General features: G+C 43.0%; 3 protein-coding genes across 7 annotated transcripts; 1 reads left to right on the top strand and 2 right to left on the bottom strand.

Moving 5' to 3' along the window:
- The first annotated feature begins 5,321 nt into the window (after positions 1 to 5,321).
- Positions 5,322 to 35,923, top strand: QPCT (glutaminyl-peptide cyclotransferase). The gene is made up of 7 exons (XM_084828316.1): positions 5,322 to 5,523; positions 19,078 to 19,224; positions 22,425 to 22,706; positions 22,983 to 23,162; positions 25,257 to 25,356; positions 26,309 to 26,425; positions 30,570 to 35,923. Exons 1-7 carry the CDS (start codon positions 5,383 to 5,385, stop codon positions 30,713 to 30,715), a joined length of 1,113 nt encoding a protein of 370 aa, XP_084684442.1. The 5' UTR covers positions 5,322 to 5,382; the 3' UTR covers positions 30,716 to 35,923.
- On the bottom strand, positions 35,528 to 53,924 carry SLC30A6 (solute carrier family 30 member 6). Its single transcript, XM_084828315.1, has 14 exons — positions 53,891 to 53,924; positions 52,627 to 52,713; positions 51,879 to 51,963; positions 49,380 to 49,422; positions 47,575 to 47,640; positions 45,328 to 45,408; positions 45,036 to 45,071; positions 44,403 to 44,497; positions 42,174 to 42,222; positions 39,404 to 39,523; positions 39,211 to 39,313; positions 37,046 to 37,093; positions 36,313 to 36,381; positions 35,528 to 36,045 (listed from the first exon to the last, which is right to left on the bottom strand). The coding sequence occupies exons 1-14, from the start codon at positions 53,891 to 53,893 to the stop codon at positions 35,548 to 35,550; spliced, it is 1,383 nt and encodes a 460-aa protein (XP_084684441.1). The 5' UTR covers positions 53,894 to 53,924; the 3' UTR covers positions 35,528 to 35,547.
- Positions 53,925 to 63,405: 9,481 nt separating this feature from the next.
- On the bottom strand, positions 63,406 to 113,365 carry SPAST (spastin). Of its 5 annotated transcripts, none has more exons than XM_084828310.1 (17): positions 112,356 to 113,365; positions 109,310 to 109,396; positions 106,650 to 106,733; positions 97,976 to 98,071; positions 91,816 to 92,003; positions 90,207 to 90,340; positions 89,791 to 89,884; positions 79,804 to 79,878; positions 78,861 to 78,932; positions 76,106 to 76,181; positions 75,611 to 75,702; positions 74,095 to 74,174; positions 72,815 to 72,857; positions 71,408 to 71,487; positions 70,909 to 70,979; positions 68,954 to 68,994; positions 63,406 to 67,912 (listed from the first exon to the last, which is right to left on the bottom strand). In XM_084828310.1, exons 1-17 carry the CDS (start codon positions 112,762 to 112,764, stop codon positions 67,790 to 67,792), a joined length of 1,845 nt encoding a protein of 614 aa, XP_084684436.1. In that variant the 5' UTR covers positions 112,765 to 113,365; the 3' UTR covers positions 63,406 to 67,789. The 5 variants fall into 5 exon arrangements, with proteins under 5 accessions (XP_084684436.1, XP_084684437.1, XP_084684440.1 ...); XM_084828311.1 differs by having other exon boundaries at positions 109,310 to 109,393; XM_084828314.1 differs by having other exon boundaries at positions 112,467 to 113,365.
- Between the last annotated feature and the right edge of the window lie 405 nt (positions 113,366 to 113,770).

Raw genomic sequence — 113,770 nt, 5'->3', positions numbered from 1 at the left:
AGAATCCAGATCTCTTGAGTCCCAGTCCAACACTCCAACCACTACATCACACTGGCTCTCAGTTATTAAACATAAGCAAGAATTTGAAATGCACACTCATTACTTCAGGGTAAGTAACTTGGTAGAGTGTTTGTGATCCAAATAGGAGCATCCAACTCAATTAGAATCTCCAGAGCCTGTGAAGAGAACTGGATTATGGGGAAATTCGCTTAGTTCTCTCGGAGAGTAAATCCAAGGGTTCCTGAAGATAAATCAGGCCATGGACATGCACTGGCAGTCCATACTGACCTAGGATGGGCTTGTCAGTGTGAGAGGTCAAAGAGGTGGGATTAAGTAAATCGGAGTCTCTAAGGCATAACAACATAAGAGGTGGTGTGCTCAGGCTAGTCCTGATACACAGTGACAATAACAAAAGGAGATGGGGGAAGGAATTTACTTAGACCTTCAAATGCATCCACACTATTTTCTAGTACTTTGTGCTGTCTACTCCTGCTTCCTCTGAAAGAAGGGAAACAGGCTTGCACTGATACTCACTATTACCACTGCATTCCTCAGGGACCCTTAGCCATTACCACCATCAGCCTCACCAATTCTTCCAGAAGACTTGGCCAACTGATGTAGGAATGGGGAGGGAACACAAGTAAGCAACCAGGGGGCTGTCCTCAAATGGAAAGTTGCTGGGAACTGGGATCATTTCAAGTTCATTCACAGCACATAAAGTTGTGGCCAATCCGCAGCCAGATTGCTGGTGGAAAAGCTGTATTTTTTTAGACTACTTTTACTCCATTTTATTTATTTAATTTGGTTTCTCTGTGATTCTGGTGCTGTGTGCCCCTACCCTCCACATTTACTTCGGCATGATAGCCATGCCCAGGGATGTATCTTTCACCTGGCTGTGACCTCTCTGAGCCTTTCCAGCCTTCAGAATCACCCTGCACTCCCATTTTGCCAGTGGGAGTAATTAGCCTCCATGGTGATGCACTTCTCTGATGTTTGCATTACTTCGCTTCTCCATTGTTGTGTTAAATCGTGTCTCTGACATTGTGTAAAGTTGCTTCTTTGATGCTATGTGAAGTTGCTACTCTAATGCTAAGACCTTTATTGCAGTAGCGATCTGGAGAGGTCTCGGGAGCCTGTCACTGCAAGCAGGGAGAAAGTGCCCAGAGAAGGAGAAAAGGGGTGTGTGCCTGGAAGCAATAATTCTGTGACAGTTTGCTGGAATGGGGCAAAATCGGGGGAGGGGATGCTCTCAGGGGGAGTATTCAGATGCTGCACTGGACAATTGGGGATTTGGGCTTCTTCATTGAAAACTGCACACATTTAGGGATGTACGAAAGTGACTTACCTTTCGCGGATTATGTTGATGGTGGGGGGGGGAGGCGTTCTGTCCCTCCCCCCAGAATCCTTGATGGGGGGGAGGCGATCCATTTCTCCACCCCCCCCCCAGAATCCTTGATGGCCGGCTGTGCTCCGCGGCAGCTCCACGGAGCAGCTGGCCAGGCCCAGCCCAGCCCAGCGCTGTCCACAGCCAGATTTCCGGCCGCAGAGGGCTCGGGGGGGGGAACCGCGTACGCAAATGGCGGCGGCTACGGCCGCCGCCATTTGCGTTCCTTATTTTTGGCCGTCTTAATATACGTAAATATTTACGTAGACTATAACGGCGAAAATAAAGGGGAACGCAAATAGTGTAGCGGGTGCTATTTGTGTACCTTTTTGATTCGCTGTTTTAGCCTACGTAAATATTTATGTAGGCTAAAATGGCGAATGAAAAAGGGACGCAAATAGCGCCCACTACGCTATTTGCGTTCCCCTTTATTTTCACCATCATAGTCTACGTAAATATTTACGTAGAGTAAGACGGCCAAAAATAAGGAACGCAAATGGCAGCGGCCGTAGCCGCCGCCATTTGCGTACGCATTTTTTGTTTTAAACCCACCCAGCCATGATAGGCTACGTAGAGATTTACGTAGCCTATCACGTCGTTGTTGTTTTTTTTAACCTAGCCATGATAGGCTACGTAAATCTTTACGTAGCCTATCACGTCATGTGTTTTTTGTTTTTTTTTAACAAGACTGGAAATGGCAGTGGCAGCAGCCAGTCGGAAGACCAGCCACCACAGCTGCCCAGAAGATCCGCCCCAGGTGAGTCTCGTCCTGGGGGGGATCGGCAGGGGGGCGGGGGGGACAGGCCGTTCTGCCATGGAGTTCGGGGGGCTGAATGCACTGGCATTCGGCCTCACCGAGATCTGTGGTGGAATTCTCTGCTATCCCTACACACATTGAGAAAAACAGGGTGGGAGCAATAACTCCGCAGCATATTGCTGGTGTGGGGTGAAATTGATGGTAGGGGGGATGCTCTCATAGGGAGCTTTCAGATGCTGCACTGTAGAATCAGGGATTTTAGCTTCTTCATTGGAAAGCGCACACACTGGGGAAAGGCGGTGGGATTAATTCCCTGACTGTTTGCTGGAATGGGGCTTATTTGCACTGGTGGGGCGCTCTCATGGGGAGCAAGTATTTACCTGCCTTTTTAGCACTGTCTCTAACTTTCAGAATTGTGAATTCATACTCTCCATTCATAATGATGTAGTAGCAGGGGGAAGCCTAGACAGGGACGAGAAACAAGGCTCTCTCATTGGTTGAGCAACCCCTGCCAGTTTGATGGTGTTCAGTTCTACTCTCCCCCACCCCAAACCCCAGAAGTACGTTCCTTTCAAGTACTGTGTGACCTGCGGAAACCAGATTTTAAAGATATAGTACACAGCTTGTCTTGCTTCGTGTGTCGCTGATGGACCAAAGCCGACTCCATGAAAATCTGGATAACACTCCAACGTGCTTCTCATTCTGCTGTCGTGAAGATCCCCACCCCACCCCAGGAGTCCCACCACAATCATTTCACTAGTTTGCCAGGGACAGCTGGGCAAGCTGCCTGAGGCTCCAACCAAATCCATTTCTAAGTATAGACCAAGTTAGTACATGCACACATGCATCATAGAAAAGGGGTGGGAGGTTACAATGTGTAGAAGGACCTCCTGAAAACAGAGTAGGGTTCACAAGATTCCCCTCCCTGGGTTGATCTGCCCAGTTCCTGAAACGGAAGATTGGGGTGCGTTGAAATTCCCGGGTCTCCGCAGCAAAGGAAAAATGTGTCCATTTTAAAAGGGCTTCCATAGACCTTTGCCTGTGGCAAAGCTAGCACCTGAGCTGCCCAGACTAGGCTTTGACTGTGCAAAATAAGCAGCAGTGGAGGAAGGACAGAACCACAAGGCCCAGCACCCTTTAGGCCACTGTCTCTGGGATTGTCCAAGGATAATGGGACTACAGGGTTTTTCTCTCTCTGAGAGAGACTGGTTGAAGTTCCTGCCAAAAACATGGGTTAGCCAAGAGTCCAAAGCATCCAGGAGCAAGGGCCCAGATATTACTGGTTTGTCAGGCTATAGTCGGAAATGATCACAAAGCAGCACACTGAGTGCGACAAAACTCTAGGGGTGTACAAAACCCACTTACCGTTCCGTTCAGGCGTCCGCGGGGCAGGGGAAGGCGATCCATCTCTCCCCCTGGAATCCTGCCCAGCCAGCTCCGCTCTGCAGTGAGTCTGCGGAGCCACCAGCCAAGGCCACTTGCAGCCAGACTTCCGTCCGCTGCCGGGCTGTGGCCGCAAATGGCGTACGGCGTAGGGGGTGCCATTTGCGTCCCTGCTCTTAGCTGTGATAGGCTACGTAAATATTTATGTAGCCAATCACGGCCAAGGGCAGGGACGCAAATGGCATCCCCTATGCCAGACGCCATTTTGTTCTGCAGCCCAGCAGCAGATGGCTGCAGAACAAAGGTGACAACCTGGACCAGCCGCCGCCAGGTAGGTTCCATCCCAGGGGGGTAGCAGGGGGGTAGTCCATTCCGCCATGGACTCCGGGGGGCCGGATTTTAAAGAATCCGGCCTCATTGGAGTCCATGGCGAATTTCTCCACCATCCCTACAAAACTCAGGGTTTTTAGACATTTTATACAAAAACTTTGACATCATGGCTAACAGTTGCAAGAAGATTCACAAGTACTGAGAATGACCATGAGGGGTTGATCACCCTCTACCAGAGCCATCAGTAAACACAACAGTGGGTGATTCTTGAAAACAGTCACCCATCCTGCAGAGCTGTGTCCCAACAATGCAAAATTGTGAAACCTTTACAAACTAGACAACTTCCCTTCCTTACTCCTAGGGTACTCACTTCAGGGCAGGTTTCTCGTAATTGTATTAATTTTACCTCTTGCCTCCCTTGAACCTTTTTGCATATATGCAGCTTTAATTGATTTGGCAATACCAGATCTAGCCTTGTGCCCATGACCTAAAGCTGGTAAATAATCTCCTTTGTTCATGTCCAGTTTCTTGCCTGGACTCAAGCTAAAGTTTCTTAAAGCGAACACAGAACATGCTTATGGCTGCCAGTATCATGGAGGGTGCCAAGCAGCCTGCTCACACAATGCAATCCCATGCACATTTATTTGGAGGTAAGAACCAATACGTTCCGTGAGACTTACCACCAGCTAAATGTGCCTTGGATTTCAGCCTTAAATTAGTGCATTATCAAGGCTCTTGCAAGAAGCTTAATGTATCGGTAATGTTGAGATTTATTTTTTAAAAATAAATCAGTTACGCTCACAAGCTTTCTTTAGGGAATTCAAGTTAAGTGGCCTATTTTCCCCCTCAAATGGTCTGTAAATTCATGGTAGCTGTTGGGGCTCATCGCGCTGGAATGGCACCCTATCAAAAGAAATAACCAGCATGCTTTGATTCCGTCTTCCACAGGAATTTTTTTTTAAAAATCACAAAGTGCACCTCGTGGCTCATTTGCTAGGGAAAAAACAGCCTCTGTGCAGCAATCCTGCCACACCTTGGGGGGGCGGGGGAGAGAGAGACAGAAGGAAATGTAGGAGGGAAGAGCCCATCCTGCTGTGGCTGCTACACAAGGCTGAGGAATTAGTCATCGGCTGTCGCCCCGATGCTGTCGATGTGGTGCCAAAAGTCACATCCCTGAGGAAATGCCAGGAGGCGAATCTGGACTGAGCGGATGTGTGGACAAACATCTCTCTCCGTTTTACGCAGGCAAGGCCGGCAGGACGCGCGCGGAGAAGCAAAATGAGCCAATTAAGCCGGTGCAAAGGCAGAGGCCGCTGAATGACCCGCAGGCGGCCGCGCTGCACGCCCGCCCCTCCAGGCGCTCTCCGGCAGCGGGCTGAGCGGCTGCTCCAGCACTGCCCCCTTTCCCTCCTCCGCCAGCCCAGCTCCCCGAAGCTGCCTCGTCTCGTCCCCGCGGGGATCCTGCTCAGCACGGGGGCTGGCAGCCTGCTGCTGCCACAGAGAGCGGAGCAGCCGCTTCTGAAGAGGCATGGCCGGGGGAGGCCGAGGGCGCGAGGGCGCGGCGGCGGCGGCGGCGCTGTGCCTGGCCTGGGCGCTCTCCCTGGCGATCGCCTCTTTCCCGCCGCGGGTGCATGGCCGAGACGGCAGAGCAGACTGGCCCCAGGAAAAGGTGGGTCGGCCGTCTTCCTCCGCTGGCTCGCGTGGCGTTTCCCTCACCCTTTCGGGGTGCGGTTTGAGCAGAGGGGGGATTTGCGAACGGGAGGGGAAGGAGAGCGAGGAGGGGAACTGGCGTGGGGAGAGGTCATGAGTGCCGGGCACAGGGTTGGGGAATGGAGGGTTTAAAGTCGGCTCTCATGACCCTTTCTCCTTCCCGTATGAGCAGACATTGGCATGAATGTGCATTTGAACGGATAAAACGGTACATGGGAGGACTGACATCTCTGTGTTGTTCCACCGTTATGTGTTTCGCATTTCTCCATGTGGATGGTCCAGAAGGAGGTTTGCATATGTGAGACGTAGGTGATCTAGTAGGTTGGTTGCGTGTGTTTTTTTAAAGGGTGATCCAGTAGTGTGATCGATGTACAGAGAAGTGCCTCCCGTGCAGCCCAATTATCTTGGGACGAAGCAGAGCACTCAAGACACCAGAGAAAGAAAGTGCACACTAGATACAAATGGAGAGCAAATCAAAACAGGGCATGGTCTGAAGGCACATACAGCAACCTTGCCAAAGCTAAGCAGCTCTGGGCCTGGTCACTGCCTGGATGGGACACCACCCGGGTGGGAACCCCATGTACCAAATAAAAATAACACCAAGTACAACTAGGGTATTCTGCAATGCAGACGTAACAGCCCAATCCTGTATATGTTTTACTCAGAAGTAAGTCCCAATTAGTTCACTTGGGTATACTCACAAGTTTATGTGTATGGGGGATTTCCTCTCCCCAGCACTGCCACCACCTATGGGGGAACTGCTCCTTCACTGGGCAATCCCACCTATGGGGTATCTTATTTAAAGCAACTGCTTACATTTCTGGGCCTAAAGAACTCTCTGCCACTCTAACTCAGAGTTCCACAAGCTGACCCTTTTCTGCTGCCACCAATTCTGTTAGAATACTTCAAAACCTCCTAGTAGCTGGTATAAGAGGCTTAGATGGGCACCAGCACGAGAGACAAGGTGAAGTATTAAACAAGTAATTTATTAAGGGGATATTTTGTACAAAAGGGATTACTAATATTTACTTAGGGGTTTTCAAAAGACTGCTTAGGGAGCAATCCTATGGCCGCTAGACAGTGGCTAGACAGCCATAGGATATCTTGTTTCCCGGGAACCGACCTCAGAGCCCGTGCTCCGAGGTCGATTCCCGGAGAACTGACCTCCCCCCACTTTCGCGCTGTCTTGGAAGCAGCGTGAAGAAGCCCCGTTCTCCGCGCTCACAAGAGGAGCGCAGAGCAGCCTAAAAGGGGTGTGTCTGGGGGTGTTCTGGGGTGGGGAAGGCGGAAATGCCTGTACGACCTGTCCAATGTGTGGTACAGCAGCCTCCTCCCCCACTCAGCCCCCCCCCCCCCCCGTGGCTAGGCAGCTGAAATTGGCTGTCTAGCAGAAAATGCAGGGCAGGAGAGGCACAGAGGGAATGATCCCCTCTGTGCTTCTCCTGCCCTGCATTGGATAGGCGGTCACCTCTGAGTTCAGAGGCGGCCACCTATCCCCATAGGATTGCGCGCACAGTGACAGTTCTTTAGGACTCAAAAGACACTATTGCTGTTGTTGTTTATTCGGTCAGTCGCTTCCGACTCTTCATGACTTCATGGACCAGCCCACGCCAGAGCCTCCTGTCAGCCGTCGCCACCCCCAGCTCCCCCAAGGTCGAGTCCGTCACCTCCAGAATATCATCCATCCATCTTGCCCTTGGTTGGCCCCTCTTCCTTTTGCCTTCCACTTTCCCTAGCAACAGCATCTTCTCCAGGGTATCCTGTCTTCTCATTATGTGGCCAAAGTACTTCAGTTTTACCTTTAATATCATTCCCTCAAGTGAGCAGTCTGGATTGATTTCCTGGAGGATGGACTGGTTTGATCTTCTTGCAGTCCAAGGCACTCTCAGAATTTTCCTTCAGCACCACAGTTCAAAACTATTGCTGTTACAAGTGTCTAAAGACTTCTTTTACCTGAGGCCAAATTCCCTCAACTCCCACTCCAGCCAAATAGCCTTACAACCAGGTCCAGTTTCTGGGTACAGTCTTCCTCTGACACCAAAGTTCCTTATATTTCTGGCTGCTTGGACAGTTTATCTGGGTTTATACTGCCTGCTTGCATAACCTTTCTCTGGCAAGATCTTAGGGCAGCCTCTTGGCATAACACTTCTTCACACAGCGCATAGTTAAACTATGGAATTTGCTGCCACAAGATGTAGTGATGGCCACCAATTTGGATGGCTAGACAAATTCCTGGAGGAAAACTCTATCAATGGCTACTAGTCCTGATGGCTATGTGCTACCTCCAGTACCAGAGGTTATACACCGGTTGCTGGGGAACAGGGTACTGTTACACTTGTGTGCTGCTTGTGGGTTCCCAGTCAACAGCTGGTTGGCCACTGTGTGAACGGAATGCTGGACTAGATGGACCCTTGGTCTGATCCACCATGGCTCTTTTTATGTTCTTATGTAACACAGCCACCTACTCCCTATTCCTGAACTTCACCAGCCACATATGGTTATACCACAGAGAAAGAATAGCTTAATATTCAGGCCTTGGCTATTCAGTTTCTCCTCAACTTTCTCCTAGTCCTTTTAAAACAACACACACCAACCAGCAGAACTTCTCCCTCTCAGACTACCACAGATTGACTCTCCTAACTGTCATCTGTCATACCTTGACTGTCATTTCCTAACTGCTCTTTTCTACCTAGCTAGAATCCCAAGCCAATCAGAATTGAATTTACCTTATCCTGGCCCCATCTACCAATATTCAAAGTGATTATCCCTCTCTTCCCCTTCAGAATGTCACTCAGCAACTGGTACACAGGCCTTTAACAGTAACAAAACAAAGCCTCAAGCCTACTCAGATACATTATTGTCTCACAAAGGCCACACAAAGTAAACATTACTTAACAATAACTGTTATATAACGGGCATTTCTTCACAGTGTGTATAAGAATTGCACTGTTAATTAATAACGTCAGATAAACTTTGACACAGTGGTTTCACCATAGAACATAAACGTACTTCTTCTCAAAGTAATTTACATTCTATGATTTAACTACTACATGGCCATACGAAGAGCCCACAGACAGATCACCGAACATATTTATGTATTAAGGGAGCAATCCTATAGCCCCTAGACATTGTCTGAATTGCCATAAGATACTGGGGATTCTGCTCTCTGAGGTCAGAGGCAGTGCTCCAACCTTGGAAGGGGGAGTCAGAGATCTGACACTCCCCCCTTCCTGCCCCCACCATTGTAGCCGGCACAGAAAGAACTACACCGGCTGGCCTCCAAGTTCTGAAAAGCAACCTCAGAGAAGGGGAAAGGGGAGATTTTAGTGGGCAGGGAAGGGAGGAGACTGGAGAGGCCAGGATACAAGCTATCCTGAGGTCTCTTCAGCTCCTTCCCTCCTGCTCCGAAGCGCCATTGCTAGACAGGCAAAAAAGCCCATCTCACAAAAAATGCAGGGTGGAAAGACGGAGAGGTGAAGATCACCTCCGCCACTCCTCCTACCCTGCACTGGATAATCAGAAGCCTCTGAGTTCGGAGGCTTCTGATCATTGAGGGCACAACTGATAAGATTGCATCCTAAAACATTTTGATCTTGCTTTTCTGTCCACAAGGGCCATGTTAAGGTGGCTCACAATACACATAAATATAATACTATTACATTAAAAGAACACCACTATCCAGTAATGTAAAACATTGCAATCGTAGAACAATCAGTAAAACATCAGCAGCAGTAATCAGCAGAAAACAAATACAAGAGCCAAGGGATTTCAGCCATCTCCCAGATCAAATGTCAAATCAGGAGCATCCTACTCTTGGCATCTAAAAAATAAGGAAGGAGCCTGATGAAATTCTCAGAGCAGTGAATTCCAGAACCTGAAGAGGCTCTCTTGTATACCTTATGCTTCGGATGCTGATGGATCAAGAACCAGGCCCTCACTCAAGGATCTCAGTGTGTGAGAGGAGGTGAAATCCAACTGTCAGCCAGTGAAATGGACAACATTAGCAGAATGGATTCCCCCTCTCTCCTGCAGCCCCCTGTGCCCCAGAGGGGTAGGGGACCCTCCAGAACAGATTTGGAGGGGGTGCAGGGTGGAGGCACAGGAGGGGAAGTCCTGTTGTGTGAGCAGAAGTCCACTTGCATGATTTTGGATGTTGCCATAGACTGGTGGGTTGGACAACCAATGCAGATATTCTATTCTATTTTACTTACATAGCATTATATCTCTGCATGGCTGAAATGGCATTTTGAACCATGACAGCCAGTGCCATGATTAGAGAATCAGAGTGGGTGATTTGGCTTTAAATCCCCACCCACCTTGGGGCAGTCACTTTCTCTCAGTCTAAGCTACCTCATAGGGTTGCTATGAGGATATAATGGGCAGGGGGTGGAGTGGGGACAATGTATAGTGCCATGGGTTCCTTGGAGAAAGATGGAGGTAACAATGACAATCAATATTGTTTATCTGTTAAAATATATACATTCGAACAGAGGCTTTCAATGTGGCTTATATGGCTTCAAACAAGAGCATAGGAAGCTGCCTTATATTGAATCAGACCACAGATCCATCTAGCCCGGTATTATCGACACTGATTGGCAGCAGCTCTCCAGGGTTTCGGGCAGGATTCTTTTCTGACCCTACCTGGAGATGCCGGGACTGAACCTGGAATCTTCTGTGTGCAAAGCACGTGCTGTATCACTGAGCTTTGGCCCATTTTTCAGAATCCAGAGAATTTCCAAAAGCAAGCTGGCAGTTCTTGCTTATGGTTAGTAATATAGTGGAAAAGCCATGCTAAAAGTCAGGATTGTGCACTTTGTGAGAAAAGCATGAAACCTGGCAGATATAAAATGTGCCCTATGAAGTTCAAAGTAAGATAAGGAGGCATTCCTACTATTCTCAAAATCCAAAGTGGCATCTGTTTTATGGGGTTGTTATAAACAATGTGATATCCCATGTTCCATGGGTCCAATTTCAATTTTCTGTATATCAAAGTTGTTATTTTCAGGGACAATCATTTATCCCACAACCCACACTTCCTTTGCCTATGCATTCAAGCTGATCACTAATGGATAACAGTTACCAGACTTCCAAAAGCCACAATGGGCTGCTATGAACTGATAGATTGCAGTTGCAAGAAGAGTTGCCTCAGGCATTTGTGCAAGTGCAGGGATGCACCATTAAAGTGCACTGCTTTGGGTTTTTGTTAGAGACACTGTGTAGCCTGTAGTGTAAGATTAGAGAGTGTGACCGGGTTCAATCAGCAGGGAAAACAACACAGTGTCAGTTGTTTCCCCTGCCCCTGCACGCACTGGTTGTGCGACCAGGATTATCCTAATTACCCGTGCTATAACGTGGGTTGCCGTGTCATCTGAACCCAGCACACAGCACAGGCATAGTTCATTTTCACCCACCCTACAGTCCACACTTTGCAGTATGGGTTGTAGGGTGGGGGAAAATGAACTACGCCTGCACTGTACACCGGGTTTGGACGACAAGGCAACCCGCAGCGCTGGTACATACGGTAATCCGGTAATCCTGGTCACATGACCGGCACACGGGCGTGGGGGAAACAACCAATGCTGCGTTGTTCCCCCCTCTCAATTATCCAAACTCACCCTGTGTTTTAAAACTTCATGCAAACTTATCTCAAAATACTAGCTTTACCCATTATGTAAAAAGGTAAAAGGTAAAGGTGTCCCCAACCAGTCGTGTCCGACTCTAGGGTGCGGTGCTCATCCCCGTTTCTAAGCCGAAGAGCCAGCGCTGTCCGAAGACGCTTCCGTGGTCATGTGGCCGGCATGACTGAACACCGAGGTGCACGGAACGCTGTTACCTTTCCCGCCGAGGCGGTACCTATTTATCTACTTGCAATTTCTTGCTTTCGAACTGCTAGGTTGGCAGGAGCTGGGACTGAAGACGGGAGCTCACTCCATCACGCAGCACTCGGGTCTCGAACTGCTGACCTGCCGACCTTCCAGTCTGCAGTTCAGCGTCTTAACCACTAAGCCACCGCGGCCCATACCCATTTCCTGCCCCTTCAGCCTGTACTTCGCCTTTGCCAGGGGGGTCACAGACCCTCTTTTGGGAGAAGACTGAGCCCAAGTAGGAATTGAGCACCTCTGCCTTTTCTTTGTCATCTGTTATCGTTTTGCCATCCTTATTTAATAGCTGAACAACCATTTCTGTCCTCTGCCTTTTACTATGCACGTAGCTGAAGAAAGCCTTTTTGTTGTTTTTAGCGTCCCTCGCTAAACTCGGCTCGTTCTCAACTTTAGCCTTCCTGACACCATCCCTGCAATTCTGTGCTACCTGCCTGTACTCTTCCTTTGTTACTTGGCCTTCTTTCCACTTCCTATATGTGTCCTTTTTTGTTTTCAGGTCATCTCTAAGCTTTTTGTGAAGCCACATTGGCTTCTTCTGTTGTCTTCCACCTTTTTTTCTTGTTGAAATTGTTTGTAATTGTGCCTTGAGAATTTCCTTTTTTAAAAGCTCCCACCCATCTTGGACTCCTTTTCTCGTTAGCGTCGCTTGCCATGGGACCTTACTGATCATTGTTCTAAGTTTATTAAAATCAGCTTTCCTAAAATCCAGGGTACGCGTTTGACTACACTTGGCTTTTGCTTCCCTTCGAATCAAGAACTGAAGTACAACATGGTTGCTTTCCCCCAGAGTTCCTGTAACTGCTACTTTATCCACTAAGTCATCTCTGTTGGTTAGGATCAAGTCAAGGATAGCCGATCCTCTAGTTCCCTTGTCTACCTTTTTTTGAGAAGGATTTTCTCCTTTTCACAAGGAGGTTCCTAATACTGTACTTTTGCAATACCTTCATTTTGAAATCGGTGAGAATTGTGGCCAACATTATCAGCTGTCCTGTTTGCTTGTTCTGCTCTAGGTATGTCCTCCATTTTAAGATACCAACATTTATTTATGTATTATTTCTTTATTTATTATATTTCAATACCACCCAATAGCCAAAGCTGTCTGGGTGGCTCACAACATGTATTTTCTGTAGAACAAAGGCTGTGCCATGTTATGTTAAACTTCAAAGCACTTACTGGGGGCCGCAGACATGATCCAGGACTTATATAAAACAGTGCCCTCTATAGATCTGGAGGAAAAAAACACAGAAGGAAAAATGGACCCTCCACAGACCACCAAAAATTCCTCTTTAGGCAAATAAACATGATTTGTCAATGTACTGAAACGAGCATGTGTGGGTTTCAAGTCCAGTCCAGTCATTTATTTATTTATTTATTTATTAAATTTATTAATCGCCCATCTGACTGGTCACCCAGCCACTCTGGGCGATGTACAACCCACCATAAAACAATTTAAAACAATAAAATTTTACCATAATTTTTTTTTTTTTTTAAAATACCCTAACCCACCCCAAATGCCTGCCTGAACAACCACATTTTTAATGCACGACGGAAGCTCATTAAAGAGGGGGCATGACGGAGTTCCCTAGGGAGGGAGTTCCACAGAGTGGGGGCCACCACAGACAATATGCAAATTTATTTGCAGACAATATGCTATAATAGGCTTCTAAGTGCCATTTGAGAAAAGCTGCAGAGTTTCCAGGCGAGAAGCTGAAGAACTAACTCCATATAACATGCTAATGCGAATAATAGATGTGTGAGGGTTTTTAAGGAAAAGCAAGTTGGGAGCAAGGACTTAAACCTTTTGCTGCCTGCTGTTACTCTGCTCCAAATCCACCACCACTACTTTCGCAGGCTTTCAGATGTATGTTTGCCGTTGTGTTGCACAAATTATGCTTAAGTTCGTTCCCTCTAGGAGGGGTATGCCAATATCCCCTTAGAGACACACAGAACTCTGAGATTCAGTCCAACGCAGTTTTATTTGGCAGGAGACAAACAGCGCTGTTCAGGTGGATTCTCGTGGCAAACGCCACAAAGGAGAACCACACCCTAGATGTTTTTGGTACAGCTTATATACATTCAGTATAATGACCTCATTAGCTATGCGGGGTGGGCCACATAATATTCATGAACTTCATTAAGCATGCATAGTTGACATGTCTCTACGGCTGACCTGTCCTTGCAAGCTGGGCAGGAAGCGATCTAGCTGGAACTGGTTCTAGCCAGCTGCAGGAGTGGTGGCTACTGGGGGGGGGGCTCCTCTGGCTGTACCCAATATGAAACAGACCGTTACTGTTGGTTTCAACAAGGCAGTTGATAAGACTACCTTCCCCTGGGACTTTCCACTGTAGGAGGCTGCCTCAGATGGCTGCCAATATTTTAAGATGGTGCCTCTTTGGTTCTATCAGTTATGAACATGTATGTGAACCCTCTAGGAGGAAGTGGGGGTCAGAAAGGAATTATTTTGAGTGGCAAAACTCCAGGCAGGAAAAGGTTAACCGACACTCTTCCCTTGCCCCACCCCACTTTTTTGCTCTAAATTCCCTCTTCCCAAAGCTTTTTCGCTTTTGGAAAAAAATAGGGATCAAGGCTGTGTTGTAAGGATTAGTGTGTAATGTGTATATAGCCCCTGACCTAAGTTAGAAAGCACTCTCATAAGAGTGTCAAGAAGACCAGATAAGGAGACTCGTAACGGGATGCAGAAGGAACTTACAGTTATAGGCTGTCGCTGGCCACTTGCACCTTGCCAAGAGGAAATGTGCCACCAAACAAGAGAACACAGATTTGCATATCTTAATTTATATGTAGATGCACTTTTTAAAACAATTACTATGGATCAAGATTAAGACTGCCATTCAATCCACGCCTATCTGGGAGTAAGGCCCAGCTTACTTTTGAACAGACATGTACAGGATTGAACTGGACATTAGTTGAACCTAAAGCCCAGTTATTTAAATAGAAAGATAATCCATCTCATCACAGAGTTGAGAAGACTGTGGCCTGGTGTGCATATTCAGTCTCCTGTCCAGATGCTGTCGATAGGCAACTTCAGGGCCCCTACTCTCCATTCTTATGGCTCTTTATCTTTAAATTGGGCTTGGACTGGAAAGCCCTTCCAGTACAGGACTATCCTCTGTAAATTAGAGCTCATGGCCATCCTATTGGGTGGCTTGGGGAAAAGCCAATCAGAAATAGAATTAAAAGGAAACCTGTCTGTTTTCACAGTCCTCCACTCATCCTTCCTAAAGTAAACATTTGTTACATTTCCTCCTATCTTTTCTTGGAACACTAGAGAATTATAAAACTCTGTATTGCTTCCTTCAAGAACAATCACTGTTCCTGCTTGTGTAACATTGGTGGTGGTGGTGGTGGTGGATATGTTTTAAACAAAAAGATGCTCAACTGCTTCAGTTGAAAGCAGAGGAACAGCCAATGAGAAGGAGGTGCTTAATATTTTTCCTGCTGGCTATTTTCTGCTCCAGTCTCCTTTCCCACCTGTTGGGGAAACAATACAGAGTCAGGGCCAGCCCTCCCCTTAGGCAAAGTGAGGTGGCTACCTCAGGCAGCAGATGGTGAGTGTCCTGTAAGGGCGGCAAATTGTTACTGACTTGCTTTGTTGTTACTGTATTTTTACTGACAGGGAGGAGAAGAGGTGCTTGTGGTATTTTCTGCCTTATGTTTCAAAATAATTTGGCTTGCTTCAGAACTATGCAGCTGACTTGGGTGGGTGAGGGATGCCATTTGCTGCTCCACTTATCTAGTTTTGCCTGCAGGGGGGAAAGCAGATTGTGGGATGGGGTGATTTTAAGATGACAAATGGCTAGCAGGAGAAAGGTTAGGCATTTTCTGACCCTGTGCTCTCCACTAGAGCAGCCCCTTTTTGTAAAACACACACACACACACACACACACACACACCATAAGGAGAGAGAGTCAGGAGACTGCATTTGACTCTTATGAGTCAACTATACTGTTTTAATCAGTGATCAACCCTAGCCATTCCATTCTAAATTATATGTACTGCGTTATACTTCCAAAGATGATGTTAGCTTCAGCAAAATCTTGATTACAGTAATACTCCATTTCATTTTGTAATGGCAGTGACTGGCATCAGTAAATGCTTCTTTGTTTGCTCAGGGTGATTACTGCCTTTTGTGTCATTTACTGATTTCCATGCTAAATATGCTTTTTTGTTTCTCTTTTTGGGGTTATTGTTGTTTTTTATTACCACTAGCACACAAACCTCAATTTGGTTCAGAAAGCCCTACTGGCTAATATACATTTTTTGAATTATTGCCATTAACAAAAGTTTACAAGTATGCTCCCCCATAATTCAAGAAAGCTATAATTTAGGCCTAAAACTAAAATGAGCACACTAAAAATTAAACAGCTAGGAAGATCAAGATAACATGGAACTCTAGACAGTAAGTTTTTAGAGTTGTCTTTCTGTCCAGCTTGAAGACTTCTCTCCCAAGCTATTTACATATCTACCTCCCTCCCTCCATCCCTCCCTCCTATATGAGAAAGACTCAGGACTCCTGTATGAATGGGGGCACTGGCACACTGACATAGTTGGGACACTTCCTCAAGAGCTAGAGCATTTCTACACCAGGCTAAAAGTAAAATCCTGGAACTTTACCAGGGTTTTCTGCTTCTGTTTTAAATGCAGGAACACGATGGGCTCCCTTTACACTCACCTCCCTTCCCTGCACCTTTCCCTCCCTTATCTGCGTGTTCTGTGTGTTTTATTACATAGTGCTGTGGTCTAGCTCCTCTTATTGTGGGTTCTCCTCTTTTCATGTGGGAACTCAGCGCACTATAATTTGAGAGCTCATTATCTCCGATCTTTTAAAAAATGGGATAAAGGTCATTTAGCACAGGAGAAATCCTGGAGGTTGATGTTTTCATCTAAAGGACCCACAAACTTCCATGAGTAACCAGTGTCCATAGCAGGATAAAAGCCCCATGTAGAGAAGCCCCTAGAGCACTGAAATTTGGCACACGTAAAAGTCCAAGGCTGCTCAATCACTAGAAAACTCTGAAGCTGAGGTGCTGGTACATGTCTTCAAAACAGGGGACTTACAAGCCAAGCTCCGTATTTGCCCGAAAGCACGAGGGCTAAAAGCATATAGGGCATGGCCTGCATTCCAGTGGTGGGTGGGAGTGAAGGCAAAAGGGGACAGGGCCAAACTGCCCACATATTGTAGCTGAAAGCTCTTCCGGCGGTAAGTCAGCCTTAGGAGAGGCATTTTGACCTTTTAGAATGGGGAAAAATGCTCAAAAGTCAGGAAACCATCAACGATCAACTGTCAGGGGAAAGGGGGTGGGGGCAGAGGAAGGGGCGTGGCCATCTGGGGAACCCTGGAAGGCTGAGTTTAGCTCCTGGGTCTGAGATGCTGCACCCCTGCTGCATGGGAACAGGGGTGTGCATTCCCCCCGGGCACAGGCTCTTCTTTAGACCTGTGTGCATAGGCCTATATACATGGGGGTGTTGGAGAGCACCTTCACCTCACACACACTTTTGGCTCTTGCACAGAGGGCTACAGTATACCACAAAACAGCTGGGGTACTAACACATCATCTTTGGAAGTATAACACAGCACATATAATTTAGAATGGAATGGCTAGGGTTGATCACTGATCAAAACAGTACAGTCAGCACTTAAGAGTCCGATGCAGTCGCCTGACTCTCTCTCTCCTTATGGTGTGTGTGTGTGTGTGTGTGTGTGTGTGTGTGTGTGTTTTTTTTACAAAAAGGGGCTGCTCTAGTGGAGAGCACAGGGTCAGAAAATGCCTAACCTTTCTCCTGCTAGCCATTTGTCATCTTAAAATCACCCCATCCCACAATCTGCTTTCCTGCCCTGCAGGCAAAAATAGGTAAGTGGAGCAGCAAATGGCACCCCTGACCCACCCAAGTCAAGCTGCATAGTTCTGAAGCAAGCCAAATTATTTTGACACATGTTTCTGGAAGAAAAAAAAACACACTTTGAAGGCAGAATGTATCCTTCACAGACCACCAAAAATTCCTCTTCAGGCAAATAAACATGATATTTCAATGTATTGAAACAAGCATGTGTGGGTTCGAAGTCCAGTCCAATCATTTATTTGCACACAACATGCTTCTAAGTGCCATTTGAGAAAACCTGCAGTTTCCAGGTGAGAAGCTGAAGAACTAACTCTGGATAACATACTAATGCAAATAACAGAGCCCAGATGCATTTTTTTTTTAAAAGGAAAAGCAACTTGGGGGCAGGCGATTTAAACCTTTTGCTGCCCGCTGTTACTCTGTACCACAAAATGGCTGGGGCACTAATTTATTTATTTATTTATTTATTACATTTATATCCCGCCTTTTTTCCTCCTCAAGGAACCCAAGGCGGCTTACACAATCCTCCAGTTTATCCTCACAACAACAACCCTATGAGGTGGGTTGGGCTGAGAGTCTGTGACTGGCCCAAAGTCACCCAGTGAGCTTCCATGTCTGAGTGGGGACTAGAACCCGGATCTCCCAACTCCCAGTCCAACACTCTAGCCACTACACCACACTGGCTCTTACTAACACATATTCTAGAAAGCTGACACCTGGAACAGACATGTATAACACATGTTACCACCCTTTTTGACTTTCTCAAATGCTACGATGGACCCTGCTCCCTTTCCATATCATGGGCATTCCTTGGCTGGAATCCCACTTGACACTTAGCAGCATCAGAGGAATTAGGAAGGCACCACACATGGTCCATTCAGTCCACTTGGAAGTCAGTCCACATGGCTACTAGTCATTTCTGTTGACGGAATGGGCTGGAGTAAGATGGAATGCATGTTCATGCAAGTGGTAGCTGGGAGAACCCGATTAACCAATGGGATTAAATAACAACTTCTAATAAAAGCAAGACTGCCATATTGGGCATATCAGGCTTTTGAAAATAACCAAAAGAAATGATCCAGTGGTCCTTCTTTGGTGCTCTTATATTTACACCTGTGGCAATTTCTAACTTGTGCTAAGCCCTTCATGCGCAGCAGGTGCCCTACGTTGAATTGGTTGCCTTTGCCCAGAACTGTAAACTCACAGACCCCTTCACACACAACTTCAGATGTACGGCAGCCACTTCCTATGGTTCAATCCCATGTGACTGTGGAATATGTGTGAATACCAGAAATGGCGGGCGGGCAAGATGAGCGGGACTTTCCCATCCAACTGTTGCCATTCCTCCCAGCAGGGTGGTGACTGGTGGTGCAGGGGAAGTCACACATAGCTGGTCCCACACGCACATGGCTCTGATACACGCATACTGCGGCCGTATGGGTCATGTCATGGGGAAGCAGCTCCCACGTGGCTATGGTGGGTGTGAAGGCAGATCACATTTGTGTTGATTGTCTGCAGTGTTGCAGCCTGAATTCGCTTATCTTTACGCATTTGCATGGTCTGATTATCTGACCTCATGAAGACATCCCAAAGTATAATTTTTTTCTTCCGTTGTTAGTCACTTTGGATGTTGGTTTTAACAGAAAACTAGGGAATAGGTATTTTAAAATGAATGAATACATGTGTCACTATTGTCAGATACAAAGCATTATAGTTAAACTCCTTATGATAACCCATTATCCTCACCTTGCCTTTGATTCCTTCTGCAGTATTCCCACCGTCCAACCATTTTAAATGCAACTAGCATCCGGCAGGTTGCTAAGCACACAGATGGTAATCGAATGTGGCAAAATGACCTGCAACCGATACTGATTGAGAGATACCCAGGATCACCTGGAAGTTATGCCGTTCGTCAGGTAAGGCTCAAAATACAGTCCATACTGATATCTGTGATTAGCCTTCCTATTCTTTCTCTTTCCCAGTCTCCTCTCTCCATTTGTCTCCCAATTTGTGCTACATTGGTCCACTTTGCTTCTCAGTAAATTACTCCACAGGATGGCCCGTTTAAACGCCCTGATACATAGTATCGACACTTTTAACCAGAAACTCTCTCTGCATTCATTGCGGTGTAAGAACCCTCCAAGTCACTGATTAAACAGGGGGTTAAATCCAATGTCATGCAAGTGGACTTCCCCTTAGTCTCCTCCCCCTTGCACCCCACCCCCCAGATCTGCCAGACCAGATTTGGGGGGCTCACAGGGAGCTGCATGGGTGAGGGGAAATTATTCTGCCAGCAGATTCCATTCCACTGGCAGACAGTCAGTATTAGATCCAACCCAATATTCTTAACACTGTAATCATACTATCTCTGATCTAGCACCAGTAACGTAATATCCCATCCCCATGTAATGGATTAGACAGGAATAGGCTTGCTGTAGGGGTAATAAAGAATGAATATACCCATTGTGTTGTGTGAATGCTCCTGCACTGGATGCTAGCATGGCAGGCTGTACACAGCTAGCAAGGACAAATATGAATGTTGAAATAAAAGCTTCCTAAAATGACAGGACATTTCAGCTGGGAGAGGGAACACTGAATTAATACATTGTAACAAACACATGTCACAGAGGAAATACAGGTTGTTGTTTTAATTACATGGTTAAAGTTTATGGAGTTGAGGTTGCAATTATGTCATCATCACTCATGACATCACAGATAATCACCACTAGCAATTGATGTATTAAGCCAGGAGAAGAATTGTATCCCCATTATATCCCCAAAATATAACCACAAATATGTAACAACTGAGCATTTATCATACCAAAGCTTGATAGTGTGAAAAGGCTCTGAAACAGTAGTGATCCATCTCAGTAGAGCTGGAATGTGACAAGCAAGCTTGATGATCTACAATTATTGAAATATATATATATATATATATATATATATATATGTATATATATATGCGCACCTCTTTCAAAGAGCATCTATTGCACATAGTGCTGTCGTTTCCTAGGAGATTTACTGGCAGATTGCCTAAACAAAGAGCATAACAGTGACATCTCTGGCACAGCAGTCATTGGGCATGTTCAGGCAGGAATCTGTACTGCTGTGGGAGAAGAGCATTAAATGAAAGTTAAATTTCCTAGAAAGAATACTAAATGCTTCTTTGTCAGTTTCAAGGACATTGACAAGAGCTTACTAAATTGTCTCCTACGTGGGAAGGCCTTGTGTGGTGCCAACAACTCAGGGTAGACAACAGCGATCATCTATGGGCATAGATCAGTCCCATTGAAAAATAGATGACCCATTGCACTGAGTTCTTGGTTTCCCCCACCTCACCCCGTATATTAATGCTGATTTGCTATATGTTTGTTACATTTACATTTTGTTCTTTCAGTAATCTCCGAGAGGTGTACAAGCTGACCTCTTGTCCAAAAACTGTTTGAGCCTTGACCTGCTTAATTTCAGAGATAAGACACCTTCTCTGGACCTTGGACTTCATGTGAATTTATTGGAGCTTCTGTCCTAGTAAATACACAGAGGGCCAGGATGCCAGTGGATGTTCATTGCCAGTGGTCTTCTCATATTTAATTGTGTCTTATATGATTTCATTCTCATAACTACTGAATCCTAGATTTCCTGTTCATTGATTTGATTGCATGGAAGATACAGACCGTGTCCTTCTGAATAAATTAACTAGCCTTCAGTCACATCACTTTTACTTTGGACAGCATGTTTTTTATTGACAAGTATCAACATGTTACATAAAATACTGAAGAGCCTTTTAGACCTTGAACCCAATAACATTAAATGTGCCACAGGGATCAATTCTAAAGCAGATGAGACATATTGCTAAGGAAACATCCCAAGGTATACCCTCAATGGGGGACAATTAAATATCATTAAGTGACAGCAGCTGGGGTCCACAACCTGGTTGCCTTTAATTTCCAGCTGGATTTGCAGACTGAAGAAAGTTCCATTCCCACCCTCACACTTTTAACTGCTTCTATGCCCTTTTCAATTAGGAACGTGAAGAAAGTGTGAGAAAACCAATTGTAGATGTATCCATGCATATGTACTCTTAGGTGTGAGTGCATGCGTGTGTGTGCATGTGTGTGAGAGAGAAAAAGAGAGAGCTCATGAAAAAAAATCTACCAGCCACTCTCTTCTTTGCACTTTTTTCACTTAATTGCAAATTAATGATGTAATTGAAGAGGAACTACTGATTTGGGATGATCTGGGACAGGGTGCAAATGAATTGAAGAATTTATTTGAGATGATTTGTATGAGAAATAAATTGGCTGGCTTTGCCTTCTGTGAAATTTTAAGAAATGCTGGTAATTATTCATAAATTTGTGTGTATGTAGAAATTAGCATATGCAAATTTTATGCAGATTTACGTCCTATCACCCTGCCTCCCAGCTATTTTATGTGCCTAACAAAGCCCCTGGACTGGCCCATGCACACAGATGCCTCTCTGCTTCGGTCCTGCTCGACTTTCTCCCTGCTGTTGGGGAAGGACAGACCTTCCAAGAAAACGTTGCCCATGTGCGCAGTGCCATCTTGAAAGAGGCATTCCCCTGTTAAGCTAGTAGCTCAATAGGGGAAAGATGTAAGGGTATACAGCAGTAGTGCTGTCAGGGCAGGACTTTGGGGCAGAAGTCCAAGGCCCCACTCAGGAGAATGAGCAGGAGGGTCCCTAAACATAGCAGGGCTGGCTTACCACATTTTGACGTCGTGCATATTACCATCCGAAGAGAGTGGGTGAAAGAGAATGAAATCCAGAATCTAAAATTACATAACATCACCACTGGTGTGCAGCTTCTCACTCCAAAATTTGATTCCTCTTAAAGAGCAACCAATCTGAAGCAGAGCACTCCACACCCCTCCATTCTGTAATCAGGCTGGGCATGTGCTTGCCTGAAATAAGTCCCTAAAGAAAAATGAATTGTTGATAGGAAAGCCATAAATGGGTATTATTGTAATGTTAAAATATCTGTGGACGATGGTAAGCTCTTTCAGGTCATTCTCTAGGTCCTGCAGAGTTGATCTGCATGGTCTTGCTTTCAGATAAGCTATTTTTGTCTCCTTTAACCCGCGGCCATTTACCTTTCAGCATATCAAGCACCGTTTGCAAGGACTACAGGCTGGCTGGGTTGTTGAAGAAGACACATTTCAGAGCCACACTCCTTATGGATATCGCACCTTTTCAAATATCATCAGCACCCTTAATCCCCTTGCCAAGCGCCATTTGGTGCTCGCTTGTCATTATGATTCAAAATACTTTCCACCGCGCTTGGACGGCAAAGTGTTTGTTGGTGCCACTGACTCAGCTGTGCCTTGCGCTATGATGCTAGAATTGGCACGTTCCCTAGACAGACAGCTTCATCCTCTGAAGGTATGTTGTCTCTCCAGCTGTTTCTGCATTAATTGTGGACCACTGGAAGCTCTGATGGCAGGGGGGCAGTGAATCCACTCCAGGTTTCAATCAGAACCTGTCAGGACTCTAAAGGATCCATCCAAGGTGTGGAAGCACCTTGGAAGGCTCCTTTAGAGTTCTGACTGGAAGCCAGAATGGATTCACTGCCCCCTGACAACAGAGCCACCAGCCTCCACTGTGTGGATCTCAGCATGGGGACTGACCTTCTGTTTTGTTTCTCTTTTTATTCCACAGATGATCAGCTCAGGTGGCAGGCCAGATCTCTCCCTGCAGCTCATCTTCTTCGATGGTGAAGAAGCCTTTGTTCGATGGACCCCTTCGGATTCGCTGTATGGTTCTCGGCACTTGGCCCAGCAAATGGCATCAACTCCGCATCCAGCGGGTGCCACTTATACAAATCAGATTCAGGGCATTGTAAGCGCATTTATAGAGATAGAGGGGAAAGGGAGCAGTTTAAAATAACTGATTTAGGTAACAGATGTGAACAATGTCTTGTGGAATGATTGATTTGATTTGTCATTGCTGCAACTGTCTGAAATATTTTGAAGTAATACCAGGAAAAGCCAGTGCTCAGGAAACAAAGTGGGCAAAGGTACAAAATATGTTACAATCTTTAGATGGGTGAAAGTTGTATAGACTTCTTTTTTAGCTTTGCATAGGACCTACAGAAAGGACTGGAACCACTTTAAAACTGTGCTTCCCAAGCCCGATCCAGAAGGATACCATGGTTGATGGTATCGAACACTTTAATTGTGTAAGGCTGCAACCCTGTGAACATTTACCTGAAAGTAAGCCCCACTGAGCTCTGTAGGACTTATTTCTCAGTAGACGTACATATGGCTGTGCATTCAGCCACCTTCCTTATTTATAACTATTAATAAAAAAATGAAGATCGGAGGAAGCAGCAGGCCTGTTTGCTTTTCTTTAGCAGGCTACAGGCTGAGTATTTATGTGGCCAGGATCTCTTCTCAATCATCCCGGAGTACAGGGCACGGAATAATGGGCTCAAGTTACAGGAAGCCAGATTCCGGCTGAACATCAGGAAAAACTTTCTGACTGTTAGAGCAATACGACAACAGAACCAATTACCTAGGGAGGTGATGGGCTCTCCCACACTGGAGGCATTCAAGATGAGCCTGGACAGCCATCTGTCAGGGACACTTTGACTTGGATTCCTGCATTGAGCAGGGGGTTAGACTCAATGGTCTTGTAGGCCCCTTCCAACCCTACGATTCTATGATTCTATGTACTCAACTCTGGAAATTAATACCAGTTTATCATATGGTCTCTAGCACAGCCAGGTAGCTGCCATAGAAGCCCGAGAATCTGAACGTACTTAGAACTAGCACCCACCACCCTCATCACTACACTTCTAGCTCTCATAGTTTTGAAGAAAGACACATACCCCCATAACCTGTGCACATCATCTGAAAAATGCTTAGGGCTACATGTAGTTAGGGGGCTGTGATATTACTGTTTTTAGAGTAGAATTTCAGAGACCTTCCCCTTAAATAAAAGCAAGACAGATGAAACTGGAATACACTATATTAATAAAGCCAGTGTTGGAAGGTTATTGGGGAAAAGCTTGATAACACTACAGAGGAAAGACAATTGACTATTAACACTAATTGGGTGAAAACCAATTGTGTCCATCCACTGACAGAATGGCATCCTCCAGTGAAAGGTCTTCCCCCTCCCCGCTTGCACATCCCCACACCCCCATCTGCTCTGGAATGTTGGAGGACCCTTGATCAAATGTTGGGGTGCACAGGAGATTACAGGGAGAAGGAGAGGATGGGAGCGGTCTGTTGAACAAGTGGAAGTTCACTCACACAATGTTGGATGTAGCTCTTTAACTTCATGGATCATTTCAGCTACAATTATTAATTTAATTGGGTTTAATGGGGGACAATATTCTCTTTTTCTTTATTATATGCCACTAATGTCCATCTTATCTAGATCTGGCCTATTGTATTTCTCAAGGTCTTATTGTAATTTTTTCTTCGAACTGATTTAATAAACACAAAAGTCTCCAGTATTAATTCTAGCCATCAGAATAAGAAATTCTTAGTTACAATAGTCAAGAGAAAGAAACTAAACCATCCTTCAATTTTTACTAATGTTTTCAGTATCCATGCTATATTTCTCTTTTTAAAAGGTCTGAAGTTTGGTGATGGTTGTCGTTCACATGTGAATGTTGACAAGCTCAGCTGAATCTGATGACTATCTAAAAGCTCAGACCTGGTCACCTCAAAGTTGATAGTTCAACCTTATACACTCGGAATTAAGCCTCACTAAGTACAGTGGGACTTCCTTCCAGGTAAGTATGTATAGGATTGCAGCTTCAATGAGATTGCCACTATTCACCTGTGGATGTTCAACAGGTGGGATGTTCAGAACATTTGTCTGGGATTGCTGACATACATTGTAGTACTATCTAAAATCAGTGTACCTACAGGGCCCTGCAAGTGACATTTACAAGGCTTTTTCTTTACCAATTTCTCATAGGATCTTTTTGTGTTACTGGATTTAATTGGTGCTCAGAATCCAACCTTTCCCAATTATTTTCTGAACACGGCTCGGTGGCTTGGGAGACTTGAAGCAATTGGTAAGAACAAATTATGCAAAACATATTTTAAAAAACATTGTTAGTTCTACATAGTAGAAACTCTTTGTTGTTGTGCAGTCGTGTCCGACTCTTCGTGACCCCATGGACCATAGCATGCCAGGCCTTCCTGTCTTGCGCTCTCTCCCAGAGTGTGCTCAAGTTCATATTCATTGCATCGGTGATGCTATCTAGCCATCTCATCCTCTGCCGTCCCCTTCTCCTTTTGCCTTCAGTCTTTCCCAGCATCAGGGTCTTTTCCAGAGAGTTTTCTCTTCGCATTAGGTGGCCAAAATATTTGAGCTTCAGTATCTGTCCTTCCAATGAGCACTCAGGGTTGATTTCCTTTAGGATGGACTGATCTGACCTCCTTGCAGTCCAAGGGACTCGTAAGAGTCTTCTCCAGCACCACAGTTCGAAAGCAAGTAAAAACTCTAGAGCTCTTTTAAGTTTTATATGCTGGAGTTACGCGTGACAAAATGCTCTTAGAATTTTATATTAGTACTCTGGGTATGCCCATTATTTTTTCCCTTTGGGGGAAAAACCTTAAAAGAAAACTCCTTTCTGATCACACTGTTAAAGAATGAGATTGTAACTAGTTACATAAATGTTTTCTCTTTCTTTTTCAATCAAAGCATACACTGCCCTTTAAGAGAAAGAACTATGCAAGTGACCCAAACAGTGAGCTGCTAACATAGCAGCTAACCAGATTCAGCATTTAGAAATATTCCCTGCAGGACGACCAGTTTGAGGGCATTTTCTGGGATGTGGTAAATAACAAGCATAGCAAATGGGACTGTATTCATACTACTACTTTATTGTGTGAAACTGTGGGGAAACCTATTTTGTGCCTCAAATGGTTGTTTTAATCAGGTGCAATTGTAAGCCTTTAAAAAAAAGTGATTATATTGCCATTCACTGCTTAACCATGTTTTTTTGTTTTAAACAACTGCAGAAAAAAATCTTCATGATTTGGGATTGCTAAAGAATCACCCTTCTGAAAGGCAGTATTTCCGAAGAGACTTGCAAGGACAACCAGTTGAGGATGACCATGTACCATTTTTAAGAAGGGGTATGAAAGCTCTCATTTATATGATCTTTAGCTAACACACAAGGATATAGATTACTTTATAGCAAGTGAGCAACACACATGCTTGGAAGTCGCATTTTTCCCAACATAGTGCAAATTAATCCTCACTGTAACAATGAAGGAAGAGCACTCAACTCTTCAAGCACCACAGGATCCTATGTGAATCGATAGGATAGTGGCAAGCTTTTCGTTCAACCCATGGCAGCCCCAGCTTGTCAGATGAGTTGTACACCCCAGGTAGAAGCTTTCAGTTTTGTATGTCTTTACAAACAACTTCAGCGTGAGATGGTAATAGGGCATGAAAGTTGGCAAATAAGCTACACAAGCAGGAAACTGCCATAAGCTGGAGCTGCAAAACAAAATGGTTGGCATGGGTCCATTGACAATGTGAATTAAACCTCATCTGTCTAACTTCAGGCTCCCAATTTTGAAAACTTAAAGTATGTCTTATCACTTCTTTTATAAATGTTCCAGCTTCATAAGTCTGCATTCCGCCTCTTGCTTTGCTGGTCCAAGTGGGAGTGGCACAGTCAGAAAGCAGTGAGAAAGGGAAAGGTAGCTGGCTGCCTCTGGGAAATCTGAGATTCATCTGTGAGAGCACACCATTTCCCCTAGCAAGTGTAGTGGGCAAAACATCAGGCTATGAAGGACTGAGTGCCTTTCTGGTGTCAACAGCCAGTAGATGAAATGCTTTCCTTTATCTGCCCCTATTTACACAATTACAATACATTAAAAGTTGCCATTCCCTTCTAAAAAGTGGTGGCTTTTGGACAAATTCCAGAAGAGCAGTCATATTAATATGCCATTACAAAAACCAGCAACAACTTCAGGTACCTGACTCACAGATTTATTGTGGCATAAGCTTCTGTGGGAAAAAGCCCACTTCACCTGATGCACGAAGCAGTTGCTTAAGTCAGCAGATACATTATACCCCAAGTTCAGAGGAAATGGGGTTTCTTCTTCTTGTTTTATACCGAAGAGGCCAAAAGGTCAACCAGTGTAAAAGATAATACTAGGTGTGTCACAATGTGATGCAGAGCAATAAATACATAATCTGATCAAATGAGTCAGAGCTAATCAACATGGGTGTGATCCATTCCTGACAAACCACCAATATTAATCTTAATTATTTGTACACCCCAGCTTAATCTTAATTATTAAAATCACCTAAAGAGGGTCTATTACACTGGCCTCACAGATCCTGGAAATGCCTACCTCACTTACAGAAATTAACTGTCCTTCGTCATGAGTTTGTCTACACTATTGATACTGCTATGTCTATTCATCATTAGCAGACGTTAATCATGAGTGTGTCACACCAACACTGTTTGGATCCTACATATTTGTGTTCCGCATAATACTATGACACATACCAACTACTATCTCCTGCACTTTTGGGGCCCACTTGGGGTAGGGGGAATTATTTTCTCTGTACCCAGGATATAGGGCCGTGGTGGCTTAGTGGTTAAGACGCTGAACTGCAGACCGGAAGGTCGGCAGGACAGCAGTTCGAGACCCAAGTGCCGCGTGACGGAGTGAGCTCCCGTCTTCAGTCCCAGCTCCTGCCAACCTAGCAGTTCGAAAGCAAGAAATTGCAAGTAGATAAATAGGTACCGCTTTGGTGGGAAAGGTAACAGCATTCCGTGCACCTCGGTGTTCAGTCATGCCGGCCACATGACCACAGAAGCGTCTTTGGACAGCACTGGCTCTTCGGCTTAGAAATGGAGATGAGCACCACACCCTAGAGTCGGACACGACTGGTTGGGGACACCTTTACCTTTACCTTTTTACCCAGGATATACACACCTACCCACTTAGACAACCATTAAATGCATCAGGTGCGTATTTGTGCCACAACAAATCTTTGTCTTTAAGATGCCACAAGATTCTTTGGTGTTATGGTACCTTGTGTGTATTGCTTTGTAAGTTATCTTACAATTAAGGTACCTTACAGTTCCTTCTTAACAATACACTTATATTAAGGTTTGGTAATTTAAACTATTTATTTAAATCTAAATCAAGCAATTGCTCATATAAGCCAATGGTTATAATCATTATTCAATCATTTGTTTTAATTGTCCGACATCTCTATTGCAAGGCATCTTGCTAGTGGAAACAGGGCCCAAGCATGATTTTCTTAGAGGCCCAGTGCAAACTTGCAACATAGTCCCTCTCTTACATAATACCATGATCCCATCCCACCCATACAATCTCATGATTTGTATTGATAGGCAGACATGGCAGTATTATATTCATGCATACGTTCACTAGACTTTTACTCACATGTATTTGCGGTCTCTAAATCCTACAGTAACACTGTCTCCCACTATCCCTGAGATGAGTGTCCCTGATTATTATGGTGCTTTGTCCCTCCTACCAGCTGTCCTTCCCTCCTGCCTATGCACAAAGAACTCTGGGACTGGTTGTACTTGAGAAAGCTTGTCGCACAGGGAACCACAGGCCTTTCGCTTCTTTTCTCTCAGAGTCCTAGTTTACCTGCACAAGAACACTCTCTCTGTCTTAAAGAAGAGCCTGGGCCACAGGGCCAGCAACTCATGTTTTCAGAATGTTGCTTGTGCATGGGAACTAAGCGTCCATAAATATTCTCAGGCACTTTACCCCCCCAGTTTTTCCTCATGCTAATGGGCTTACAGCTGGGGGGTGCAGGTGGATTTCTGGGCCCTGAGTGGCAATATAAGTTAAGAAAGGAGGCTTTTCTTTACACTAGCAGGTGTCAGCTAACACAATATCTACTGTAGAAAAATAAAAGGAAATATGCATGCAACAGGGCCAAACTAGATGATGTACCACATTTCATTTCTTGTCTACAGTTACTAACAAGCATCTACTGTTAACTGGGGCTGTGGGTCAGAATGCTGCTGCTCCTCCCTCTTTCCTGGCCTTTTCTAAGCCTACTCAAGACCTGTCTTAGTCTCTGTCTCTCTCTCCTTCAGTTTCCTCAGAACCTTTCTTCACAATTTCTGTCTCCCCACACTCTGCTCAGAACCTCTCCCAGTTCTCAGAACCAACCCCACCCCCCTACCATAGCCCCTCAGGGTCAAAAATGAGTGAACTCTAGACATTCTAGCAGAGGGCTGTACTGCACAGGGTTACACTGATGACAGGCTTGTTATGGGTTATTTAACCCACAATGAGTCACGGCACCCACAGGTGCCATGTTGCGTATCCAACCCCTGCTCGGGGGTTGTCGTGTTGTGCAAATCCTGTGAGCATGGGTTATACAAGGGTTAAACAACCCTCACATAAACCTAAAAGAGATCATGGGTTTTGCGAGGGTTGTTTAACCCTCACATAACCCACACGCACCAGGCTTGCATGACACAACAACCCCCGAGTGGGGACTGCATATTCAAAATGGAAGCTGCACACATGCTGTTACTAAGACCTGCCTCCCCCTGCTTTATACATGCAGGGGAGGGCACATGAATGATGGCCCCATCACATCTAGCGTGGCCCTTAGTTTAACTTCCATAGCCTAAAATGGTCCTTCTCAAACTGCGCAGCCTGGCATGTTCCTGGATGGATGGCTCAATTATGGGCCCTTTTCTGATTGCCGGAGGCTTTTTTCTTTCTGTCACTGGGCCAACAGCATAGCGTTACTGTTATGTCATCCATTTAAGAGACAAGCGCACTCGGTTCCTCCCTCAGACCACTGCATTCTTAACCCTATTTGAATACATACTGTCTTTATCCACATTAAAATAATAAAACAGAAATGTGTTCAGTATTAACTAATGATGTGATATTCTTGCATATTCCAAGGTTGGGGGCGGGGGAGTACGGCTTCAAAGGTACAGTTATTTATGAGTGGGTCTGAAAAGGTTAAGTTTAGGGGTGGGTCCCACAGAAGCACTGCCCTAAAACCATAATTCCCAAAGCCTCACACCTTAGAATTCTTTTTTTCTCCTTCATTAGTGATCCAGTTGCTCATTTAACAGCAGTGGATTTGGAAATTATTTCTGATCGAAAATTCACTCAAAGCAACGTCATGCAACTAGAGTGTAACACCAGAGGGCCATCGATTTCTATCCCGTAAAACACTGCCCAGAAAAACAATCTCCAGAAGTTTGATAATCTCTCAATTTTTGTTCTCTCTTCCCATCAGGTGTTCCAATCCTACACTTGATACCATCTCCTTTCCCTCGAGTGTGGCACACTATGGAGGACAACGAAGAAAATCTTGACAAGCCCACCATTGACAACCTGAACAAAATTCTGCAAGTGTTTGTGCTAGAATATCTCAACCTGTGATAACACACTTTTGGTACCCACCCAATTATTGCTCTGTTTTAAATACTACCACTGCCCCTCTTTGGATGCCTTCAAGAAAAGCCTTTTGGATACTATAGGGATAGAATCCTACTTTTACTTCTTGCCATAAATGAAAAATGAAATAGCGTTAATCCCTTGAGATTTAACAGTACAATATAAAGTTTTAAATGTATCTCTTCCAATGCACACGCACGAGAATCTAAAGATGTTTTGGGGCTGCAACTCCCATCATTCCTCATAATTGACTATGCTGGCTAAGGCTGATGGCAGTTGTCATCCAAGGAATTTGGAGGGCCTCAAGTTGCCCACCCCGATCAAAAGTTAATTATATCATTGTGACAACTGGGTTAAAAAAAAATATTTATACCAAATGTTCTAGTAAAAGGAAAAACTTCACCATTTTTCATTTAAGAATTAAAGGGAAGTCTTAGTTTGGCCTTGTCACCATGTGAGTTTCATTATGAAATACAGACCAGTTTTGAACATAACGACGATTCCTGGGCATTCCTGGGTTGTCGATTGAAAGTGGAAGTGACAAGTGCACGGGAAGCAATGTGCTTGCTCACTGCTGCTCAGCCCCGATAATTCCTGGATTAAATAACCCAGGAATTGCCATTATGTACAAACCAGGTCAGTGAATATCATTGTGTATAATAATTTGGCTATAGCCATGTTCCAAAATACTGAGAGAGTACTATTTCCTTAACAATCCAAGGGTGAGAATTCTGAACACACTTGGTATGCAAACTCACTAGTGTTACTAAAAGGTAGATGCTCACCCTTGCAGCTCATTTCTTCTAATATTCTGTTGTCTAGATGAATCTCATAAACTGTGGAGCAGTTTGAGTCTGCAGTATATGTTTTCATTGCCTTTGCCATAGCTTGTAGTATAGTTGTGGGTAGTAGCAAAGAAAACAAAAACAGGAGTCCCTGTGCCTGGATTGCAACTATGAACAAGGTGGGGAAATTATGGGCCCCAGCTTGTGATATTATAATGTCATCGCTGAAATTGCCCTGACATTAAAGGATGCCATCATTTAAATTGCCCTGATGGTGTAACTGACAATCATTTACCTGGTGAAAGGCCATCCCAGCTGTTATCTCTTTAGGCCCGGGACCCATATCCATCCGGCTTGCCTAGGGCTCCCCAGATGGCCATGCCCCCTTCCCCTGGCCTCACCCACTTTCCTCCACCCACCAGTTGGTGGTTGCCCAGCTTTTGTGCAGTTTTTCTCCCCATTCTAAAAAGGTTGAAATGCCAGTCCTAAGGCTTAATGACTGGCAGTAAGCGCTGGAAGCTAAAATATGCTGTACGTTTAGGCATTTGGGCCCTGCCTTTTGTGTTTTTGGTCCCACCCACATTTGCCTTCAGCCTCACCCACCGCTGGAATGTGGCTCCCAAGACCTTCTCTGCAATGGAATTCAACCCTTCAGCTGAAAGAGGTTCTGCACTCCCGCTTTAACCAATTATTCATCAATGGGCTTCAAGTCTGAAGGTGAATCAGAGAGGCAGTAGGTTAAACTGAACACCACTGAATATATTAATGCACCCTGAATTTTGAATGGACACATTTTCAAGCTGTATTTCTAGAAAATATATAATTCACATCCATGTGATGCTATCTCTCTAACAGTGCAATTTTCATCTAACAGTGCAATTTTATAAACCTGCTATAGATTTAGCACAGGGGTGAGCAACGTGTGGCCCGCAGGCCACATGTAGCCCCCCCATGGCTATTTTTGCAGCCCCCTGCTCCTGAATTTGCCACGGTAGCAGCAAAAAAGTGGCGATTTTGCAAGGAAATAAGGCGTAGGGGCATGCACCTTGCTTGCAAGCAGAATCACATTCCCAAAAGCAAGAAAGAATGGTTTGGCTGCTAGAACTAAAGCATAATCCTCTGACTGGCTCAGTTCACCCCCCTCCCCTAGCACTTCCACCAGTAAGTGCCTGTCTCCACTTTACCCTCTCCCTTCCTCTTCCCTCTAGTGCACATGATAGCCACTGATCAGTACAGGGGCCTGTTTGAGGACCTAATGCCCAGTCATATGAGCTGTGGTGCCAAGGTGGCAGTCAGTACATTTGAGCTCCAAGACCTAAATTGCACAAGCATTGTCCATTGAATTACATCTTTCTAGATGCTTGTAACACTAAGCTTTAGTATATAAGGAGTAGGACTTCATTAGATATCCTTAATCTGAATTAATCCCTTTACTATGCTTTGAACCTGGGAGTGTATTTATTTAAGATGAACCTTTAAACTGTCAGACACCCACCAGGTATGTACTTGGAAGGAACTGTGGCTGAGAAAGAGCACCTGCTTTGCACGCTGAAGGTCAGATCAATGGACCATCTAGCTGAGTACTGTCTACCCTGACTGGCAGACTCTCTCCAGAGTTTCAGAGAGGGGCCTTCCCCAGCACTACCTTGTGAAGTCAGGGACTGAACCTGGGACCTTTTACATAAGCTACAGCCTTCCCACTAACAGTTGTAGAAGTGTTCAAACTGAATTTGAACAGTTCCAGATGCAAAGAGAAATCCCTTAGATATGCAAGTCCCACTATGTTCCAATGAAATGACTTTACTATTGGTGTTGGTATAAACACACTATAGTTTATAGGATTCTACATATACATAGCAAAATAAGGAACAACCTTACCTAACGTAAAATCACTAATAAAGATCATATTCCTCTCTTTAAGTGAAGAAAGAACACACTAGTTGCTATAAAGATGAAAACAGGTGTGATAGCTAGAACATATTAATGAGGGAGGTAAGAGGAAGGAATGAACTTGAGCACGCTCCGGGAGAGAGCGCAGGACAGGAAGGCCTGGCGTGCTATGGTCCATGGGGTCACGAAGAGTCGGACACGACTGAACGACTGAACAACAACAACAACAAGAGGAAGGAATACAAGAAGCTGTTAAGAACTTTACCATTTTCTTGTGGAAGAGCCCCAAATGCACAATACTGGGAAAGAAGGAATGGCAGATATTGGAGGGACATTTAAGCCTGTCCTTGGACTGCAGGAACTCCTCTGCAGTATGGCAGATTCAAGTGTACCAGAACTTGAATGTGCAACATGAGAAGGATTGTTGCAACTGTTAGACAAGACAAAAGAAATTATGCATTTTACAGGAGCAACTTCTATTGGCTTAGCAGAATACAAGCTCTGAAGTTAAAGAACTCTTCATCAAGTAGAATACAAAGTCCTAAGGAATGCATTTTCAATTTAATCCATCCAGTTACCCATGCCATCTCTATAGGTAGTTGCTAATAGACTGCTTAAGCTGGGTGGGACGGGGCATAGCATGAACCTCTTCCTGGTCGAGAAAAGGGACCAAATCACTGCAGGACCAAGGAGAACTCGCACAGGCTCTGGTGCCACTGCCCTGCTTCACGGAGTACAGTGTAACCATCTACAGTTGAATGGGCATGTCTCATAATGGAAATAGACCCAACAGCTCCCTACTGGTCATAAAGGGAAGGGTAGATTGTCCAGTGAGGCATTGTGTGTGTGTGTGGGAAGATGGAGGGGAGGAGGAGAAACCTCAAAATCAAACTTCCACACACTGCCCTGTCCCCTTACAGGAGGGTCCCTTGAATCACCAACAGAAGAGGGAGGGAGTACAAATTTCTGCCTTCAGTTTAGGAAAGAAATCTGGAGGTGGGAAGATTCCACTTTCCTCCCACAGGAATCTGGCTCCATGCATGCTGACTGTTTGAGTGCAGAGTCAGCCAGACTGATTTCCCACAGTGGAAATGCAAAGATGCTGCTGATGGCCATCAGTAGCCTAAGTTATCTTACCTAGTAGATAAAGTGTCATCGAGGGGAAAGTAGCCACCACACATAATGCAAGGCTGTGATATACTTCTTCTAACTGACCATAGCACCGAACAGAAGCATCACAAACCCTTATTAGCAGGACATATTAAAAATGCACTTTATTCAGCTACTTGCCATTGTCAATGAAAAGGGGCTGACCTGTTGATTCAGCCAGATATGAGCTAGACTTCCTACTTAAGCATCTTAGTTGCCATCAATCAGAGATAACATTAAAAAACAGTTGGAGACTGATGTTAATGCCAGTGCTTCCACAAAGATCAGGATGCTAGTATATTAATCAAAGCACCATTTTTCTTTCAAAATGCCCCTCCTCTGAACTCTTCCAACAGGATTAATGATCATTTAAAAGCAGCACTCTATTCAGTACTTTATTTCCCAGCATATCTGTGTCAAACATAGAAGACACAGACAAAAATTAATCTGAAATAGTTACAACCATAGGACATCTCCCCGCCCCCAGTCTCTCCATCTTCCCCTTAAAATGACTGAATTGCAGGAGTGCCTGTTAGCCCTCCAAGAGCTCATTTTGATGACACACATTTTTAACTAAAGCAAATGTGACTTTAAAAATAATCATGATTACAAAGGCACTGAAGTTTTAGAAAAAGAATGGAGAAGTTTGTTAATAGATAATACTCTTTTAATAATGACCAGGTTAAGGAAAGGATACAGAGTCTCACTCCTTTGCAGGTCTGTTATTTTCTGGAGCTCCATTCACATGTTATGCTGTAATCACTTATGAAAGAAGTAATAATACGAATAAGCTCACTGCTTGTAAAGCTACAGCTTTACAGTTAGAGAGCAATAACCACAGCAAAGATTAAATGAAATTGTGAACACACATTTTCATGATTATTGGAAATATCAGACCCCAGTTTTCTAGAAAATTTGAATAGCCTGGTAGAAAAGCGAGCAATAAAAAAGGTGAAAAAATAAAGTCAAACAATAAATATGGGAAATACTTTATTAGGGTCTGGACTGACCTCGAGTGCCAGTTCCATATCTGTGGGGGGCATTTATTAAGCCAGTCCTGAATCCCTGGGTTGCTCCCATTCCCGGTACTCCAACCCCTTGAGTGAAGATGCTGCTGTAAGGTACAGTCCCATGGTTGAAGCCTAGTCCATAGGGCCTTGTCTGAGTATTCAAGAGAATGACTGGGTTCATATTTTTGCCAGGTGTGTTAAAAGAGAATTCAGGAGGTGGGCTGCTTGGTTTAGCTGGAGTAGATGTAGCCGGGCTAGAGTTTTCTGCAGCCCTTAGAGGTGGCATTGGAATGATGTGATGATCTGAAAGAGTCAGCATATTGTTTGTGATCGGTCCAGCGGCCAAGGTGGGCCTGATCCAGTCATCTTTGAAAATCTGAACAGTCAAAGTAGACACTAATGTATACAACCGATTGGTCACATGTGCAAGTACCATTTGTTCATTGGCATCTCTTCGAATTCTAACATGTACTGATCCAGCCTACAAAGCAAATGAAGAACAAATTCAATGAACTCATCAGTCTCCTCCAGGAAAAGCTTATAGACTCGTTGCTGTGTGCGTGCGTGTGCAAGTGAGAGACAGACAGAGAGACAAAGAAACAAAGAAACACACTTTTAAAAAGAATATACTTCATAACATAATCGCTATCTGTACAAGAAACATTTTACCAACTGAGCTATGTTATTAAAATAGTGATTGATACTTTGCTTTTAAAGAAAAAACATCATTATGGGGGAAAATACATACCAGAGAGCCAAACCCCAATGTCCAGAAGTGTTCATTCCGAACTTCTAAAACACCATCCAAAGTAGAAACCTAGTTCAAGACAGTGACCCATATTATCCGTTTTAAAATACTAATGTTTCTGATGGCTTAGTAACAAAGCCCTAAGTGGGTTATGAAAAAACAAGCTTAATTGAAATCGATGGGCCTTCCAAAGTAAACACGCATAAGATCAGAACTGAACTGCATCCAGTCAGCTGCACTCTTAAAAAGCTGTAGGATTTATCTAAATGTTATACTACATATTTTAATTTGAGAAATATAACTGTCACTTTATTTTGTTACCCACTGAAACATGCATAAGTTCAACAAAATTTCAACAGGATCAGCGTGAACAACATAAATAGAAGATATATTCTATTATGGGAGGTACATGTGAAAAAGCAACAGGTTTTCGTTAGCCCATATGCAATTTTTTTTAAAGTGTGGGATCCAAAGTCCACATAGGTTTAATTCCACTCACATACAAAAGCTTTTTGGCTCCCTGCTGCCAGTGGCAGCCCCAAGTATTCACACCAAATCCTCCACCAACGCCAGGGGGCTCTTTGGCGCAGCATCCTATGAAGTGAGAGGAACTTCTGCCAAAGGAAATATTATCTCCTCCCCCATGCCTGTACTGAAGCATTTCCTGTGCACACACTGTGGTGGGGATAGTTCTGGCCATTGTGTATAAATGTAACAGTTTATACTAATTTACCTCTCTTATAAGTTTATCTAGCTGCCCAATCACATGAGGTGGTGTTGTCTGGAAAAACAAAATACCATTGCAGTTATTTTTAAAAACTATTCTGTCCATCACAGAGCTTTTTTAAATGTTTAATTATTCCACAACAATTAAAAAAACAATTGTGTTACTCAGATGTTACAGTGCTGCTGAAATATGAGCATTCAAAGTATCAGGGAATCAGTTGGCTAACTGTTCTACATTCTGTGAGTGGGAGTGAAAAGACAAGACATATTATCCAAATAATTCCTTCCAAAAGAAGCACTGAGTGGGTGGCAGTTTATGAACAGCATCCTCGTTGATATACTGAATAAAAATGTACCAAAGTGCATAGAATGAGTCCCGTTCTTTTGTGGCTTGAAGCTGAAATGTCAGTTTTTCTAATTTATTTATTTATTTCATTTCTATACCGCCCGATAGCTGAAGCTCTCTGGGCGGTTCACAAAAATTAAAACCAAATGGCACACAACAAAACAATATAAAATATATAGAACATTAAAACCGCAATATAACAATACAACCACAACGATGTTGTAGAAAAACATTATTTTTCTAACAACGCCATGTGCCACGTTCTTTGATACCACTGCCCCACTGGGAACTGGTCCAGAAACTTCTATTTTTAGCGATTTCCACACATGCAGCCATGAGAAAAAGTGTGCCACAAAGCTTAAGGAGTGTTATCGTGACCTAGTAAATACCAAGGCTATACTAAGGAAATTATAGATCAACATACGGAATCTACAGCAAAATGTCAGAGTGAATCTTCACCTTCTAACAGAAGTGCTCTTCTACTGGGTTCCAACTCCCTTGTTTCTCTATGATTCTGTTTTGGCTCCAATTGTGTCTGTACTCACCATTTAAGTGTGCTATCTGAGGGAATGATAGGCCAATACTAAGCTTATGATGGGTCTCCTAAGTACAATCCAGGAAATACTAGGATTCCTTCAGTGTCCTCCTCCCTGCTAAATCCACTTCAATCCAGTAACATTCACTTCAGCTACTGGGCAGTATAGAAAAGTAACAGATAAAAATAAAATATATAAATATGAATGAGTTTTAATATTAGTAACTTAATGATATAACCAGATAAACCAGACCAGATAAACCAAATTTGTCTTCTTCCAAGACTCATTTCATTTTGTTTTACAATTTGATTTTTTTAAGCCGCATAAGAAAATTATAGCTTTCTAAATTTCTTTTTAAAACTTACTGGAATTATAATTGAAAGCAGGCTACTGAGATGAAAAATCAGCCAAATTTACCTTACTTGCAAACCTTCTCCTACAGCAACCAATATAAGAAAAAAGATATTCCACTCAATATCCCAGTTGTTGTCTATTCAAAAGAGAAATCCTGTTTTCTTCTTGAAATGTAATTAAATACATGTAAGTATCTTATCTTTTTAGACATCCTGAGGAGTAGCCAATTTTTCTTTAGATCAGAGGTGTGCGACTTTGGGGGTCTGGGGGACCTTTTGGCCCCTCTGCATGCATTCTGTGAATGCCAGAAATAAAATGCTATGGAAGACTAAAGCGTCCAAATCTCTTATTTTCAAGCAAGAGTTGGCTATATTAGCCTTCCATAGGGGCAAACCAGCAAACTTTTTGCTACTGCAAATTTCAGTGGCAGCAAGGGTGTGGCAGGGGCTGCCAAGGACCACATGCCGCCCATGGGCCACATGTCACCCACCCCTGCTTTAGATCACTTTCTGTTGGCAACATTTCAGCTTTTGGAAGGTTAACCTCATATCCTTCAGGTTCTCCTTTCTTGTACAGCTTCTACAGTATAATATGCAAAGCAGCTCCTAGAACTCTGCTCTTAAGTACTAAATTATCAGCAAGTATTTTGTGATATTCCCATATCTGCTTTGCTTTTTTTTGAGATCCTTTCTGTAATAATTTTTAACACTTCAGAAATTGCATGTGCTTGTATTTTAGAAAAGCTATAGATTTAAAACCAAAATTCAACAGTATTGTCTGTAACTGAAATTCTACGCTACATTAATTGAATCACATATAGCTTTAAAATATATATTTTGCCTATTTTTTGTTTTTCTTTTGTTGAATTCAGGAGGAATGGATAATCTGGGCTGTACTCTAAATGTTATTAGAAAGTAGCTTTTCTCATTGTCTCACCTGAAGCAATACCTTTCCGCTGTAGACACTCATGGGATACATGGTACCAAATGTCATCAAGGCAATGGCTACTGCAGAAGCAGTATCAACAGCAAAATAATTACTGAAAGAAACAAGTGTAACATTAGAGGGTGCACCTACTTTTCATTATCCAATATCTATGAATGTTACTCTGGCATCCAAGTGTACTTACTTAATTTCGATTAGCATATATGTAATGCAAAGAGCTAAAGCCCCTGCAAGGTCAATCAAGATGAAAGGATTCATACGTGGAAGAAAGATGCTGCTCAAGCCAGGAATGATACCACACAAACTAAAAGAAAGCAATAAATAATATGAATTGGTAGTGTAAATAGCAAGATAAACAGCAACGGACTTCATTTATATGTACAGCGGTATGTCTCACATTTACATGTATAGTGGTAGCTTTCTGCAGACAGTGAGATGCGATTGGGCCAGTTACAATCTGATGTCTCTGATATATCTTAATATGTCTTGTCGAGAACACTGCCTTGTTAGGGTAATGCCCTAGAAGCAAGGCCTATAAAGACTTAAAATAAATTAACAAATACATATTATTTTTTAATTTATTTATGGCATTTATATGTGGTCTTTCTGTAACCAACCAAGGTGTTTCACAAGAGTTTGTAATAAACAAACACAAACATAACGAAAATTAGAAGCAACTTTAAAAACCTTAAAACACCATAGCAATTTAAAAAGCCAAATTAAAAAGATGCATCTTGACTCCCTTCCTAAATGCTGAGAGTGAGGACAAGTCTTAACTCTAAAGGGAGTGTGTTAGAGTTTGGCGACAACACAGGAAGAAGCTCTTTCCCACGTGCCCAACAAGTAGGCCTCTGTAAGTGAGGGTGTCTTCAAAATATCTTCATATAATCATATTATTTCAAGAAATTAGCATTAAGGCTGCCATCACACTCAATATTTTAATATTAGATTTTGAGAAGACAGGCAGGGTTGAGGAGTATCGGGAAATTCAGTTCCAACTGATGAGCAGTATCCAGCCTATTCCTCCACTGATTTGTTTGCACCAGCAGCCCCCACCACTTGTGCAACAGCGATTTAGTGCTTCTGGGAGCCACCCAAAATGAGTGGAAATGCTTGTTTCTGTAAGGGGGCAGATTGGTAGCGCTCACACAAGGCTGCTCCACTGACCTGCTCACTTACAGAAACTAGCGTTCCCGCTTGTTTCGGAGCTTGCACTTGGAAGCGCTAATTCGCCATTGTGCAAGTGGTGAGGCTGGTCACACGTGGACCAGAGCGGTAGCGGACCCTGCACACTGACAGGCAGGATTGGACACTGCCTGATTTTACTGTTTGATTGTACACCCACTTGTAAAGAGTGGGGTATTCAGATGTATCAGTTAAAAGAAGAGACAAATGCCATCCAATCTCTCTCTCTCAAACTCTCTCATTTTCCTATTATGGTGATTACAGGACAAAAAGCCAGTCTTCTCCATATTAAGCAGAAATTATCTGGTGAAAACACGCACACGCACACAAATAAAAAAATTACTTCTGGGAGAATGTGGTTATGAACAAGCAGGGCAGGGAAACGACACTGGAGTGGATCAGACTCTCACAGCTGGAAAGCAGAGCTCCTAAACAATACATACATGATTCAGATATGGCAGCAAAACAAAAGAACGAAGAAGGGCCACACAGGGAAACATGCAAGGTTCGAATTCTGTCTCTCTGTCACAAGCACAGGCCAAGACACAGAAACTGTCCAGCTAACTTCAGAGAAAAATATTTCAAAATTATCTAGGACAGCCTTCCCCAACCTGGCGCTCTCCAGATGTACTGGACCACAACTCCCATCATCCCCAGCCATCATGGCCAGTGGACCTACTGGCTGAGGATGATGGAAGTTGTGGTCCAGTACATTTGGAGAGTGCCAGGATGGGACTCTCCAAATGCCTAGATCTAGGCTGATCTAAGAGGATTTAGCATCAGAAGGAACAAGCTCTACATGCATTTGAGCTTGTCTTTTTTCTTGAGCATTTTTAATTTATTCGCTATACAGAACATTTTCCAAGAACCTGCCCCTCCAGAGACCAGATGGAAGTTTAGGACTGCTGGCTTAGCAAGCATGTCAGGTTGCTAGAACATTACTCAAAGCTACAGCAACCATAGTCCACGGCAACGGAATATTTTAGCAAGACACAGAAGTTATATTGCTTGTCTTCCAGGTCAGGGGTGGGGGACCTTTTTTGGCCCGAGGGCTGAATTCTAGTTTGATAAGGGACTTGGGGGCTAGATTCCAGCACTGATGGGAAATAATAAGGGGTTGCCCTGAACCGTGCTGTAGAAGGCTGTCTTTCTTCAGCACTCAGCAAAGAATCCAAGCTCTTATTTCGAATCAGTAAGGTAACAGTAGGGACTTCCTCCCAGGCCTGGAGAGAAAAGGGACAGGACCTGCAGAAGAAGCCTGCAGGCCAGATGGAGAACCCCCGTGGGCTGGAGGTTCCCCATTCCCGTTCTAAATATTACAGCTAGTCTCTAATACTGCCACTGCATCTCCACTCATTCTGTGGCACCTATGGGACCAACTGCCAGTGCAACAGGAACTAGCTCTCTCTAAAGCAACCCTGGAATCAAGCTGAAACTATCATTTCTGGAATGGGACAGTTCAGCAGAGCTCCCTTCTGCAAGTGAGCATCTCCACTCGTTTGTGCTAGGGGAGGTCCCTCTAGTGCACGGCAGCATTGGAAACTGCCCACAATATCTCTCCTGCTCAGCAATTAATGTTACAGGTGACACGTCAGAGGTGGAAGGTGGTAGTTCAGAGGTGTCCCATATCTTGCCAAAGTGCATTGCCAGCAAAGCCCATGGTCACAGCCACTGTTCCTTCTACATAACCCTCATCCCAGCTTGCAACAGGTGATCCAGATTGCCGATTCCTACAAAATGCATATATACAGCATCATTCTCCATCTTACCTCCTGCTGAGATCAGCGACATGTTCCTGAAGCCAGCTTGTACTTGCAGCTGCACAAAAAAGTAGTACTGGTCATCATGAAGAGAACACTCAGTACATCACAGTTGTAAACCTAACATTGCTGCAAGTCTACGTCAAGTCATGTGGTATGACTTCAGGCAGAAGAACAGGATGGGCTATATACCCCTGGGGTCCCAAATGTGGCTGCCTGTGGGCATCGCTGTGCCCACAGACATCTCCCTTGGTGCCCATGAGGCTCCCTGCCCCTCATGATCGTTTAAATTTAAAAACACTGTTTAACCGGGAGGATGGTATGTTGCAAAGAGACACGCAGGCCTCGAGCACTGTCTTTCTTTCCGAGAATGGCTTTCAGCCCCATGTGGGACCCAGAGGTATTCTTGGAAAAGAAAAATGGCAGGTGGCTGCAGCTCAGCCCTTCATTTCAAATGTTCCCAGCCATCCAGAAAAGAAAAGGGTAGGCTGGGGCGTGGGGAGGAGCATCCTGGAGGGTTAGGGTGCAGGGGAAGTATCCTGGGGGGTAGAGGAGATGGCTGTGAGTGCAGGGGCAGTTTTGCCTGTGCCGCATGTATGTTTTGCCCATTTTTTTGGTGTGATGTAGGGTGCTTGGGGTGGCGTGTGTGTGCATGCCCCTGGACTTTGAGTTTTCGGTGTGGTGTGTGCTTCACCTAGTTTTGGCAGGGGGTTGGGGGTGTGGTGTTGGGTATTTTACCGGCATATGTGTTTTCTCTGAGCATCGTCAGTTTGAATTCTGCAAAAGAGATACTTTGTTGTGCATTCTGGGGGCAAATATGTGATTTGGCATCTGGGGCTCAGACCCAACTTACACCTCGTAATCACTTTCTTGGCAAGTCATTTGTCTAAGCCTCATCAGTTTACCTTCTGGGAAATGGGTGTTATAGCAGAACATTTTGGATTCAGAAGAGTGGTTTTGTATTTTGGAGTCCAAATCACACCTCTGCCTTGTACCTAGGTTTGAAAAATTTCTTTTCTTTTTGCCTTACCAGTTTACATTTGGGAAATGGGTATTTTTCAACTATGGTAGCAGCCATTTTGTGAATGGGCAAGACCCCCTTGCCCCCAACATAGCAGCCTTTTTGTAAGAACACCCAGGACACTCTCAAAATTCCAAATGTGCCCACCAGTAAACAGGCTGAGGACTCCTGTTACGCTCTTGCTTCAGGTCAATCCACTTAGTCATTGTGCCAGCACAGTTACCATGCTCTTTTAACATTTTAAAGCAGGATTAGAATACCAGCTGAGTAAGAACAATATACAAGACTAGCTTGCACTGCTACAAGTCCAGGCTCAGCTAGAGGTATCATAGCCAGACAAAAGGACTGAGCCACCTTTATATATCTAAAATTGAACATTAAAGACACAATCCTATGCATGTTTAGGCAGAAATAAGTTCTAAACTCCCAGCATTCCACAGCCAGATGCTGGGAGATGTAGGACTTATTTCTGTCAAAACATGCATACGATTGCACCCTTAAACTACTTTACAATTACACACTTTGAAAAAGGCATGTGAATTAATACACCTCATCAACTTAGATTTACAGAGTTGTCGTAACTGTGTCTCTCAGATAAATCATCATCTAGATGCAAAAAAACGTTATTCAAAGGCATCCACAAGTGGAATGTCATTTTTAAGTGAGCTGACTGCATTCACACTTCCTGGACTAACATGGAGATCAGGACATAGCTATCCTTGAGAATGCTGACTTACAGTTCTCAGCTCAAAAACTGCACAAAAATGTGTGTATCAGGGATACATACAAAAATAAATGCAAATGTTCATGCAGGTTTTTTTAAAAAAATATCTTTTTAAATAAATGTGCAGAAATTGGACAAAACAGACCTATGGCTGAATATGCGTGAAATTGACACAAACCAAATATAAACCGATTTGTCCATCCTTATTCACAAGTCCACTTGCCTGGCTCAAATGACCCAGGCCCACTGGCAAGCAGGACATCCAGTAGCAGACAGTTCCCCCAGCAGCAGAACTCTCATTTGCAGAGCAATTTGGAGAACGTAAGAAACAGCAGGAAAGATGTCTGCTCCTTCTTGCCTTCTCCATACTCCAGTACAAATGAGGGAACACCCCCTCCCCTTCATACGTAACAGATAACTAGTAAGAAACATTTGTGAACTCATGAACAGTCACTAGTTTTAGTTAGGTATTTCACATTTATTAATTACATACCTTCAGACACATAAGAAAAAGGCTTATTCCTAATAGAAAGCATCGTAAACAGGTTGAAAGAGAGTGCCACAAAAGTACCAACCAACAGTCGACCCCTAAAAAGAGTAAAGAAATTAATCTTCATTTTTGTACACTATTCACTAATATAATATGCTACCAGGTACAACTGCTAGTTATGTTTGTCATTTCTTTAATTATCCTCCATTTATACCATATGTTTCAGTCTTATTCAGATTCCATTTAACTACATTCAGAGAATGCATTTCTTTAACAGAGAGCTCACCCTTTCCTAACAGCTAAAATCGGATGAAAGAAAGGTTTTATACATTATATATTAAGGTTCTGTTATATAATAAATACCTATGAACTTTAAATCCATAGCAGCAAATTAAGAATAAGCTTTTCAAAGTCATTTTTTCAACTAACTAATTATGCAAGGCAATTTATAACTGAGGATACAACCAGGGTCATTAAATTCAAATGGATTTTTGCTTTTTACTTCCACTTCATCTCAGCATAAATGTTATAGTTCTGTGCTACCAACTACAGTACAATGTAAGAATTAACACTGTATTACTAATGATACTTTATTCCAATAATATTTAAGATTTTTTGTATACGAAAAGGTCTTACGTGTGAATCTCTGGTTGTTCCAGAAACCGTTCAGCACTACAAAACACAAGAGTTGGTTTTACAGTCAACATGTTAATATTTCTGTTAAGAAAACTGTTAGTCACACATATTTATATGCTGCAGTGTAAGTCAGCAACTATAACAGGTCAGCTGTAAATAAAAATCATATACCCACCTGGAACTACTGCTTTAAAAAAATGACTTACAGCACCTGAAAAATCGTACTGAAATAGGCAGCTAAATTGCCCTTGTTATATATCGATTGTTAAGTGCAAGCAGAATGGATTCCTACCTTTCTTTTAGTATAAAAAGAGCCCCAAGCTGTGCTAGAACTGTGGAAGCAAATACCGCTAGGACTTCAAATCTCTCAAACCTGAAATTAGGGAGATTAAACATTTTAAAATCAAATGAATGGAAAAGTAAATCCCACAAACTTCAGAGGGACTTTTTTTCCAAGTAAGCATGTTTAGAAAACTGATTTTAATACGTTAAATATTCTATTTGCTCTTGTGTGTTTTTTAATTAAGAAACTGAATAAGGGTTAGTAGTGCATGTTACAGGAAGGGCAGACAACTTCACTAGGCTGAGGAAGTACTTTATTATCTGGACCGGGTATGGCCAACATCTGTTTCTGCAAATCTAGGGAAAACGGTCCTGGGGCAACACATACTGGCCTCCTCACAGGTGGTCATACATGACTCATACTTTATCATAAAGTTGCTGCTAATTAATGCCATTTAGCATTAAGGGTTTTACAGCTATGAAGCACCTGGGCTCAGGAATAGACATGGCATACATACTCCAAACAGTAGCAATGTGTGGAATATTTCTGTCTCTTACAACTCACAAATATTTTCTTCCTTTTCCTCACAACTTAGGTTTTTACATCATCTAATTAAAATTTAGAACGGGTTTCATAAAATCCTTCATCAGTCTTATGAAATACCTTGCCCACGAGGTTTGGATGGCTCCATCTTTACCTTTGGCAATTTTTAGTTGACAGGAGGAGTTGGTTTTAGTGAAAATCTTTTTTGTATATAAATAAAATAGCTCCTGGTCATTGGTGATCCAGACAGAGGTGCAGGGGCTGGTGGGTTTTTTTTTTTAATTGCTCAGGTTGACTCCCTCAAGTACCATAAGGGTTACACAGATACGGAATACATACACTCAGCCAGACCCAGGACATTACATACACACTCTAAAAGACAGGTGTAACATAAAAGTGTGTGTATCTATTTCTTGCAACTTAAGGCACAATCCAATGCATGTTTAGACAGAAAAAGTCCTACAACTCCCAGCATGCCCCATGGCTGTCTGAGGTATGCTGGAAGTTGTAGGAGCTTTTTCTATCTAAACATGCATTGAATTGCGCCCTTAAAAACACATTTCTTTTCTCTATGAGACAAACTGTGGGTAAATTGATTCAAACTGATTGCTCTACACAATTTTAATCAGAGGTATGCAACGTGGGGCCCACGGACACCAATGTGCCCCTGGACAGTTTTCTTGGCACTCACCAAGGTGCCTACCTCTCCTGTGTAAAAAATATGAACACATTTTCTTACTGGGAATTTGGATTGCTATGAAATACGTTTCTGTTGTTGCTGAAAACTGTGAGTTCAAGTGAGTCATTTAGTGTGCTCATATCTCACCTCTCCTTGTGCTCAGTGTTTTGGGCAGGTTTTTTATTTATTTATTTATTATTAAATTTATTAATCGCCCATCTGGCTGGTCACCCAGCCACTCTGGACGATGTACAGCATACAATAAAACAGTTTAAAACAATAACATTCTACAATAAAAACATTTTCTAAAATACCCTAACCCACCCCAAATGCCTGCCTGAACAACCATGTTTTTAATGCACGACGGAAGCTCATTAAAGAGGGGGCATGACGGAGTTCCCTAGGGAGGGAGTTCCAGAGAGTGGGGGCCACCACAGAAAAGGCCCTCTCCCTCGTCCCCACCAGTCTAGCTGTCCTGGCTGATGGGACAGAGAGAAGGCCATCCGAGGCTGATCTTGTTAAGCGGCCTGTCTGGTGCTGCTGGAGGCGCTCCTTAAGATAGTTTCTTGTCCTTTGCCCTGCCTCCCATGAGAGCCATTTGTGGTGGTGCCCAGGACAGTTTCTCAAATTGCCAAATGTGCCCACAGCCCAAAAATATTGCCCACCCCTGCTGCAAAGTCTCCAGGGACCACCAGATTAAATCACATGTGACCTGATTTGACCTATGGGCCACAAATTAGTCATCTCTGTGCTAGGGGTCCCACATGTGATGGTTTCATCTCAAGCATCATCTAATTTCTCATGCAGAAATGAGGTGAGAACTAAACCTTGTGTACAACGACATATCTGTACACAAGTTCCAGCCTTTTTGTGTCTTGCTGACCTGTGTATTAATTTTGCACATGTTCATAAACAGACTTTGATCCAATTTTCATTTTAAAATCCAAATTTTTTATCTCATTCTTTAGGGAAACAAAGCAATCTTTCCAATGTTTTAAGAAAACATGAAATATCAACACGTTACCCAAACTTACCCAAACGAATAGGCTGGGCTGGGCTTCTTCATCATTACCCAATAACTTATTAAGCATGTTATTAAGCTAAACAAACAACAAAAAGCAATGAAAATTAAAATAAGAAAAATCTGACTGTTAAAAAATCAGCTTGAAGAACTCTTGAGTTTCAAAATTCAACCTTCATCTGAATATTTTGATGAAATGACAGCAGTAAGTTGAACCCCTCTTACAGGGCAGTTCACAGTGCTTTCCGTCCAACAATATAATTAACATAAAGTTACTTTGGCAGTGCAGTTCTATAATGCAAGGGGGCTTACTTCTTGGTAAGTATACTTAGGATTGTAGTCTCCATTCAGGATTGCAAAATGGCTGTTATTTGTTTAACAACTGGGATTTTATCCAGTGTTAGTCCTACTTTATACCTAATAAAAGGAATGGGTGTAAGTTAGCCATTAGGTCCCATTCATTTCAATAGATCTACTCTAAACAGGACTAATATTGGATACAACCCCTTGCTTTCCAAAGCTAACACGAGGGAGCTTACAACTAAAATAAAAAACAAACAAGCAAGCAACAATTATGACCAGGCGGAGGGAAGAGAAGCAATCAGTTACAGGGACCTCAGTGGGGTCAAAGACAAAATACAAATATGATTCATCAATCCAACTTGCAGAGTCTCTGCCAACACAGGCTGGGCTTTGCTTAAGGAAAGAGGGTGCCTCCCCCTCTTGCACCAGTAATGCTGACACCACCACTGCTGTGGGGCAAATGAATGGGAAAAGGCTGCCCAGTCCTTCTCAGGTGCAAATGCAATGCTACCTCTAGAATGCAATGCTAGAACTTTTTATATATCTAATTCAAAGTTGGGAGTTAGTTGGTCATCCCTTTTTGACTGCCTTCTTGTTGACCGATTCTCATAAAACCCACTTCATAGGAAAGCTCTTGACAAGCAGATTCCACAAATAACAACGGTTTTCACTATAATTCAAAGTCAGAAGTTTATTTATGTCCATAAAGCTGTGTTTTTTTTAAAAAAGAATTAGCGAATTTTCTATAACAATGTGCTATAGAGTTTTATTTTTAATATCAAAACTGTCAGGTATAATGAAACATAATTAACTGCAAATTGGAGAAAATAAAATATGAACACAAAAAAGTCTCTGTACACCTCTATAAACACAGGTACAAGCCAAAGTACAGTGATATGTCAGTAACATACGGCCTGTAAACAAATCATGAAGGGATTGAGAGACACCTACAGTTTGCAGTGAGTTAAGTTAAACGTTTTGTTAGATTTGACTTTTCTCCGCGAACTGTGTTCACAAGGAACAGATTATCTTGTTTCTATTTATTTGCAATCAGTGGGATTAAGAATCTCGACTGCATACATTATGACAAAATTGTATATATTGTCTTGGTGAAAACATCTGAGCTGTTTTTGTGTACATAGGACCTGGGAAAACAATACAAAAAGGTTTTATATAAAATGAGAAAACATTTAAGCTGCAACCCAATACCTGGGAGGAAGACCCATAGAACTCAGTAAGAATTACCTCTGAGTAAACATGTATAGAATTGCACTGCTAGGGTGCAATCCTATCCATATTTAGACAGAAAAAAGTCCTACAACTGGCTGTAGGACGTTTTTCTGTCTGAACGTGCATAGGATTGCGCCCTTAGTATATCAAAACCATACCTTAACATAAGCCGGGTTTATTATTGAACATAAAATACATGTTTACCATAACCTATGTTTTTGGCTAACAGGGTAAGAAGATATCACATAAACTTCTCACAATCAGGAATTTAAGAAGTAAACATACCTGAGAAGATCAAAGATTGTTAGGTAGGTATATGCAGTTAAAGCTGTAGAAAGAAGGTTTACACTTTATTCTCAGCAGCTTCAAGTTTCTCTGCCTGCAAAAAGGCTTACTTTCAATGGTAAAATTTTGATTAGGCTTCATACCACTTCCTTCATAATAAGCACATTTGTTATCCGTTTATAATCACAAGCCAAACTGTGGGTTGCAAGATACCTCAAGACACTGAGATGAAATTTAAGAAGGCACTGAATTTAGCTGCAGGAATATCACTACTTTGCTGTGCGGGGGAAAACTGCTTTAAAAAACATTTTTGCCTGCTGTGACAAAGTGCTGGTGGCAGTGCTCCTACAGTATTGTCCATTGCAATCGCAGATCTTACCTCACAGTGTCTCACTCTGAGAAAGGACATAATTCTTCTTTGAAGAGTGAGGCATTGTGGGTGAGATCTGAGAAGGCACCAGACCCAGTTATAAGAGCACTGCTGTCATAATTTTGCCATAGTATGCAAAACATTTTGAAATAGTCTTTCCCTACCTAAGGTGGTGGCACTCTTACAGCCAAGTCCAGTGCTTTCTCAGATCTCATCTCTATGACTTGCTATACAAGGAACGATGTAGGCATCCTTCTGCAGAGAACAAGACCTGGGACATGATTTAAGAAGATGCATGCCACTGCATCACTTTTGCCACGGTGCTAAAGCTGCCATGGCAAAGTGATAGCAGCACCATAGTACTCTTAGGCTGGTGGGTGGGCAGCAGAGAAAGGTTAGTGGCAGTGGCAGGCAGGTGCATGACTGCTCCACAGCTTGAGACCAAGAGCTCACCTTGGCTCATAACAGAACTAGCCCTGCCCCACATCCACCCACCCACCCACGCTCTCTCTCACCCTCCTTTACTCTTAACTGTTTCCCTTTCTCTCCCCACTTCCATCCTCAGCTGCCTCTTTATCTTGTCTGCACCCACCCCTTGCCCTCAGTTAGGCAACGGACACCAATGGCAGCAAAAAGCTTAACTGCCATGTACAGTGCGTGTTTTTATTCAGGATGGCAGTATGCAAGGAAGGAAGGGTTAATCGTTCTCTCCTCAGCTGCCATGCCATCCTTGGTGGGTTCTGTTGTCATAAAAAGAAGGTGTTTGTGTGTGACAGGAACAAGGGAGTAGCATATATGTTAAAATAATCTTTATTATTCATTCACCCTGAGCCACAAATGTAACTTTTTAAAATTCTTCTAAATAATTGCACCGCTCTCTGCAGAACCACGTAATGCAAGAATGGCATGTTCTTCCAAAACTTAACCAAGAATAAAAGTGACAACCAGAGCAACAAAGCAGGAATCTAAAAGGGGGGCTGGATGACTGCCCTCTGCAAGGTAGATGACATCAGAGGGTAGCCCCATGATACATCCCACCTCCTGACATCATTCATTCCCTGGTCAAAGTGCTGTCTGGAGCTCCTCCACCCCATGCCTTGGCCTGATGGCTTTGCCTGTTCCACACCTTCCCCCATTGGATGCCTCCAAAGGGTGAGGGTTTGAGGAAGGGATGGGGCATGGGGATGGCGTCCAAGCCTCTGCTGCCTGGATGGGGAACTTCTGCGGGCCAGAGGTTCCCCATCCCTGCAATAAAGCTCATAAGGTCATGACCAACTCCACTCACAAGTCACAGTCATAACACCCACTTTGTGCAATGTCTGTCCATGCACTTTTCCAATGCTGGAAAATTTACCCCTCTTCAATCTGGAAATATTGAAGACATGGTAATACTGCACCAATACCAGCACCGCAGATTCCCAGATATTTTCAGCACAAACAGTGCCAGTGTGGTCAAGGAGCATTCAACTGGAATACTTGGCAATGAACTGCAAATCCAGACAAGGGGACTTACACATTGTAGGATTAATTCTTACTAATCTTAGCATGCTATTAAATCCTGCTTGAGGAAAAGCAACAAGTGGGAATACTCAGACCATCTCTAGAATATCTTTTGGAGAAAGTTTATGAGAGAAAAGACACTACTAGATACCACATGATGCTCACAGTTCTAAAAAGGTAAAGGTAAAGGTGTCCCCAACCAGTCGTGTCCGACTCTAGGGTGCGGTGCTCATCCCCGTTTCTAAGCCGAAGAGCCAGCGCTGTCCGAAGACGCTTCCGTGGTCATGTGGCCGGCATGACTGAACACCGAGGTGCACGGAACGCTGTTACCTTTCCCGCTGAAGCGGTACCTATTTATCTACTTGCAATTTCTTGCTTTCAAACTGCTAGGTTGGCAGGAGCTGGGACTGAAGATGGGAGCTCACTCCATCACGCGGCACTCAGGTCTCGAACTGCTGTCCTGCCAACCTTCCGGTCCGCAGTTCAGCGTCTTAACCACTAAGCCACCGCATTTGATTATTATACGAGCTGTCTAAATTCTGTTATACACCAAAAATAGCACCTTTTTAATATTAGCACTATAATGAATTTATATTCAGAAGCACTTACATACAGGAACATAAACATACCTATACTGTTCGTAGAACTACACCACATAAGTAGGAAACCAGTACATACTATGTTTATTGCACCAAAGAGCAAGATCTTCCAGGACTGTAAATGAGAACAGTTAAAGTAATTACTTAGCAAAAGAATTAAAATAAAACTTGACTTTATTGAAACACATACAATCCTGCAACATATAGACACACACAATTCTGAATGAACTTTGAACAGACAGTTTTGAATGAACACCATCAACTTTAACCCCCGTGGGACAAATGTATTGACATTGGCTGCATTTGGTCAGTGGTTTATGAAGCTACGGACAAGTGCTCCTCCCTTACTCCTCCCCTCTTTCCATCACATGCCAGCTTTGGCACAAAGATGTGCCCAAGACGGAGAAGCCAGCAAGTGAACAACACTTAAGACTTCAATCCTATACATACAGACCTGGGAACAAATCCATTGGACTAAATGGGACATACTTCTCAGTAGACATGCATAGGATCGCAGCATAAGATAGAAGATAAATGTCATAACCAAAGCAGAGAGGGGGAGAGAGAGAGCACACAATGTCATTCATGAATGTCATATACTCTTCAATCAATAGTGTGGAGAAATAGCTGCATGCCACCCCACCCCATTTAAATGGAATTCCAATAAACTGATATTCCTAGGAATCAATTCTTCAAATAAGCAAGTTAAGAGATAGTTCTCTGAAATGGCATGAAACCGAATTAGATTTTTTTCTCTGTTGTAAAAGAAAACTCTCACCCTTCGATCAGCTGCTACTGATCTAAATTCCTGTGTTAACTTGCCAAGTAGAGATTTCTGTGATTTGCGGAACAAGTGTATCGTCCCCTGTAACAAAAAAGTAATAACGCTAATCTTGCTGAATTCTTAATTTTTACTCAACTCTTCATTCTTTCGATAACATTCCCAAAACATGAACTTGATTTCTGAACACAGTCCTTTATAATAAAGAAAATATTCCACCAAAATTAGTCATTGTAGCAAAGCAAAGGTGTGCGACACTTACGAGATAAGATATACCCAGTTAACGCTGGGGCAAGCTATTTAGATGACCAAGTCTAAAAAGTGAGGGTACAAAACCATAGCATGGTGCTTCTTCAAGATTAGTTACCATATAAGAGCACAAGGGAGTTACAAGGATTGCTACCTTTTTAAAGAACAAATGCCTATGCTTTTACCAGCTGCATGACAGGCAAAAATGCAACAGGTGAAGCTCTCCCTCTCACTGTATCACCACATCTACCCCAATCACCCTCTAATGACCCCAGATTCTTAGGTGGTTTTATCCTCACTACGCTCCTATGAAGTTCATTACACTGAGAGATGGTAAGTTACTCAGGGGCACCCATGAACTTCATGCTTGAGAAAGGGTGTGAACCCAGGTGCCCTCACTAAGATTACCAACTGCACCCACTCCAAGGCCAGCCTCTCATCCCTTTAACAGAGGCTTGATATCCAGAAATGTATTACAATTAAGGTTTTATACCCTGCCCATCAATCAAATTATCAGGATGGCTTACAACAAAACATTAAAAGACACACACCTGCTACTTGCTGCAGACCTAAGGGCTGCTGAAGGCACAGCTACAGGGGCTGGCTCAGAAGTTGCCAACCCTACACCTCACTCCAAGTCCAGCCCCCGTGCCACTACACCAGACTGTCTCTTTGGAAAAGACTCACACTGGAAGAGAGCTCAACTGCTGCATACCTACTCATCTTGTAGCTATTACAAGGCACAGAAGGCTACTTTTAAAAAGGAAACGTCAACCTCAATAACTATCTTTCTTCCCTCCCATGAAGGGGAAGTAACCCCCCTTCAGAACTGGGGGCTCTGAAGTCAACCCAGGATTCGGGGGCGACCAGGCTCAGGCCCTCTCTCGCCCCATGCCCCATCACCGGGCACACAATAAAGTGCCCTTAGCTGCGCGTGCGCACAGATTCGAGCCCCAGCTGAGTCCGAGGCCTTAACCGTCCCCACCTTTGGGGTGATAACGAGGCAACTCACCATATTGAGGAACAAGCGGCTCCCCAAGGGGGCCGGAAAAGGCGGGCTCCTCGTGTCACCATGGAGACGAGGCGGGAGTCGGATTTGCTGACGTGTAATTGGTCGATCCCGGAACAGAGCAGGAAGTAATGCTAGGCTCCGCCTGGCCCGGCCTACTCAAGAGGCGGTGCTCCTGTCAGCTTTGTGGCTGGCATGGAGAGTGGAATGCGCATGCGCCACCCCTGACTGTCCTAACGGGCGGGCTGTTGACCCCCCTGGGAAGGCGGCTGACGTCGCCGCAGCGACACCGGCGACCCTAAATTGGCCCCTTTCTCAGCACCGAAGGAGCTACGCGCTCTTCGTCAGTACTGCGCGCTCGTCCAGAACGGGATGCACTAAAAGGAATGACAGAAATGCCTGCTGGGAACAACGGAGCCACTTGACGGCCCATAGGAAATAATGGCAACTGAGAAGGCCATTCACTTGTTTATTTATTTTTATCCCGCTCCTCAGCCAAAAAGGCGCCTGGAGCGGCTCACAAATAATCAGTTAAACAAGACAGCCCCTGCCAACAGGCTTATAATCCAGAAGGCGCGACACATAAGGGAAAAGGAAAGGGGGATGCCTTTCAGCAGGGCTGGTGGGGCGGCCCCGCTTCCCCGTCTCATCTCCCTCAACTCAGCCTGACGGAACGGCTGTTGATGGTGACAGCTGAAGGAGAAGGAGCCTTCATGGGGGAGGCCTGCAGCAGGGCAGGTAGAATGGCCCCCTTTAGGAATGGATTCTGAGCGACGGAATGGAATGGGCCAAGCCTTCCCATGCTTTTTCTGACAGGAATGTTTAAACTTCCAACCAGCTTCCACTCTAAATGGGAATGAACAAGCTAATCCCCCTCCCACATGCTACCTCCCCTTAACAAATATTGTTGCACCAAACGATGAGACAGTTCACTATAAACTACCCTTCCCCATCTTGGGAGTTGTAGTCAAAGACATCTGGAGAGCACCAGGTTGGGGAAGGCTGCTATAAACCCTTGCTAGGGGCTCCATAGGTGAACGTTAACCTTCTCGCTATTGCTGCCTCTCTATAAGTAGAGCCATGCTGGGTCAGATCGAAGGTCCATCTAGTCCAGTATTCTGTTCACACAGTGGCCAACCAGCTGTCAACTGGGAACCCACAAGCAGGGCATAAGTGCAACAGCACCCTCCCACCCATGTTCCCCAGCAACTGGTGTACATAGGCTCTGGTCCTGGAGGTAGCACATAGCCATCAGGACTAATAGCCATTGATAGCCTTTTCCTCCAGGAATTGGTCAACCCCTTTTTAAAGCCATCCAAATTGGTGGCCATCACTACATCTTGTGGTAGCGAATTCCATAGTTTAACTATGCGCTGTGTGAAGAAATACTTCCTTTTATCTGTCCTGAATCTCCCACCAATCAGCTTTATGGGATGACCCTGGGTTCTAGTATTTTGAGAGAGTCGGACACGACTGGTTAGGGACACCTTTACCTTTATCCACATTCTCCACACCATGCATAATTTTGTAGACCTCTATCATGTCTCCCCTTACCCTCCTTTTTTCCAAGCTAAACGATCCCAGCTGTTGTAACCTCTCATAGGGGAGATGCTCCAGCCCCTTGATCATTTTAGGTGCCCTTTTCTGCATTTTTCCAGCTCTACAATATTTTATTTTAGGTGTGGTGACCAGAACGGGACACAGTGTGTGGCTACACCATAGATTTGTATAGGGGCAGTATGATATTGGCAGTTTTAGTCTCAATTCCTTTTCTAATTATGCCAAACATGGAGTTTGCTTCTTTTTTCCCCAGAGGCCGTACACTGGGTTGACATCTTCATTGAGCTGTCCACCACAAACCCAAGATCTCTTTCCTGGTCAGTCACCACTAGCTCAGATCCCATCAGGCTATACTTGAAGTTGGGATTTTTTGCCCCAATGTGCATCACTTTACACTTGCTTACATTGAACCGCATTTGCCATTTGGATGCCCATTCTCCCAGTTTGGAGAGATCCTTTTGGAGCTCTTCACAATCCCTTTTTGTTTTAACCACCCTAAATAATTTGATGTCATCAGCAAACTTGGCTTCTTCACTGCTCACTCCTAATTCCAGATAATTTATGAGCATGTTGAAAAGCATTGATCCTAATACAGATCCCTGTGGGACCCCACTATTTGCTTCCCTCCATTGGGAGAATTTACCATTTATTCCTACTCTCTGCTTTCTGTTCTTTAACCCGTTACTGATCCATAAGAGGGCCTGTCCTCTTATTCCATGACTTCTAAGTTTGCTCAGGAGTCTTTGATGAGGGATTTTGTCAGAAGTCCAAATAAACAATGTCTACTGGATCACTCGTCTACATGTTTACTGACACTCTCAAAGAACTCTAAAAGGTTAGTGAGACAGGATGTACCTTTATGGAAGCCATGTTCTTTTTCAGCAGGGCTTGTCCTATATGCTTACTAATTTTATCTCTATTAATGCCGTCAACCAATTTACCTGGAACAGACGTTAAGCTAACGGGCCTGTAATTTCCTGGATCCCTTTTTGAAAATTGGTGTTACATTGGCCATCTTTCAGTCCTCTGGTATAGAGCCTGATGTTAGGGACATGTTGCATATTTTGGTAAGAAGATCAGCAATTTCATATTTGAGTTCTTTGAGAACTCTAGGATGGATACCATCTGGGCCCGGTGATTTATTTGCTTTCAATTTATCAATAAGGTTGAGAGCTTCATCTTTTGTCACCACCATTTGCATCAGTTCCTCAGACTCCCTTCCTGAAAACATCAGTTCAGGCACAGGTATCTGTCCTATACCTTCTGCAGTGAAGGAAGATGAAAAGAATTCATTCAGCTTCTCTGCAGTCTCCATGTCCTCCTTCAGTACTCCTTTAACTCCATTGTCATCCAATGGTCCAACTACAAATAAAGGAGAGATAAAATGTGAAATCACAGAGAAGCATTTTGTTTTCTGGTTCCACTCTCTACAGATGTTCAAAAAATGCCTTGCAGACTATGGCCAAACAGTACAAATGTGCATATATTTGTTTTTCCCGCACAGTTGCTAACAAAAGCACAGTTACTAGAGAATTCCAGTATAATGAACTGAGCAACCCCTAAAATGTTTTTATTGCCTAGTGAAAAGCAAAGAAAGAGGGTATTAGTCTGACCGTCCTCAGGACAGTTCCACAATCAGGGTACTGCCATAGGCAGGGAAGGACCTGTCTCATGTTTCCATCAAACTTGTGATGGGACATAAAGCAGGGCCTGAGAGAATGATAGCTAACTACAGGCAGGTTCATATAGAAATAGGCAGCCTTTCAGATATCCTGATCCTACCTAGCCATGTATTTTATTTATTTTGATTTTAGCCTGAAAACAAATTGGTAGCCAGCTCAACTGCTGCAGACTGGTGTAATTTGGTCTGTAAAATGGATATCAGACAAGAATCTGGCTGCAGCGTTTTGCACCAGCTGAAGTTTCCAAACACTTTTCAAAGGCATCCCCCACATAGTGTGCGTTGCAGTGATCTAAAGGGGAAATAACTAAGCCATGTGTCGCTGTGGCCTGATCCATCTTCTCTAGGAAAGGGCGCAATTGGTACACCTGCCAAAACTAAGCAAAGGCATTCCCGGCCACAGTAGCCACCTGAGCGTCCAGGAGCAGTGCTGGATCCAGAAGTACCTGTAAGCTGTACATCTGCACCTTCAGAGAAAGTGCAACCCCATCCAGAACAGACTGTATATCCAATTCTGGATCAGACCAACAGGACCTCTGTCTTGTTGTGATTGTTGTTGTTGTTGTTCAGTCGTGTCCGACTCTTCGTGACCCCATGGACCATAGCACGCCAGGCCTTCCTGTCCTGCGCTCTCTCCCGGAGCGTGCTCAAGTTCATATTCATTGCATCAGTGATGCTATCTAGCCATCTCATCCTCTGCCGTCCCCTTCTCCTTTTGCCTTCAGTCTTTCCCAGCATCAGGGTCTTTTCCAGGGAGTTTTCTCTTCGCATTAGGTGGCCAAAATATTGGAGCTTCAGCTTCATTATTTGTCCTTCCAATGAGCACTCAGGGTTGATTTCCTTTAGGATGGACTGATTTGACCTCCTTGCAGTCCAGGGGACTCGTAAGAGTCTTCTCCAGCACCACAGTTCGAAAGCATCAATTCTTCGGCGCTCAGCCTTCCTTATAGTCCAGCTCTCACAGCCATACATTACTACTGGGAAAACCATAGCTTTGATTAGACGGACCTTTGTCGGCAAGGTGATGTCTCTGCTTCTTACTATGCTGTCTAGGTTGGCCATAGCTTTCCTCCCAAGGAGCAAGCGTCTTTTAATTTCATGGCTACAGTCACCGTCTGCGGTGATCTTGGAGCCCAAGAAAGTAAAATCTGTCACTGCTTCCATTTCTTCCCCTTCTATATGCCAGGAAGTGATGGGGCCAGATGCCATGATCTTAGTTTTTTTAATGTTGAGTTTCAAACCAGCTTTTAAACTCTCCTCTTTCACCCTCAACAAGAGGCTCTTTAGATCCTCTTCGCTTTCTGCCATTAGGGTGGTATCGTCTGCATATCGGAGGTTATTGATAATTCTCCCGGCAATCTTAATTCCGACCTGTGATTCATCCAACCCGGCGTTTCTCATGATGTACTCTGCATATAAGTTAAAGAAGCAGGGCGACAGTATGCAGCCTTGTCGTACTCCTTTCCCAATTTTGAACCAATCGGTTGTTCCATGTCTGGTTCTTACTGTTGCTTCTTGACCCTCGTACAGGTTTCTCAGGAGACAGGTAAGGTGGTCTGGTACTCCCATCTCTTTCAGAATTTGCCACAGTTTGTTGTGATCCACACAATCAAAGGCTTTAGCGTAGTCAATGAAGCAGAAATAGACGTTTTTCTGGAATTCTCTTGCTTTCTCCATGATGCAGCGAATGTTGGCGATTTGATCTCTAGTTCCTCTGCCTCTTCGAAACCCAGCTTGTACTTCCGGTAGTTCTCGGTTCACATACTGCTGAAGCCTAGCTTGTAGGATTTTGAGCATCACCTTGCTGGCATGTGAAATGAGCGCAATTGTGCGGTAGTTTGAACTCTCTTTGGCGTTGCCCTTCTTTGGAATTGGAATGTAAACTGACCTTTTCCAGTCTTGTGGCCACTGTTGAGTGTTCCAGATTTGTTGGCGTATTGAATGCAGCACTTTAACAGCATCATCTTTTAGGATTTTAAATAGCTCGGCTGGAATACTGTCATCTCCGCTAGCTTTGTTGTTATTCCTAAGGCCCACTTGACTTCACTCTCTAGGATGTCCGGCTCAAGTTCAGTGACCGCACTATCATGGCTATCAGGGACATTCAGATCTTTCCTGTATAGTTCTTCTGTGTATTCTTTCCACCTCTTCTTAATCTCATCTGCTTCTGTTAGGTCTCTGCCTTCTTTGTCCTTTATCATGCCCGTCTTTGCACAAAACGTTCCCTTGAGATCTCCAATTTTCTTGAAGAGATCTCTAGTCTTTCCCATTCTGTTGTTTTCCTCGATTTCTTTGCATTGTTCATTTAAGAAGGCCTTCTTGTCTCTCCTTGCTATTCCCTGGAACTCTGCATTCAGTTGGGTATATCTTCCCCTTTCTCCCTTGCTTTTCGCTTCCCTTCTTTCGTGAGCTACTTGTAAAGCCTCATCAGACAGCCACTTGGCTTTCTTGCATTTCTTTTTCTTTGGGATGGATTTCGTTGCTGCCTCCTGAACAATGTTACGGACCTCCGTCCATAGTTCCTCAGGCACTCTGTCTATCAGGTCTAATCCCTGAAATCTATTCCTCACCTCCACTGTATATTCATCAGGGATATGATTTAGGTCATACCTGAATGGTTTAGTGGTTTTCCCGACGTTCTTCAATTTCAGCCGAAATTTTGCAAGAAGCAGCTCATGATCTGAGCCACAGTCAGCTCCAGGTCTTGTTTTTACTGACTGTATGGAGCTTCTCCATCTTTGGCTGCAAAGGACATAATCAATCTGATTTCGATATTGACCATCTGGTGACGTCCATGTGTAGAGTCGCCTCTTGTGCTGTTGGAAAAGAGTGTTTGCTATTATCAGCATGTTCTCTTGGCAAAACTCTATTAGCTTTTGTCCTGCTTCATTTTGTACACCAAGACCATGCCTGCCTGTTATCCCGGTGATTTCTTGACTTCCTACTTTAGCATTCCAATCCCCTATGATGAAGAGGACATCTTTTTTTGGTGTTAGTTCTAGAAGGTGTTGTAGGTCTTCATAGAACCCATCAACCTCAGCTTCTTCGGCATCAGTGGTTGGGGCATAGACTTGAAGTACTGTGATGTTGAATGGTTTGCCTTGGATTCGTACTGAGATCATTCTATCGTTTTTAAGATTGTACCCCAGTACTGCTTTTCCCACCCTTTTGTTGACTATGAGTGCTACTCCATTTCTTCTAAGGGATTCTTGCCCACAATAGTAGATATGATGGTCACCTGAATTAAATTCGCCCATGCCTGTCCATTTTAGTTCGCTGATTCCCAAGATGTCGATGTTCAATCTTGCCATCTCATGTTTGACCACCTCCAGCTTACCTTGATTCATTGATCTGACATTCCAGGTTCCTAAACAATATTGTTCTTTACAGCATCGGATTTTCTTTTCACCACCAGACACATCCACAGCTGAGTGTCCTTTCGGCTTTGGCCCAGCCGCTTCACTCTTTCTGGCTCTACTTGGTAATACCCTCTGCTCTTCCCCAGTAGCATATTGGACACCTTCCGACCTGAGGGGCTCATCTTCCGGCGTCATCTCTTTTAGCCTTGTGATACGTTCCATGGGGTTTTCTTGGCAAGAATACTGGAGTGGGTTGCCATTTCCTTCTCCAGTGGACCACATTTTGTCAGAACTCTCCGCCATGACCTGTCCGTCTTGGGTGGCCCTGCACGGCATAGCTTATGGCTTCACTGAGTTACGCAAGCCCCTTCGCCACAACAAGGCAGTGATCCATGAAGGGGCTTGTTGTGATTAGGTCTTGGCATATCCAATCCGTTACTGCCTCCAGATGCCAGGATTTTCAGACTCCAAGAGAGTTTCTGCAAGTAGTGGTATTACTTGGCAACCGACTGAATATGGAGAGCAAAGGCTAGGGAAGAAACAAAGGTAAAGCCAAGGCTTCCTTCCTGATTAACAGGGTGGATGGTGACATCAGTAGATACAGAGAACATATGAGAGGAAAGACAAAAAGTGTGGTCTGTTGGGGGGGGGGGGAATCCAAATCTTTAAGTTTTAAAATGAGTTCGCTTTTTTACTGCTGTAATTTTAGATTGGCTGAAATTAAATCTCAGTAAAAACATGTTAACCCTGTATTTCTCACTCAGAACTGAATCACTTGGCCTCTAACACACATATTGAATTAAAGACTACTTTTCTGTATAAATAGAGAACTATGGGAAAATAGCTTTGACCAAGTATTTTAAATGTGACATAATAGGTCATATGATTATTATGAGACTGATCCTGGGGTCAAAGGACTTGTGAGTCATTACAAGCACTGGGATCAAGCCCTGCCTCTAGGAGTGGGGGGGAGGGGGTAAGCAACATGCTGTCCGTGGGCCAGTGCACCCCCAGAGACCTTTCCTGGCACTCACTGAGGTGGTCTATCCATCCTGTTTAAAAAAAATTTTAAACAGATTTCTTACTCGCTTCAAAGCAGAGGGGGCCTCTGCTGCCACCATCTTCATTTCCCATGAATGCCTCAGGGCCAAGTGTGGGGTTGAGATATTCTTAGGAAATGAAGATGGACAACTGCAGGCTGATGCTTTCCTCTGCAGCGTACCAGCCTGCCGAAGGGAAAGGAAGGGAAAAAGGGTCTCCTGTCTGGTAGCTAAAAAGGGGAGCTAGATTTGGCACTAAGCCAGCTGGGGAGAGGGGTCAGGGAGGATTGCATGCTTGTCTGTCTGAATGGGGACTCCATATGTATGTGAAAGGCAGAGGAAACGAGAACTGCCTTAGGGTTTTTTTGGAGGTATCCTATAAAAAGAGCATTTTTTCATGTATGTACAGTGGAGGACATGTGTACATGCATTGTGTGTGTTTGAAAGTGTGGAGGATGACTAGGGGCCTATGGGGGGTGTATGTGTGTTTGTTTGTTTTGAGGGTGGGGAGTAGCAAGAGTCTATGGTGGTGGGCCAGGGTGTGTGAGATGGGTGGTGTATGAGTGGTGATCCAGAGAGAGAGAGACAAAAATAGGGGGCAATGAATTGGCTGGCAGAGGTGGAGTGGGGAGAGAAAAAGAGTTGGCCTTCTGTCAAATAGGTTTCTCTTGGTATAAAATTGTAGATACAAACAAGATTAGTATGTTGGAGCTCAGGCCCCCACCTCTGCCTTAGTTTAGGCTTGTCCTTCTCTGACTAACCATACTTCTCATGCGTCATCTTATGGTGCTGCCTAGGACAGGTAATTAAGTCAACAGATGTGCCCACAGGCCAGAACAGTTACCTACCCCTGCCCTAGGAGCTTCCATTAGGTACAGCCCACCTGGATGATATTTGTACCACTAGTTTATGGCTGAACTACCTGAACTCAGCCATTTGTTCATCCCAGTTATGAATATTAGCTTATCTAAGAACAAGGACATTTCATATTATAAGAAAACAGTCTACCCAGTAACTACTAGCTTTCACTTCTGGAATACCCTGGATTTGTTGACTCTAGTAGCAGGCAAAGGCATATGGTCTGAAATGAGCAGTTTTAGATTATTAGGGGAATTGTGCAGTATAAAAGCAGCCACACTTAAAAAGTATAAATGCTCTATTTAGTTATAAATTAACTCATTTAGTCTACATCATTGTTTAGGAAATATGAAATACTACCAGGAAACTTAATGTAAAACCAGCCTTTTTTTCTTGGCAACAAATCAATCCATGCATGTCTTGGCTATAGTGAGTTTGAGACGGCAATGAAATATCCAAGCACAAATAGGCAGACAACTGAGGCATTGAATAGAAGGGGACATGCTGGCTATCATGTGCATGCAGGTGCTACTGAATGCCATGCAATGTAATGAGGACAGCCAGGTGATTTCAGAATACTGGTGTGGCTGAATACTGAGAGCTCTTAAAGAGGTTACTTTTCAGTCAGTGTTAAACCTACAGTTACAATATCTATTATAGAATAAATTTAGAAAGATAGAGATTATGCTACAGTTACTGTAACTTGCTCCCAGTTGTAGGGCTAGGAATCAATACAGTGCTCTCAACCAAGACGTTCTGGTAGGGAAAGATCAATATGGCAAAAGTTCAGAAATTTTGTGGCTAGGTTGATAAGATACTTAGATAAAAACACTTAGACAAGTGTTGCATTTCACATCTGGTGTAAGTACAAAAAATATTTTAAATTCAGGGGCATGTCTCATCTGACCAGAGCTTGCCTTGCTTACATTGTTTAGATAAGGTATCCAGTAGTCACTCCAATTGTTGTTTTCATTTGTTTATTTAGAATCTAACAAAACTGAGGTAATAAAAATTAAAAAGTTTGTTTCAGCACATTTTATTTAATTAGAATTTACATTAGAGTTAAGATTTTAGTCTTGTTTCAGAGAAACCATATGGAAATATTTGACAAAAATCTTTCCATGATCTTATATCACATGAGAAATATTAAGAGCAAAAGGTTATAGGCAACAGATTTGAAAGGCATGAGTCTGAACCTAGTAACAGAATAAAACTTGACATGAAAACAAATTGCAACATTTTATCAAGGAAAATCAAATTTGTCAATCTAATCCTATATGAACATTTTTCATGCTTTTACACATTTTGTTTTCTCAATAAAATTTCGTATCTTGATACTGAATAGCAATGTCTAACATTAAGAGAAACAAGGTTTGTTAAAGAATGTCTGAGAATATTTTCACAAAGTGAACAATACAAAGTGATATATCTCCGTAGCTGAAAATCTGGACAAGATGAAGGCAGCACCTTTGGTTTTAAATTCAAAACAGCTATTCATATCTCCAGGTCCTTCTTAAAATACTTTAGAAGAAACCTCTCAAAGGCAGAAAAGGTGACAGCTGCCTAATAGTATTTTCAGGGAATAAGTCAGTGTAATCTATAGTATGAATGCTTTGCTCTGCTCTTTGCTATAAATAGCAGAACTCATTTCTTAAGGGTTTAATCTTTTGCTGTAGTTTTCCTTTAACTGCCTAGGGCTCCAGTACTCTAATGAATGATCTCTCAAATGGTCACACACTTGAGAGATCATTCTCAATGTCTTGCAATACACTGCTTGATCAATGAACAAATCCTATCTCTATCTTGGACAGCAGGAAGAATTATTACCAGGTTCCCACTAATACCTCCATGTCTATAGACCCAACAGGAGCCAAATATACTTTCTTCCAGGGAAATGTCAGAAGACTGGGGCCAAAAGAATTATTAGAATGGTGTGTTACAAGTCTGAAAGGCCCATATATCTATCTAGCAACTACTTTTGCTAAGGCGAGTCGAAACCAAGAAAGGACCAAATCATATTACTGAACTATGGTTTGAATGATGCCCCTATCTGCCTTAAGACAGAGCAATACTAGGACTATAAAAGCAGGCAGCATTATGTAGCCACTAGTTATCCTACACCACTCTTTTGAATTTAGGAAGCATTTGAGTTAATTTGTGTAACTGAACTTTACATGTTCTTTAAAAAAAAACTTGAGAATTAGAGGGATAATCTTCCCTTTCTCACCAAAGGATAATACACATAAAATCCAAACTAAATCCTTTTGAATCCCTGTGAAACAACCTGAAATACAGAGAACAGTCAAAGCTATTACAGAGCACGTACGGACATAAAGGCAGACTACAAGGAAAATAAACAGAGTTGTGTTCTGTTCAAGTAAGTGGCTGAAGACTTCCCATCACATGCTGCAAAAGCATTTCATCCCAGTTGATTTAGCAGTTTCCATTCAATATTTAATATATCTAAACCTATTTCTTATTTCAATCTTCAAACAGCATGAACATTATTCCCCACATTTCCTGGATATTGTAGAGGGCAATTTCTCAGGCAGCAACAAATCCTTTACTTTTTCCTACATAAAATTTTACGATCTAGAATTAGTTTGGCCTTGGCTGCAAGCCTGAGCCAAGGTAGGAGTGCTCAGTCCCATGAAGGAAAGGGTAAGGCAAGTTTCAGCCTTTCAGTGGAATTCAATTGACTCATTCCACTGATGGAATGGCTTCTGTCAGCAGAATGGGAATAGGATTCCCCCTCTATCCTGTAGGGCACAGAGCAGACTTTAAGGGGATGCCCAGGGAGAGGGGGGCAGAGAGGAAGAAGTCCATTTGCACAACACTGGATTCCACCCCTAGTTTACAATTAATCAGTAACTAGGATTATTTTAAAAACCTGAATTCTTTGGGCTTTTAAATAAAATTTCTACTACTTTCCCTTACTGAAGACTCCACCACCACCACCACAAGGTTAAGCTACATCAGGAAGGTAAATCAAAATATAAAGGCTCAATGTCCTAGAACTAGGTAAATTTAATTTGGGAATTCAGGTTAGGATGATCTGGCAGGTTTGGACAAGTAAAACCTTTTCAAGGGTTAAAACCACAATATCAGCTTATAATACTTACACTGAAGTAAGACAGAATATCATAATTAGAGCCACTTTGTACAAAGTAATCTCTGTCCTTTCTACACCAGTGTTGGTCCACAATAAAAACTGTATGAAGAGCAGGCACGTATCCTTAGTTTAATGACTAGCTCATGGTTCCTATTCAAAACTTAGGATTTTTCTCTTCATGTAGACAGTTAACTTGTTCCACCACAAAGGGTCTAGTTTACAATTAATGGAATGGGAGAGATACTGCACAATATTTCTGCCTTCAAACACAGGAAAGTGGCCTTGACTTTATTTCATAGGAGGAGGAAGGAAAGGAAGTTTTAATTGTGACTAGTTATATCAGAGGAGTTCAATAATCCACAGTTAATATGCATTACATATTTTAGCCCAAGGTGGAAACACTGTCATACACGTTCAACTTGCAAGGCAAACAGAACTAGAGAAAAAGATTTTAAAAATCTAGAGGGGAACATTAAAGGCATCCAATATGAGTAGCAACTTTTTTCAAACTTCCAAAATGGATGGATCACAATTCATTTACCCTGAAGCTTCAGCACTAAGACACGGGTAGACAACTTGTAACCCTCCAGATGTTTTGGTCTACAACTCCCATCATCCCTAGCCAGCACAGCCAATGGTGATGGCTGATGCAAGTTGTAGGCCAAAACATCTGGAGGGCCACAAGTTGCCCACTCCTACACTAAGGCATCTGCTTTTTCTAATCAAGAGCCATTATAGTGCAGTATTGTATTTTAAATCCAGTCACAATTCCTTAACAAATCTTATTAGCTTTTAGCAGTCACTCTAGATTTTAGACCTATTTAGATTTTCATTTGTGCCTCTTGCATGGCTTTGCACTTATGGCATGGTCTCTCCACTGGTATCTAGCAGAAGATAAAAGGGCTCTATAGAAGTTCTAAACACTTATCAGTTCAAGATCAGTAAGTAGTTTTATACTTCAGCTGCAAAGATGAATATATTTGCCAATGAATTGTGAATGTCCCATTTTAAATCAGTAAGGTCAAATTAAATCTTGAAATTAGAAAGCATAAATTTAAAAAAAGAGAAGTGCGTACGTTTATTCTCTTAACAGAATTTTTCACATTTTTCTCCTTTTCTATATTCCCCAGAGCTGCTAAATGATCAAAAATGGAAGTCTTCTTATATTTACTTGATGGCATTTTCACCACTGTAATTGAATATATTAACAAATTATCCATTTTGTAAACAAAACTCCAACCATACACCATATAGGGACAAATATGCCTGTCCCTTTAATATTAAAGGCAACAGATTTACATGTCATTCATATAATAAAAACTTATGGAAAGTGTGTTTACTGTACTTTTAAAAAGTCAGCTGTATCCCTACAAACTGAAGCACATGGAAGATATAAAAGTCAAATGCAATTAAACAAGTAACCACAGCCGTGATAACCTGCATAGATTAGAAAATCACCAGAGTGGAAACTTCTCTGGCTTGCAGTCAGTGTAAATACAAAACTAACACCAAAAAAGAACACTGCAGTTCATACAGCTAATACCATTTACTCTTATTTCTTGTTCTGCAAACCTACAATATAAGAACAATTATTCTACCATAGAAACTTTATAAATGCATTGGAGAAATACTGCAGGAAACAAATGACAAAGACTACTAATTTTAAGCCATTTGGTGTTTCAGTTGGTTGTACTGATCATTGCTGTTCTGTGAAAGATTGCTTCCTAAACTGTTCTATTGACTGCAGAGTTTCATTAGAACAAAAATCAGCAGGCTACCTGCTTTGCATTGTGAACTTTTCAAACTAATGGTCTTCCCAATGCTATCCTTCCTGATGCATAGGGAATCTTTTTATTTGGCACTTTATTAATACATAGGTAAAGAAAATCAGACTGACAGTTAGCAGTTAGGAGAAACAAAACAAAATTGAATGTAATTAACAATTTAAAAAACAACCAAATCAGTTTTCCCAACTGATCTGCCAGTGGAATATTTCAGTCAGCAACAAAATATACAAATTATGTTTCCTACCATCATTCGATTGCTAGAGTTCTTCCCCATGTCTTGTTGTGCTCTATCTTATAGTGCCCTGGGTGTAAATCCAGATGTTAAAATTTATGAGATCTTCATCAACACATTTCTATTAATTTTTTTCTCAAATCAGTCCCATCTTTTAGTGCAGATATTCAGAGATCTGAAAAGTCTTGTAAACTCTGGCTGCATTCCAGCAGCAGTTTGCATCAACTGTCCCTTGCTGGCAACATTTCCCCCTCACTTTGACAAAGCTGCATTTCAAACTGTAGTGTCTCCAAAGTCCTTGTTCCAGCGAATATAAGCTTCCAGGGTCTGAGGGCTGAGACTGCGCTTTATTTTCTTCAAGGACTCTGTGAAGTCTGACAATCTGATGTTCCTCATCTAGAAGCAAAGAAAGCTTTTTATATTGACCACTATGCCTGCTCCAAATTGAATTCTGGACCAAGAAATTAAATGGATTTTAAAATGCTCATATTTAGCTTTCAAAGGGTTGTAGCCAATGTTAAACTAATCTAAGTTATTCATTTCAATGGGCTTACTGTAAGTAGGTTAACACTGGTTACACCTAATCTTTCAAAAGTCACCAGTGTGGGAGGAAAGCAGTACAAGGCAGAACAAAATAAAAATGTTATTTATGTACTACTGCCTGTATTCCACTAGATGGTGCTAATACATGTGAACAAAAGTCCAGCAAGAATCTCAGGCTGTTCACAATTATTTCTTCTCTCTACTAACATTTCACGGGTTTAAACACTGAGGATTGTATCCAACAATGCACAGATGGAAAAGCAGCTCATGCAAGCAGTCTTTCCCTTCCCCCCATAGCCTCCTGTACCCCCAAAAAGCCTTTGGGGGGGCTAATAAATATTGTGGACTGTGTCTTATGGGTCAGGAGTGGGGAATAGCCCACAATTGGGTGGAGGAATCTTTCACAAACAGGGTTGGTTGATATAACCCTGTGTTTTTAACTTGCACTCATGCATGTATCTGAAACAGCATTCAAATGTTGTGAAGACTGTTAATACCCAATGCTATGCAAGAAATTGATTTCTTACACAAATACATCTGGGCTCCTGAATTCTTCCACTGCCATGTTAAACATATTGATTAGGTGGCTAAGCCCTCCTTATTATGAAGTTTTGCATAACACCCATCAGACAACTCACTTTATCAGACAATTGTTACAACAGCAAGTATTTAAACCTAGACATCTTCATTGTGCTCTTAGAAGTGTTTCCAAAACTATAGTGAGCATGTTTACATAGCCCATGCAAGAGCTACAAAAAACACAGCTCTTCTCTCTACTTTCCATGAGACCTGAAAACAGGAGATTGTATTCTACTTTCTAAAAGTTGTACGGAGAACAAAAACGAAAAGTGTGTAATTTGTTTTATCTGGCAAAGCAAATCTGAAGTAGCATACCTCACTAGCAGACATGTTCTTCACTTGCTCTGGTTTTAGTTCTGTAAATTAAGGAAATCACAATTAATGAGTTTCAAAAGAACTCTACATCTCAACAGAAGTCTCAATATTTGAAGCAGCACTGTCTACACTTGAAAGTCAAACTTACGTTTGAATCAACCCATTATATTCTCAGTCCCAATCTGAAGAATTACTAAGGGTAATGTAAGAATTACTAAGAGCATGCCGCACTTAAAGGTAGCCTAGCAATAATTTTAGATGGTTAGATAGTAAAATTAATATACCTAGGAGAATAATAAACAAGATAAGGAGAAATGAATTTGAGTGTTTAAAAGCCACATGTCATCACGTTTCTCTTAGCACTTCAGTACTGGGTACTAACCTTCACTTTGTAGAGAGCAGTGCCAGATGTTTTACAATAAACTATTTGTGCTGGCATGTGTATACACAAAGAGAAAAATCCAACATTGCATAAGCAATGTTTCCCCTCCTCTCCAGTCCCCGGCACCCTTCCAAATCTGCTCCAGAGGGTCCCCCAACTCTCCAGAACAGATGGAGGGTATGTGGGCTGCAGGGGCAGGAGGAATCACCCCCTCCCTATTCCAGTGACAGAAGCAGCTCTGTTGGCAGGAGATATTAATTGGATACCTTGATGAGTATTTATATTACTGGCCAAGATCTAAAGAGGCATTGAGGTTCATAGAAAGCGTTTCTGCACACGACTGGTTAGACAGCTTCCCTTCTGCCTGTAGCACCTCATGCCATCTTGAATGTCGTTCTAGAGGGTCCCCTGACCTCTAGGAAAGGTTTTTAAGGAAAGTGTAAAATGGCCCTCATGCATACACAGACCACTGCATGCAGCTCGTTAGATTCTGGCTACTTTGTATAGTTAATTTAAACTAAATGTCCAAGGTTCCCTTCCTCTTTACCCTGAAGAACACCAGACTCTGGCAGGTGAATACCAGCTAGAACCTACAACATTTCACCTGATTTTTTCTGACACCTTAGGATTCTGAATGCTCACTTCTCATATTTTTAAAATCAGCTCAACCCTATCAGAGTGCAATCCTATACACAGTTATATGGGAGAAAGTCCCATGGAACTCGGTGGGACTGAATTCAGAGTAGACATGGACATAATTGTGCTATAAAGATATTTTCATTTGCTGTTTTTCATTCTGTGACACGAATTTGGTGACAAATGTTCCAGGTTCCTGCTTTGTGCCAAAATGTCCAGGCAATGACTATGAATAGGAATGTGTTTTATAAGTTTTCGGTGGTTCAGAACTGCATCCACTTTTAGTGGGATATATAGAAGTTTAAAAATCCCTCACTCTCAGAAGGCTTACCAGAAAGCCCACCTCTGCTTACTAGGAAGCCCACCCCTGCTGTAAGGATAGCTAAGATTATGGTCCTGGGCTTTGTTGATACAGTCAATGATGGGCAACATCCTACATTGCAACAATTAACACTGCCTGGAACCAGAAATTATCCTATTTTTCATATTCTGTATCATCATATAATCTCTGTTCATAGTAAAAGGTACAATAAGAGTGCTTGTCTAAAAGTATCAATCTATGTTTATTTTTTTTAAATGTTGAAAACAAGACCTTTAACCAAACACAGAGCAGAAGAACCAGGATCTCAATGATCTATTAAAATGGTTCAACCTAAAGAGTTACCAGATGGTGACCAGGATCCAAAACAGTGTTCAGTTAGTTCTATGTGCCCCGTGTAGCTTTGGGCTTTTGTGTCTAGAACAGAACCCTCCATCCATGCTCCTGTGAAGTTTAGGGGAGAGGTTCCTGTTTAAAGTAAAAAAGCATGCCCAAGCCCTTCGACAAACTAAACTAGCTTTTTGGATCCTGGCCCATGTAAAAGAGGAGAGACACAGCTGGGCAAGTTTTTCGAACTATTTCACAATAGCATTTTTCTTAATAGCTAATCATGCTTACCTCGTATAGGGCCCAATGCTGCATCTTTCGCTAATGCTGTTAAGTCACTCCCTGAGTATCCTTCTGTCATTCTTTGAAAAGAGGAAAAGCAAACACACTTGATTTCAGCTATTTCATACTGACAATTGCCTTATAGAAAACTAGGCAAGCTTACAATATTTTGTTTTCAGTACATTTTTTATTGTAAGCCACTAAACTTGTAGAAAAAGCAGCCTATAAATGTTTAAATAAAATATTTATTTACATTAAGTGCTATACTGAATGCTTCAATAATAATGTTACTAATTAAAATTTAGCCTTAGTATCAAAATGCCAGCGGCTTTATTTTTGTGAGGGATGTATACCTCAAATATTGATACTGTTTGTATAAAAAGCCAGAAAGTGAAGTTTGTGTAAAACATATTCAAGAACAATCTCAGGACCCCTGCTGACGAGCAAAAGCTGCAAATACCACCAGACACAAACCAGCTAGTTAGCAATGAGCTAGAAAGTTACTCACCTAGCTAGCTGTGCCAACTCTTTTTGGGTTAACGGATTTCCTTGCTTGCTCAAGAGATTTTTTAGTAAAAGTAGTCGCGTCTGTAAAGCATAACATTCACTATTGGTGAATATACAGAAATCTCACATAACTCTTTAAGTTACAGAAAAACTTAAAACAAAGTCTCAATGTGCTTGAAAATTATGTACTTTCATCTTGCAAAGTCAACATATTAGATTGGATCCAAAAGGTGCCCTTCTGCTCACAGTCGTTTTCACTCTCTCCTGCAGTGCTAGAGCCACTTCATGAGAAAAGTGAAACTCTCCCAAAGATAGTGTTCTATTTCTGTAAGAGGTTGCACAAGGTCTGGCATGAGTAATGCTACAGCACTATCATAGCACTGTGCAAACAACTGTGGAAATATCTGCAGAATGCTAGTGGCTATTTTCATAGTTCTTTGGATCGATCATATTGAATGTGTTGTATTCTCACATATACGTTAATATGGGACACTGTTATTTCTGAGGGAGGACAGGAACTGGCTGAGGAGACAAGATGTTGAAGCAAACCCTGCCTCCAGATTCTGATGGAAGAAACTGCCTGACTCAGGATGTCCTCCTCCTCCTCCTCTAAAGGGAAACTAAATGAATAAGTGAATAAACCCAGAGCAACAAGTAGGCTCTGGATCCACTGTGGATGCAGTCAGTCTTAAGGTAAAATGTATATGAAAGATAGAAAGACTAACAACTGAGTATTAAAAAAATATACCACTGCTACTCCTGATACCCATTTCACAGCACAGCTACTGATGAGGGTGGAAGCCAAAACATTTAGCTTAACATATTTTTAAATTCTCTGTTGTTAGTCTGTCTATCTTTCTTAGATATATATAGATATATACATACAAGTTCTGCTATCGCAATATAATGAGTAAAATAAATTGGTGTCTGATTTGCTTATCCTGATTGAAGCATTCAGAGTTACACCAAATTTGGAATTCTGGCAAAAACTGTAATAATAGAGAACAAGGGGAAAAACTAAGAGTTGTGTTGGAGAAGAAGTGAAAACTAGAGAAAGGAATTTTGCCATGTTGGCATCTAATCACAGACCTCTAGTTTCTTAAACTGTAATCAGATATTGTCAGCATATGATCAAGATTTTTCTTCCAGGCACATTTGCAAACATGAAATATTTTCTGTTGAAAGCTTAGATTTTCAGAAGTGTAAAAAAAGTTTTGACGTAAAAAGATGTATTCATTGCTATAAATGGGCTATGTGACCCTTTTATAAACAGCACACATTGAGAATACATGGTTGAGGCAACTATATGAATGATTTCAACCTATGGTTTACTATCACTAATTTACCCCTACAAGGAACTAGCAGAAAGGCATTCTCCTATGTGAATGTGCACTCTCAATCTACATACCTCTTCATTTGGTAAAGATACATACACTCGCTTGGTGAATCGCCTGAAAAAAACAGATATTGATACAAAAGGTGTAGTTAGGAGAACAAACTAAAGTAAAAGCTACCTCACATAGACCATGCCAACATTTAAGAACAAACATCACAATTTTCTGGGTAAGAACAGAAGAGCTCTTGTAGTCAGAAGGTACTAAAGATAGCTAGATTTTCCTTCATACAAATCACACACACACACATTTAATAAGTGAACATTCAATTTGTCAATTAAATGTAGCTAACTATATGTGCAATAAAACCAAAGCAGTTTAAACGCTTCTGGCCAAAACTGATGTCTGTGAAAATTCAAAGTTCTATACAATAAAGCCAATGTGAGTCATGCTTTTTAAAATAAAGGATTTTAAGTCTTTGTTAGCTAACCCAATAAATCACAGTTTGCTAATGAAGTGGCATGCCTCCCAACCACCAAGATTGAACTGCTAGTGAGAAAAAAATTGGTTCTATAAAATTTTGAGGGTCAAAATGTATACAAACCTAGCTTTTGCTTATCACTATGGGTTAGATCCTAAGAACCTACAAAGAGAGTTCCACTCATGGAAAATAACACTCCCTGTACCTAATGGAAGGTAGAGGGAAAATTTTGCCGATTACCCTCCACCTCATGCCCACAAATCTGTTCTATTGGAGGGACACCCTGGAACAGTGGGAGGTGGCACAGGGGGAAGGGGATTTGGCAAGAATTGCCTCTCACCCTTCTATTAGCAGAAGAGTCCACTGGAGGAAAGGAATTTCTGTGAATGGAAGGGCACCTTCGTATCCAACCCCATGTCTCTACCTTTTCAATGCAACTAACTTGCCTTCAGTAGCAAAATGAAGAGATATACCATTTTACTCCTATTAAAACATTCTAAGTGGTTATGAAATATTTTCAACAATTCCCGTTTGATGACACATGTACAGTGCAGATTGTATCCAGAAACAAAATAGATAATGCTCCTGCCCAAGCATGCCTAAATTATTCTCTAAAACAGGGCTAGGCAACCTGGCGCCCTCCAGATGCTGAGGACTGCAAAAACTCCCCTCTGCCCCAGCCACCATGGCCGATGTCAGGCATTATAAGAGCTGTAGCTCAAACCATCTGGAGGGTACCAGGTTGCCTATCCCTAATCTAAAATATTGAAATCCACCACATATAGATTGTCAAGTTACTGTGTTTAAGAGCAACTAAGCCGAACGCAAATCTTCACTATGCACGGCTAGATAATAATGTATGGTTTAAAGTACCTGAGAACAGCATCATCAAGCTCCTGCGGCCTGTTAGTTGCTCCCATTACAAGTATTCGGTCTTCTCCTGAGGACTGTACCTATTTTTATCCATAAATTAAAGTTTTGATGTTGAGATTGAAATTGGGATATAACACTGCAATTAGGTAAATATCCTTTAAAAAGTTTAATGTTGTTGTTGTTGTTGATAATATTATTTATTTATTTATTTATTTATACATACATACATACATGCCCCACCCTTGTCCCTATACTGAGACACAAGGCGGCTTACAAACATTAAAACATATACAATTAAAACATATGACAATATACAAAAGTTAAAATATAATTAAACAATACAATTAAATTATATTAAAATAATTAAAACAGCATTTTAGCAGCTTACCCGCAGGTTCCAACTATGTCTCAAAGGCCTGCTGGAACAAGAATGTTTTAGCCTGCCTCCGGAAACACATCAAGGAGGGAGCCATCCTAGCCTCCTTGGGAAGGGCATTCCACAGCCATGGGGCAGCCACTGAGAAGGCCCTCTCCCGGGTTCCTACCAAACGTGCCTGTGACAGTGGTGGGACTAAGAGAAGGGCCTCCCCAGAGGATCTCAGGACACAGGCAGGTTCATTACGGAGGATATGGTCTTTCAGATAACCTGGACTGGAGCCGTATAGGGCTTTATAGATCATAGCCAGCGCTTTGAATTGTGCCCGGAAACAGACTGGGAGCCAGTGGGGCTGTTTTAACAAGGGAGTTGTATGCTCCCTATAGCCAGCCCCAGTCAACAGTCTGGCAGCAGCTCTTTGGACCAACTGCAGTTTCCGAACACTCTTCATAGGCAGCCCTATGTAGAACGCGTTGCAGTAATCCAAACGGGATGTAACTAAGGCATACGTCACCATGACCAGATCAGACATCTCCAGGAATGGGTGCAGTTGGTGCACTAGTTTTAACTGTGCAAAAGCACTCCTGGCCACCGCTGAAACCTGAGCATCTAGGCTTAGGGCTGAATACAGGAGCGCCCCCAAACTGCGAACCTGAGTCTTCAGGGAGAGTGCAACCCCATCCAACACAGGCTGAATCCCTGTTCCCTGATCTGCCTTTCAACTGGCCAGGAGCACCTCTGTCTTGTCTGGATTAAGTTTCAATTTGTTCTCCCTCATCTAGTCCAGTACTGATGCCAAACACTAGTTAAGGACAGAAACAGCTTCCTTGGATTTTATAAATTGGTACAATGTTTTGCTTAACACTGACTTTGCAGTTGTAAAAATGTAAATAAATCAAAGACTGTGTTTAGTGTCATACTGTAAAAATGTGAACAACTTTACTGGTTTTTGTGACTTCATAGTGTGCTAGTTCACTGGTTGCTTTTCCTAGCAAAGATTACCTGTCCCTTCTCTCAATTTGCTATTCTTAATCTAGAACTCAGTAATAAAAGGGAGGCATGTGATCTGTAGAGTTCAAAACACAATCAATAGCTGCCATCAGCATCCATCACTAATATCATACCAAGGCTAATACTTACACCATCAAACTCTATTAAGAATTCTGTTTTTAAACGTCTACTAGCATCATGTTCGCCTTCTCTTCTTTCACATAATAGGCTATCCACTTCATCTAAAAAATAAAGGTGCCAGAATTGTAACATTTGCTATAGTAGAAAGATAACTAAATAATTCGTATTTTAACCAAAATCTATTACTTAAGAGCTGCCCAATAACTTACTGTTGGTGTGAACATAAATACCTGAAGTCATTTTTCCTTCTGCAACTAACTTCATGTTTCAGGCTATCTGTACATTTATTTATTTGGTATTTAATATTCCACTCTTAAAATATAACATAAGTTAAAAATTAACAATTTGGTACACAACATGCCACATGCTACTTTTTTTAAATTGTAGAACTAACCAAAGAACATGGACAATAACCTATGATGCAGCTTGACCAGCAATACCTTGTGTTTTTTTAGTTTCTCCTGTTCTACTTGCCTTTTTATTAGACAAATACTGAAGTTTTACCTATAAAAATTATAGAAGGCTGAAGTTCTCTGGCTACTGCAAAAAGAGCACGCACTAGTTTCTCCCCTTCACCAACCTGAAAGAGAGAGAATGTTGAAGTAGAAACTTCAGACTATAACCTAGTCTGATTCACATCCTTTTCATTCACATATCACAAGCATGTGTTACAACAAGGCCAAACTGAATTCCACTCCATGATTTTGACTCACAATATAGCCTCTCTGCTTTCTTACACAAAAAACTGTATGTAATGGCTTAGATCTTACGGTAAAGAAGTTCATGAAAAGAGCTTCCCATCTCTACCTTCCCATGCAGCCACCTCAATGGGTTCTCCTGAACAAGGCAGGATGGGGAATGGGGAGCTGCTGACAGGGGAATTACCCAAATATTTCTCTTAGCACCAATTCCATATTATTCAGGAGAGGCTGCAAACATTCTAGAGCGGCTTTCTGAGGGGCATAGGGGACTGTGGCAAACAAGGAGAGAGGAATCTTTCCTTCAGTGAAAGGAACCTATCTTAGGATCCAACCCAATGACTCAATGACCTGGTTCGCATGATCAAAACAGCCTACCGAGAGTTGTTTAAGCCATGGTGAGCTATGAAGCGTGCTGGCTGGCATTTTCCATATTCAACTTCAAACCAGGGGTTGTCATTGCATCCAAACCCAAACACTGTGGGTTATACAAGGGTTAAACAACCCTAGGATAACCCCACAACAGATCATGGGTTATGCAAGGGTTGTTTAACCTTCTGGGGTGGAATATGCAAAATGCTGGCCAGCACACAATGCAGCTTGGCGTGGCTTAAACATCCCACAGTGGGATATTTTGATTGTGCGAACTGACCCAATGAGTTTTATAAACTTCCAGTGAAATTAAATGTCGGCCTTTTTACCCTGATCTGAAAAAAGTGTATAATGACTCTTAACATAATTGTAATTAAGGACTTTTCCTCACACTGAACATTTGCTAAATGTTTTTAAGAAGCTCATGATTCATTTACTTCCAGTAAATGTAATCTACAAATGATAAACTCACATTTTATTCATTTTATTTTTATTTTAAATATTTTTTATTTTGCTTTTCTTTGTAACTAAACAAAACAAAACCCTAAATTGGTTGGATCCAGACTTAGTCATACAGAAGTCCCATTGATGGGACTTAAGTATGACCAAGCCTGTCTACAAACACAATAAAATAAATAATCACGGTAATAAACACAACACACATCTATCAGTAGAAGAAAAACACAGCAGCATCAATAACACAAGTAGCAACAGCATCTTTAAAAAGGGAATCAACTTCAATAAGAAACCAAGATAAATCCAGCAGCCTCCTCCAAAGACTTCTCTACAAAGCCATTTTTAACAAGGCAGACTTCCTTGGGGATGGTTTTGACGGCCTTGGATTTCCTGTCTCATTTACAAGAATGAAGGTACTTTAGATGACAAAAGCAGGTATTGCTGAGGAGAGGGTGGTTTGCGATGATGTCATTAAGAAACTATGGGCTATATCCAATAGTGTCCTTCCACCAATGGAATGGACACTACTAGCCTGATCAAATTACCCCTACCCCCTGAAATTCCACACACACCCTCCAAATCTGCTCTGGAGGGCCAGGGGATCATCTGCAGCAGATTTGGAGGGACATGCACAGGAAGGAGAAGGGAAGCTCCTGTTGCGTGAGCGGAATTCCACTTGCATATTGTTGATTTTAGCCCACTGAGTGAGAAACTGGTACTTTGAGGACAGGAAGACTAAGATAGTTATTTCAGAGAGTTAAGGTGCTATGACTGGCATAAATGCCCACGCTGTATGTTGGGGATTGGCAAGTGGCAGCCTATAGACCTAATCCAGCTCCTTGGAGGGGATCACCTCCAAGGTTTATGAAGAGAAAACTTCTTACTTGGAAAGTTGCTTCATTAACCCTGTAGTTTAAACCAGAACCTATTCTAACAATAGAAAAAGCTACAGGAGAACACAGAGACCCAGTTCACACATCAGAAGAACCCATGGTTAACAAACCATGGGTTGCTGAAAATGAAGCAGGTTCCAACTGTGGATTCTTTCTCCTCCAACAACCCAGAGTTCTAGGTTCAGATGTCACAATAAACAACCCAGGAACAGAGCATCCCTGGGTTATTTATTGCAGCAGGAGTGCGTGGGCAGCCAGAAATCATCATGCTAGCTCCCACAATTTTCAACAACACATGGTTTGTTAGCTGTGGGTTGTTCAAGGTGCGAACCGGGCCACCATGTATGCTAGTTTCATGGGTAAATTTTCAGTCATGGTAAAACAGATCATTATTGGCAGAATAAAAATAAGTGCATAATCTGGTGAAGTAGAAATAATCCAAACCAATTTTTATCTGTTTTGTAAAGCATCCTTTCATACAACAGATCTTCTAACTGGTATTATCCCCATAGCAACTTAGAAGTCAGGCTGAGGTCAGGTGCATGTGTACATGCAAAATCTTTCACTTTGGCTCAAACAATCTCTATTTCAGGGCCCAGAACGTTGTCCTATTTCTGTTCACAAAGCTGCAGACCCCTCTTGGCTGCAGCTTTGAAGGAAAAAAACTAGAAGCAAAGTTAGCAATAAAAGCAGCTATAGAAACGAAGGCAGGCAACAATTTCCAGTGTAGCAGAGCCCAATGCAAATATTTCTCCAGTTATGCTTCCTGAGCAGAACCCATTGAAATCAAGAGCTCCTAGGGTATTTCCTGCACAGCCAGGATATACAATTATTACTTACATATTTTGATGTTAGACTTGCAGCACTTATGTTAAAGAAGGTTGAATTTGATTCTGCAGCAACTGCTTTGGCCTTAAGAGAAAATACCACATTAGAGCTACAGCATAGCACAAGGTTTATATTCTGCTTATTGAAATGTATAAGAAATAGTACAGCACAATTATGGCTGTTTTAACAATTCCTGTACTGTGTTTTTTTGGTATCATATTGTATTTTATTCTTTTAAATATATGTATTGTATTTTATATTTTTAACTGTTCTATGCATTTTAATTTTCAAGCTGTTTGTAATCTGTCCAGAGAACATTAGTTATTGGGCGGATTAGAAATGTAATAAGTAGGTAAATAAAGGAAAATCTGAATATTCTATCAACAATTTAGCAATATGTAGCATCCCATTCTGTTAATAAATCTTACACGTCCGCTAATGTAGTCAGAAGTTGAATTTTCCTCATAAGATACTGTGACATTCTCACTTGGTATGCTTCCAGTCAGAGTACTAATAGTGCAACATTAAAAATATACTCCTGTATAAAGCATATTAGGCAGTTCGAAAAAAATGTTGCCCTCGTTAACATGCTAAAGCAGCACTGGGCAACCTTTTGGGGGTGGGGAGCACACTGGCCCCTACGGAACCCTTTGGCAGCTGCACAAGTGGGCAGGGCATTGATTGGTGGGGCCACAATACACACAAACATATACATTCAGGACAAGGATCTTGGTGGGGGGGGGGGAGGTTTACGACTCCCCTGATTAAGACTCTCCTGGCTTTAACCTCCTTCCCACAGTGATCCTGATGAAGATGTCTGTTTCTCTGTAGTGTAGCTGATGCCTCATAAGCCAGGCTGTGGGGGATAATGGGCAGTGCTCCCCCGGCCTATGTGGACCACACAAAGAGTGGTCAAGGTTGCCCACATGTGTGCTACAGCAAAGCAAATTCTCACCAGCATCGTCTTTCCATTTCCTGGTGGGCCAAACAACAACAATCCACGTGCAGGAGCCCTAAGTCCTGTAAACAACTAAAGGAAGAGCTGAATTATACAGTGTTTCATGACACCAAGGAAGTATGTAAGACATATGGGTTGGATTCAAAGGTGCTGTTCCACCAGCAGAAGGGAAACCACTGGCAGAACAGATTTCCTCTTCCCCCCACCTCCCAAATCTGCTCCAGGGCAGGGAAAGAGATTTGGGGTGTGTGCAGGGGAATGTAGATCCAACCCAAATATAGACTACAGTTTTACAGCATACATTAAACAATGTGATATTTTTAAAAAGGTATGAAGATTTAAAATGTAGGGCATTCAAACCATTGGAAGTGCCATCTCAGCTTCATCTTTTCCACCTGATACGAGCTGTAAAGTAACAGGCACAATTTCTGTAATCACTACCTGGGCACCACTTGTCATGTAATCCAGACATGGGCAGCATGGCTTCTTGGAGAGGGAAACAACCCTCCAATAACCCTACAACAGCCCATGGGTTATTGAAGGGTTGTTTCCTCCTGCAACAAACCATGTTGCCTGGGTTCCGACAACACAGGCCACGGCTGGGCGGTGATGATGGAAATTGTGCCCTGCACATGCTACAATTCCCGCCTCCCAGCTAAGCAGAGCAGAGCAAGCTGCTCCAGCTGGTCCAGGGACTACAGAAGCAAGCAAGCTAGCTCCCAGAGAGCGAGTGACCAGAGCGAGCAAATGGGGAGCAAACAGGAGTTGGTCAGGGGAATGGCAGTGGTAGAAGAGGCAAAGGAGACAAAGGAGACAGAGGCTAAGAGGTAAGTGGGCTGCAGGAAGCCCAGGGGGCTGCCCTTTATCCTTCTGAGTGGCTGTGAGCTCACCAGGTACTTCTGAGAGCTCCAACTGAATTGGGGGTGTGTGGCCTGAGTACTCCCAGCAGCTGAGTGGGCAGGAAGATTCAGTCTGTTTCCCGCCTCCCAGCTGAACAGAGCAAGCTGCTCCAGCTGGTCCAGGGGCTACAGAAGCAAGCAAGCTCCCAGAGAGCGAGCAATTAGATTGAGTGAACAGGGGGAGCAAACAGGAGATGGCCAGGGGAGTTTGGCAGGGGAGGTCAAGGGGGAGGCCCCTAACATTTATTTTATTTTGTTTTTTAACTAACTTCTTTCATTTATTTGTCTTGTAACACACACTTCCACACCAGTGGGACTCTGCTTTTAACCTCTATTGAGTAGAGGAGCAGGCACAGGCTAGTCTAGAACTATCAGAAAGCTAGACACAAAAAGGGAAAAGAGGCTATGGAAGGACAAGACTCTCCAGTGGTGGTGACCTGCAAGGTGTGTGCAATGTTTGTTTTCTTGCCTGAGAACAACATGGCCTACACCCGCAACAAGTGCAAGTTAATCACGCTGCTGGAAGAAAAAGTGGACTGGAGCGACGACTGTCAACCCTCCGGGGAATAAGAGAACACGAAGAGTTTTTGGACAGAATGGGGGAACTACAGCAGCAAAGGGAAGACCAGAAGCTTGAAGAGCAACAGCAAGATGAGGCAGTGGGAAATGCTAAGGTGAGGACAAATGGAGTAGAGGATACTCCTTGGAAAAGGGTGACAGTTAGGAGAAGAAGAACTAGATGCCACTCTGCACCAGTGGAAGCAGTGGAGCTGTGGAACCGATTCCAGGTACTTGCAGATGAGACTGGAGGACAGCGTGCAGAGGAAGAATCACAGGGGAACCTACATGAGAGTGAGCAAGAGGCTGAAGGTCAGTCAAACAGAGGCGATGAAACCCAGGCCTACTACAACAAGAAGAAGAGTGGTAGTAGCGGGAGACTCCTTGCTGCGTGGGATCGAGACCCAAGTATGTCGCAAAGACCCATGGACTCGCCAGGTACGTTGTCTCCCGGGAGGACGGATTAGAGACCTGACTGAAAGGTTGCCTACATTCATAAAGCCCACTGACAGGTATCCCTTTCTTCTCATCCATGTGGGAACAAATGATACCACCAAGCGGAGCTATGAAGAAATCACGTCAGACTTTGAAGCTTTGGGAAGGAAACTCAAGAACTTTGGGGCCCAGATAGTTTTCTCATCCATCCTTCCAGTAGTTAGAAGAGGAATAGAAAGGAAACAAAAAATACTCCAGGTGAATGCCTGGCTACGAAGGTGGTGCCGAGAGAGATTTGGATTCTAGGACCGCAGGCTATTCTTACAGGAAGATGGGCTGTTGGCAAGGGATGGCTTGCACCTCACAAAGGATGGGAAGAATGTGTTTGGCCACAACATGAAGAACTTCATCAGGAGGGCTTTAAACTGAATCCTATGGGGAAGGGAGATGTAAAGTTGGGGGCAACAATGGACGTAGGCTCATGCACTGCAACGGAGAGAACAGCTCTAAAAGCGCCCAATAATAGTCTTCAAACACATGTAGGAAGAAAGCCAGACTATGAAGCACATCGTCTTCGATGTCTATATACTAATGCCCAGAGTATGGGAAACAAACAGAACAAACTTGAAGAGGGAAATTATGACTTGATAGGTATAACTGAGACTTGGTGGGATGGCTCTCATGACTGGAATACAGCAATTGAAGGATATAACTTGTTCAAAAAGAACAGGAGGAACAGAAAGGGAGGTGGGGTTGCACTGTATGTGAAAAATACATATCTCTGCTCAGAAATACAGGAGGATGAGCTTGGTTGCCCCATCGAGAGCATCTGGATCAAAATAAATGGAGCAAAGAATAAAAGGAAACTGATGGTTGGAGTCTACTACCAGCCACCCAATCAAGGAGAAGATGAGGATGAAACTTTTAAAAAGCAAATAGCCAATGTTTCAAGGAAGCATGATGGAGTAGTAATGGGGGACTTCAATTTCCCCAATATTTGTTGGGAGACAAATTCTGCAAAACATGGCCCCTCCAGGAAATTCCTGACTTGTGTGGCAGATAACTTCCTCCTACAGAAAGCAGAGGAAGGAACTAGAGGATCAGCTATCCTTGACTTGATCCTAACCAACAGAGATGACTTAGTGGATAAAGTAGCAGTTACAGGAACTCTGGGGGATAGCGACCATGTTGTACTTGAGTTCTTGGTTCTAAGGGAAGCAAAAGCCGAGTGTAGTCAATTTTTTTATTTATTTATTTATTAAATTTATTAATCGCCCATCTGACTGGTCACCCAGCCACTCTGGGCGATGTACAACCCCCATAAAACAATTTAAAACAATAAAATTTTACCAAAAAAAATTTTTTTTTTAAAATACCCTAACCCACCCCAAATGCCTGCCTGAACAACCACGTTTTTAATGCACGACGGAAGCTCATTAAAAAGGGGGCATGACAGAGTTCCCTAGGGAGGGAGTTCCACAGAGTGGGGGCCACCACAGAGAAGGCCCTCTCCCTCGTCCCCACCAGTCTAGCTGCCCTGGCTGGTGGGACAGAGAGAAGGCCATCTGAGGCTGATCTTGTTAAGCAGCCTGTCTGGTGCTGCTGGAGGCGCTCCTTAAGATAGGCTGGGCCGGAACCATATAGGGTTTTAAAGGTCAAAACCAACACCTTGAATTTGGCCCGGAAAACAACTGGTAACCAGTGCAACTCCTTCAGCACTGGAGTGATGTGATCTCGCCGGCGGCTGCCTTTAATCAGGCGAGCCGCCGCGTTCTGTACCAGCTGCAGCTTCCGAACCGTCTTCAAGGGTAACCCCATGTAGAGCGCATTACAGTAGTCTAAACGAGAGGAGACCAGGGCATGTACTACCGATGGGAGCAGATGGTCGGGAAGGAAGGGGCGCAGCCGCCGTATCAGATGGAGTTGATACAGCGCTGTCCGGCTCACAGCTGACACCTGAGCCTCCATGGACAGCTGGGAGTCCAAAATGACCCCCAGGCTGCGGACCTGGTCTTTCAAGGGTAGCCGTACCCCATTCAACACCAGGTCAACATCCCCCAGCCTCCTCTTGTCTCCCACCAAAAGTACCTCAGTCTTGTCAGGGTTCAGCTTCAGCTTATTCCTCCCCATCCAGCCACTCACCGTCTCCAGACATTTGGACAGGGATTCTACGGCCAACCTTGGTGAAGATTTAAATGAGAGGTAGAGCTGCGTGTCATCCGCATATTGATGACACTGCACCCCAAACCTCCTGATGATAGCCCCCAGTGGCTTCACATAGATGTTAAATAGCATCGGGGAGAGGATGGAACCCTGTGGCACCCCACAAGTGGCCACGGGTCCGAAACCTCCTCTCCCAGTGCTACCCTCTGGTACCTGCCGGAGAGGAAGGACCGGAACCACCGCTATACAGTGTCTCCAATGCCCATCCCCTCCAGGCGGTCCAGGAGGATACCGTGGTCAACGGTATCAAAAGCCGCTGAGAGGTCGAGGAGAACAAGGAAGGAGCATTCACCCCTATCCAGAGCCCTCCTCATATCATCCACCAAGGCGACCAAGGCCGTTTCTGTCCCATGCCCAGGCCTGAAGCCCGACTGAAATGGGTCTAGATAATCAGTTTCTTCCAAGTGTGCCTTCAACTGCACTGCCACCACCCGCTCAATCACCTTGCCCAAAAATGGCAGATTTGAGACTGGGCGAAAGTTGTTCAGAACTTGAGGATCCAAGGAGGGCTTCTTTAAGAGTGGTCTTATAACTGCCTCCTTGAGGGCTGTTGGCATCACTCCCTCCTCAAGGGAGGCGTTCACCACCGCCCTGATCCCTTCACCCAGTCTCTCTCTGCAGCTCATAATGAGCCAAGATGGGCAAGGATCAAGTAAGCAGGGGGTCGGCCTTACAGATGAAAGCACCTTGTCCACTTCATCAGGAGGAAGAAGCTGGAACCGATCCCACAAAACCGGTTTGCCACAGGCCGCCTCTTGCTCACTAACTGTATCCACAGTGTGCAGAGTAACACACCTAATCTGATCAATTTTATCTGCAAAGTGCCTTGCCAAAGCCTCACAGGAGGCCTTAGAATGCTCCAGTGGTTCCGGAGCCACAGGACCGACCAGGCTCCGGACCACTTGGAACAGCCTCCTGGGGCAGCATTCTGCAGACGCGATGGAGGCAGCATAATATTCCTTTTTTGCTGCCTTCACCGCCACGTGATAGGCTGAAGATATAGCTCTAGTCCGTGTCTGATCGTCTTTGGAGCGAGACTTCCGCCACCGGCGCTCTAGCCGTCTCGCCTCCTGTTTCAGAGCTCGTAACTGCAGACTGAACCATGGTGCAGTCCGAGCCCTGTTCAGGGGGAGAGGGCATTTCAGAGCCACCCGATCTAATGCCCCGGTGATTGCGGCATTCCAGCTACCCACCAGGGTCTCGACCGAGTGGCAGTTGGCATGCCCCAGAGAATCCCCAAGCGCGTTCAGGAATCCATTTGGATCCATAAGACGCCTGGGGCAGACCATTTTAATGGTTCCTCCACCCCTGCGGAGGGGTTGTGGAACCGAGAAGTCCAACGTCACCAGATAGTGATCTGACCATGACAAGGGGGTGGTGGGTATACCCCCGACTTCCAGATCACTCCCCGCTTCTCCAGAAACAAACACAAGGTCTAGTGCATGACCGGCTACATGGGTGGGCCCAGTTAGAATATGGTGCAGCTCCCAGGAGGCCATGGTCTCCATGAAGTCCCGAGGTGCTCCTGTGAGGATGGCCTCCGAATGTACATTGAAGTCCCCCAACACCAGTAAGTTAGGGGACTGTACACGCACATCAGAGACCACCTCAAGAACCTCGGCCAGGGAGTCAGTCGTGCAGCGGGGTGGACGGTACACGAGCAGAATCCCCAGACTGCCCTTCGGGCCCAACCTCCAGTACATGCACTCAGCAACCTTGGTCTCCCGGAGAGGGGGTCTGGTGAAGACCAAGGACTCTCGGTAGATAACAGCCACTCCCCCTCCCCGATCCCCAGCCCTCGGCTGCTGTGCATACGAAAATCCAGCTGGACACATGGCTGCAAGGGTTGGAGCAGCAGCCTCTGCCAGCCAGGTCTCCGTAATACATGCCAGGTCTGCACCCTCATCCAGGATCATGTCATGGATGAGGGAGGTTTTCTGGGTAACAGACCTGGCATTGCAGAGCAGCAAATGAAGGCCAGAAGATGGGGTCACGCCTCCCCCAGCCATCCTTTGGCTCTGGACAGGCCCGGAGCAGGGGACAGATACTACACATCTCTCCCTTGTTCCCCTTACCTGGCATGGCCTGCCCCTAGCGCTCCGCCAGCGCCTGCCGCCCAGCCTCGGTATGTTCTGGCCCCCAACACTCCCCCCACTGCCTCCATCAGGTGGACACATGCCCCCTCGCTCCCGCCTATCAGGCAGGCTACCCACCCCTAAAAACACAACAAAATCCCCCCCAACAAAATAAAACAAACAAACAAAACAATTAAAATCCCCTTAAAAATGCCAGGCAGGAGTCCACAGGGAAGGCCTAGTGGCGGTGGTAGCGGCGGCGGCAGCAGGCCCAGCAGCAGCAAGCACGCCTCTTCCCCGGTGGCGGTGGTGGTACACGTCAAACGCGTACCCTGGATTTTAGGAAAGCTGATGGCAAGCGACTCTAGCGAGAAAAGGAGTCCAAGATGGGTGGGAGCTTTTAAAAAAGGAAATTCTCAAGGCATAATTACAAACAATTCCAACAAGAAGAAAAGGTGGAAGACAACAGAAGAAGCCAATGTGGCTTCACAAAAAGCTTAGACATGACCTGAAAACAAAAAGGACATATACAGGAAGTGGAAAGAAGGCCAAGTAACAAAGGAAGAGTACAAGCAGGTAGCACAGAATTGCAGGGATGGCATCAGGAAGGCTGAAGCTGAGAACGAGCTGAGTTTAGTGAGGGTTGCTAAAAACAACAAAAAGGCTTTCTTCAGCTACGTGCATTGTAAAAGACAGAGGAAAGAAATGGTGGTTCAGCTATTAAATAAGGATGGCAAAATGATAACAGATGACAAAGAAAAGGCAGAGGTGCTCAATTCCTACTTGGGCTCAGTCTTCTCCCAAAAGAGGGTCTATGACCCCCCAGCAAAGGCAAAGTACAGGCTGAAGGGGCAGGATTGCAGCTTGAGATCAATAGGCATATGGTCAAGGAACACCTAATTACTTCGAATGAGTTCAGATCTCCAGGGCCAGATGAACTGCATCCTAGATTAATAAAGGAACTGGCAGAAGAACTCTCAGAACTGCTGTCTCTTCTCTTTGAGAAATCATGGAGGACGGGGGAAGTGCCAGATGACTGGAGGAGGGCTAATGTTGTCCCTATCTTCAAAAAGGGTAAAAAGGAGGAACCTGGGAACTACAGACCAGTCAGTCTGACATCAATCCCTGGGAAAATCCTGGAGCAGATGATAAAGCAATCCATCTGGAAGCACCTTGAAAACAATGCAGTGATTACTCAAAGCCAACATGGATTTGTCAAGAACAAGTCCTGCCAGATGAATCTGATCTCATTTTTTGATCAAGTAACCTCCCCTGGGGACCATGGGAATGCTGTAGACATCATATACCTCGACTTCAGCAAAGCTTTCGACAAAGTGCCCCATGATATCCTGATGAGCAAACTAGCTCAAAGTGGGCTAGATGAAACAACGATCCGGTGGATCCACAGTTGGCTACAAAATTGGACTCAAGGAGTGCTTATCAATGGGACCTTCTCAAACTGGGGAGAGGTAACGAGTGGGGTACTGCAGGGCACAGTCCTGGGCCCAGTGCTCTTCAACATTTTTGTTAATGACTGGAGGAGGAGGTACAGGGAATGCTGATCAAATTTGCAGATGACACAAAATTGGTCAGGATAGCTAATACTTTGGAAGACAGAAACAAAATTCAAAGTGATCTGGAAATCTGAAAAATTCAAAGCGCTGGGCAGAAAACAACAGAATGACATTTAATAGGGATAAATGCCAAGTTCTGCATCTAGGAAAATGAAACCAAATGCACACTTACAAGATGGGGGATACGTGGCTCAATCACACTACAAGCGAGGAGGATCTTGGAATTGTTGTCGATCACAAGCTGAATATGAGCCAACAATGTGATGTGGCTGCAAAAAAAGGCAAATGCTCTTTTGGGCTGCATTAATAGAAGCATAGCTTCCAAATCCCGGGAAGTACTAGTTCCCCTCTACTCAGCACTGGTTAGACCTCACCTGGAGTACTGTGTCCAGTTCTGGGCACCACACTTTAAGAAGGATACAGACAAACTGGACAGGGTTCAGAGGAGGGCAACAAAGATGATCAGGGGACTGGAAACAAAGCCCTATGAGGAGAGACTGAAAGACCAGGGCATGTTTAGCCTTGAGAAGAGAAGACTGAGGAGAGAGATGATAGCGCTCTTCATGTCCTTGAAAGGTTGTCACAGAGAGGAAGGCCAGGATCTCTTCTCAATCATGCCAGAGTCCAGGACACGGAATAATGGGCTCACGTGACAGGAAGCCAGATTCCGGCTGAACATCAGGAAAAACTTCCTGGCTGTTAGAGCAATACGACAATGGAACCAATTACCTTGGGAGGTGGTGGGCTCTCCCACACTGGAGGCCTTCAAGACGAGGCTGGACAGCCATCTGTCAGGGACACTTTATTATTATTATTATTATTATTGCATTTATATCCCGCCTTTTTTCCTCTTGCAAGGAACTCAAGGCGGCTTACATTATCCTCCTCCTCCTCCTCTCCATTTTATCCTCACAACAAGAACCCTGTGAGGTAGGTTGGGCTGAGAGTGTGTGACTGGCCCAAAGTCACCCAGTGAGCTTCCATGGCCGAGTGGGGACTAGAATCCACTTTGACTTGGATTCCTGCATTGAGCAGGGGGTTGGACTTGATGGCCTTGTAGGCCCCTTCCAACCCTACTATTCTATGATTCTATTATTTAGATTAGTCCAATTTTTTATTATATTATTTCTTTCATTTCTATATTGCCCAATAGCCGAAGCTCTGTGTGGTTCACAACACACAGTCCATTCACACACAATAGTTCTACTCTATTTATTTCAATGGGTCTACTCTACGTATGACAACTGGATTCAACCCATATTGTCAGCACAAATGTATGGACTTAACTTTGTAGTATTCCACTGATCTTTATCCATCAGAATTTGAAGCTCTGTGTAATCAATGGGTTTTTGCAAGCTAATGCACCCCCCTTTATTTCCTGTGTGGCTGATATACTTTGGTACCTTAATGTCTTTCTTCAGAGAACATTCACTGTTCAAATACATAAAGAAGAATTAGATGGGGGAGTCATTTTAGCTCTAGTGTGAAGCATGTTGGTAGCTAATACTTAGTATATGCCAGCATACTGTATACAATGCACCCAACATATTAGGCCTATGAAAGAAAAGTTTATGAATATTTTAAAGAAATATTTTAAGGACAAAAGCTATGTGCAACTGTGCCACTTCTTCACTGAATTCATAATTACTAACAATCTTATAGTCTATAATGGAGAAAAATAATGATTTTTAATTACCAGTTGTAAGGAATAAATGTGAATATAACAAGGTTTCTCTGGAAATAGTCTTGATTCACTCTTGTACATATTTGGTGAATAAGTCCCAAATTGTGAAGTAAATTAGAAGACAATAACCCGGTTCAGATATAAGGTGCGATGCCGGGCACATGCCAGGACCATTTTGAGCATTCAACTCCTGATCGGGGATTGCTGCGTAACAACCAAACCCAGACATTATAGGTTAATCACGGGTTAAACAACTCACAGTTAACCTCCAATTAGTAGTTAGGTTAACTGTGGGTTGTTTTACCCATGATTAACCTATAGTGTCTGGGTTCGAATGTCATGTGGCAACCCTTGATCAAGCTGATCAGGAGCTGAATATTCAAAAAGGCTGCGGAACATAACTGGCATGCATCACAGCAAATCGTGGGTTAAGTAACCCATGATTTGCCACTGTTATGTGATAAACTGGGGCTATTTGCACGTAACAGAAGCCTCTAAGGTGCAACATAAAAAATGACAGAAAACAGATTGCTTACTTCAGGTCTAAGTGAAGGAAGGATAACAATTTCTTGCAGCGCCTGCTTAGCCAGCTCCTGCCCAGCAATATCATCAAATTTGACAGATGGTCCACTAACAGATACAGAATAGCAATTAGGGCAACAATAGACGTTTCAGTCTTCTGGAGTGCAGCTGGCTAGTTTCATGCCCTTCATCTTTAAGGAGCCTATTACAATTATGAAATTATCCACGTTCATATTAAAGTGCTCAATTTCCTAGGAATATGTCTACATGTTTTATCTAGCCCTCCCAAGCCAAATTCTACTTTAAACTGATATAGAAAATTAATATGGGTTGGATTACTTGTACTATAACAAATATGCTTAGCTTTTCCTAAGTGGCAATGCAAAATATTAGCCAACCTTTATTAAAGCCAACCACTGCTGTTACTCACCTGTCTACAATTTCATTGAGAATAAGATTAGCAAGATTACTATCCACATTCCTAAAAATCTTCACGTCTTTCTTTTTTCGCACAGCAGTTGTAGGAGTAGAAGGCTTGTTGGCTCTATTATTTTTTGGAGTAGCCTGAAGAAACAATTGTTTCAAATATTTCAGTACTGGTTGAAAATTAAACTAGCTCGGTGCTTTTTTCTGCATAGTTTTTCACTCTGATATTCCTTAAGATGGGATGCCCAGGGCTATGCATAACATTCCAAATGCATTTGTACTGTAAGGCATAATCATTCATTCATTTTCTAGCCAATTTATTTTCAAACCCTTTCCTAATAATAACCCCTTGTATGAAATTTACATTTCCATCACCAAATAATGGGGTTGTTCACATGTCACAGTGGCAAATAATGGGTTAATTAACCCACAATTTGTGGGGACACATGGACCACGTAAGCCATGTGCAAACCAATTCCTGTTTCAGTGAACAACCTACAAATGCCCCATTCATAGGTTGTTAGTGTGATGTCTGAACCCAGGCACTCTGGGCTGTTTAAGAATTAAACAAGCCAGAGTTAACCCAAGAACAAATCATAGGTTGACTCTGGATTGTTTAACCTCTAAACAACCCCGAGCATCCAGGGTCAGATGTCATGCTAACAACCTAAGAACAGAGATTAGTAGGTTGTTTATTGAAACTGGAAACTGCTCACAAGCGTCCCCCCACAATTTGCCGCCATGACATGTGAACCAGGTCACTGTTGATGTTTTCTATGATTATCCAGCACAATTCCAAGATCTCTTTCCTGATTTTTCACCAGGAAAGGTAATGCCCAATTGAAAACTGTATGTACTGTTGTTCCAGGCGCCTACAGGCAAGCACCAGATGGCTGAAGCCAATCCCCACCCAATCCTTATATCCTGGGAGTAGATCCTTGGGAAGATCAGATCAACCTAGCACCACCAGCTACTAACTTCTAACACATGGGGCAGAATACAACTAATCCTCTTCACTGACAGAAGCCATCCCCTAGCAGAACGAGGAAGGATGTGATTTTCAGCAATTCCACCTTTCCCCCCGCCCCATCTGCTCCAGATATTCCCTAACTCTCCAGAGCAGAGTAGGGAGCTAAGAGGAAAGAGGGTATCGCTGAAAATTATGTCCCCATTCTGGTAGTAGATACTTTCCATCAGAATGTCCACCACTGGATACAACCCCATGATTTCAATCAATACAAGAACTATAAAAATAGAAATAGCACTTTTCTCTGGAAGATACTTTGAAATTACGAACATACAAAGCTCCCTTGTACTGAGTCAGACCACTGTCTCATCTAGCTCAATATTGTATGCACTGACTGGCAGTGGCTCTCCAGGATTTCAAACAAGGTTCTTTTCGAGCCCTACCTAGAGATGCTGGGGATCAAATTTGGAACCTTCTGCATGCAAAGTACGTGCTCTGCCATTGAGCTACAGAAATTATATTAACGCTCAGAAGTCCTTAAGCTCAAGGTCTCAATTGCCGTTTATAAAACACAGTTCCTCAATTTTTCTATTAAAGACAAGCTGACAAATAAGCAGTACACTGTGCATGAAGGTTACCACCTTACCTTCTGAGTTGAAGTTGCAGGAACAGTTCCCTGTCTAGGTACAGTAAAATTGGATATTCCACTATAACTAGGTGTCCTTTGGTGCCCTGAGAGGCCTATAGATCCAGTTTTTGCCACAGACTTTGAACGAGGAAGTGAGTTACTAGTGTGAGTCAGTGGATCCTTCTTTTTTGGAACAGCTCCACTTTCTACAAAAAGAAAAAGCAGGGCATATTCAAAAGAGTTAGTTGCGAATCTCCATATAGCTACTTAAAAATATCAAGATGCATCTTAATCAAATGTACTGCTTTACAGAATTTCTTCAGTCAACTTATATTCACAAATACGACCTATGTATGTTGATATTTTTCTTACTACTCATGGAGAATTTTTCAATGTGCATAGTTGGTATAATACTCCTGTAAATGGACAGAAATTAACACCACTGCTGGACCACCATTAACTCAGATTAGTTGTGTTGTTTTATTGCCACCTGGAAGTTAAACACAGCTGGTGACACAGCCTGTGCATTATCACAACTAATACTGTTGTTAATAACTTTTCTGGTGTTTAGTACCCTGAAAATAAGTTAAACCCCATGGTATGCATGACTGTTTCATTGCATAAGTTGTTTCATCTTTAAACTACTACAGCCTTCCCCGACCTGATGCCCTCTAGATATGCTGGACTAGAACTCCAACCATCCCAGTCATCATTGCCATTGATGGGAGTTGTAGTCAAACACATCTGGAGGGCATCAGGTTGAGAAAGGCTACACTACTTGACTTTTACATAGTACTTTAGAATATTCAATACGCTACAGAAATGTTACAATCCTTTAAGGGAGACACTTGTTTAAGGCCGTCTAATAAAATCATAGCAGAGGCAAGATTTGAACTGGGGGTTCCTGATTTAAAGCTGAGTCTCTTAGTCACTACAGTGTAGTGACTACACTGTACCAGTATGAGACAGGATATTTCTCATTGACCTCTTTAGCAATGATCTCTGTAGCATGCAAACAGTACTAAGATTTTAGAATAGGAAGAGGCTGCCAGAAATTCAACTGGATATGGCTAGTATCAGCCAAGCCCAACAACCTACACCTGACCATACAGCTATAGTCAGTAATGTATGAGAATTCATTTCAGTTCACAAGTCACTCAAAAATTGCCTGTTTGCAACCATGAATGTGAACAGGAACGCATATTCCCCAAAAATGTTCAAATTCCCAAACTTGCATTCCATTTGAAAAATGTGTACTTAAAAATAGACACTACATTTACAAAAAGGCACGCTTGCATTGATTTAGCACGCTTGCACTGATTTAGCACGCTTGCACTGATCTAGCACGCTTGCACTGATTTTTATCATTATCTGAATTGTGTTACGTGCTTAACTGAAAATAATCCTGAAATTCAGAATTTAAGAATAATTCAGCCTATGCCAACCTAAAGCAATTATTTTATTGGGCCTGAGTGAAATGAAGCAACATATGACATAGTATGCTTTACCTTTACCTAGTCACATTTTAGTCACTTCAGATTCCAGTGTAAAAGCTACCAATGAGAATATGAATTTAAAAAATTGTTTTCCTCTCAGAATGCCAGACTTGCTCTCCCTACTTAAAGGATATGTATCACTCTTCAATATGAAGTTTTTCAGGGTGGTTCACAAAGCATTAAAAAAGACGAAATAAAAACAACACTAAAGGAATAAACAGCAAACATTTTAAAAAATGGAGTTTAAAAAAAAAAAACAAACAACCACACACACAGTGATCTTTAAAACCTTGGAAAACCAAAAGGTCTTTGCAGGCAAAGACTCCCTGGAAGATTCCACAAGCTAGGTGCTAGAGCCAAAAAAGTTCTCCCGAATCACCACTCTCTTCACCTCACATGGTGAGGGTATCTGGAGAAGGGCCTCAGATACTACCATTAATACCCAGGCACGTTGATGTCAGAGAAGACAGTCCCCTTATACTGGATGTGCCTGATCTTGTCTGATCTTGTAAGCTAAGCAGGGTCAGCCCTGGTTAGTACTTGGATGGGAGACCGCCTGGGAATCAGGCTTCCTGCACTGAGCAGGGGGTTGGACTTGATGGTCTTGCAAGTGCCTTCCAACCCTATAATTCTATGATTCTAAGGTACCTGGGTTACAAGGAATCTAGGGCTATGCTTGAAGACAGACCAGAAGCTATTGTAGTTCTTTAAGTACTGGAGAAATGTATTCCTGAAGATTGGTCCCCATTAGTAGCCTAGCAGCTGTATTCTGAACTAACTAAAGCTTCTGGATAATCTTCCAAATGCAGCCCCACAGACAATGCGATGCAGTAATTATTCTGGAAGCTGCCAGAGCATGGATAACTCTGGACACACTATCTTTATCCAAAAGGGGTTGCAACTAGCACACCAGTCTCAGGGGATGAAAGGCACTCCATATCACAAAACTGGATCAATGAGTACCCCTGAACCATAGACCTGATCTTTTAGCAGGACTGCAATCCTACCCAGAACAGGTTGATCACCCCTTTCTAGACAAACCACCTTTCAACAGAACTTCCTTGTCAGGATTGAGCTTCAGTTTGTTGGCCTTCAAACAATCCATTATTGATTTCAAGAAAGAGTTCAAGTACTTCAAGTGCCTCACCTAAATTCAATGTAAAGGAGAGACTGTTCAGTGTTGTCTACATATTGGTAACACTCAGCTCCAAAACCTTGGATGACCTAACTCAACAGCTTCATGTAGATGTTAAAAAGAATGGGTGACAAGTAACACTGCAGGACCACATAGCATAAATGCCATGGGAACGAACAATAGCACCCCAGCACTTTCTTCTGGAATCAGCCCTCCAGATAAGAGTGGAACCACCATAATAGCATGCCCCCAACTAACAACCCAGACAGCCTATCCAAAAGGAGGAAACCATGGCTGAAGGTAACAAAGGCTGCTGAAGGATCCAGAAGAACTTAGGGTTGCACTACCCCTGTCCTTCAAGAAAAGATCATCTATCAGAACAATTAAGGCAGTCCGAACCAAAGCAGGCCAGAAATAAAATTAAAATGGATCCAGATAATTGCTTTCAACCAAGAGTAACTGGAGTTGTATGGCAAGCATCTGCTGGCACCTTCTGCCCAAGAAAGGGATACGGACTGGCCGATTACTACAAACCTCAGGGTCCAGGAAGGGTTTCTTCAGAAGCAGCCTCATAACTGTCTCCTTCAAGACAGCTAAGACTGCTCCCTCTAGTAAAGAGGCATTTATTACCCCCTGGATCCAGCCTTCTATAAGATGAAATAAGCCAAGAGCAAGGGTCAAGTAGTATGTAGTATGTACCCCCTCCATGCACCATGTGTACATCCTAACAATGCAAACACTAAAAACTCATCCCACAATGATGGAGTAAATCCTACTGTAGATACATCCACAGATTGAACTGCAGAACTAGTGAAATCCAACTCAAGGCGGATATGAGCAACTTTATCAAAGTGCATAGCAATGTCACAACAGGCTTCCAAGGACTCTGATGTCACCCTGTGGGCCAAACTGAAAGAGGCACTGAACAACTCAGAAAAGTTCAGCTGGAGAGTACTCAGGGATGTAATGACGGCATAAAGTACTACTTCTTGGAAGCCATCACTGCCACAAAGAAGGCTTGATGATGAGCTGTTATCTGTGTTTGGACAGATTCACTTTGAGATTTATGCCACTTGCATTCCAGTTGTCTCCCACTGTACTTCATTACCCCTAGCTCACTGGTAACCAGAGAGCAGACTGGGCTTTGTGCAAAGGCTTTTAGGAGGAAACGTTGCATAGGTGTAATTCACAAATCTGACTAGCAAAGGACACTTTTCCCCCAAGTTTTAACAGCTACTTCAACTATGATATAATCAAGATCAGCCTTCCCCAACCTGGCACCATGGCATTATGAGTGACACGTGTGTGTGTGTGTGTACACACATTATATTGTGTTATTGGTGGAAAGGCAACGAACATTTTAAAATAAAGTAACACACCTCCACACACAGTTTCAGAAGTGTGTTTTGGTTTGAAAAGAAGTGGAAAGTTAACCACTTGTGCACTGTACCGGCCAAGTGGCCATGAATCCCTCTAAAAAGAAACCTCTGTGCAAGACTGCCCCTCCCTCCCCAATGCCTTGACATTCAAGAACATTTTCTTTAGAAACTTCTCTCAGATGTGCAATTTCCTAGACCAGAACTCACTGCCATGCAGCCTGGTCAACATCCTTAATCCCGCTTAGGGATTTTAATATATTAAGCAGTATAAAATAATTATAATAAATATTTAAGTTGTACAGAACTAGGGAAAGCAGCTGCACTTAAGGTAACAGAGCAAACCGCATTTTCTTCTGCAGTGAGACTGCCCTGTTCCCACCTATCATTACACTTGCGCAATCATCACGCTCCTAATACAGCATGAGCGGGGAACCTGTTGCCCTCCAGATGTTGTTGGAACTCCAACTCCCACTGGCATGGCCAATGGTCAGGAATTACAGTAGATGGAGTCTAACAACTTTGGGAGACTCACAGGTATACCACAACCACACACACACACACAGCCATTTAATACAGGATCAAAGTGAGTGCCACTGTAGCACTATGGGAAAAGTTGCATACTGTTGCCCTAGAACAGGGGCAAGTAGAAGGAAGATCTGGATCGAAGGTAAATCACTGGGTTATCTGCAGTAGATTGGCAAGGATTTACCACTGTCAATAGTTTGACAATAGCAGCAACAAAAATGTTCCCCCCACCCCACTTCATTACACTGCTGAAATGGGGAGAGCTTGGGATAACCAGGAGTGGATTTTTCTGTGGAAGGACTGTGGTTCTGTACAGTTCTAGTACTCAGAACAAATTCCTGGACTCAGAATTCTTTAATTCTAAGTGTTAAAAGACTTTTGCACTAGGTCTCAGTTGGTGGATCTCAGGGATCTATTAAAAACAGAAGTAGTTTTTACTGTTTTACTTTTTATCACGTTGCCTGAAATCTGCCTGCTTCTTCTCTACAGAAATTATTGCCTATACACAGTCATATGCAGATACTTTAAGGAATACCAGTTACCATAATAGAGAAAAATGCCTGTTGCAGAAATATGTACAGGCACTCTTTAATCTGTTTTCAAGCAATGAATACACTGCACCACACTAAAGCAGCTAAAGCTAGCATACCATTGTCAAATGAAGCTTTGAGACAGATAACAAAGGTGAAAAGAGGGTATTTCTGCCCCAAAACTAACATGAGTTGTTGTTTTTTTAAAGACCTATAAAGCATCATTAGGAAAGGCAGGACAAAAATTTCATACACCAGACTTGTAAAGCAAAAATATTCACAAGAAACCATGCTTATGTTTTAGCACAGATTGCACATTTGACAGTATTTGCATAGCTCATCTGAAAGCATCTGTCTTACAAAGAGTGAAAATGACTGAAGTGACAAATTACAAAGTTAACAAGAACTGCTGGCAGAGAAGATACCTAACTATTTTAACTAAACCAGCTTACCAAACAGATCATGTACATTCATGATACAACAGGAACTTAAGCTTTCCTTTAATATTTAGAGCATACTTTAAGAATACTATGTGACAATAATTTCCCCCACACATATAGTCTTTAAGCAGATTTTCTCAAACATAGCACTCCTAATTAAATAAACAATTCTCTAAATTTCACTTGTGTGCAGCTTTCTTCTGTTATTCTAAGCACACTTTGTGACAAACAAGGCCGGTGAGCAATTTCCTCCAGTGGGAAGTATACACAAAATATTGCTTGGCTGCTTTTAACTGAGAATAGAATTCAAATAATCTTTATGTCCTCTGCTTTACAACCTATAAAATCTACCAGCTTATTTTTCCTGATGCTGTATGTTTTTCCAAACTGCTAAACTGCCTTTTAAAAGCATTAGAAATTTAGAGCTAATGTCTAGCCTTTGCAGCTATTTCATTTTAAAAAGCAAACTTTAAAGTACAAGGAAAGCAATTTAGCAAGAACAATATTAAGACAATTTTGAGGATGGAATGTACTTATACAAAATCTTTAAATAGAAAACATTTTAAAAATAGATTAGGAGCAGGCAATTTAGCACTGCATATTTTGTTTGTTATATGCTAGATACTGATAGACATCCCCCTAATTAATTAGGTGCTGGTAAAACCAAACCCACCTGACTGGAGATGTCCATTGCGGCATACCAGGTTAGTACTGTCACTACAGACTTCCATTTGCGCCTTGGGGATTTGCTTAACTGCCTGCATCTTCTCTATGCAACAAACAGAGGGGGGGGGGAAAGGACAAATAAAAAACAAAAAATGAACCAATGAAAGTTACGAACACTAATCACACCAAAATGACTTTGCCATCAGTTGACCTGATATGGAGTAAAGTTACAAAGCATATGTCTAATGTTCACAATGTTATGAAATTAGAAGTACATCTAATAAATGAAGTACTATTTTTTTAATGAAAAAATTGTGAACTGCAGTCAATAACTGAGTTAATAAGAAGCAAGAACAAAAGGCTGGTGGGGAACTTTTTAGTGCAGTATATGAAGACTTATGATGATCTTTATCTATAGAAAAGAGAGGTATGTATGGGAGACAGATAGTTTATAATCAATTGGTACAAATTGCAACTAGATCTTATATTAACCTTTGCTGGCAAATATTTGTGCATAAATACTAATCCATAAACAGCTAATGCTATTACACAAAATGTTTCAGCTAATTACAAGCTGCTTGACAATTTTATCAATTACACTGAGCAATAACTCTTTCTGGTCAGATTGACATCCTCAGATTATTAATAACTGCGCAATAAATATCACTACATAACTATTAAGAGTTAAATCTAACATCATGCTAGCAGACATCTGCTAATGCAATGGGACTTTCTCCCTCTTTCCTGCCCCCTGCACCACCTGAAAGTCTGCTCCAGAAGATTTCCCAACCCCCCAGAGCAGATTTTGAGAGTGTGCGGGTGGGTGAGGGAGGCAAGGGTAATCGCCCACCCCCCTGGTTCCACTGACAGAAACAGTTCCATCAGTGGAATGACACCACTAGATACAACCCTAAGTGTTTTAATAATTAAGAGGATATAGCATTACTGTATGATTAGCAGATTATGAGTCAGAATGATGAAGGCTTTCTGCCATTTCACAAGTATGATAATCATGATCTTGAGAAATAGTCTAAGAAATTCTGCAGCTTGTTTTCCCGTATTGTTTACAGTAGTCATTAGCTGTCACCTTTCTGAAGTAACTTAAAATCTCTTACTATCCTCCTGAACTTTATACAACAGCCTTTTGCATCCACACTTAACTAATATGGGGACTGGCAAGGCCATTTCTTTTAGAAAGTGAGGCCAACACACATTCTTTGAGGTACTTTGAACATAAAAACAGCTATTGACAAAAAGGAATAATTTTTCAATGCAAATTTGGATTACAACATGTATTCCATAATTACTGATTTTCACCATCTCAGCACATACAAATCATGTCTCCTTTCTGATTTTATTATGTCCGCTTATACACTTCCATATAAACGATTAGTGCAACATACCTTTAAGTAAAAAAAAAAAAAAGCCTTAAATGAAAAACAAATTCAGTTTGTAACACACAGGCCAAAAATACAGATTCCTACTCAAGAGCTCTTCCTAAAATCTTGAACAAAGATGGCTATCATACCATCCCCCCAAAATATATTTGTCCTTCCATATCTTAATACAGGCACATTTCTTGCACTTGTGCTGTTACCCAATTGTCTTTAATAAAAAAAATGACCTTCAGCAGTAGTAAATCATTCCATCGCACCTCAGAAAGACATATGTGCATGAAACATCCACATACGCTGCCATACTACTTAAAGTATAAGAGATTTGAAGCCAAACATGTGGCCAGTTATTTCTAAACAGTATGTGAAATGGAAGCTTCTAAAGCCCCCTTTGCTCTTCATTCTCTCACTACTCTCATTCTCCATCAACAGGATACAGCCCCTCCTCCATCTATGGAGGCTACAAGCTAGCTAGAACCATTGTTGGCTATTAACTGGGACCAGATCAGGAACATCTCACCATTGTTTAAGAGAGCTCCACTGGCTTCCAGTCCAGTTATGAGCACAATTCAAAGCACTGGTGCTTGCCTTTAAAGCCAAACAGCTTGGTACCTGGATACTTGAGCGAACATCTTATTCTCCCACAGCAACCTAAACATACACTGAGTATAATTTTGGAAATCTAATAAAAAATCATTAATCAGAGGCCATCATTCAGGTGCCCTTGCCATCAGAAATGAGGTGTGTGTCTATGTGGAAGAGAGCCTTTTTGGCTGTGGTACCTTGCTTATTTATGACACTCAGCTTGCATGGTGCCTAATGTCCTTTAGGCACCAAGCAAAGATCGTTTTATGGCGCTGGTTGTTAATCTCTCATATATTTTTTCCCCTATTATTATTTTTAGCACTGTCTTTTCTGTTTTTATTGTGCTTTTATTAGTTATTGTAAACCGCCATGGAAATTTTGAATTGAAGGCAGACACATTTTTTTAAAGTAACTTGTTATACCCTGATTCTCAAGGGCTTTGAATCCCCTTGATTCTCAATATTCATTCATGAGTGACTCCAAACAAAGTAATCTCTTGCTAGAATAGGCGAAACAGAAATTTCAAATGTTCCGTTCATCAGGAAAAAAAACCCTCCTCTTGCTAATCTCTAATAACTAATGATTGCATTCTACTCCCTAAAGAGGTGAGGCATGTGATCTCAGTCAGCTCTTTAATATTAGAGTCTAATAATGAATAAACTTTTCAGCAATAGCATCAAAAACATGTGATCAAACAAAACCACATTTCAAATTTTGTGGGCATATCAAAGGAGGAATATTCATTATCAGCCCCAGCATTTCAGCCAGTTAATTGTGAAATATTTAAGCAATCACTATGAAGCCATATCAGCAAACTCCTCAAAGTTAAATGAGGTTTTCTTCTATCACATCAAATTTCAACCAGATGGGGTCTGGTGTCTATAAACAAGGCATGTTTAAGTATGATGCTATGTTTGCTCTATACATTGGCCATTGCTAACATATGATATACAATAGTTGACAACTCTCCTAAAGTCCTATTAATAAAAGCTTCAATATGAATTCTAAGAAGTCCAAGGCAGTTTCCCCCAAATATAGTGCATAGTTAAAGTTAATAGTTTTCAGGCCTGTATATAGCCCTGACCTTCAGGCTACAAAAGCATGCTTAACTTGAGAGTAAGTCCTATTGAATTCAGTGAGATTTTTCTGAATAGAGATGCATAGGTTCATGCTGTCAAGGGTCTATTTTCTGGCATAGGAATCTTAATACAAATTTATTCCGAGAGGTAGCCATGTTAAGTCTTCTGCAGCAAAAATGAAACAAAGGCACCTTAACACCTAGCTACAACTGCAACCTTCACTAGGACCCTAAATTACCCTAAGCCCCCATCTCAAGAAGAAAGGAGCAAGAGTAAGTGGGAGCCTTCCACAAAAATAGCAAACGTTAAATTTAATCTATGTCTTGGGGAAAAGGGGGCTTTCCCCCTCCCCACATGCAACTGAAGGTGGAAGTGAAGAGGAGTAGAGGAAGGAAGGAAGGAAGGAAGGAAGGAAGGAAGGAACAAGAGGTATGGGTCTAGCTTAAAGGAATGGCCACTTAAACTGGACATCTCATACATAAAAAGACAACTTATATTAACTCAGCACATAGTACAGCTATATAAGTTCTCATTCTTGTAAAGTCCTCTCTTTCAAAAAAAGAGGTTACATATTGTCAATGGCCATCAAACAGTTAGTTAAAAGAAGTTCTATACCAACCATAATGCTTTACTTAACTTCAAGTACTTACATCCATCACTCATTTTTTCAAATATTTAGTAAGCTCTGGTCTAAACTAGATGTAACATGCAATTGATTGCATGTACGTCTTAAACAAAAAACAGTATCAGGAGGCTGCAGGTTTGAGTGGAGGTATGGTTGGGGGAAAGCTGCTTAACACTTCCCCCTATGGCCGTTTTTCTGGGCAGTCAGTACAGCTGGAGGGAAGGTTTATAATTCTAAGCAAAAAAATAGCCAGAGGGGAAGCGTTAAGCACTCTCTCCAAATGCCATTTCTCTATTCACATTTGTAGCCCCATGAGGCTGCTTTTGGTTACAGCAGGGTCCCCAACCCTTTTGGCCCATGGGCACATTTGGAAATATGAGGAACTGTCAGAGGCCCAACAAAACAGCTGCTATGGAGGACATGGCTAGTCATAAAATGGCTGCTGGGGGAACTGGCTAGTCACAAAGAACAATTTTCTCAAGAAACTGAGTACATGGCAGAGATTAGGCTTGAACTGCAAACACACATGGCTGTGGGGGGAGAGACATTCAAATTGTATGCCATGTCTAGTATGGCTCTCTCTTTTTCTTGACTGTGAACAGCAAACTAGAAAATCTGGAGAATGCACAAATAATACTTATATTTTATGGGTAACATTTGCTACAAATCAAGGCCATTTAAGGGGAGCCACATTAATTTCTTCCAAGCACCAAAATAAAGCCCAAACCCATACACCCAAATGTAAGTGGGAAACACACGACACTTTTCAATTCAAGTCCAAGTCTTGCAGCCAAATCGTATGCATGTTTACTTGGAAGTAAGTCCCACTGAGTTCAATGCAACACACTCCACAGTAGGCAAGCCTGGCTAGAATTGTAGCCTTAGCTTCTTACTCAGTTTTAGAAATTGACTGGCTAGAAAATAGTACAGCAATTTACCCTTTGAGTTTAGAAACTAGAATGGAAATACAAGTCTGAATTCCAAATGTACCATATTGAGAGTGGAAATCATTATTTGCAATATCATTATTTAAAGCAATTTACAGCAATTATTTAAAGCATTATTTACAGATTTTGAACATTTAGGATTAGAAAAACTAGGCCTCTTGGTCTCTCCCCTGCCCCCCATCTAGAACAGACTAATTTCAGATGACTTTCCAAAATACAATATGATTTCAATTCCTAAAATTGAAAAGCCACACAAGACTGCACATGTTACATAGGAAGCCCACTACAGAAAGAAAAACCTAGCTGCTGCTTGTAATTTTATTAATATAGTGCACAGATCTACAGGGCGCTTTACAGAGTAACACAATCAGACAGGTACCCATCTTGAAGACCATACAATCTGAATGTAGACATTGGGAGGAGGAGGGGGAAGGCAACAAAGGGAGGGGAGGGAGGGGCAGAGGATGAGTAAATTATGCTGGGTTTGGTTCAATTGGTATAAGCCAAAGGCTTCACACAAGAATTGGGTTTAGAGCAATTAGAAGGGAGAGTGTGATGACAGTAGAGATTTGACAGCCTGGGGAGTGGGAAAGTTTATTCCATTTCCACAAACCTACACATACCCAGGGCTTTGTTTTCAAATTTTCTAATGAAAAAATTGGAAATTTGGGGGGACACTGAAAAAACCCTTATATTTCTCTTTTGGAGCAAAATGCTTTAAGGTTTTACTCAAAATGTGTAGCATGAAGTTTTCTATGTTAGGAGATCTACAACATTAGAGAATTCCTGTGTATACTGTAGACATATATAACACATGGATTTCTTCATCTAGAAGACCCTGCTATACTCATGACAGTTGCATACAGAGTCTTCGTTTTCTTGGAAGTTGTTGCTTGCAGATTTTCTGAGGACATAGGGGACTGTGGGGGGAGGGAGGATTTGTTGAATATTGCCTCCTCCTCCTCTCCCCTTCAGCCAGCAGCAAAGCTCCACTAGCTCAAAAGCCTTCCATCTGCAGAAAGATTTTGCTAGATCCAACCCATGGTCTCTGCCTCTGTATTTGTACTGTATTTTTCTTGAGTTTATGGTTTTGTATTGTGGTTTAAATTGCTTTCGGTCCCTCCAAGTAGTGCACAGGCACTAGGATGGGATATAAACATCTAAATAAAATAAAGAAATAGATAAAATCTATGTGCCCTAAGGGAGAGCAAAAGTGAGGAAGGCCAGGGAACACATGCCATTAGCTCCTGAAGAGACCTTCAAACAGCCTGAAGGGACTATATTCTGTTGTTTACTGGGGATTTTTTGGTAACATTTGTTTCAGTATTTTAAAATTGTAAACCGCCTTGCATACCTTGGCAGAAAAGCAGTATAGAAATGTATTGAATAAATAAATACAGGTTACAAAGAAACAGGAGGAGGTGCAAGTTTTTGTGCGTTTTTGTTTTATTTTGCTCTGTGGCAAACCCTGCTTCTGCATTCATGTCTATATTGTAGCTGTGCATGTAACAAGGCCAGTTGTCCCAGGCTTAAGGCAGGTTGGCCATTTTGTTTTAGGTTTCTAATGCTCCTGGCATGATTATTCAATTAAATGTTTGTTTGGTGCTTTTGCTTAAGGCTTTCCCCCTCTTTCTGCACACTGAAACTGGCTGAAGGTGGGATGAGAAAACAGCTCCTTGACTGACACATAGGCCAGTCAATCAGCTCTGTGCACAGTCCTGCTCCTAGAAGAACAAAAGTTCCCTTCAGATTGGCTGCCTCCTGTGCCAATCTAAGGAACTTACTTTCTTCTAGGATCAGGGCTGGGTCCAATACAGATTGTCACCAGCTGATCGGTGCTGTGCAAATCTCGCTTTTCCTCAAACAGGAACATAAAGGTGCTCCTATGCCTGGGAAGAAGATTTCATGTCTGCCACAAATGCAGTGAGTGTGCTTCCACAAAGAACACACCACTGGTTTTTAAAGTCTGTATACAGCCTTAACTACCTTGATTTCAAGGAATTCAACCTGTCTTCAGACAGACTGAAACAAGTGAACTCGGGCAACATGCATGAGTTACAATTTTACAACATCTTAACTCCTCCAATCTCAATAGAAACTAAACAAAACTAAGGTTATGGGCTGGCAACCGCTATGTCTTAATTAAAGCTCCTGCAAATGTGCTGTCAGTTCCCTGAAAACGTGCTGTTCCTTGCCCCACTTCACAAAAGTGGAATAAACCATGAAAGGAATTAATTTTCCCCATGCAAGTTTTCTGTTAAGCCCTTTCCATGCCTAGTAAATGAAGAGGGAGTCCTGAGCCAAAACTACACAGTAGTAGCCCACCTACAGCTCTGCCTACACTGTGTAAACCATATCACACAACCAAAGTAAGGAAGAGCTAGGGTATTTAATGTCATCACAAAACAATGCAGGTTGCTTCCATTCAATCCAGCACAGTGTAAATTAGCTGAGCAACTGCTACCAGTTTTATTTTGCTTCTCTCAATGTGCAAGTTGGTTTAAAGCAGCAGTGGGGAACCTGTGGCCTATGAGGTTCCCCAATCCGGCCCACAAGGCATTCCAGGAAAGCTGGACAGCTCTGTACTTCACCTGTCCCATGTCCAATGCAGGAAGGCACAGGGCAGGTGAAGCTGGCTGTAACTGAGCCTGGACCCAGAGAAGCAGGTCCTCCAGAAGCAGGCCTAGTCAGAGCTTCACTTGCCCCACATTATCTCTAATTGGTGAAGATGTGGAGTGGGCAAAGCAGGCACGGAGACAGCACTTCTTCGAGGAACCAGCTCAATGCCTTGCATGCTGGCAGTATCCCCACCCACTTTGGGCCATGACCCCACCCACAGCAAGCATATGGCCAGCATGAGACTTCCCCATGGGCAATCCGACCTCTGGGGACACAGTAGTTCCCCACCCTGGGTTTAAAGGACTCCCATTTATGTTCATCTTTGCTTTCGGTGCTCCTAAAACTACTGTCAGTTATGAACAAACAGCCCATTCCTAAGCTCAGGATGTATTTTAGAACGGTCTATAGTTTTGAATTAAGACTCCAAACAATCAGTCTGTTCAACAATTCAACACTTTTCATCAATATGCCTGATTTATAGTTAATTTTTATTTTTTTTACCTTTAACTTCCACAGAAGGCTCTTCTATGTCTGTTCCACTGCTAAATTTCCCCTTTATGCTGCCCTCCACTAAGGCTGCGATTTTATGCACGTTTAGACAGAAAAAAAGTCATACAACTCCCAGGATCCCCCAGCCAGTGGGGGATGCTGGGAGTTGTATGAATTTTTTCTGTCTAAACATGTATATGATTGCTCCCTAAGGGCACAATCCTATGGGGATAGGCAACCGCCTATCCAATGCAGGGCAGGAGAAGCACGGAGGGAATCGTCCCCTCTGTGCTTCAGCTGCCCCGCATTTATGGCTAGACAGCCGATTTCGGCTGTCTAGCTGCGGGAAGGCAGAGTGGGGGAGGAGGCTGCTGGATGACACACAGGATGTCTCGTACTGGCATTTCCACCGTCCCCACCCCGGAACATCCCGCAGAATGCCCCGTTTCTCCACTCCGCGCTCCTCTTCCAAGCACAGAGCACGGGGCCATTCTGAGCTGCCTGCGAGGCAGCGCGGAAAGGGGGGGAAGGTCGGTTCCTGGAAACCCACATATCCTGTGGCCATCTAACCACTGACTAGTGGCCATAGCATTCCTCCCTTAATATACCAGATAAATCTTAACTTTTTCAAAGAGCAGATTAGGCTCTAGCAGTGTCACCCTACATTTCTAGTTTCTGATTTTTGCAGTCTAGATTCTAGTTTTTACTACATCTCTTTTAAACTACAAAAAAAGCCAAACCCTGACAATACTCTTGTATCTGTGTTAGTGTACCCACAAGCTCTATGCAGTTAAAATCTAATACTGAGATGCTCTTTTCAAAAAGTAAAAATTCAGAAGGCTCTCAAGTTATTTTTTTCTTTCCATCAATAAAAATTCTTAAATATATGCATTGTGTAACTATAATTTCTACAGTTTTCTAAAGTAACAATATTAAGTAGTACCTAACAGCTGCAAACGGTCCTTGGCCATTGCCAAATTTGTCATCATTTTAGACTGGAGACGGCGAGCTCGTTCATAATGATCTCCTTAAAGAGAAAGTTAAATATTCAGGAACAGTTACAACAGCAATGTCTGTCCTATACTCTACCAAAAGAATTTGAAGGAAATATCAAAATTAAGACTGACTTAAGACATGAATGCCTCTAGAAGTGACTGACGTGACACAAACCTTCCATGATGCTCTGCATGGTTATCTATCATTACAAGTCTGTACATGCTCTTCTCTCTTTAGGGACGGTTGCACATATGAGGGAGGGATGCAAATGAACTCAGTAATAAGAGAGCATGTACATACCAGTTATGTTTCTTTGCTATATGCATAATTAGTTTGTTCCTTATATGCATTTTCTACTTTCTCTTAACATTTCAAAACATGTGCTTAATTCTCCCTGGTGGAAATCAATGATACTTCAAAATGCTTATATTTGACCCCAAGATACTTTAATTAAAAATATAGTAAGATATTAATGTTAATCATTAGCCTCCTCACACCTACATTGCAATTTTAATATATTGGTTGAGCTAATTTAGTATAAATCTCATGCCTTCTGGCATCAAAAATAAACTTGTATTTGAAATATTAATCTTTCTTTTAAGAGCAAAGACAAAAATGTCAATACCAGGGTATCTAAATGAACTTGAAGCAAAAAATCTGACTGAAATGTTATTCCCGCCCTGCCCTCAAAGAACAACAAGATGAACCATCATCAGAAAAGCTCAGTGGAATCACAACCATAACTAAACCAAAATATACAGATTCACGCAGGCCAGCATCAAGGGTAGGCATGGTTGGGCACCTGCCAAGGGCCCAACCCCAGCAGGGGCCCACTGACAAAACCACCCCTGGAGTTGCTCCTCCTCGTCACCATTCCAACTTGCTTGTTCACCTGCCTTGCACTCTGGCCCAGACAATGGTGGTGGTGAGAAGGAGGAACAACAGATGCCACTGCCTATTTGTTCACTGGCTCTCTGTCAAGCAAACAAATGGTAGCAACAATGAGAAAGAAGATGAGGAGCAATAGGAGCTGATGACAATGATGATGAGAAGACAGACTCACTGAAGAGGGGGGCGAACTGAGGATATCTTGCCCAAGGGCCCTCAAAATTCCAAAGCCAGCACTGGATCCATGTTATCCATTCAAAATAAATATTCAACTAAAAACAGCTACTGGACAGTACACTCACTGGGGGGTTCAGATGACCACAGGAGGAAAAGAAATCATTGTGGCTTCTTCCTCCAACCCTATCGGTTACATAATTATCCATGCTGCAGTGCAGGTTAGCATGTTGTCCAAACCCAGCTTGTGGTGCAGTGGAGGGCTTCAAACTCACCCTACAACCCCTACTGCACGCTGTGGGTTGTAGGGTTGGTAGGAAGCCACCCCTGCCATGCTGCGTTTGGATGACACACCAACCCACACTGCAGCGCAGGTAATTAGGTAAATGGTACATGGGGGCATGCATGTAAATGGTGCATGGGGAAAAGCCATGATGGCTTCTTTTCCCCCCACGATTGTCCGAACCCAGACACTATCCCCAACCACAAACGAACCACAAACACATAAGTACAGTATCCAGGAGAACTTTTATTCTTTCTGCATTTTCCTAGTCTTCTGCACTCTGCTCTTTTGAAGAGCTAAGAGGCAAAAGACATGATGAAGACCAGGTGGAGATAGTGGAAAAGGACACCTGGACACTGCAGAGTTCTTCTCCCATGCTTTAGCTCTTGTTGACACTTATTTGTGCTCCAGCGTGAAGGCCAATACGTGCAGAGACTATCCATAAGGAAATCTCCTCGTTCATAAAGCTTCCTTTTGGATCATCTGCATTTGTGGCGCTTAGGACTACAATGTGTTAGGCTGTACAAAGTGAAGCAGCCTCTCAGTGTTCCAAATAGTTCCTAAAAGCTAAAGCTGCAATCATGATAACCTATCCACATTTTGGATAGAACATTTATATTCTAAACCATGGTTTATGATTGTCCAAACTGGGTTTAACACTGTTTAAGATTGATACCTAGACAATTAGAGCCATAAATTTGTTCCATCCCACTTTGCAAATCGGCATCATTTAACAAGAACAGAATCAGGATCAGTTCAGGACACGGTGTACCGGTCAGATATTCAGTCTTTTACTGGCCTGAAATAGAATTAATCTAGTATAATTTAAGGCAAACCTTAACCACAAGGTAAACAAATTACTACTAGACTTGTCAACTTTTCAACCTGTTACTGTAGCTGTGCCTTTAACAGCTTGTTGTGTAGGCATTGGAAGGGGATAAACTTTATTTCCATACTGTGGAAAGCTTCACATGCTAATTTCTGCACATCACACTACTGGTATAGGCATAAGAGGAAGCTAACATTCCTTTCTTCCTATCAGTTGGTAATCCTGTTATCAAATACACACAAAGCAGACAGCAAGTAACCTCAGGAAAACTTATTTGGCACAAGAACATGGCAATATGGCTAGATAGTTTTTTTTTAAAAAATCTACACAAAAAGTGTTAAACTAGATGTGTTTTGCTGAATTGTTCCATCCCCCCCTCCAAACTGTTTTTTCACTCAAAATTTTTAAATTATGCTCAAACACGGCAGCTTACCTTGACCAGTAACTAGTACAGCTATTCCTTTCTCTAGTTCTTCAATCCCCTTTCTGTACCATTCAACAGCTTGTTCCTTTTGTCCTGCTGAGAAAAAAGTTGGTTGCACTCTTTTCATTATGAAAAAGCACGTAATCAAAACTACAAACACCGTACGGAGTCTGTGTAACTGTGCTGCAGTATACAAGATGTGAAAGATCTAGTCAAAGAGCACTCCCAGCTACCTTAACAACAAAAAGGTGTTATGGCACTCAGGTTTACCAAAATAACCATCAAAATTTCCCAGTATTAAAGTTTGTTGAACAAACAGCATAACTGCAAAATATTTGCACGGAAGCCAGCTACACTTCAAGAAATACATAGAATTTTTTTATATAGTGCTTTTGAGTGCTGCATGAGCTTCATACACATTATCTCAGCACAGTAGCCTGCAAGAGAGGTCCACAATATCCCGATATGCAGTTGAAGAGCTGACATAAGAGATAGTGAGTATACTAAGACCATTAACAAGTTCATTACTAGTGTGACATTACAACTGATGACTTTCAGATTCAGAAAACACATGCTGTTAACACTACTCTGGCTGCTTTCACATACTATAGAAGTATTTGGATAGAAAAAGAAAATTTGGAACTTAAGAGGGAGTGAGGAGCCAATGAATCCACACTGGCTTTTTAAAAATTAGTTCAGATAAAGCACCAACAGATTAACACCCAGAAATAACAGAATCCACGTTAGAAGGACCAAAGGCTGCCCATTCCAGTCCCACACAGGAATAGAAGGCTAGATCACCATGGGCCATGAATTTAGATCAGGAATACCATAGAAAAGCACCTGTAAAGCAAATAGCTCAAAATGGCTTAAGCAAGTCAAGCCACAAAAAAAAGGGAGAAAACCACAACTAAGCAGGGTAATTAGCAAGTCCTGAGAATGCCTTCCAAGCAACAAATCAGATACTGAACTGAACATTAAAAGATTCTTCATAAGCAAAATATAACTGTATACTGAGCCAACATGTTAGAGCACTCTTTCGCAATGCGGTGCCCTCCAAATGTTTTAGACGTCAACTGCTACCAGCTCCAATCAGCATGACCAATAGTCAAGAATCCTGGGAGCTGTAGTCCAAAATATCTGGAGGGCAACATGGTGGGGAACACTGTGTCAGAGTGTCATACTAGGGTTGGGGAGACCCAGGTTCAAACCCCACTCAGCCATGAAGTTTACTGGGTGATTTTGGGCCAGCTACACACTCTCAGACTAACCTACCTCTCAGGGCTGCTGTGAGGATAAAACAGGCAGGGGAGAGAACTATGAGATTGTCCTGAGACCCTTGGAAGAAGGGCGGGATAAAAAACAAATCTGATGCTCCAGAGGAAAATGGAAGTGGCATACAACTGTGGTATTACAGCAGAAACAAGACATCTTTCATAAGTGTATCCAATTCTGTCTGTAAGGTTCATGTTCCCCAACAACTCTTAAAAAAGCAATATCAGACTTAGTTTGTTTTTATACATACGTTGTTCTAATGCTAAAATGTGTGTTCAGAAATAAGTAACACTAAATTACTGCTTGACACCAGAGTATAAGTTTTGCATGTAAAAGGCCCCAGGTTCAATTCCTGGCATCTCCAGTTAAAAGTTTCTTAAAGTTTGAGAAAGACCTATGCTTGGAGAACCACTGCCAGTCAGAGTACAAGACAGTACAGGGCTAGAATCAACTAATGTCTGACTCAGTATAAATCTGATTTAAATTAAAAAGTGATTTTTATTTTTTATTTTAAAAAACATTAAAATTTTCTCTTGGCCTGCAACACATTTACATTGTGGAGTTGTTACTGGCTGAAGACATTTAAAAGAATCTAGATTTTAGATAACAAGTTTCTAAAAAGCTTCTATCAATGGCTCATCTTTGGCCCAGAGCATCACTGTCAGAAAACATGAAATTACTCCTTTGTAAACTGGCAGCACAAGTCGCAGCCTGTAATTCTGAATTTGGTTCACATAGTTTCTCATAAGACTAGCAACTCCTACTTAGGTGACTGTACCAGCACAACAGTAACCAAAAAAGAAAAAGAAAAAAAAGGCCATTCTGGATAGCTTGCCTCCATATTCTACAGGTATTGTTTTTCCTCCTCCGCATTGCCAGCCACGGAAATAATCTAAAACCTTAGAAACTTAAGTTTGACATGCAGTATAGACAAGATAGCAAAAGAACCCAGGGGGATTATGTGATGAAACCCCAGAAGTACAAGCTGAACCCGGAGAACAAAGAGACTAATGGAGTAGCACAAAGTCCCTTTCAGATCCACAGAGCAAACCCGCCCTCAAATGGACTCCACCCACAAGTCCTTCATGTCAACATCCTTCACACATATGAGCCCTTGGGTTCCATACAGTGTGAATACACCACCAGTCTTGCCTCTCTGGGGCCATAAACCCTCCTAAATCCCACCCACCCCCAATTAACTACATAATAGCAACCGTTATGTACTCATATCGAACTAACAAGATACATTCAAAGGCTGTCTGCACGCACAACCCCAACACAAATTAAAACGACACAGAGATTGAAAGGAGGAGCCCAAAAACCGCTCTTCAACCACCTGCGTTGAGAACACAAATGAGCGGCTTAAGAGAAGAAATAGGGCATCCGCATCAAGCGATGTAGGCCAGGTGTGAGGGGCTAATAACGGGGACGGCTCCTTCAGCCCGGTCTTGACTCGTCACTGTCGGACCGCGTTTAAAAGATGGCTAAGACGAATTCGCGAACAGCGAGCCTACATTATGAGCTGACAAGCGTGAGGCAATGGTGGCCGAGCGTCGCAACCAGCGTCGGTCGAACTGAAGCCCCATTCCTTTCGATGGTTCTGCTCTAAGGAGGGCGGACACTGGAAACCACCCCGAGGCGTCTTCCCCGCGCCCCCCGCGCCCTGCTCGCTCGCACCGCCCCCGCCCCCGCTTCTCTCCAGCTGTCCGCCGCGGGGACCACGACCAGCTGCTCTGCTTCTCCCGCCGCTGCCGGAGCCGTCCACCTCCCGCAGACCTACCCGTCTCATCTTCATCGATGCGCAGCGCCGTGGAGATGCACTCGAAGGCGCGCTTGTGACAGGCTCGCACCTTCTCGGGGGCATCCCCGGCGGCCCCGGCCCTGCTGGTGCCTTTGGCGGCTGCCATGAGCGCCCCGCCGCGGGAGAGGCGCTCGCAGAGCCAGGCGAAGAGCAGCCCGAGCTGGAAGGCCAGGAAGCGAAGCAGCGCGAAGGCGGCGAAGAGCGGGTACGAGAAGTAGTAGAGGTTCCGCTTGTGAGGGGAAGCCGCCGCCGCCGCCTGCTGGTGGTGTTGGGCGGAGGGAGCCGGCCCGGCCGCGGACGAGGGAGAAGGGGAGGCCCCGGCGGCCCGCGTCGGGGAGCTGGAGGCGGCGAAGCCCTTCTTCTTCCCTCTCCCGCCCGGAGAATTCATTCACCACCGCCGTCGCCATAACCCGCTGCCAGGGACTGACAACAACCACCCGCGCGGGCCGGCCATAGCAGAGGCTACGCCCCTTTCGCTCAGCTCCGCAATCACGCGCGCACGCGCGGGAACCGGCGCAGCACCCTTCCCGAAGAAGGAGCGCCTTTCCCCGGCCGGAGCGCGATTGTTAATTTGCGCCTGCGCGAACGACTGAAGCGACAATAGGGGGCGTGGTCGACAAGACAGGCGGTAGGGGAAAAGGGCGAGGAGACCAGAAAACTACCAACCCCATCACGCAATGCTTCACACAATTATCGGAGGTGTTGATTGGCCGTATAGAGCCAGCCTTTTTCTCCCACTTGCTAATGCTCCCCCCCTTTGTATGGAAGCGTTGCATCCTGGGCAATGTAGTCAGTAGTAACGCATTGCGTAATGGGAGTTAGACTCTCTGTCGCTTGTCGGAACGTCAGGCTCAGAAAGACGCTTGCGTAGCAGCTTCCTACCATTGGTTGAGCTGTTTGATGCATGCCACGAATTGTATATTAAAACTGTAAATCGCATTGAAGTCAGTGTAACTTACTTTTGAGTAAACATGTTTAGGACTTTACTGACCATCAGGGTTGTTTGTTTGTTTGTTTTTTCTCCTCCTTCACTTAACGGGAGACCCGTATTCTAGAAACATAGATTTAGGACTTAGTTGAGACAAGGGATTTTTCTCCTTCTATGAAGATTTATTTATTTTTTATTCGATTTGGATCCCACTTTTCAACAAGAAAATGGTGCTCAAGGCAGCAGCACCCAACCCAACAGACCAGCAAGATTGCGTTATTGACCATTATTACTGTAGAGAATGGCCACTGTACCTATCTGATATACATTTGAGCTTTGCATAGAAAACTTACGGACTGCCTCCTGCATTTTTTGGCCCTGCTGTTTCCATTTTTTTTCTTTATACTGTGGTAAGAGTCCAAAACTGGACTTAGAGGTCCGTGGCCAGCTGCCCTCCAATTAAGCT

This window comes from Heloderma suspectum, chromosome 1 (assembly GCF_057233095.1).
Source record: "Heloderma suspectum isolate Gila_16-S chromosome 1, 16-S_ref, whole genome shotgun sequence".
In the NCBI taxonomy this organism is placed as follows: domain Eukaryota; kingdom Metazoa; phylum Chordata; class Lepidosauria; order Squamata; family Helodermatidae; genus Heloderma; species Heloderma suspectum.
Note: the sequence above shows the minus strand (reverse complement) of the source record. Positions and strands in the feature narration are given on the sequence as shown.

Excerpts from the sequence above, each read along its gene's own strand:
- QPCT (XM_084828316.1), top strand. The coding sequence starts at position 5,383 with ATGGCCGGGGGAGGCCGAGGGCGCGAGGGCGCGGCGGCGGCGGCGGCG. Across the intron at positions 5,524-19,077 it reads CAGACTGGCCCCAGGAAAAG|TATTCCCACCGTCCAACCAT; the intron begins GTGGGTCGGCCG and ends TTCCTTCTGCAG. Across the intron at positions 26,426-30,569 it reads TGTACCATTTTTAAGAAGGG|GTGTTCCAATCCTACACTTG; the intron begins GTATGAAAGCTC and ends TCTTCCCATCAG.
- SLC30A6 (XM_084828315.1), bottom strand. Across the intron at positions 37,094-39,210 it reads GCGGAAAGGTATTGCTTCAG|ACAACACCACCTCATGTGAT; the intron begins GTGAGACAATGA and ends TTGTTTTTCCAG. Across the intron at positions 36,046-36,312 it reads CATTGGGGTTTGGCTCTCTG|GCTGGATCAGTACATGTTAG; the intron begins GTATGTATTTTC and ends TTTGCTTTGTAG.
- SPAST (XM_084828310.1), bottom strand. The coding sequence starts at position 112,764 with ATGAATTCTCCGGGCGGGAGAGGGAAGAAGAAGGGCTTCGCCGCCTCC. Across the intron at positions 76,182-78,860 it reads CAAGTCTAACATCAAAATAT|GTTGGTGAAGGGGAGAAACT; the intron begins GTAAGTAATAAT and ends TCTCTCTTTCAG. Across the intron at positions 71,488-72,814 it reads TATCTTTACCAAATGAAGAG|ACGCGACTACTTTTACTAAA; the intron begins GTATGTAGATTG and ends TATGCTTTACAG.